The following is a 139,664-nucleotide window of genomic DNA, read 5'->3' on the forward strand; positions in this document are numbered from 1 at the left end:
TCTGTATAAGAATTAACTGTTCCCAGTGGACTTTCAGAGCAGTGCGGTAACTGGTTCTGTGCTGCTCTACTTGAGCACGAGTAAATAAAGTGTGTTTGGAAAATGAGTGCAAGTTGTCAGTGTCCAGTTGATCGGCGATGACAGATTTTTCCACAAGATCTTCTGGAAACATGGCTTTGTGTCAAAGAGTCATACAGTGTGGAAACAAGCCCTTTGGTCGTTAGTGCAACCAAGACGGTTCTTAGTTCATAATTTAGTTGGTGTTTGTAGCATTCAAGAGCCTGTGGGTTATTGGGAAGAAGCTTTTCTTGAACCTGTTCAGAGCACACTCCATGGGAGATCAAAGTTGCTGTGTTTGCAGCTTCTCGTGTGGGGACAAGTAGACACAATGCGCCATTGTAGTCGCAATGGGTGTAGTCTCTTGCACCTGCTCTCCGAGGTTGATCTGAACTTGTCTGAGGTGGGGCAAGACATGTCAGCACTCACTAAACTCCTGTGAATGTTTGAGTTTAAATTACAACTGAAATAATACATGACAAAAAATAAAGCAGAAATTATTATTGTCAATGTAGTGAGATACATGAATACATTAGTGAATGGGGTGATCACTGGTTGGCACAGACTCGATGGGCCAAAGGGCCTGTTTCCATGCTGTGTCTCTAAAGTCTCCTATCCATGCTCTCCAGAGATGCTGACTAACCCACTGATTTAGATCAGCACTTATTGTCTTTTATTGTAATCCAGCATGAGTGGTTCCTTGTAGCTCGCAAATTCTTTATTGTTTAGCTGTCAGCAGTGGCATTGCCTGTAAATTACTTCTGAAATGTTGCAACTGTTGTTTAAACTTTCCATCGCGCGTGCCTTGAACAAACGTTTATGGTTAGTAATCGATGCAAACAGATCTATGTTTGTAAAACTGGGTGCGTGCAGGTGATGGACCGGTCAGGCAGCTTTATGACAGGGAACAGACAACTCGCCTCTCCCCGAGGCACATGGTCGTTTTATTGTAAATAACATAAGCAGGCAGATTGATGCCTCTGGCAAAGTCAGGAAGCTCGGCAGGGCAGGCATGTTCATGGACAGGTTCGGCAATTTACTAAACAAATAATGGAATTTTAACTGGGTGCTGGGAAGGAGCTCTCAAATTTGTACACAGACCTCACCCATACTGATAATTTACAGTCACAGTCGTCAGTTTTATATTACAATTAAAATAAGACATAAATTGTCTTCTGCAATCTGACCTAAAATGTCAGCTGTCCAAGTTCTTCAGAGATGCTGCCTGACTTGCTGAGTTACTCCAGCACTTTGTCTTTTTTCATAATCCAGCATCTGCAGAAGTTTGTGTCTGCACCTATATTCCTTCCTCTGACTTCACATTTCACACTTCATTGGAGACCTTCTAACTATCTTTCATCAGACTTTACTAGTTTTATCTTGCACTAAACATTAATCATGTTATTCCCTTTATCTGTACACTGTGGACGGCTTGATTGTAATCATGCTGACTGGTTAGCACGCAACAAAAGCTTTTCACTGTACCTCGGTACACGTGATAATACACTAAACTAAACTAAAGTGAACTAAACTGAATGAAACTAAACTGAATTGTTCAGGCATTGAAGGCTGCAGTAATAGGGGCGCCGCAGTGACAGCAGCCTCTGCCTACAGCCTGTTTGTCTTTTCAATCTTTAAAAAAAAAATTTAGTCAGTTTAAAGTTTGTTTTGGGGGGAAACTTTGACTTTTCTATGTGGGGGAGGGGGGGAGGGTAAGGGGGAAACTGTTTCCCAGTCGCTTCCTGGCGGGGATGCGACTATTCTCCGAGTCGCATCCTCGCCCCCTCCTCGCAGCCTACCACCTGGATCGGAGCGGCCTTTCCTGCCGGGAACCGGACGAGAGCTGCAACAGCGGTGGCGCAGCGCTCGGTACACCACGGAGCGGGCGATGCCTACCTGGATCGCTGTTTGGAGCTCCGGAGTGTTGGGCCGCTGCTCCAACATCGTGGAGCTGCGGTTTGGGAGAGCTCCCAATGCGGGCAGCGCTGACCATCATTGCGGAGTCCTGGGGCCCTTTGCCGAGGGCCGACAGCGTTGAATCTCCGCCCGGACTTTGGGAGCCGCAGACTCCGGTAGGAGGTGGCCGACTGTGATGTCCAGGCCGCTGAAGAGGTCCCCCAGCCCCGACGTCGGACTTACATCACCCCGGCGAGCGGGCCCATAGCGGCGACTGCAGAGGGCTCGGGGAGGCCCCGACCACGGGTGAACATTGGGGATTATTAGAGGAAGATGACTGACTTTGATGCCTTCCCTCACAGTGGGAAACTTTGATTCTGCTGTGTGGGGATGTTTTATGTTGAATTCTATCGTGTTGTGTTCTTTATTTTTATTGTATGGCCGTATGGTGATCACATTTCACTGTGTCATCTGGCACATGTGACAAATAAATGTATCTTGTACCTTGTATCTTGTACTGGTAGATCGGATTAGTGAAGGCTTGTGCCACTGGTTACTATAGTTGCGGTGGGCCGAATGGTCTGCATGCTGTATGACTATTCTCCATGCTGTTTAAGGTGAGGGGGGGGAATATTTAATAGGGAGCTGAAGAGCAACTTTTTTACACAAAGGGTGGTGGATGTATGGAACAAGCTGTTGGAGGAGGTAGTTGATTGCAGCAGGATCTTGATCGATTGGCCAAGTGGGCTGAGGAATGTTTGATGGAATTTAATACAGAGAAATGTGAGGTATTGCATTTAGGAAAGTCTAACATGGGGAGGACGTACACAGTGAATGGTAGGGCTCTGGGGAGTGTTGTAGAACAGAGGGATCGAGGAGTGCAGGTATATAATTCCTTGAAAGTGGCATCGCAGGTAGATAGGGTGGTTGAAAAGGCTTTTGGCACATTGGCCATCTGTCAGAGTATTGAGGATAGAAGTTGCGAGGTCATGTTGCAGTTATATAAGACATTGGTGAGGCCACATTTAGAGTATTTTTTCAGAACAATGTTACAAGAAAGATGTTGTGAAGTTGTGAAGGGTGCAGAGAGATTTACGAGGATATTGCGGGAACTCGAGGGTCTGAGCTGTAGATAGAGGTTGAGCAGGTTGGGACTCTATTCCTTGGGCGCAGGAGAATGAGGGGTGATCTTACAGAGGTGTATTAAATCATGAGAGGAATAGATTGGGTAGATGCACAGAGTCTCTTGCCCAGAGTAGGGAAATAAAGAACCAGAGGGCATAGGTTTCAGGTGAAGGGGAAAAGATTTGACAGCAATCTGAGGGGGTAACTTTTTCCACATAAAAGGTGATGGGTATATGGAATGAGTGTCACAGTCTGCCCTCTCCTCATTCTCATCCACTTCGCCTGCCACTCCCCTCTCATCAGCCCAACTCTCCTCACCTGTTGCACTCAGCTGCCTCTGATCACCAATTAACACGGTATATAGACTCTCCTCACCGTTCACACAGTGCCAGATTGTTCTCAGCATTCATGCAAGACTCTCCAGCGATTTCCCGACTTCCTGCCTGGTTTCGACTCTCCTTTCGTCTGTCCCTCGCTGGTTTGTTTGCATCGTGTGTTGGATCTCCTGGTGACCGGACCTTCCGCTACCCCGACTATGTCTCCTGCCTGCCCCTCTTCGGAACCCTCGCTCAATCCTGAGCCTCTGTGTGAGTACGGTGTACCCATTCCTGTGTTACTACTCTGTGTTACAGTATCGTAATAAAGTTCGTTACCAACTATACCTGCCTGATTCTGTGCTGCTATTGGGTCCAAGCTATACCCGTTACAGTACAATCTGGCCAACAATGGACTCAGTGCACACAACGTCTCCGTCAAACCGCTTCGAGAGGATTGAGCACACGCTCCTGCAGCACGAAGCTATGCTCACTGCCTCCAACTCTGAGGTTCGACAGGCTGTGTCAAACCAGGAGCAAGCATTGGTTGCACTAGCCACCCAGGTCCAACAGCTGACGACCACCCTCGCCCAGGCTACACCCCATGCTTCGCCTCCGGCTCCGACAGCACCAGCTCCCGGTCCGCCAGGACCATCACCTGAGCCTCGGGTGGGAACCCCAGAGCACTACGCTGGAGACCCGGAGGGCTGCAACCCATTCATCACGAACTGTTCCATTCTCTTCGCCCTACAGCCCTACACCTTCGCCCAGGAAGCGGCGAGAGTGGCGTTTACCATTAATCACCTGACTGGCAGAGCTCGGCTGTGGGGAACGGCTGAATGGGAGCGACGCACGCCGGCTTGCTCCTCTTTCCAGGTCTTCGCCGCGGAGCTTCGCAAGGTGTTCGGTGAGGTTTCGATGGGGCCGGACGCTGCGGGAGGTCTGCTGGGGTTGAGCCAGGGGAACCAGAGCGTCGCTGACTTCGCCATCGACTTTCGCACCAGGGCCCGTCAGAGTGATTGGAACGCCCCGGCCCAGTGTGACGCTTTCTTGCTGGGCTTGAATGACTATATCAAGGATGAGTTGGTGTCCCACGACCTTCCTTCTTCTCTGGATGGGCTTATCGAGCTAACGACCCGTCTGGACCGACGCATCCTGGCGAGACGTCGGGAGAGGCGACAGGGACAGACGGACCGCCAGCTATCCACCCAAGCTCATTTTCCTCTGGAGACTGGACTACCCTCGTCGGGGCATCCGTCGAGGCAACCCGAACCCATGCAGGTGGGTCGCACCAGTCTCACCCCCGAGGAACGGGAACGTCGGGGGAACCTCTGTCTCTACTGTGGCCTGGCGGGTCATTACATCTCCAAGTGTCCAGTAAAAGGCCAGACTCACCAGTAGCGGAGGAATTACTGGTGAGTCGAACCTCTGAACTTCCCTCTGCCCGACGCCCTCTTTGTCATGCCCGTCTGCTGTTGTCTGATGGTTTTCACACCCTCGCCACCTTCATAGACTCTGGTTGTGACATTAATCTTATGGACAAGGAACTAGCCCGCCAGCTTGGCATCAGTTGTGTTCCCCTGCCTGAACCTGTTCCCGCCAACGCCCTCGACGGCTATCTCCTGGGGACTGTTTCTCACCAGACGGTCCCAGTGCGCATGCTCCTGTTTGGTAATCACCATGAGACCATCCAGTTCCACATCCTGCAGTCTCCCCGTCTTCCCCTCATCCTGGGTTACCCCTGGCTTCGGCGACACAACCCCAACATCGACTGGAGGACGGGTGTCATCTTGGGTTGGAGCCCTTCCTGCCACCAAGTGTGCCTGAAGCAAGCCTCAGCTCCTCAACCGGCCACCTGCTCCAGATCTGACGGGGGTCCCAGCCGAGTACCATGAATTTGGGGAGGTTTTTAGCAAGTCTAGGGCCACCTCCCTTCCTCCTCGTCGGCCCTATGACTGCGCCATAGACCTCCTGCCTGGTTCCGCTCCTCCTAGGGGTTGCCTTTACTCCCTGTCCGCCCCTGAGAGAGGCGCCATGGAGAAATACATAAACGACTCCTTGGCTGCTGGTCTCATCCGTCCCTCCTCGTCTCCTGCTGGGGCTGGGTTCTTCTTCGTGGAGAAGGACAAATCTCTGCGTCCCTGCATAGATTACCGGGGGCTCAACGGCATCACGGTGAAGAATCGCTACCCTCTCCCACTCATCTCCTCTGCTTTCGAGCTCCTGGAGGGAGCCACCATCTTTTCGAAGTTGGATCTACGCAACGCCTACCACTTGGTCCGCATCAAAGAGGGAGATGAGTGGAAGACCGCCTTCAACACTCCCACGGGACATTATGAATACCTGGTGATGCCCTTTGGCCTCACCAACGCCCCGGCCGTCTTCCAGGCTTTGGTCAATGACGTTCTCAGAGACATGTTGAACAAGTACGTGTTCGTCTATATTGATGACATCCTCATCTTTTCACGGACCAAGGAGGAACACGTACACCACGTCCAGGCAGTTCTACATCGGCTCCTGGAGAACTCTCTCTTCGTTAAAGCTGAGAAGTGCGAGTTTCACTCCCCGTCAGTCTCCTTCCTAGGATACATCGTTGGCCAAGGCAACATCAAGATGGACCCCGCCAACGTCTCTGCTGTCACCACCTGGCCTGTTCCTGACTCCCGCAAGCAGCTCCAAAGGTTCCTGGGGTTCGCCAATTTTTACCGATGGTTCATCCGTGGCTACAGTACTGTGGCCGCACCCCTCACGGCACTCACCTCCTCCAAGGTTCCGTTCCGGTGGTCTGCCGCGGCCGACGAAGCTTTTCAGACACTCAAGACACGGTTTACATCGGCCCCCATCCTCCAAGTTCCGGACTCAGAGAGACAGTTCGTGGTGGAGGTGGACGCCTCCGACGTGGGGGCGGGAGCTGTTCTGTCCCAGCGGGCTGCCGGGGACCAGAAGCTCCATCCATGCGCCTTCTTCTCCCGACACCTGACCCCTGCTGAGAGGAATTATGATATTGGCAACCGAGAACTGTTGGCGGTTAAGTTGGCGTTGGAGGAATGGCGTCACTGGCTGGAGGGAACCGAACAGCCTTTCTTGGTTTGGACTGACCACAAGAACCTTGAATACCTCCAGTCAGCCAAGAGGGTCAACTCTCGTCAGGCCCGCTGGTCTCTCTTCCTCACCCGCTTCAACTTCTCCCTCTCCTACCGATCTGGGTCCCGCAACGTGAAGCCCGATGCCCTCTCTCGACAGTTCTTGGCGAAGGAAGAGCCTGCCTCTGGCCCCAACACCAACGCCACGGCTGCCAACCGTCACCGCACCCAGGCCCCCGCCTACCTCGCGGGCCAGAAGGTGTGGCTGTCGACCCGGGACCTTCCCTTGAGGGTGGAGTCCAAGAAGTTGGCACCCAAGTTCATCGGTCCCTTTGAGATCCAGAAGGTCATCAACCCAGCGGCTGTGAGGCTCAAGTTGCCTCGTTCCATGCGGGTCCATCCTACGTTCCACGTGTCCAGAGTAAAGCCAGTCCGGGAGAGCTCCCTGGTCCCCGCAGTCCCTCCTCCTCCACCTCCTCGTCTCATCGACGGAGGCCCCGCCTTTACGGTGCACCGCCTCCTGCGCTCCCGCCGTCGTGGGAGGGGTCTCCAATACCTGGTCGATTGGGAGGGTTACGGTCCAGAGGAGAGGTCCTGGGTTCCTGCTCGACCGACACATCCTGGATGCCTCCCTCATCAGGGAGTTTCACCGGCATCATCCTGACCAGCCGTCCAAGTCCGCAACTCCTAGAGGGGTCGCCACCCCTGAGACTCTGTCCCCTCTTCCGTCTGAGGCGCCCAGTGACGACGAGACGGAGCTTTCCTCTGATGCTATGGAGGAGGATGCGGACATGGATGTCTCAGACGAATAGTAGCCCTCCTCCGGTCCCCCTCCTCCCACCCGTGGGATTGGGTTTATTTTCTTTATTGTTTTTTTTGTTTTGTTTTGGGACGTCAGGAGCCGTCCCTTGAGGGGGGGTTCTGTCACAGTCTGTCCTCTCCTCATTCTCAACCACTTCACCTGCCTGCCTGCCACTCCCCTCTCAGCAGCCCAACTCTCCTCACCTGTTGCACTCAGTTGCCTCTGATCACCAATTAACACGGTATATAGACTCTCCTCACCGTTCACACAGTGCCAGATTGTTCTCAGCATTCATGCAAGACTCTCCAACGATTTCCCGACTTCCTGCCTGGCTTCGACTCTCCTTTCGTCTGATCCTCGCTGGTTTGTTTGCATCGTGTGTTGGATCTCCTGGTTACCGGACCTTCCGCTACCCCGACTACGTCTCCTGCCTGCCCCTCTTCGGAACCCTCGCTCAATCCTGAGCCTCTGTGTGAGTACGGTGTACCCATTCCTGTGTTACTACTCTGTGTTACAGTATCGTAATAAAGTTTGTTACCAACTATACCTGCCTGATTCTGTGCTGCTATTGGGTCCAAGCTATACCCGTTACAATGAGCTGCCGGTGGAAGGTAGTTGAGGCAGGGACTATCGCAACGTTTAATAAACTATTAGACAGGTACATGGGTCGGACAGGTTTGGATGTATGTGGGCCAAACGTAGGCAGGTGGGACTAGTGTAGATCGGACATGTTGGTCAGTGTGGACAAGTTGGCTAAAGGGCTTGTTTCCACGCTGCATGAATCTATGATTCTAGTAACACCAGTAAACACCAGTATGTTTCGTATAAACATTACGTAGAGACAAGTAATTGCAGATGCTGGTTATTACTCAAAAGTGCTGGAGTAACTCAGCAGGCCATGCAGCATTTCTGGAGTACATGGATAGGTGATATTTCAGGTCAGGAAATGATGTACATGGATAGGTGATGTTTCAGGTCAGGTCAGCCTGTTCCTGTACTGTTCTATGCTCTATGCTATGTTCTAATGGGAAGGTATTTTTTGGATATTCAGCAATATTTGTGTATCAGGGTGCGGCAGTAATTACAATATGCTTACACCGACATTTTAGTTTGAAACTGGACACACCCTTTATCTAACTAATTTCTGCACAAAACTTACTTCAATCACTTCATGTTCCTCCAGCACTTTGTATTTTGCTCCAGGTCCCAGCATCTGCAGTTCCTTGTGCCTATATCTTGTTTAGTTTTAGTTTAGAGATACAGGAGGGAAACTGGCCTTTGGACCCGTGCCGACTGGCGATCCCGGCACACTAACACTGTCTTGCACACACTAGGGACAATTTACAATCTTACCAACCCTACAAAACTGTACATCTTTGGAGTGTGGGAGGAAACCAGAACACCTGGAGAAAACCCACGCAGGTCATGGGGAGAATGAACAAGTTCTGTACAATTAGCACCCGTGGTCAGGATCGAACCTGGATGTCTGTCTTTGTCAGGCAGCAATGTACGGCAGTAATTCTACCACTACGTTATCTTGTCGCCCCTTGTTCTGGTATTGGTATTGGTTTAATATTGTCACGTGTACAGAGGGATACGAGCCAAATAAAGGCAAATGGGATTGGTGTACCTAGGTGTCTAGGTTGGCATCGGAATTGTATCCATATGGTATAAAGCCTGGATAGAGTGGATTTGGAGAGGATGTTTCCACCAGTGGGAGAGTCTAGGATCAGCAGCCATAGCCTCAGAGTAAAAGGATGTACCTTTAAAAAGCATTTTTAAGACGGAGATTGACAGATTATTGATTAGTAGGGGTGTCAGGGGTTCTGGGGAGAAGGAAGGAGAATGGGACTGAGAGGGAAAGATAGATCAACCACAAATGAATTGATGGGCCGAATGACCTAATTCTGCTCCTAGAACTTATTATGAATTTATTAACATAAATCTGAATCTCTGAACATTTACATTGAGTTCAGAGAGCTTGACCAAGGCACAGGGTGGTAGAAACTTAAGTATAATTCACCTGCATCTCCTTCAACCTCATCTATTGCATCCGCTGCTCTAGATGTCAGCTGCTCTACATCGGTGAGACCAAGCGTAGGCTTGGCGATCGCTTCGCCGAACACCTCTGCTCGGTTCGCAATAACCAACCTGATCTCCCGGTGGCTCAGCACTTCAACTCCCCCTCCCATTCCAAATCCAACCTTTCTGACCTGGGCCTCCTCCATGGCCAGAGTGAGGCCCACCATAAATTGGAGGAGCAACACCCCCTATTTCGCTTGGGCAGTTTGCACCCCAGCGGTATGAACATTGACTTCTCTAATTGCAGGTAGTCCTAATGCCCGTCCCACTTAGGAAACCTGAACGGAAACCTCTGGCGACTTTGCGCCCCACCCAAGGTTTCCGTGCGGTTCCCGGAGGAGGAAGAAGGGTTTTGGCCCGAAACTTTGCCTATTTCCTTCGCTCCATAGATGCTGCCTCAGCCGTTGAGTTTCTCCAGTACTTTTGTTCACCCACGTATAATTATCTAAATCCAGGTTCGACAATCTTGAAAGGCATCTCCACCAACAACACTCTTTATGCCCTGAAACTAAATTAATCACCATCCTAAATTCATAATAGGACAATCTATTGTCCTCGAATACCAAAGTCACATTTTGAAAATATTTGAACATTTTAAGAAAATGACTGATGAGTTAACAGTGTCGTGAAACTGTTGGATAGTTCAGTGTTGTTTTTACATAATATTTTTAGCAACTGAAAGTCAGAGTCCATGTAATGATATGAATGAGACACGTAATTGGAATACCGACTTCTGACATTGCAAACTTAAGCTAGATTAGCAGAAAGTCTCGACTGACCTGTTAAAAGCTCCTCCCACCCCCGTCACGCTGCCTTGGCAAGACCACCAGCATAATCAAGGACCAGTCTCACCCTGGGCACTCTCTCTTCTCCCCTCTCCCATCAGGCAAGAGGTACAGAAGTGTGAAAACACACACCTCCAGATTCAAGGACAGTTTCTTCCCAGCTGTTATCAGGCAACTGAACCATCCTATCAACAACTAGAGAGTGGTCCTGACCTCCCATCTACCTCATTGGAGACCTTTGAACTATCTTTAATCAGACTTTATCGATCTTTATCTTGTACTTAACATCATACCCTTTATCTTTTCACTGTATATGGAGAGCTATTGACTATAAGGAGCTACAGAGAGAGGTTGAGTAGACTGGGACTCTACCTTGGAGCGCAGGAGGATGAGGGGTGATCTTATACAGGTGTAAAAAATCATGAGAGGAATAATTCAGGTAGATACACAGAGTCTCTTGCCCAGAGTAGGCGGAACAAGGACCAGAGGACATAGGTTCAAGGTGGACACAAAATGCTGGAGTAACTCAGCAGGTCAGGCAAGAGATGCTAAACTAAACTACACTGAACTAACTAAACAATAAGCTTGGGTTCTGTCCGATTCACCTCTACCCCATTGTGGACATTGAACTTTGTCTATGGAACTGATGCACTACAATGCTGGAAACTATGTTCTGCGCTCTGTATCTTACCCTTTTCACTGCCTATTGTACACAAGTTTGACTTTTCAGGTCAATTCATCCACAAAATGCAAGGAAAAAGTTGGCTCATCCTTCACTCCGGCATGTCTATTCTCCGGGTTTGAATGCCTGACCCGTTTTCTATCCAGGTGCAGTGGCGAGACAGTAACCCTCCCTAAACTGTGTCAACCTCAGCGATTACGACAATTATCCATGACTCCATGACTCATTGTCTCTCCCTTTCTGCCTCTGTTTTTTTCTTTTTAAGTTTAGTTATCGTCACAAAGTCATCGAGTCATACAGCACGGAAACAGGCATGTCGGGGTGGGAGATTTCAACCTTTGCGTGGTCCGCCCTGTTTTGACTAATGCAATCAACCCAACATGCACAAACATATAGATCAAATAGAACAAGTTGACCTACAACTTTAGGCTGTGCACGCCATACGCAAGAAGAAGAAGAAGACAGGCCCTTCGGACAAATTCATTCATGGGGGTTTCTCCACATGTTGCCCAGAGGAATTCACAGCTTGCTCTGTCATCTGAAATGGCATTGTTCTTTACAGAGATGTACAAAATCGTGAGAGGCATAGATCGGGTAGGCGCACAGAGTCTCATGCCCAGAGTAGGGGAATTGAGAACCAAAAGACATACTGTAGGTTTAATGTGAAGGGGAAATATTTAATTGGATCCTGAGGGATAACTTTTTTCACACAAAGGGTGATGGGTGTATAGAATGAGCTGCCGGAGGAGGAAGTTAAGGCAGGTCCTATCGCAATGCTAAATAAACATTCGGACAGGCACATAGATAGGATAGGTTTAGAGGGATATGGGCCAAACGCAGGCAGGTGGGACTAGTGTAGATGGGACATGTTGGCCTGTGTGGGGAAGTTTGGCCGAAGGGACTGTTTCCACGCTGTATAACTCTATGACTCTATGGCAATAAAAAACATCTTAAAACACAAGAAATATACGATTGCAATGCCTCGATCATGCACAATGGTTCAACACTTCAATGGTTCATTTTTGTTCACGTGTACAAAAGTACAGCGAAATTCTTTCGAACAAATTTACAAAAATGCATTATCCAGAGTAAATTACATTGTAATCATTGGGCCATAGAATCTCAGTTATACTGCACTGAAACAGGCCCTTTGGCCCAACTCATCCATAGGTTATAGGTGCAGAATTAGGCCATTTGGCCCATCAAGTCTACTCCGCCATTCAATCATGGCTGATCTATCTTTCACTCTCAATCTTATTCTCCTGCCTTCTCCCCATAACCGCTGACATCTAGACTAATCAAGAATCTGTCAATCTGCACCTTAAAAATACACAACTGCTTAGCCTCCCCAGCCGTGTGTTTGTTTTAAAACCATGGATTCACCACCCTCTGACTGAAGAAATTCCTCCTCATCTTTCAAAAGGTACGCCCTTTTATTCTGAGAGGTTATAGGGAGAAGGCAGGAGAATGGGGTTGAGAGTGAAAGATAGATCAGTCATGATTGAATGGCGGAGTAGACTCGATGGGCTGAATGACCCAATTCTGCTCTTATAACGTATCAACCTATGAAATACATGGAGGTTAATTTTCACAGCACCTTCAATGCCTTTGCCTTACTCCCTCCCTATTTTATAATATAAAAATCACATCTGAGACAGCAAATGTGATGTAAACTAACCACTCCCTGTAATCTATTTGTACCTTTCATTTATCTACTTACAATAAGACACAGTGGCGCAGAGCAACACAGGTAGGGGTGCTGTCTCACTGCACCAGAGACCCAGGTTCGATCCTGACCTTGGCTGCAGTGGATAAGAGGAAATGGTTTTCATTTCCAAAGTGCCTTTCACATCTCTATCAGCAGACCTGCAGATGCTGGAATCTTGAGCAAAACACAAAGTGCTGGAAGAACTCGGTGGGTCAGGTCACATGTTAGTTTAGTTTAGAGATACAGCCTGGAAACAGCCCTTCGAGTCCACACCGACCAGCGATCCCCACACACTAACCCTAAGCTACACACACGGGGGACACTTTACAATGATGCCAAGCCAATTAACCTACAATCCTGTACGTCTTTGGGGTGTGGGAGAAAACCAGAGCTCCTGGAGCAAAACCACCGCGGTCACAGGGAGAACGTACAAACTCCGTACAGACAGCACCCCGTAGTCAGGATCGAACAATGGTCTCTGATGCTGTGAGGCAGCAACTCTGCTTTTGCACTCTACTGCACATTGGCAGCACAGATCATCTCATAGAACATAGAACATAGAACAGTACAGCACAGGAACAGGCCCATCAGCCACAATGTCTGTGCCAAATGCACGAAAATGTTATTCAACTCTTTTCCCCTCCCATTAAATGTCATTCTTTCCAACAATCGTCAGGCTCTTAAGCACTGCACAGCATTAAACACTACCTCAGCAACTGTGATCAACCATGGACTTTGTTTTGGTTGCAATACAGCGGCGCAGTGGTAGAGCTGCTGCCTCATGGCACCACAGACCCGGGTTCGATTCTGACCTCGGATGCTGTCTGTGCGTGTGGAGTTTGCACGTTCTCCCTGTGGACCGCGTGGGTTTCCTCCGATATCTTGAAGACCTGTGGGTTTGTAATTGCCCCTGGAGTGTAGGGAGTGGATGAGATAGTGAGATAATTAGTGTGTATGGGTGAGCGATGGTTGGTGTGGACTCGGTGGACCGAAGAGCCTGTTTCCACGCCGTAACTTTCAATCAATCAATTGGTTGATTTCATGAACCAATCCATTGGTACTATAGAAATGTATTTTTGAACTGCTTTGTTAATAGGTTGTACTATAGACTTTATCGTGCACTAACATGGTCTGGTTTTCTTTGACAAGTAATTGTAAAAACATTTATTGGAAAGAAAGACATAGTGTTGAGTAACTCAGCGACCTAGTGAAGATGAGTCCTGGTCTGAAACTTCAACTACCCATGTTTTCCAGAGATGGTGCCTGCCCCCTGAGCTACTCCAGCATTTTGTACTTTGTTTCTATCCAGCATTTGCAGTTCCTTGTTTTTCGATAATTTATGGTATATTTATTTGCTGTGTTGTTGCCTTTAATGTAAAGCTGCACCGTAAGAATTTCTTGTCCTGATATAAAACCATAAGACATAGGAGCAGAATTAGGCCATTCAACCCATTGAGTTTACTCCGCCATTCCATCATGGCTGATCAACTTCTCCCTCTCAACCCCATTCTCCTGCCTTCTCCCGTAACCTTTAACACCATCAAGATTGTTACTAGTAGTTAACTAATATTGTTGTTATAGTCTGAGGTAGCTATTTTAATCAGAAAATTACAATGTTATCCCCTTTATCCTGTGCTTGTCCACTGTGGACACAGGATTGTAATCATGTATAGTCTTTTCGTTTACTGGATTATATCTATATACTATTAAAAGTCTCATATTTTGTGTGTATGTGTGTGTATCTACTCCTGTTATTGTATCTTCGCCAAAACGGTTACGCTGAAATATTTACAGAACCTTACTCAGATTTTGCCATCGTCAGTCTTGTCAAGTTTCCTTCAGATTTGATGCTATATTTCAAAGGTTATTGATATTTAATTTTTTTTAAAAGCCAACTTTGAAAATAATCACTCTTTGAGAGGGAGACTCTTCTGGCAGCGCTGAAATTTTTGCAGCACCTTACTCAGATTTTTCCCGTCATCAGTCCAAGTTTCCTTCAGATTTGACATTATATTTCACAAGTTATTGATATTTAAAGTTTAAAAAAAGGCAACTTTGAAAAAATAACTGCCTTTGACAGGGAGGCACTTCCAGCAGCTACCTGTGATGATGTCACAATACCATCTCACAGTTGTCCAATCACAATGGGATCTCGTTTACACAAGCTGTCGTGAAGATTCCGAAAACCAAAAATGACATCACAATGTGATCTCTGCTGCCAATACACAAGCTACACAGTTTTTAAATTGTTGTAAGGAGAGGGACATAGTGGGGGAAATTTAAAAAGATTTAAAGTGACATTTAAAGTTGGATTTCTTCAAATCTTCACTGGCAGTTAGGCAGTTATGACGTCACAATGCCCTACCGGCTACAGTGTTTCTATCCCAGAACACTGAGAACTTCACAGTAAATGTACTTCAGGGAAAGAATTTACCAAATTAGATTTGGATAACAAAGGGGAAGAATCTGCCAGCATAACCCAGAACAGTAACATTTAATGATTAGATTTAGATAACAAAGATGGCCTTGTTGATGGCACCTACATCACATTAAATCTTAGTGCAATTGCATTTTTTAAAGTTTAAAATGACCTGCACAGTGAGTGGTAGAAACGGGTTGCGTTGGGGGAATGGGTTGCGTTGGGAGAATGGGTAACGTTAGGGAAACGGGTGATGGGGGTGCTTGTCTCCGGGGGTGCCTATCTAATAATAATAATAATAATACACTTTATTGTCATTGTAAATACATGCAACAAAATTTCAGGCGCAATGCCCGAGCGGAGCTCCAACGTATCAGATAAATATTAACGACAATGAAAAAAGCAAAAACGGCAAGAAAAACGTTGTCGTCAGAATGTGCAATATTTCACAGTATAGTGTTATAGCAGTACAAATATTGGCCATGGAGGGTGTGTATTCAGTGCAGAGTTCAGAGTGGTGATGGCCTTGGGGTAGAAACCATTTGTTAATCTTGTGGTGTGACCTGTAACGCTTCCCTGAGGGCAGAAGGGCAAACAAGTGATGTGTGGGATGAGATGAGTCCTTTAAGATGCGTGATGCCTTCCGCAGGCAACGAGAGCTATAGATCTCTTCCAGGGCAGGCACATGTGTGTTGGTGATCTTCTGGGCTGTATTGATCACTCGCTGCAAAGCCTTCTTGTCAGCCGCAGAACTGTTGCCATACCACACCAGGATGCCATGTGTCATGCACATGAAAATAAAGTATCATTGAATGTCTGACCATTTATATAATGAAAATGTTTCCATTGGGAAATGTTTAAAAGGTTGGAGAATGGGTTCTAGTCCAGCGATGGTTTTAATGCCAAACACTTTCAGAAGCTCTTGAGGACCAGCCCAGACTTAGTGGGAGCTTGTTTGTTGCTTAGACATGGACTTTTCCATCCCGCATTTGTGCTGTACAAATTCCCTCTACTGCAGATGGACACAAAAGTGCTGAAGTAACACACTACCCGGTCTATCACATCACATCCCACCATCGAAAGGATCTACAAGAGGTGCAACCTTAAAGAGGCAGCCAACATCATGAAAGCACACAGTGACAGGGCAGTGTTATTGGAGAGACCTTTGAGTTGAGTTAGGTTTGAGTTTAGTTTATTGTCACGTGAACCAAAGTACAGTGAAAAGCTCTTGTTGCTTGCTAACCAGTTAGCGGAAAGACAACACATGATTACAATCGAGCCATCCAAAGTGTACAGATATACGATAAAGGGAATAACGAGGAATAACATTTAGTGCAAGACATAGCCAGTAAAGTCTGATCCAAGATAGTCCAAGGTTCTCCAATGAGGTAGATAATTAATCTGTTGTTGTGGTAGGATGGTTCAGTGACGACGCAAGTAGACAGATCACATGCAGGCAGATGAGATTAACTTAACTTGATATCATGTTCAGTATAGACATTGTGGGTCGAGGAGTAGACAGGTAGTAACATGGATTCTATTTGATGATTCTTATCTTTGTTAATCATTCCTCATGTCCACAGTCCCTCACTAGCTCTGTAATCTGTTCCATCTTTGATCTATTTTACACAGTTCACCTCTAGTTCTGGTTGACCAATCACATTTGATTTATTGTACAGTAGAGAGCAGATTGAATAGTCACATCATTCAAAAACAAGTACCAAAGCAATGTCTTGCAAAATATTGGTGAGGCCACAGTTGGAGTATTGTGTAGGAAGGAACTGTAGATGCTGGTTTAAACCGAAGATAGACACAGAATGCTGGACTAACTCAGGGGCAGGCAGCATCTTTGGAGAAAAAGAATAGGTGACGTTTCAGGTCGAGATCCTTCTTCAGACTGAGTGTCAGGGGAAAGGAATAACGAAAGATATGTGTGGACAGTACATAGAACAAATGAATGAAAGATATGCAAAAAGTAATGATGATCAAGGAAAGGTGTGTAGTGTATCTTGGGTACTTGGAACTGACTCAAAAGAACTCTCAGATACAGGAGTAAACTAACCAGCTTCTTTATTCCAGGACGCCACCATGAGTCTCCTCCAGCGCATGCGTCCCCTCGCACAAGACATAACATATGCTAATTACGTTATATACATTCCACTGCTCCCCCTTTTACTTGGAGGCAGGTAACACCATTTACATTATATACATTAAACTGCTCCCCCTTTAGCTTGGAGGCGAATAACACCATTTCTACTACATTAAATATAATTGATTAACACACAGTTGTAAAATTATATTATTACAGTCATCTGACATTACATCCTCATAACTGTAAACTGTATCTAAACTTAGCACTTATAATGGTTCATTCCACATCTTTCTAATCACTCTAGCTCTACCTGTATCTCTGCCCCTTCCCTTTTTAAATATCCTAATGTAATTTGCAGACTTCTTCCTGTTCTTGAAATTCTGCTAAAGTTAACATTTCCTCTGTTTCTGTTCCATATTTGTAGGTGGGATCTGACACGTGACTGCAGGTTTTCATTTTTCAGTCGCACTCTGTCGATCAATTTCCTGGCGCTACGTATTTATCTGCTCTTGTTGTATACTGACATTCTGCAATGCACAAACATTTGTCCATTGCTCAGAAAAGGAAGCTCCATGCTGGACTATACTGAAGTGTCCTAATCGCAATCGGTCCTGCATACTTTTGTCTCGACCGACAAGCCTCTCTTCTTTAGACTTTTCTGTTAACAGCTTTTTGCTCATCGTCACACATATATTTGACCGTTCTTTGCAACGTTTAAGCCTTTTCTGCTGTTCGTCTATTTGTCTTCTTAAATCACCTTTCTGGTTATTCATCAAGAAGTAGGATCTATACTGTCCTTGCAATACAGCAGTGGCTTTGATTTGCACTCTGTATATTTCTCTTACTGCATAAGCACGGTAGTGATACTGCACTACAACTGCTGTATAAATCGGTTTGAGGAAGTCTTTCCTATATCGTTTAAGCCTTTTGTATCGTTTCAGCCTTTTCTGTTGTGCATCTATTTGTCTCCTTAGGTCTTTCCTATACCAACTCGTATGGAGTACTGACTGCACTTTTACAGTAGCTCTCTTTTGCTTAACCCACTGCCTAACCACCATATTCTTGTAGGCAGTCTGAATGGTAATAGTTGCATCCCTCATTGACTGATATTGCACAAACTGGGAATGCCCTATTTTGCATGCTTTGTACCATCTCTGGATCGAAATGACTGCTTGACGCATAGCTCTGTACCGTACCCTTAATCGGTAACCATGGTATGCAGCCTGCAGAGTGACTACAGCCGCCTTTTGCATCAAGAAATGCTTTGTTGTAATGCACATTCTTATGAATGACTTAATACAGCGTGCTGCCTTGGTTTTCTCTACCAATACTCTGGCTTTGATCCCGCGGTATAAGGCCTGAATACACATCACTGCTTCTCTCAAACTCTTATACTGTCTCACTTGGACATCTCTTATCTGGCATGCTCTGTATCGTTGCTGTACCGCAATGGCAGACCAGCGTAGTTTCTTAAAATACTGACGCTGTTTATACATCTGATAATAAGTCTGTAGGACCTTGACAGATTTATGCATGCACCGCAATTGCCTTCGAACAAGCATTCCATGCTAGGCTGCCTGAAGCAGTACAACGCTTCTGCGTACCTTCATGTAAGTTTTGTGGTCACTTTCCATTTGAAGGTGTGCCCTATAATGGGTTTGTACTATTATAGCTGCTAATCTCATTGCCTTGTATTGACGGTATACTCTGTGCCTTTTAAATGCGGCTTGTATTACCGTTGCTGCCTTCTGTTTGTTCCGGATTTCTCTCCACTCCTTCATACCCCTGAATGCAGCTTGAATAGCTAGGGTTGCCCTTTGGATAGCAATTTCTCGTTGCCTTTGACCTGCCACTTTGCATTTGCCCTTTGTCCCTTAGCACTTGACCTGTGTCATTTTGCACTTGACTTGTGTCCCTTTGCACTTGACCTTTGTCATTTTGCACTTGACTTGTGTCCCTTTGCACTTGACCTTTGTCCTTTTGCACTTGACCGTTGTCCTTTTGCACTTGACCTTTGTCCTTTTTCACTTAACCTTTGTCCTTTTGCACTTGACCTTTGTCCTTTTGCACTTGACCTTTGTCCTTTTGCACTTGACCTTTGTCCTTTTGCACTTGACCTTGGTCCTTTGAAGGACTCTCTGCCCTCTTTAGTTCAGGCTCCTTGCCTCTGGATGCCCTTGGAGGTGTTGGCGAGAAATGAGCCATTAATGCCTCCTTGCACGCCTCATACATTTTATCTGTGGGCATTGCTGGCAGCAGTAACATACGTAAGGTCTGATAACCCTCTCTTCCTAAGCCTAATATGAACCATGCTCTCTTCTTCTCCTCTGCAGCGATATCATTGGCCTACACCTCCCAGTCAGAAACAGTCCAAGAAAGATGCGCTGGAATTTCCGCAAAGCCAACTGGAAGAAATACAGTGAAACTCTAGACCAGAGTGTTGTTACCATCCCACTCCACACTATCACTGTAGATGAAGCATACAACCGTTTCTGCAGAGCCATCTATAAAGCCGCCCACAAAACAATTCCAAGAGGCTACCGTCCCCTCTACGTCCCATGCCTGGATGGAGAAAGCGCTGCCCTCCTACAAACCTACAATATATCAGGGGACCCTGAGATAGCAGAACCTTCTGTCACACCCAACCAGGTTGCATCCCACCTACTGAATATTGTAAAAGCATCCCAAGACAAGTCCACCAGAAGAGCTGTCGCAACAGAGCTAAGGACACTTCGACAAACACCTGGAAAGGAAAGAAACCCTGAGCCCTTCGAGGTGGCTGAACTGGAGAAGGTCCTGCAGGGCCTGAAATGTGGAAAGGCAGCCGGTTATGATAACATCTCTCCAGAGTTCATGAAACACCTGGGCCCCCGAGCTCTAACCCGGCTGACCCAACTCTACACTAGGGCCATACAGACTAACTCCATCCCAAAGATATGGCGGACAGCAAAAGTCATTGCTACCAAAACTTGGCAAAGACGAAAAACTACCAGCAAGCTACCGCCCAATCTCTCTACTCTGCGTCCCACTCAAAATCTTAGAACGCCTTATACTACAACGTATATCTCCAGGAGTAGAAGAGATTCTCAGTGTGGATCAGGCAGGTTTCCGCAAGGACCGCAGCACAGGAGAACAAGTTCTGGCCCTAACCACCTGCATTGAAAACGGCTTCGAGAACAAACTGAAGACCGGGGCAGTGTTCCTTGATCTCACCGCAGCCTATGACACTGTGTGGCACAAAGGCCTCCTCCTAAAACTCACCAAAGCACTCCCTGCCTGGGCATCAGAAACCATCAAATCTCTGCTCTCCAACCGCAGGTTCAGAGTTCACCTTGGACAGAACAAGAGTGCATGGAGAACGCAGAAGAATGGGCTCCCGCAAGGGTCAGTTTTAGCCCCAACCTTGTTCAACCTTTACACAAATGACCTACCCACCACCAAATCTCGCAAATTCATCTATGCAGATGACATCTGTTTGGCCTTTCAAGCACCAGATTTTGGTACATTGGAACAGGTGCTCAATGAAGACCTTGCTAAACTGGACGAGTACTGCAAAACCTGCCGCCTAAAACCAAGCCCAGCAAAAACGGTCTCCAGTGTGTTCCACCTCGATAATGCAGAAGCCACAAGAGAACCAAACATCTATCTGAGCAGGACCAAACTGAAGTATGCCCCCACTCCAGCCTACCTCGGAGTGATCCTTGACAGGACCCTATCCTTCAAGGAACATCTAAAAAAAACAGCAGCTAAGGTGAAGTCCAGAAACAATCTCCTCAGTAAGCTTGCTGGCTCAAAGTGGGGGGCAGCAGCCCCCACACTGCGCATTTCAGCACTAGCCCTTGCATTTTCTTCAGCCGAATATTGTGCCCCTGTTTGGTCCAGGTCATCCCACACACACCATGTGGACACCCAATTGAACTCAACAATGAGGATCATCACAGGAACAATCCGCTCAACACCACTCCCCTGGCTCCCTGTCCTATCCAACATAGCCCCTCCACACATCCGGCGAGTAGTCCTCACTCAAAGGATGCTCCAAAAGACCAAAATCTCCCCTCACCTGCCAATTCACATGAACATCTTCAACCCACCCACTGCTCGACTTCCATCTAGACGACCAATTTGGAAGAACCCACCACCAGCTGATTTCACCATCCAATCAGCTTGGAAAAAGGAATGGGAGTCCAAGGACGTCCCAAATAAACATCTGGTGTCAGACCCCACCCTACCGGTCCCTGGCACCAACCTCCCAAGGAAGCAGTGGACGACGCTGAATAGATTCAGGACTGGACATGGCCCCTGCTTGGCCAGCCTTCACAAATGGGGCAGCAGCCCAACCCCATGGTGTGCTTGTGGAGAGCAGCAAACAATGCAACACATCATTGAAGCATGCCCTCAACAAAGACTCAAAGGAGGACTTGTCACCCTTCATACAGCAGATCAAGAGGCAACTGCTTGGCTAAAGGACTTTGCATTCGCTAAATAAATAAAAATTGGAAATGAAACAAGCCTCCAAGACTTTGGTCCATTTCTCAAAATTACACCCAGAATCTAACTGGGGCACGTTTCCTACAATTTGAAAAGCCGTGCTACCTGTTGCTATTCAGGTGCACTATCTTCTTTTCTCTCACTGTGTATTCTGCACGAGACTTAATCCTTCTACACGCTAAGAAGTGATCCAGCCCACTGACTATTACTAATTCTTATAATAATAGATTTATACTATTAACCAACATTACATGTTAATAGACATTTAGAACATTTTAACCTTATTCCTGCTATGCACACAGATTTACTATTAATAACAGTGACCAATGCATTACATCCAACAGTCCCGCTTTTACTGTGAAGGAATAGTGAACAACGCATTACATTCTACAGTCCTGCTTTTACTTTGAAGAATTTCACCGGTCCAGCTTGTCGGCCTATGGACTCCGGTGCCTTGTCGACCTCTCGAGCTGTCCCCACCGGTACTTTTGCTGCTGGCCTCGCCAGACCTCCACTTTTGCTGCTTTTGCTGGCTCCTCCGGGCTTCACCGTTACTTTTGCTGCTGCTGGCTCGCTGCCAAGTCGACTACTGCTGCTCTGCTGACTTGCCTGCCCGCTGTCTCCACAGCCCTCACGCTGCTCTCCACTGGACCCGCTGCTCGGCTTGTCGCTGGCTCCGTGGACACCCTACGGAAGGTGTGTTGCTGTTAGTTACTGCTGCTAGTCGGGGGCTGGCTAAGCACTGTGTCCCGCTTCTCTCGCGCGGACCCGCTTCTCCCTCGGCCGGCTCTCCCTCGCGACCGGGCTTTCTCCACTTTCTGCTCACGGTCGGGCTGACTCTACTCCCGACCGGGCTTTCTTTCACGACCGGTCCGCTTTTCTCGCGGCCAGTTTTCTTTTACTCTGCCGGTCCGCTTCTCACGCGTGGCCGGGCTTTTTTTTCTCGCTGCTGGTCCGCTTCTCACGCGGCCGGCTTTTTCCCTCGACCGGGTTGACTCTTCTCCCAGCCGGGCTGACTCCGTTTCGTCGGTGGCTTCACCGGACCTGTCCATGACCTACCCGGTACTAGGCCCTCACTCGACGTCGTTGGCAGCTCCTGGGCCTGGCTGTGGGCTACACAGCCCTGGAAAACGGCCGAAGCCGGCGGCAGCTGCTGGGCCTCTTCTGCCCCTTTGCCTTGGCTGCACAGCCCTGGAAAATGTTCCAGGTAAGTTGACACCGTCGCTGTCCTGCTGGTTAAGCTTCCAGCTTTCAGCTGCTTTCTTTGGTGACACTTACTTACTGCCCCACTTGTTTTCCTTGCTTCCTGTTCCGACCTTGCATTTATTTGGTGCCAATTCAAAACCATTTGGCTCCAAATTTCCTGACAGTTCTTCTTCTTTCCTTTTCTGTTCTTTTATCCTCTTCGTGCTGTTGTTGTGTGTTTTGGTATAACCATTCACCTAAAACTTATACAAAGACTATTCAGCTTGAGGAATTTGACAAAAAGAAAACAACTCAGTCTAAAATGAGTAACAATCCGAAGGACGACATCTTGCCACGTAGACACAACATAGAGATAGCCTGACAAAACTCGCCGACTTGTACAGCTGATGTTTTAAATGCAGTCCCCGGCATAGAGGGATCTGCAGGCCTCTCTTTTCCCGCTCGCAAACAACTGCGACACAACTCCATATCTACAGTTTAAACTGTTAAACAATCCTGCGTGTTGCAAAACAGTCCTGTGGGTGAGTTCACAAACTCTATCCCATCCTCGTCGCCAATTGTAGTGTATTTTGGGTACTTGGAACTGACTCAAAAGAACTCTCAGATACAGGAGTAAACTCACAAGCTTCTTTATTCCAGGACGCCACCATGAATCTCCTCCAGCGCATGCGTCCCCTCGCACAAGACATAACATATGCTAATTACATTATATACATTACAGTCGAGAACCTTCTTCAGACTGAGTGTCAGGGGAAAGGAATAACGAAAGATATGTGTGGACAGTACATAGAACAAATGAATGAAAGATATGCAAAAAGTAATGATGATCAAGGAAAGGTGGAACCCACAATCTCCCGGTTGCCAAACACTTTAACTCCCTTTCCCATTCCCACACTGACCTTTCTGTCATAGAAACATAGAAAATAGGTGCAGGAGTAGGCCATTCGGCCCTTCGAGCCTGCACCACCATTCAATATGATCATGGCTGATCATCCAACTCAGTATCCTGTACCTGTCTTCTCTCCATACCCCCTGATCCCTTTAGCCACAAGGGCCACATCTAACTCCTCTTAAATATAGCCAATTAACTGGCCTCAACTACCTTCTGTGGCAGAGAATTCCACAGATTCACCACTCTCTTCCTGCATCTAGCCTGTCCAACCCCTTAAGAATTTTGTACGTTTCTATAAGATCCCCCCTCAATCTTCTAAATTCTAGCCAGTACAAGCCAAGTCTATCCAGTCTTTCTTCATATGAAAGTCCTGCCATCCCAGGAATCAGTCTGGTGAACCTTCTCTGTACTCCCTCTATGGCAAGAATGTCCTTCCTCAGCTTAGGTGACCAAAACTGTACGCAATACTCCAGGTGTGGTCTCACCAAGACTCTGTACAACTGCAGTAGAACCTCCCTGTTCTTATACTCAAATCCTTTTGCTATGAATGCTAACATACCATTCGCTTACTTCACTGCCTGCTGCACCTGCATGCCTACTTTCAATGACTGGTGTACCATGACACCCAAGTCTCGTTGCATCTCCCCTTTTCCTAATCGGCCACCATTCAGTCCTGGGCCTCTTCCACTGTCAGGAGTGAGGTCAAATGCAAATGGAGGAACAGCACCTCATATTTTGCTTGGGCAGCTTACATCCCAGCGTTGAGAATATTGATTCTCTAACTCTAAATAACCCTCGCATCCCCTCTTTCTCCATCCCTTCCTCACTCTAGCAATCATACTAGTTTCATTGTCATCTTGTTGAGTTTCACTATCTGTATAGCTCGTTATCACCAGGCCCACGGCCAACTTTGGAGTATTGTGGACAAAAGTGCTGGAGAAACTCAGCGGGTGCAGCAGCATTTATGGAGCGAAGGAAATGGGCAACGTTTCGGGCCGAAACCCTTCTTCAGACTGATGTAGGGTGGGGGGGGGGGGGGGTGGGAAGAAGAAAGGAGAAAGGAAGAGGAGGAGCCAGAGGGCTGAGGGAGAGCTGAGAAGGGGAGGAGACAGCAAGGGCTACCAGAAATTGGAGAAGTCAATGTTTATGCCGCTAGGGTGCAAATGTGTTCAGTTTTGGTTTCCCTGCTATAGGAGAGAAGTTTGGAAAGCTGGAAAGGGTGCAGAGAAGATTTACCAGGATGTTGCCTGGACTCAAGTGCCTGAGCTTTAGGGAGAGGTTGAGCAGGCTAGGACTATATTCTTTAGAGCGCAGGAGGATGAGGAATGATTTTATAGAGGTGTATAAAATCATGAGGAGACGAGATAGGAACGAGATAAGGAGAATGCACAGTATTTTACCCAGCGTAGGAATCAAGAACCAGAGGGTATAGATTAAAGGTGAGAGGGTAAAGGTTACACACTCTGATCTCAGTGAGATCAAGTACGATGTCATTAACCAAACAGTGACTCCAGTAGGGTCTGTAGTCAATTCCCTTCCCCAGTCCGAGGAAGGGTCCCGATCTGAAATGTTGCCTTTCCATGTTCTCTACAGATGCTGCCTGACGGGCTGAGTTCCTCCAGCACTTTGTGTTCTACGCCTAATTCCAGCACCTGCAGTTCCTTGAATTTCATGTCACCCACCCAAACCTTTGATCCTGTCACTACAGGGCACTGAATAGATCATTTGGAACTTCACATATCCGGACCGTATACTGACCTGATAAAATGGATTTTAATGCCATCAGCAGATTTTGTTCATTTGTTCCTGCTGTGCATCTTGCAAATACTTTTCATTGTTTTCACATGCCAATGTAATAATACTGCTCAGGGCCGGCCTTAAGCCGATTAGACCGATTGCTCCCAATTGGGCCCCGCGGCTAAGGGGGCCCCGCGCTAGAGTAATAAAAAGATCCATGAGCTCCGCAACTGTTCCCCTGCAACGCTGCGAGAGGCATAACTGAACCAGCGCTGCTTTCGTACGTCTGTCCGCACGTTCGCTCGCTCTTGGTGCCGGCGCTTCTCCCCTCAGACTCCGCCAAACAAACACACACAGCATGTCTGGCAGATCGGTGTGGGCCGAGACCAGGAGCAGTTTTGAGTAGCAGGGCGAAGGATGACATCAAACGGGTCATGGCAGCTATCGACCATGTAACCTGGAAATAGTAAGGGGGAAATTAAAAAAAAAAACCCGAAGGATTTCCTGAAAACCTGAAGAATTTTCCCGAAGGAAAAAAAACCCGATGGTTACCAAAAGAAGGGGGGAGGGGGGGGGGGGGGAGGCGGCGAACACACCGTGTCCGTGTCGGAGGGAAGGGGGGGATGGTTTGAGTTCCTCTTTCCCCTGACTCAGTCTGAAACATAGAAACATAGAAATTAGGTGCAGGAGTAGGTCATTCGTCCCTTCGAAGACGGGTCTCGACCAGAAATGTCACCTATTCCTTTTGTCCAGAAATGCCACCCGACCCGTTGCATTTTGTGGCTATCCTTTAATCATTCAGCTTTGGTTTGGAGTAATCTACTCTCGGCTTGGGTAGATCTACCCCGGGTGGAGGGTGGAGAGAGAGTAGAGGGGTGGAGGGGGAAGAAATGGATAGACGGGGAGGGGGTGTGAGGGGGGATGGAGAAGGGGGAGGTGGGTCGTTCCCTCACGGTCCCAGGGTCGCGCTCCCGCCCCTCCAGTCGCCGTGCTTCATGCACACAGCCCCGGCTCCACACCCTCTCTCTCCCCGGGAAGACACGGTGAACACTACACCGGGCCGGGGGTTGGAGCAACGTTTACAAACCTCGGCCGCAGCTCACACCCGTCCGCCCGGACCCCGGCATATGTTCCCGCCGCCGGCCCTCTCCATCCCTTCTCTCCTTCCCTTCCCTTCTTCCCTCTCTCCTCTCCTTCCCTCCCTCCTCTCCTTCCCTCCCACACACACACATAATACACAGACAACTAACATACACACAACTAAGACACACAACTAAGACACACACACACACACACACACACACACACACACACACACACACACACACACACACACACACACACACACACACACACACACACACACACACACACACACACACACACACACTAAGACACACAACTAAGACACACACACACACACACACACACACACAACTAAGTTTAGATGGGGTAGAAGCCCAAAGGGTAGGATGGGGCTGAAGCCCAAAAGCCTGGACTGGTTTTTCGCCAATAGTTATTAGTTAGTTTTCCAGGATCTAGTTAATTTTTTTTTAATTTCCCAGTCATTAAAACAAGTGGTATTGTAACTATGTACTTTTCACAGGTGATCTACACATTTTGTTTGTTACTTGTAGGTACATGTATGCAATTTTATATTAAAATGTAGCTTAGATATGTTTGGTCCATTAACTCGCAGGCACTTTTTAAGCGCACATTGTAGTGCACGCAGATATCGAACCCGGCGTTCGGAAGCCGCGGTCACGTGACTCGGGAGGGGCTGTTGTTTTTGCACGGTTTTTACTTTGCGCGCGTCAGTTCAGCGCTGCGTCAGTTCAGCGCTGACCACCGATGTGGGCAGATGTGTCTGTTAAACCTTTAGACCTTTAGAAAATAATAGACTTTATTTGTATTTCTATGATTCTACAGACCTTGTCTGAGAACCTGGGGCTCACCAAAATTGTTCCCAATTGGGCCCCGCACCTCCTAAGGCCGGCCCTGATACTGCTCATAGCAGTGCAAATATAATAAGCCAAACTTTCACATGCACAAGTAGCAATGTGACTGGGTGTGTCTGCTGTATCATGACTCGAACCATTGCAATCTTACTCCGGGACGCACTGAAGTTTCTTTCACGCAAACAGGCCTTAAACAGGCACCGATTATGCAAACATAACTATGAATTCCTTTCCTCGGGGTTTGTGGTTACGGATAGTGTCCCAATTTCACCACTCAGGCAGAATAACACGTGAGGCAGAATCAAGTGAATAACACGTGAGGCTTGCGCACTCTGTTCACATTTTCTGTCCTTTTTTGTATGTTTCCGGGAGAGGACTTTGGTGAAGGTTTATATTCTAGACAAAGGAAATGAAGACAACATTGGAGCAGTTATTTTGGCTAACCGTTTCAAAAATAAACTATGAGCAGAATAGCAATTCCTTTTGATATGCCAGGATTTATAAGCCAATCCACAGAAACCCACTAACAACGGTTAATATTGACTCTGGAGTTTGCAGTGCAGAGCTAATGTGCCAAGCTAATTTGAAACGCAGTCAGTCATCAGGGCAGCACGGTTGCGCAGCTGGTAGTGCCGCTGCCTCACAGCACCAGACAGCACCGGGTTCCATTCTAACCTTGGGTGCTGTCTGTGTGGAGTTTGCACATTTTCCTTGCGACCTCGTGGGTTTCCTCTGGGTGCTCCGGTTTCCTCCCACATCTCCAGATTCAAAGACAGTGTCTGAAGAAGGGGTCCTGGCCTATCCTTTTTCTTAAGAGATGCTGCCTGATCCGCTGAGTCTCTCCAACACTTTGTGTTTATCTTTGGTATAAACCAGCATCAGAAATTCTTTGTTTCTACAGCTTCTTCCTTGTTGTTATCAGGCAAATGAACCATCCCAAATTAGGGTACTGTCCGATTGACCTCTTATCCATTGCAGACATTGGACTTTGTTTCTGGAATTGATACGCTACAATGCTGAGAACTATATTCTGCACTCTGTATCTTCCCCTTTGCTCTATCTATTATACACAAGCTTGGCTTGATTGTATTTATATATAGTCGCAGGTGGCACAGTGGGGCAGTGGTAGAGTTGCTGCCTTACAGAGCCAGAGACGTGGGTTCGATCCTGACCATGGGTGTCGTCTGTACGGATTTTGTGACCGCGAGGGTTTTCTCCGGGTTCCTCTCATCGTCCATCGATGACCAGGCTTGTAGGTTAATTGGCTTCGGTAAAGATTGTAAGTTGTCCCTAGTGTGTAGGATGCTGCAAGTGTATGGGGATCGCTGATCGGCGTGGACTCAGTGGGCCAAAGGGCCTGTTTCCACGCTGTATCTCTAAACTCTTACCCCATTTGATTTGACAGCACGCAATCAAAGTTCTTCGCTGTACCTTGGTTCATGTGACAATAATACACTTAAACTCAAACCAGCAGTGCTGTAACAGGGAGGGTAGGCTTTTGGTACACCAGGTTTCATCGAACAGGGTGAGTATAGAAGTTGGGATATTATGTTACAATTGTACAAGAAGTTGGTGAGACTACTTTTGAAATGTTTTGTTCACTTTTGGTCACCCTGCCACGGGACGGATGCTGTAAAAGAGTGCAGAAAGATTTACGATGATGTTGCCAGGACTCGAGGGCCTGAGCTACAGGGAGAGGTTGGGCAGGTCTGGACTTTATTCCTAGTAGTGCAGGATGTTGAGAGGTGATCGTATCGAGGTGTGTAAACTCATGAAGGAATTCATAGTCCCTGCACAGTCTTATGCCCAGAGTAGTGGAATCAAGAACCAAAGTTTAAGGTGAGAGGGGGGAGATTTAATAGGAAATTCAGTGACAACGTTTTCACTTAGAGGTTGGTGCGTATATGGACCGAGCCGCCAGAGGAGGTAATTTAGGCAGAAACAATAACACCATTTAACAGACATTTGAACAAGTGTATGGATAGGAAAGGTTTAGAGACATGTAATAATATGGAACTGCAGATACTGGTTTATACCAACGATAGCTACAAGTAACTAGAGTAACTCAGCGAGTCAGGCCTCATCTCTGTAGAACATGGATAGGGGACGTAGGGCAGCACAGTGACACAGCGGTAGGGTTGCCGCCAGGGACCCGGGTTCGATCCCAACCACGGGTGCGGGATGTATGGAGTGTGTACGTACTCCCTGTGAATGCGTGGGTTTTGACTGGTTGCTCCGGTTTCCTCCCACGCTCCGAAGACGTACAGGTTTGTAGGTTAATTTGCTTTGGTAAAGATTGTAAATTGTCCCCTAGTGTGCAGGATTGTGCGAGTGTACGGGGACCGCTGGTCGGAGAGGGCTGGGTGGGCTGCAGAGCCTGTTTCTGCACTGTAATTCTAAACTAAACTAAACTGCTCGCCACTTCCAGCACGGCTCTCCCTCAGTACTCCACGACCAACAACAGCCGTCATCCTTGAGTTCAAGCGTTCGGATGGAGCCTCTAATCTGCTGACTCAGGCAAGACTGTAGTGGCTCTGGTTGTTTGGTGTGTCCATGAGAAATCTTTAGTTCTCATCGACACACCCTGCCCTGTCTGGTTCGTCTCATCTTACAGAACTAATTTTTGTCATTGCAATCAGCAACCCCACCCAACTCTGCATTCACAGGTCATCTGAGTGAGCGTATCACAGCTGAATGACTTCTTCTCGAAAGCAAATTCCAATCTCTCCTAGACAGCTTCATTTAGACTTTACTTGGACTTTAGAGATACACCGTGAAGACAGACCCTTCGGCCCATCGAGTCCGCGCCGACCAGCGATCACCCCGGACACTAGTTCTCTCCTACGCACCAGGGATGAATAATGAAAGGCCTGGATAGAGTGCATGTGGAGAGGATGTTTCCACTAGTGGGAGAATCTAGGATCAGAGGCCATAGGCTCAGAATAAAAGGACGTACTTTTAGAAAGGAGATAAGGAGGAATTTATTTTTATTCAGAGTATGGTGAATCTGTGGAATTCATTGCCATAGAAGGCTGTGGAGGCCGTCAATTGATATTTTTAAGGCAGAGATTGACAGATTCTTGATTAGTAAGGGTGTCAGGGGTTATGGGGAGAAGGCAGGAGAATGCAGTTGAAAGGGAAAGATAGATCAGCCACAGGTAGATGAAAATGCTGGAGAAATTCAGCGGGTGAGGCAGCATCTATGGAGCGAGGGAAATAGGCAACGATTTGGAGCGAGGGAAATAGGCAACGTTTCGGGCCAAAACACTTCTTCAGCCATGATTGAATAGCCGAATAGACTTGATGGCCTAATTCTGCTTCTAAAATTTAAGAACTTAGGAACTTATCGACTTGGATCTAGTCCTCGTGCTCTTATACACCTATATAAGATCACCCCTGATCCTCCTAAATTCTAAGGAATATAGTTACTGCAGCCCTTTGTGTCCCATTGTGTCACTGAGCCGCCCTTCACTTTTTAATTCCCTGAATGCAGCACCTCACACTTAACTGAAGTCAGCGGTTTCCACTGTAACAGGTAAGGCTGAGTCATGTGTGGTTTTAACTGTCAGCACTTCATATACCAGACCATTCAGAAGTCTAGTGACCCCTGAAGTGACCTACGTACGCCAGGGTGAGTCATCTCAGTGTAGGATGTCTGGAACACGCAGCAGGGATAAGATACGTTTAACACAAATACATTTTTTACAATCTCCCAGTTGCCAGACATTTTAAGTCCCCCTTCCCATTCCTATACTAACCTTGATAGAAACATAGACACATAGAAAATAAGTGCAGGAGGAGGCCATTTGGCCCTTTGAGCCAAATCTAACTCATAGACACATACACTGATAGACACAAAAACTGGAGTAAGCGGGTCAGGCAGCATCTCTGGAGGAAAGGAATATGTGACATAGAAACATAGAAATTAGGTGCAGGAGTAGGCCATTCGGCCCTTCGAGCCTGCACCGCCATTCAATATGATCATGGCTGATCATCCAACTCAGTATCCCGTACCTGCCTTCTCTCCATACCCTCTGATCCCCTTAGCCACAAGGGCCACATCTAACTCCCTCTTAAATATAGCCAATGAACTGGCCTCGACTACCCTCTGTGGCAGAGAGTTCCAGAGATTCACCACTCTCTGTGTGAAAAAATTTCTTCTCATCTCGGTTTTAAAGGATTTCCCCCTTATCCTTAAGCTGTGACCCCTTGTCCTGGACTTTCCCAACATCGGGAGCAATCTTCCTGCATCTAGCCTGTCCAACCCCTTAAGAATTTTGTAAGTTTCTATAAGATCCCCTCTCAATCTCCTAAATTCGAGAGAGTATAAACCAAGTCTATCCAGTCTTTCTTCATAAGACAGTCCTGGCATCTCAGGAATCAGTCTGGTGAACCTTCTCTGCACTCCCTCTATGGCAATAATGTCCTTCCTCAGATTTGGAGACCAAAACTGTACGCAATACTCCAGGTGAGGTCTCACCAAGACCCTGTACAACTGCAGTAGAACCTCCCTGCTCCTATACTCAAATCCTTTTGCTATGAAAGCTAACATACCATTCGCTTTCTTCACTGCCTGCTGCACCTGCATGCCTACTTTCAATGACTGGTGTACCATGACACCCAGGTCTCGCTGCATCTCCCCTTTTCCTAATCGGCCACCATTTAGATAATAGTCTGCTTTCCTGTTTTTGCCACCAAAATGGATAACCTCACATTTATCCACATTATACTGCATCAGCCAAACATTTGCCCACTCACCCAGCCTATCCAAGTCACCTTGCAGTCTCCTAGCATCCTCCTCACAGCTAACCCTGCCCCCCAGCTTAGTGTCATCCGCAAACTTGGAGATATTGCCTTCAATTCCCTCATCCAGATCATTAATATATATTGTAAATAGCTGGCGTCCCAGCACTGAGCCTTGCGGTACCCCACTAGTCACTGCCTGCCATTGTGAAAAGGACCCGTTTACTCCTACTCTTTGCTTCCTGATTGCCAGCCAGTTCTCTATCCACATCAATACTGAACCCCCAATGCCGTGTGCTTTAAGTTTGTATACTAATCTCTTATGTGGGACCTTGTCGAAAGCCTTCTGGAAGTCCAGATACACCACATCCACTGGTTCTCCCCTATCCACGCTACTAGTTACATCCTCGAAGAATTCTATAAGATTCGTCAGACATGATTTACCTTTTGTAAATCCATGCTGACTTTGTCCAATGATTTCACCACTTTCCAAATGTGCTGCTATCCCATCTTTAATAACTGACTCTAGCAGTTTCCCCACTACCGATGTTAGACTAACTGGTCTGTAATTCCCCGTTTTCTCTCTCCCTCCCTTCTTAAAGACGTTTCGGTTCAAGACCCTTCTTCAGACTAGAAGAGAAACAAGGTATATAGATGGTGATATAGAGATATGGAGAACAGATGAATGAAAGATATGCAAAAATAAACCATGATCTTGCTGTCCTGGGCCTCCTCCACTGTCCTCACACAAATTGTTTGGCCACACGCAAAAAACAGCACTTCATATTTCGCTTCTGGGCAGCGTACAACCCAGCAGTCTGAAGAAGGGTCTCGACCCGAAACGTCATCCATTCCTTCTCTCCAGAGATGCTTCCTGTCCCGCTGAGTTACTCCAGCTTTTTATGTCTATCCAGCGGTATGAATGTTGATTTCTCTAATTTCAAATAAACCTTGCATTCCCTCTCCCTCCCTCCTCCACACTAGTCGTCCTGCTAGTTCCACTGTTCGCATCCTTGTATCCCTTTCTTATCACCTCTTACCCAGCCAACAATGGGCCATTATGGGCTCCACCCTTCCTTGGTCATCTGTTGCCAGCTCTGATTTGTTCTGACCTTTCCTACCTTCAGTTCCCTCCCCTTTACTTTCAAGCTGAAGAAGGGTCCCAACCTTTAAAGTATCCCGACATTACCCGTCCTTTTTCTCCAGAGGTGCTGCCTGAGCTACTCCAGCATTTTGTGTCTATCTTTTATGGGGCCCTCCTTGTTTGGTTCATTCATAATGGTGCAAGAAGGCTTCAGTTTACAGATGACAGGCAGCGATAAAGGCTCATTGTAAACTGGATGTTACATGAACATACTTACCTTGGGGGCCAGTGAAAGGTGTTGTCTGAAGAATGGTGTTTGGTTTCAAGTTTTTTAAAAGCTTAGTACAAATTTTGTTTTAGAGTGAGCTGAATAGATCATTAAAGGCCTCATTCAGCTTGCAAACTATCGAGGATCACAAAGATCTAGAGATGCTGGAATCTTGAAGAAACTGCTGGAGGAACTCAGCGAGTTTTGTTTAGATTGGAATGTAGAAACAAGGAACTGCTGATGCTGGTTCACAAAAAAAAAAGACACAAAATGCTGGAGTAATTCAATGGGTCAGGCAGCATCTCTGGAGAACATGGATGGGGACATTTTGGGTCAGACCCTTCTTCAGACTGATTGTAGGGGGAGGAAAGATAGGTAGGAGAGAGAGGACGGGCAGGACAAAGCCTGGTTAATTGGAGGTTAATTGGCAGACAATTGAGTAAAGGATAGAGATGAAGGAATAGAAGGTGTAGGACAAAAGGATTGAAGAGCTACAAATTGTGAAGCCAGAGGAAGGAATGTTGGTGGAAGGGGAGCGGGAGAGAAGAAATAGGTGTGAGTCCAGGTGGGGTACAGGGAAGGGTGGGGGAAGTAAAGGGGGGTGTGGGTAGAGGTGAAAGGGGAGGGGGTTGTGGGAGGTTACCTCAAATTAGAATTCAATGTTCGCACCATAAGACTATAAAGGGCCTGTCCCACTGCGGGGACCTAATTTGCGAGTTTAGAAGAGTTTGCCCTCGACTCGTACTCGCAGCATGGTCGACACGAGGTCCTAGGAGGTCTTTGTAACTCTCCTTCATGCTCGAGCGTAGTCCCCGTGTACTCGAGGCCTCAGTTACGTTGCAGCGTTTTTTTAGCAAGCTGAAAAATGCCCGCGAGTAAAAAAAGGTCGCCATGGAAAAAAATCGATATTTTTTTACTCGTAGGTTTAGTCGAGGTAGGTCGTAGTAGGTCTTAATGCTATCGTAGGTAATCAAAGGCAATCAAAAGTAATCGAAGGTAGTTGAGGGTAAAGCTCGTTGAGAAAAAAAAGGTAAGTAAACCGACCGGTAATGTTAAATGCTCGCTAAAGTTTATGAAAAGTTGTCTGGCTTCTTAAAAGTGTCTCCCCCCACCTTCTCCTCCCCTCCACCTTCTCCTCCCCACTTCCCCCTTTCCCCCCCATTCCCCCACTTCTCCCCCACTTCTCCCCCACTTCTCCCCCCTTCCCCCCTTCCCCCCCTTCCCCCCCTTCCCCCCTTCCCCCCCTCCCCCACCCTTCCCCCCCTTTCCCGCCCCCTTTCCCGCCCCCTTTCCCGCCCCCTTTCCCGCCCCCTTTCCCCCCCCCTTTCCTCCCCCCCTTTCCTGCCCCCCCCTTTCCTTCCCCCCCCTTTCCTGCCCCCCCCTTCTCTCCCCCCCTTCTCCCCCCCTTCTCCCACCTCTACCCCACCTCTACCCCCCCTCTACCCCCCCTCTACCCCCCCCTTCTACCCCCCCTCTACCCCCCTTCTCCCCCCCTTCTCCCCCCTTCTCCCCCCCCTTCTCCCCCCCCTTCTCCCCCCCCCTTCTCCCCCCCCCTTCTCCTCCCCCCTTCTCCTCCCCCCTTCTCCTCCCCCCTTCTCCTCCCCCTCTCCCCCCTTACCTCCCCCCTTTCCACCCCCCCCTTCCAATCCATGTGCACCTCATACTGCCTTGGCAAGGCCACCAGCATAATCAAAGACCAGTCTCATCAGGGTCACTCCCTCTTCTCCCCTCTCCCATCACGCAAGATGTTTACTTTACTTGGGTTTATTGGCATGTGTACCGAGGTACAGTCAAAAGCTTTTGTTACGTGCTAACCAGTCGGCAGAAAGACTATATATGATTACAATCGAGATGTCCATTGTGATACAGATAAAGGATAAATGGAATAACGATACAGAAGTTTGAAAACATATAAGTAGAGTCCGACAATCATATAGAATGGAAACAGGCCCTTCGACCCAACTTGCCTACGCCGACCAACATGCCCCAACTAAACTAGTCCCACCTGCCTGCGTTTGGACTATATCCCTCGAAACCTGTCCTATACATGTAATTGTCCAAATGTTTTTGAAAACATTGTGGTAGTACCTCCTCCGGCTGCACATTGCATACTCCAATTACCCTTTGTGTAAAAAAGTTGCTCCTCAGGTTCTTATTAAATCTTTTCCCCATCACCTTAAACCTATGTGCGCTGGTTCTTGATGCCCATACTCTGGGTAAGAGACTCTGTGCATTCACCCTATTTATTTCTCTCACAATACCTCCAGTTTCAAGGACCGTTTTTTCCCCAGCTGTTATGTTATCAGGCAACTGAACTATCCTTTCACTCACTAGAGTGAGGTCCTGATCTCCCATCTAACTCATTGTAGACCTTTGAACTATCTTTAATCGGACTTTAATGGGCTTTATCTTGCAATACGTGTTCTGCACTTTATCCTAAATCTGTGCCCAGTGGATGGCTAAATTGTCATCAGGGATTGTCTTTTCTGTGACTAGATAGCACGCAAACCAAAGCTTTTCACTATGCCTCGATACACATGACAATAATAAAGTAAACTAAAACCAAACTATAAAAATCAATTGTGTTGTTGATTACCATCCTGCCAGAAATCGGAGAGTAACCTCCCAGACCAGATCCGCAACATTCTACACCTTTTTCTTCATTAGGATGGAGAGTGACATAGATAATTCAGAAACAAGGGTTCTGAACTTAAAGAAAGGTAACTTTGAGGGTATGAGACGTGAATTGGCCAAGATAGACTGGCAATTGGTTCTTAAAGGGTTGACAGTGGATATGCAATGGAAGGCATTTAAAGATTGCATGGATGAACTACAACAATTGTTCATCCCAGTTTGGCAAAAGAATAAATCAGGGAAGGTAGTGCATCCGTGGATAACAAGAGAAATCAGGGATAGTATCAAAACAAAAGATGAAGCATACAAATTAGCCAGAAAAAGCAGCATACCAGAGGACTGGGAGAAATTCAGAGTCCAGCAGAGGAGGACAAAGGGCTTAATTAGGAAAGGGAAAATAGATTATGAAAGAAAATTGGCAGGGAACATAAAAATTGACTGTAAACGTTTTTATAGATATGTGAAGAGAAAAAGATTAGTTAGAACAAATCTAGGTCCCTTGCTGGCAGTAACAGGTGAATTGATCATGGGGAACAAGGACATGGCAGACCAATTGAATAACTACTTTGGTTCTGTCTTCACTAAGGAAGACATAAATAATCTGCCGGAAATAGCAGGGGACCGGGGGTCAAATGAGATGGAGGAACTGAGTGAAATCCAGGTTAGTCGGGAAGTGGTGTTAGGTAAATTGAATGGATTAAAGGCCGATAAATCCCCAGGGCCAGATAGGATGCATCCCAGAGTACTTAAGGAAGTAGCCCCAGAAATAGTGGATGCATTAGTGATAAATTTTCAAAACTCTTTAGATTCTGGAGTAGTTCCTGAAGATTGGAGGGTGGCGAATGTAACCCCACTTTTTAAAAAGTGAGGGAGAGAGAAAATGGGGAATTACAGACCAGTTAGTCTAACATCGGTAGTGGGGAAAATGCTAGAGTCAGTTATTAAAGATGGGATAGCAGCACATTTGGAAAGTGGTGAAATCATTGGACAAAGTCAGCATGGATTTATGAAAGGTAAATCATGTCTGACGAATCCTATAGAATTTTTCGAGGATGTAACTCGTAGAGTGGATAGGGAGAACCAGTGGATGTGTTATATCTGGACTTTCAGAAGGCTTTCGACAATGTCCCACATAAGAGATTAGTATGCAAAATTAAAGCACATGGTATTGGGGGTTCAGTATTGATGTGGATAGAGAACTGGCTGGCAGACAGGAAGCAAAGAGTAGGAGTAAATGGGTCGTTTTCAGAATGGCAGGCAGTGACTAGTGGGGTACCACAAGGCTCAGTGCTGTGGCCCCAGCTATTTACAATATATATTAATGATCTGGATGAGGGAATTGAATGCAACATCTCCAAGTTTGCGGATGACACAAAGTTGGGGGGCAGTGTTAGCTGTGAGGAGGATGCTAGGAGGCTGCAAGGTGACTTGGACAGGTTGGGTTAGTGGGCAAATGCATGGCAGATGCAGTATAATGTGGATAAATGTGAGGTTATTCACTTTGGTGGCAAGAACAGAAAAGTTGACTATTATCTGAATGGAGGCCGATTAGGAAAAGGGGAGATGCAACGAGACCTGGGTGTCGTGGTACACCAGTCATTGAAAGTAGGCATGCAGGTGCAGCAGGCAGTAAAGGAACCGAATGGTATGTTAGCATTCATAGCAAAAGGATTTGAGTATAGGAGCAGGGAGGTTCTACTGCAGTTGTACAGGGTCTTGTTGAGACCACACCTGGAGTATTGTGAACAGTTTTGGTCTCCTAATCTGATGAAAGACATTCTTGCCATAAAGGGAGTACAGAGAAGGTTAACCAGACTGATTCCTGGGATGTCAGGACTTTCATTTGAAGAAAGGCTGGATAGACTTGGCTTGTACTCGCTAGAATTTAGAAGATTGAGGGGGGATCTTATAGAAACTTACAAAATTCTTAAGGGGTTGGACAGGCTAGATGCAGGAATATTGTTCCCGATGTTGGGGAAGCCCAGACCAAGGGGTCACAGTTTAAGGATAAGGGGAAATCTTTTAGGACCGAGATGAGATAAGCATTTTTCACAGAGAGTGGTGAATCTGTGGAATTCTCTGCCACAGAAGGTAATTGAGGCTAGTTCATTGACTATATTTAAGAGGGAGTTAAATGTGGCCCTTGTGGCTAAAGGGATCAGGGGGTATGGAGAGAAGGCAGGTACGGGATACTTTTGGATGACTCATGATCATATTGAATGGGGGTGCAGGCTCGAAGGGCCGAATGGCCTACTCCTGCACCTATTTTCTATGTTTCTATGCTTCTATGTTTTCTAGTTAACATACAAGCTTTAAAAGTGCACAAACAAGCAAGGGCAGCACAAATATTTCCTCCTTTCCATGTTCCTGTTAGGGGGCCTTGGCCAGAACACACAAGAACAAAGCACACCTGTAGTCAGGATCAAACCTGGGGCTCTGGCGCTGTGAGGCAGCAACTCTACCGCTGCGCCACTGCTCTGCCCGATAGCAGTTGAAAAGTTTTGTTTTGTTCACAGCTTGGAAAGGGGCCCTTCAGCCCACCATGTCTATGATGACTGCGCATGGTGAAATAGTAAAGATGAGGGAGTGTGGGCCTGGAAAAGAGAAGTAATTGAGGAGATGAAGGATGTGTGAGGTGTCTAAATTGTAAAGATGAGGGAGTGGGGATCTGAAGGGTCTGAAGAACTGTCTTGACCCGAATCGTCACCCATTCCTTCTTTCCAGGAATGCTGCTTGACCCGTTGAATTACTCCAGCATTTTGTGTCTATCTTCAGTGTCTATGATGACCATCGATCGCCTGCTCAAACTAGTTTTATGTTATGTCACTTTTGCATCCACTCCTCACAAACTAGGGACGATTTTACAGAGGACCAATTAACCTTGTAGAGACACATCCTACCAACAACTCGAGAGCAGTCCTGAGCTACTATCTACCTCTGTAGACCCTTGGACTATCTTTGACATTATTCACATTATTCCCTTTATCTTCTATCTGTATACTGTGGATGGTTCGATTGTAATTATGTATAATCTTTCCGCTGACTGGTAAGCACCCACCAAAACCTCGGCACACGTGGCAATGAACTAAACTCAAACTTAAAAGACTGTAGATGGTAGATGACCCTCTGAATTCCTCCATCTTGATTTTGTTCGGATCTTCTTCTTTTCAGTTGTCATTTCTTTGGTAATGTGGGAATATTCTTTACCCACTGCATGATTCCCTAAGTAGCAATATAATAATGACCTGAATTTGGTGTCACAGGTCGATAGGATAGTGAAAGGCTATTGGTATGCTGGCCTTCATCAGCTTGCTAATTGAATATGGAAGTTGGGATGCTCTCCTGAGAGGTTGCCGGACCTGCTGAATTACTCCAGCACGTTGTGTCTTCTTTCGTAAACCAGCATCCGCATTTCCTTGTTTCTACTCTTCTCTACGGAAGTTGGGATGTTTCACATTTGAATCACAAGGAACTGCAGAAGCTGCAATCTTGGGCAAAATACAAAGTGCTGGAGGATCTCAGTGGGTCGGGCAGCATCTGTGGAGGGAAATGACAGTCAAGTTTCTGAATGGGACCCTTTGCAACTATATCCCACCTTCCGGCTTTACATTTCACTCCTCATTTTGCTCACTCATACTGTCCTCATAGAACAGTACAGATCATTTCATAGAACAATCTGATTCCTTTATTGATACAAGTATTTTATTATAGGAATTAACTTTGTTAAAGATAAAGATGGCACCTGCCTGTGGCAACATTTTGCCAGCAGCTCAACAGAAGAGAATTATTTATAGCTTCAATCATCTCTCCTCATCCATACACTCTTTTGTCTCCTTCTCATCGCCAGCCTTAGTCACTTACTCCAGCCGTCTCCCATTAAACCCTCCCCCCTCTCCTCGCATCCACCGAGCACTTGCCAGGCTTTGCCCCGCCCCCACCTCACTTTGTGTAAGAAGGAACTGCAGATGCTGGTTTACACCGAAGATAGACACAAAATGCTGGAGTAACTCAGCAGGTCAAGCAGCATCGCTGGAGAAAAGGAATAGGTGACGTTTCGGTTCAAGACCCTTCATCAGACTGAGAGTCAGAGAGGGGGACACTAGAGGTATGAGAAGATACCTCAGAGCAACACAGAGCCTGCAACGATGAATCAAGAAAGGTGGAGCCCACAATGGTCCATTGTTGGCTGGGGATGATGTGATAACAAACGCTGAAATTAGCAAGAGGGTCGGCGAGAAATGGGATGCAAGGATTACTTGAAGTTAGGGAAATCAATATTCATGTGTGTGGCCTCACTCTGACAGTGGAGGAGGCCCAGAACAGTAAGGTCAGAATGGGAATGGGAGGGGGAGTTAAAATGTTTAACAACTGAGAGATCATGTTGGCCAAGGTAGACTGAGCGGAGGTGTTCAGCGAAATGATCGGCCAGTCAGTGCTTTATCCCGCCGATATATAAGGAGTCCACACTGAAAACAGTAGATACAGTAGGTGAGGTTGGAGGAGGTGCAAGTGAACCTGTCTTTTCCAGATTTCACTCCCATACTGCATCAGTCTGAAGAAGGGTCCTGACGGGAAACGTCATCTGTCCATTCCCTCCACAGATGTTGCCTGACCCATTGAGTTCCTCCAGCACTTTATGATTTGTTTCATAGTTTGTCCTCATCAGACACTCCACAGGTCCTTGAAAACACCTTGAGCTAGTTTGGTGTTTCCCTATGATTCACCAGCGTGCAATCACACAATGCGTGGGTACATGACTCATAGATGAAAGAAGACATTGTGGCTCAGGCAGCATCTGTGGAGAGAGAAACAGAGTGTTTTCAAGTCAAGAGTCAAGTATCAAGTATGAAGGGCATTTAATTGACATATGTATCGACAACAGAACAATGAAATTCTTACTAGCAGCATCACAACATGCCTGAAAGGATAGATTCTTACTAGCAGCATCGAACCCTGCGGTTGGAAGCCGCACGCACGTGACTCAGGGAGGGGTCGGGTTTGCGCGCGGTTTCTGGGCTCTGCCCTTCAGTAGTTCGAGGACCACCGTTGTGTTGTACGATCAGTGATATCGGAGAATTGCGATTGAGAATAAATCTTGTTGAAACAGCCGATTGTCGCTTCTAATCCGCTAAAAGATAAATAAATCCGCTAAAAGATAATAAAAAAAGGAGAACAAGTGCTGGAGAGACTGAATGGCTCAGGCATGGATGAATTGGACTGAAAGGGATGTTTCTGTGATGTATGACTCTGTGATTCCATGATTCAGTTGGGACCCTTCTGTGGACTGATGGAGCACGAGGGAAGAAGGGTTTCGACCCGAAACGTCACCCATCCTTTTTCTCCAGAGATGCTGCCAAACCCCCTGAGTTACTCCTGCACTTTGTTTTGGTCAAAATTCCAGCAGGTCGTTGAATCCTCATTTTACTTTTCCTCATCTGCCTCCCAGTTTTCTTTTCTTCACTGGTACACATGACAATAATAAACTAAACCAAACTAAACTAAATATATTCGGACAATGAGAGGACTGTAATTATTTATGTCAGGATGAAGGGACCTGACCTGAAATGTTCTTAGGACAGTGTAGGATAGTGTTAATGCACGGGGTGATCGCTGGTTGGCATGGACTCGATGGGCCAAAGAGCCTGTATCCGTGCTGTATCTCTAAAGTCTAAAATCTGAAGTATAACGTCACCTATCCATGCTTTCCAGAGGTGCTGACTAACACGCTGATTTACTGTACATTAGCACTTATTATCTTTTGTTGTAAACCGGCATCTGCGGTTCCTTGCAGCTCATAACTCTTTTATTGTTTAGCTGTCAGCGGTGGAATTGGCTGCAAATTACTTCTGAGATGTTGCAAAAATGTTGTTTTAAAAAAGGCCCATGGTCTCTCCATCGTACGTACCTTGAACAAACGTTTATGGTCAGTAATTGATGCAAATGGATCGTTGTTTGAAAATGTGGATACGTGCAGGTGATGCAGCTTTATGACAGGGAACAGATACCTCGCCTCTCCCCGAAGCTCATGGTCATTTTATTGCAACATAAGCAGACAGATTGCTGCCTCCGGCAAAGTCAGGAAGCTCGGCAGGGCAGGCATGTTCACGAACAGGTTCCGCAATTTACTAAACAAATAATGGCATTTTACTTGCTGGGAAGCAGAACTCGCAAACTTGATCACAGACCTCACCCATACTGATAATTTACAGTAACAGCCGTCAGCTTTATATTAGAATTAAAATAAGACATAAATTGTCTTCTGCAGTCTGACCCAAAACGTCACCTGTCCATGTTCTTCAGAGATGCTGCCTGACCTGCTGAGTTACTCCAGCACTTTGTGCCTTTTTTTATAAACCAGCATCTGCATAAGTTTGTGTCTGCACCTATATTCCTTCCTCTGACTTCACATTTCACACTTCATTGAAGGCCCTCCAACTATCTTTCATCAGATTTTACTGGCTTTATCTTGCACTAAACATGAATCACGTTATTCCCTTTATCTGTACACTGTGGACGGCTTGATTGTAATCATGTATAGTCTCTCCGCTGACTGGTTAACACGTAATGAAAGATTTTCACTGTACCTTGGAACATGTGACATTTAACTAACTAACTAACTAACTAACTAACTAACTAACTAACTAACTAACTAACTAACTAACTAACTAACTAACTAACTAACTACCCTCTTTCCTTCTCACTACCTTTCATCTTTTCATCTCTGGCATTTGTCCAACCATCTGCTAATCAACCCCCACCCCTCACCTCTATCCACATATCACGTAGGTGTCTGAAGAAGGAACCCGATCCAAAACATCACCTATCCATGTTCTCCAGAGATGCTGCCTGACCCATTGAGTAACACCACAACTTTTTGTATATATTTCCACAAGGCTTTGCCCTACCCTCCCCTCCCCCCACCTTTTCCAGCTTTCTCCCCACTTACTACAATCTGTGAAGGCTGCCAACCTGACACGTCATCTATCCATGTTCTCCAAAGATGTTGCCTGACTCGCTGAGTATACTCCAGCACTTTGCGTCCTTTTTATTGTGAACCAGCATCTGCAATTGCCTGAGTCTCCTCTTTATATTAGAAGTTTAGTTTAGTTTAGAGATACATTGCAGAAGTAGGTCCTCCGGCCCACTGAGTCTACGCTGACCAGCAATCACCCCGAACACTAGCACTATCCTACACACTCGGGACAATTTACAATTTTATCGAAGCCCATGTATCTACAAACCTTTATATCTTTGGAGTGTGGGGGGAAATGGGAGGACCCGGGGAAAACCCATGTGGTCACAGGGAGAACGTACAAACTCCGTACAGACAGCACCCGTAGTCAGGTTCGAATCCGGGTCTCTGGTGCTGTAAGGAAGCAACTCTACCGCTGTGCCGCCCATGTTGTCTGAAGTGTCTATAAACCACAGTTGACATAAATGTCTGAAGAAGGGCCGTGAACCAAAATTTCACCTACTCCTTAGAGTTACTCCAGCACTTTGTGCCTATCTTCAGTTTGACATGCTTGGTGCCTCTACACTGATCCATTCTGAGTCCTATTCACCTCATGTGCCCATTCTCCTTCCGTGATTACAAACAGCGCTCAACCTATCAAGAATGGTTCAGATTTGTGAAAAACGAGGTGTTGCTTCATTGGCATTCTTTCCATGCATGGAACAGAGTTATGGAAAGGTTAGGACTTGCCTTTTGCTCTGCAGGTAGTGTTATTTTGTTCACTTAATATCAAGAGTGTTTCATTGTCTTGTGGCACATGAATTTCTGGGACATGAAATTCTTACTTGCTGCAACTTTGCGCACATTAAAAACAACAATATGGCAAATAAATAGACAAGAAATTATTGCACCAGATATTCTGGGTAAGCCAGACTGTGATGGTGCAAGCGAACGTATAGAATGCAACTGTAGTAGTGCAAATTGTAGAAACAAGGAACTGCAGATGTTGCTTTAGAATAGAGGACACAAACTACTGGATTAACTCAGCGGATCAGGCAGCATCTCTGGAGAACAAGGATTGGTGATGTTTTGGGTCCCCATGTATGGGGCTGCTATCAGGCAACTGATCTGAGTCTGTGCCGACCACCGATCACCCCGTACACTAACACTATCCACAATGGTTGGGATTATTCTGCTGGGATCCTGCATGATTTAAAGGGCCTGCTTTGTAAGTATGTTCCATTGCACAATGTACATTAGGGCTTAATCCCGCAAGGAACTGGAGATGATGGTTTTACAAAAAAAGACACAAAGTGCTGGAGTAACTCAAAATGTAAGGCAGCATCTCTGGAGAACATGGATAGGTGACGTTTCGGGTCCCCAGCATGGGGCTGTTCTCAGGCAACTGAATCGTCCTCTCACCAACTAGAGAGTGGTCCTGACCTCCCATCTACCTCATTGGAGTCCCTTGGACTATCTCTCCCTTCTAACCCCATTCTCCTGCCTTCTCCCTGATACCGCTGACACCTCTGCCATAAATATATCCACTGACTTTGCCTCCACAGCCTTCTGTGGCAAAGAATTCCACAGATTCACCACCCTCTGACTAAAGAAATTTCTCCCCACCTTCCTGAAAGAAAGTCCTTCACTCTGCCTCGGCAAGGCCAGCAGCACATCAGGGACCAGTCTCATCCCAGTCACTCCCTCCTCTCCCCCATCCCATCAGGCAAAAGGTACAGACGTGTGCAAATACATACCTCCAGATTCAGGGACAGTTTCTTCCCAGCTGTTATCAGGCAACTGAACCTTCCTATCAAGAACAAGAGAGCAGTTGTGAGCTGCTATCTACCTCATTGGAGTCCCTTGGAATACCTTTTATTGGACTTTCCTGGACTTTATCTTGTACTAAATGTTATTCCCTTTACCGTGGATTTACACACAGTGGACAACTCGATTGTAATCATGTATAGTCTTTTCACTGACTGGTAGGCACTCAACAAAAGCTTTTCACTGTACCTCGGTACACGTGACGCTAAACTAAACTAAACTGAATTAAACTAAACTGAAGTGTTCAGGCATTGAAGGCGGCAGTAAGAGAACTGGCAGATCGGATTAATAAAGGCTTTTGCCACTGGTTACTATTGTTGCGGTGCCGAATGGTCTGTCTCCATGCTGTATGACTATGCTCCATGCTGTTTAAGTTGAGGGGGAAAGATTTAATAGGGAGCTGAAGTGCAACTTTTTTACAAAAAGGGTGGTGGGTGTATGGAACAAGCTGTTGGAGGAGGTAGTTGATTGCAACCGGATCTTGTTCGATTGGCCAGGTGGGCTGAGGAATGCTTGATGGGATTTAATACAGAATGTGAGGTGTTGCATTTTGGGAAATCTAACATGGGCAGGACGTACACAGTGAATGGTAGGGCTCTGGGGACGGTTGTAGAACGGAGGGATCAAGGAGTGTAGGGAAAAGGAATAGGTGACGTTTCGAGTCTCGACCATTCATCAGACTGGGGGATAGGTGGGTACAGGTGAGGGTGGTTGATTAGCAGTGTCAAGAAGGGTCCTAACCCAAAACGTCACCTATCCATGTTCTCCATAGATGCTGCCTGACATGCTGAGTTACTCCAGCACTTTGTGTCCTTTTCAGCACAGACATTGAGGGCCATAAGGCCTGTTCCTGTGCTGTACTGTTCTATGCTCTATGCTATGTTGAAATGGGAAGATATTTTTGGGGTATTCAGCAATAATTGTGTATCAGGGTGCGGCAGTAATTACAATATGCTTACACCGACATTTTAGTTTGAAACTGGACACGCCTTTTATCTAACTAATTTCTGCACAAAACTTACTTCAATCGCTTCAGAGGATGTTTTTGCATTAAATCTATTAACCTTAAGTTGTTCATATAAATGATTTACATGTTTTTAGTTTATTTTTAGTTTAGAGATACAGCCTGGATTTTTTCATCTCAAACCTATTCTCCTGCCTTCTCGCCATGACCTTTGACACCCTTACAAATAAGAGATAAATCAGATTGTATATAAGCAACATCTCTGGAAGACATGGGTTAGATTAAAGAAGGGTCCCAACCAGATGTTTTCTCTCCACGTCTTTTAGAGATGCTGCCTGACCCGCTGAGTTACTTCAGCATTTTGTGCCTATCTCGACCTGAAATGTTGCCTGGCCATCCGTGCCGATAAGTGATCCCCGCACACTAACACTGTCTTGCACACACTAGTGACAATTTACAATTTTACCAAGCCTACAAAACTGTACGTCTTGGGAGTGTGGGAGGAAACCAAAACACCTGGAGAAAACCCACGCAGGTCATGGGGAAAACGAACAAGTTCTGTACAAATAGCACCCGGTGGTCAGGATTGAACCCAGATGTCTGGTGCTGTAAGGCAGCAATGTACGGCATCAATTCTACTGCTGCGTTACCTTGTCGCCGCTTGGTCTGTTGTTGGTATTGGTTTAATATTGTCTAGTATACTGAGATATGGAGGGGGGTGGAAGATTGCAACCTTCACGTGATCCACCCTGTTTGGATTAATGCAATCAACCCGACGTGCATAAACAAGATCAAATAGAACAAGTTTACCCACAACTTTGGGCTGTGCACACCTTACGCAAGAAGAAGAAAAAGATAGAGGGATATGAGCCAAATAAGGACAAATGGGATTGGTGAACCAAGGCGTCTTGGTTGGCATAGGGATTGAATCCATATGGTATAAAGCCTGGATAGAATGGATGTGGAGAGGATGTTTCCACCAGTGGGAGATCTAGGACCAGAGGCCACAGCCTCAGAATAAAAGGACGTACCTTTAAAAAGGAAATGAGGAGGAATTTCTTTAGTCAGAGGGTGGTGAATCTGTTGAATTAATTGCCACAGACGGCTGTGGAAGTCGTCAATAGGCATTTTTAAGACGGAGATTGACAGATTATTGATTAGTACGGGTGTCAGTGGTTCTGGGGAGAAGGCAGGAGAATGAGACTGAGAGATCAGCCATGAATGAATTGATGGGCCGAATGACCTAATTCTGTTCCTAAAACTTATTATGAATTTATGAACATAAATCTGAATCTCTGAACATCTGCACATTTACATTGAGTTCAAAGAGCCTGGCAAAGGCACAGGGTGATAGAAACTAAAGTATAATTATCTAAATCCAGTTTCGACAATCTTGAAAGGCATCTCCACCCACAAATCTCCTTATGCCCTGAACCTAAATTAATCACCATCCTAAATTCATAATTGGGCAATCTATTGTCCTAGAATACCAAAGTCACATTTTGAAAATATAAGAACATTTTAAGAAAATGACTGTGTCGTGAAACTGTTGGATAGTTCAGTGTAGTTTTTACATTATATTTTTAGTAACTGAAAGTCAGATTCGACGTAATGAGATGAATGAGACACGTAATTGGAATACCGACTTCTGACATTGCAAACTTAAGCTAGATTAGCAAAAAAATCTCGACTGACCTGTTAAAAGCTCCTCTCACCCCGGTCAGGCTGCCTTGGAAAGGCCATCAGCATAATTAAGGTATAGTCTCACCCTAGGCACTCTCTCTTCTCCCCTCTCCCCTCTCCCATCAGGCAAGAGGTACAGAAGTGAGAAAACACACACCTCCAGATTCAAGGACAGTTTCTTCCCAGCTGTTATCAGGCAACTGAACCATCCTATCACCCACTAGAGAGTGGTCCTGACCTCCCATCTACCTCAGTGGAGACCTTTGAACTATCTTTAATCAGACTTTATCGATCTTTATCTTGTACTTAACATCATACCCTTTATCTTTTCACTGTATATAGAGAGCTATTGTCTATAGGGAGCTACAGAGAGAGGTTGAGTAGACTGGGACTCTACCTTGTAGCGCAGGAGGATGAGGGTGATCTTATACAGGTGTACAAAATCATGAGAGGATTAGTTCGGGTAGATACACAGAGTCTCTTGCCCAGAGTAGGCGGAACGAGGACCAGAGGACATAGGTTTAAGGTGGACACAAAATGCTGGAGTAACTCAGCAGGTCAGGCAGGTGATGCTGCCTGTCCCGCTGAGTTACTCCAGCATTTTCTGTCTACCTTCGATTTAAACCAGCATCTGCAGTTCTTTCCTAAAGGTTTAAGGTGGATATGGATAGGACAGGGATGTGGGCCAAAGGTTGGCAGATGGGACTAGTGTAGCTGGGACATGTTTGTCAGTGTGGACAAGTTGGGGCAAAGAGGCTGTTTTCAAGCAGTATTACTCTATGACTATGACTGTACCTTAGTACATGTGATAATAAACTAAGCTGAACTAAACTAAACTAAACTAAACTTGGTTTTTTTCTTGCCTTTATTAATTAATTTAGTTTAGTTTAGAGATACAGTGTTTAAACAGGCCCTTCGACCCACCAACTCCACACCGACCATCGATCACTCATTCACACAAGTACTATGTTATCCCACTTTCTCATCCACTCCCTACGCACAAGGGGCAATTTACAGAGCGCCAATTGACCTACAAACCCGCATGTCTTTGGAAACTGGAGCACCCGGAGGAAACCCACGCGATCACAGGGAGAGTATGCAAACACCACACAGACAACACTCAAGGTCAGGATTGAAACAGGGTCTCTGACGCTACTAGGCAGCAGCTCTGCCAGCTGTGTCACTGCACCACAAGAAAGTGTGCATTTACCCATGATTTTACTCCCCTTTGTTAACAGTAATTCTCAGTCTCAACAAATGTTCCCTCAATGTATCAAGGTACGAGTCACTAACTTTTCTCTGAGTCACCTTTTATTCATCTATCTCCCAATGTCATTCATGTCCCTTTTTGTCTGACTCACTCCTATTACTTGTTTTTACTGCTGTCAGGGAAACATAACTAAACATTTATATCATTTAGAATGAAGAATAAAGCTATCAGTGAACTCGGCATTAGAGAATAATTATTACACATTTTAAAAAGGGGAAATCACTCTTGATCAACTTTATTGTTAAATCAACAGAATGGGTAGACAAAGGGAACAGTGTGGATGTGTGAACACACACGCATGCACACACCAAACCACACACACACACCAAACCACATACTCACACACACCAAACCACACACACACACACCAGACCACACACACACACACCAGACCACACACACACACACCAGACCACACACACACACACCAGACTATGCACACACACACACCAGACCACACACACACACACGCACATGCACAGGCACACATACGCGCACACACACACACACACACACACACGCACAAACACACACGCACACACACCAGACCACACACACACACACAAACACACACGCACACACACCAGACCACACACACACACACACACACACACGCACACACACCAGACCCCACACACACACACACACACACACACACACGCACACACACCAGACCACACACACACACACACACACACACAAACCAGACCACGCACACACACACGCACACGATTTGACACCACATTTCTATGGGATGGGTCTAGGTATCTGAAGCCTAATATCTAATGGACAATCTGTGGCCTGAAGAATATATGGTGAGTAAAAGGAGGTCCAATAATTTAGGGTGCCACGGTGGCGAAGCTGGTAGAGCCACTATCTCACTACACCAGGGATCAAGGTTCGATCCTGACTTCGGGTACTGTCTGTGTGTGACGTCTGCATGTTCTCCCTGTGACCGTGTGGGTTCCTCCAAGTGCTCCGGTTATCCTCCCACATTACAGACGTGCGGGTCTGTAAATTGCCCCAAATGTGTGGGGAGTGGATGAGAAAGTGTGATAACATAGAACCAGTGTGAACGGGTGATCGATGGTCGGCATGGTCTCAGTGGGTCTGTTTGCATGCTGTATCTTGCATCAATCAATTCACAGATAAGCTTGACATGTGTGCATTCTTTAGCACTGACAAGACCACCCGCCACTCAAACACTCAGGGGCACCTCCATTGCCGAGCCTGGGATAGAGGGGCAGTCAGTCACCTCTGGAAGGAACACTTTGATGAATCCCACAACTGTGCTTCAAGTGTGTTCTTTCTGTCCCAAACAGAACAACGCCATTCTTAGTTGCAGCCACACAACAGAACATGTAAACATAGTAGACACAAAAAGCTGAAGTAATTCAGTGGGTCAGACAGCATCTCCGGAGAAAAGGAATAGGTGACGTTTCGGATCTTCAGACTGAGAGTCAGGGGAAGGGGAAAAGAGAGACATAGGTGGTGATGCAGAGAGATATAGAACAAATGAATGAAAGATATGCATAAAAGTAGCGATGATAAAGGGAACAATCCATTGTTAGCTGTGGGCTAGGTGAAAATGAGTTAAAGACAATGAGACTCAACAAGACAACTTTGAAACTAGTACAATGACTTGGGTGGGGGAGGGATGGAGTGAGAGGGGATGCAAGGGTTACGAAGTTAGAGAAATCAATATTCATACCACTGGGTTGTAAGCTGCCCACGTGAAATATGAGGTGGTGTTCCTCCAATTTGCGTTTGGCCTCACTCTAATAATGGAAGAGGCCCAGGACAGAAAGGTCAGTGTGGGAATGGGAAGGGGAATTAAAGTGTTTGGCAACTGGGAGATCAGGAATGTCTCGCGTTCGAGGTGGCGAAAATGTCGGTGGATTATGTGCTGTATGTGGCGGCTGATGTAGTCACAACATTACGATCGTACCAACTAGCTACACGCGTTCACACTAATTCCATGTTATTCCACTCTTGCATCCACTCCCCACACACCAGGGTCAATTTACAGAGAGCCAATTAAGCTACAAACCCTATGTCTTTGAGACGTGGGAGGAAACCAGAGCACCAGGAGAACGCGGTCACAGCGAGAACGTGCAAACTCTGTACAGACAGCACTCGAGGTCAAGATCGAACTGGGTCTCTGGCGTTGTGAGGCAGCAACTCTACCTGCTGCACCATTGAGTCATGAATGAATTTTGGCTACTCCTAAAGCTCTGACACACATTATGGACCGAAGGACCTGTTCCTCCTTAAAGCCTCTCCTTTGTTCTCCCTCTGATTTTCTCATTCCTTTGCCTGTTATTGCTGCTCAACTTTTGGCATGATCGCTGTTTTGAAAAGAACCAGTATTAAGCAACTCTTTGTTACCCTTTGATAACTGCTGAACACAGTCCAAACACACCCAATTTAGATGATGAAGTGGCATCTACTCTCACTCATTTAATGGAGCATTGCAGTCATTTTAATCATTGAATACTAATTTGTTGTTTTAACATCTTGCCTTGAAATGTATCTTCCCCTTTGCTCTACCTATAGTGCGTGAGTTTGATTTGAATGATTGATTCGATTGTATTAAAGTGCTGTGTTATCAGATCTGATTGGATCGCATGTGAAAAAAAAGGTTTTCACTGTACCTCAGTATATGTGACAAAAATAACATACAGCACAGAGGCAAGTCCTTTGGCCCAATTCATCCATGCCGCCACCTTCCCACTTACCTGCGTCTGGCCCACATTCCTTTAAAACTCTTAGAAATACATTGCGGAAATAGGCCCTTCGGCCCACCGAGTTTGCGCTGACCAGTGATCATCCCATACACTAGCACTATCCTACACACTAGGGACAATTGACAATTTTTTACTGAAGCCAATTAACCTACAAACCTGTACGTCTTTGGAGTGTGGGAGGAAATTGGTGCATTTCGAGAAAACCCACTCGGTCACAGAGAGAACGTACAAACTCCGCACTGACAGCACCCAGAGTCAGCATCGAACCCGTGTCTCTGGCACTGTAAGGCAGCAACTCTATCGCTGCACCACCCAGCCACCCTATGGGATAATGCATGGCCGTCCGAAGGGGGGGGGGGTGCATTGAGTGCGACCGCACCCCCCTTTTTCCCCACAGAGTAAGAAAAAAAAAGAAGAAAAAAATCGGAAAAAAACCAAACAAAAAAAAAAATCACCGTTTCCACTTTGGAAACGGCCAGTTCTCCGTTCTCCCGTCGCCAGGCGGCAGTGGCTGAATCTGAACCCAGTGGCAGTAACCCCAACACCAGACACTGCTGCAGCGGGGCCCGCTCCCCTCGCCTCCCCCCGCCGCCGGGGCCCAAGCCATCTCCCGCCCACACCACCCCCGCTGGGCCCACACCACCCCCGCTGGGCCCAGGCCACCCCCGCTGGGCCCAGGCCACCCCCGCTGGGCCCACGTCACCTCCGCTGACCTCTGCTGGGCCCACGCCACCCCCGCTGACCCCCGCTGGGCCCACACCACCCCCACTGACCCCTCGCTGGGCCCACGCCACCCCCGATGGGCCCATGCCACCCCTGCTGACCCCCGCTGGGCCCACGCCACCCCCGCTGGGCCCACACCACCCCCGCTGACCCCCACTGGGCCCACGCCACCCCCACTCACTCCCGCTGGGCCCAAGTCACCCCCGCCACCCCATCTGGGAGGAGATTGGTAGATTCTTGATTGATACGGGTGTCAGAGGTAATGGGGAGAAGGCAGGAGAATGGGTTTGAGAGGGAAAGATCTCCCAACTTCTATACTCAATACTCTGACTGATGAAGGCCAAAGCGCCAAAATACTTTTTGACCACCTGATATACCTGCGACACGACCTTCAAGAAACCATGCAACCATCAACCATTCCTCTGCCCACCTGGCTAATTGATCCAGATCTTGCTTCTTGGTTCTTGGTTTCTTGGTCCTCCAAAATATTCCAAATGGAATTTAAACTGGAGGTGGTGAAGGGAAGGCTTAAGCCAGAAAGGGTTATTGGGAAGAAAGAGCTACTTTAAATTTAGTTGCATCTGGTTGGGTAACTATAGTTGGGTGGAGATTATTCCATGCTTTAATTGTGCGGGGGAAGAACGAATTGCTGTATACATCTGTCTTTGTAGCTGGGATCACAAATTGGATCGAATGCCCTCGTCTGCTCCTAATTGGTTTGGGTTTGGTGTAGGTCTTGTAGTCTATATCGAGCTGACCATTTAACATTTTGTAAAAACAGGTCAAACGGTGAGCTTCACGTCTGTCTTGGAGAGGGTTCCACCCCAGAGAATTCAGAAGTTTGGTGACACTCGCTTCTCTCTCATAGGTGTTAGTAACAAATCGAGCTGCCTGTCTTTGGCCACGTTCGATGGAAGAAATGTTTTTATTTGTGTATGGGTCCCATGCTGCAACTGCGTAGTCCAAATGAGGTCTAACGAGGGTGAAGTATAGCTTCTCCTTGACAGAAATTGAACAATGATGAAAGTTGCGCCTCAGAAAGTTTAGGACACCTGTTGCTTTCACCGTTGCATGATGAGTCTGACCATTCCAACGCAGATCATTCTGCAATTTGATGCCAAGATACTTGGTTAGTTTGGATTCTTCAAAGGTGGCACCAAGTATATTGTAAGATGTTTTGCCTGAATTCCTCTTTCTGGTGACACGCATAGTTTCACATTTGGAAGGGTTGAACTGCATGCCCCATTGTTTTGACCACTCAACCATAGTATCGAGATCCTTTTGGAGAGCATCTTCATCATCAGCTGACTTAATTGGACGGTACAGCAAACAATCATCAGCGAAAAGTCTGATCGTACTTGCGACTTTTTCATGGATGTCATTTATGTAAAGGAAAAATAGGTGTGGGCCAAGTACTGTGCTCTGAGGTGTACCACTCAACACTGGATGCCAATTGGAGCTCTTTCCGTTCACACACACACACACACTGAAGACGTTTTGTCAGGAAACTGGAAATCCATCGTGTCGTGTTGGAACGTGCTGCAATCTTTCACAACCATCTTCACTATCTGCAAAATCACTCACTTCTGTATCATCAGCAAACTTGCTAATCTTGCCCTGTTCTATGACCTTTCACATTGTGCTGGAGTAACTCAGCGGGTCAGGCTGAGTATAGAAGTTGGGAGGTCATGTTGCAGTTGCATAAGAAGTTGGTGAGGCTGCATTCAGAGTATTGTATTCAGTTCTGGGCACCATGTTGTAGGAAAGATGTCATCAAACTGGAAAGGGTACAGTGAAGATTTACGAGGATGTTGCCAGGACTAGAGGGCCAGAGCTATAGGGAGAGGTTGAGTAGGCTTGGACTCTATTTCATGGAGCACAGGAGGATGAGGGATGATCTAATAGAGGTGTATAAAATCATGATTTGGATAGATATGGTTGAGTCTTTTGCCCAGAATAAGTGTATCGAAGAGCAGAGGACATAAATTTAAGGTGAAAGGCAAAAGATTTAATAGGAATCTGAGGGGTATGTTTTTCACACAAAGAGTGGTAGGTGTATGGAACATGCTGCCAGAGGAGGTAGTTGAGGTAGGGACTATCACAACATTTAAGAAACTGTTAGACAGGTACATGGATAGGACAGATTCGGATCAAACGTGGGCAGGTGGGACTAGTGCAGATGAGACATGCTGGGCCGAAGGGCCTGTTTCCACACTGTATCACTCTATGACTCTATCTATCTTTCCCTCTCAAACCCATTCTCCTGCCTTCTCCCCATTACCTCTGACACCCGTATCAATCAAGAATCTATCAATCTCCTCCTGAAAAATGTCCATTGACTTGACCTCCACAGCTGTCTGTGGCAATGAATTCCACAGTTCACCACCCTCCGACTTAAGAAATTCTTGCTCATCTCCTTCCTAAAGGAATGTCTTTTAACTCTGAGGCTGTGGCCACTGGTCCTAGACTCTCCCACTAGTGGAAACATCCTCTCAAAATCCACTCCATCCAGGTTTTTACCAGGCTGGGACAGGAGGCAACAGCTTCACACCGTGTCCCAAAGCTTGTGTCCTGTCCTGCATCACCCAAGGCAGCAGAGACGTTATAGGAGAGGGCAAGCACCGTAACAAAGTAGCTCACGATGGTTTGGGTAACATTCAGGAAAATCTATGCATGTCACATCATGAATATTACTGAAGAATGGTCTTGACCCAAAATATAATCTATACCTTTTCCACAGAGATGCTGCCTGACCCACTGAGTTACTCCAGCACTCTGTGATATGTCACCTATCCATGCCCTCCAGAGATGCTGCCTGACCCGCTGAGTTACTCCAGCACTCTGTGAAACGTCGCCTATTCATATTCTCCGCAGATGCTGCCTGACCCACTGAATTACTCCAGCACTTTGTGACTATTTTCCCTTCACCCATCTGCCCAAGCCCACTCTCCCCCCTCCTTTCCTATGTTCCTTTCCACCCATAAACCTCTCTCTGCCTTTACATTTCATTCCTCTTTCAAATCTGCTCTACTTATCTACATGCATTTTCCTTCTTCACTTTTTAGTCATAGAATGATGCAATGTGGAAACAGGCCCTTCAGCCCAACTTGCCCACAACGACCAACATGTCCCATCTAAACTAGTCCCACTCACACACGTTTGGCCCATATCCATCTAAATCTGTCCTATCCATGTACGTGTCCAAATGTCTCTTAAACATTAGGATAGTCCCAGCCTTAACTACCTCTTCTGGCAGCTCGTTACATACACCCAGCACCCTTTGTGTGGAAAAGCTACCTCTCAGATTCCTGTTAATTTCTGAAATATTGGTCTTCATTTGGTGCAAAAATGCTCCAAAATAAGGCTCAGAATGCATCAGAAAGCATCTAAAACCCCTGAGCTTCCATGGCCCGTTTAAGGGCCCTGGACCCTGGCATCTAGGTACGTCATGCTTCGCGCTCGTGATGTGCGCAGCGTGCACATTATATCACAATAGGTTTTTTGTAATCCTGTCATGCCACCTCCCTTTTTGAAAAGCTTCGTACGGGCCTGTAATGTGTACCATACCTCCAATCCTTTGCTGTTCGTGAACCTGTCTAAGGGTGGAGGAGATGGAGGGATTGCAAAAAAAGAGCTGCAATCCCTAAAGGTTGTAGGGAGATGGAGAGAGAGAGGGAGAGAGAGAGAGAGACCCATGGAAGGGGAAGTATCGGAGAGGTACAAAGCGATGAGATCAGCACCAGTGCAGAAGGTGGCAACAATGCAGGCCTTGACGTAGTGGAGAACAGGCCTGGTGTGTAGTAGTGCAAACTTGAAACAAGGACTGTTCCACATAGCCAACAAATAAAGCTTTAGGCTTTAGACTAGAGATACAGCTTGGAAACAGGCCCTTCAGCCCATCAAGTTCGTGACGACCTGCGATCAATCCGTAAACAAGCACTGGGCACATTTTACAGAAGCCAATTAACCTACAAACCTTCTTCAGGGTCCTGACCCGAAACGTCAGGATGCTGCCTGAGCCACTGAGTTCCTCCAGCACTTTGAGTTTTGCTCAATATTCCAGCACCTGCAGTCTCTTATGTCCCTCCAGTACCATGAACCAGACGGATTAATTGAGAGTTGCGGTTTAAAATATTTCAAGGTGGATATTTGACATTTAAAGGTAATCCATTAGTATCAGATAACATGCTGAAACTAAACCTTGATCACAAAAGCTAACTGAATAATAGATGTATTGATTACATTTTATTGTTCGAGCTCCACTCAGAGAGTGGTTTGGGAGTGAGGGATACACTAATGTGTAGAACATGAGCTTGCTTGATGGTGATCTGTTAAACTGATTACTCAGCCTTTATGCCAAAGTGGAGGAGTTCAGAAATAGAGGATTCCTCTATAGTTTTTGACACCATGTTATAGTTTTGGTCACCATGTGATAGGAAAGATGTTATCAAGCTAGAATGGGTGCGGAGAATTGTGTAGGAAGGAACTGCAGATGCTTGTTTACACCGAAGATAGACGCAAAATGCTGAAGTAACTCAGCGGGACAGGCAGCATCGTCGGAGAGAAAGAATGGGTGACGTTTCGGTTCGAGACTGAAGAATGGTCTTGACCCGAAACATCACCCATTGTGTCTGAAGAAGGGTCTCGACTCAAACCGTCCAGTATCCAGCATTTTGAGTCTATCTAAGAGTGCAGAGAAGATTTACGAGGAATAGGGATGATTTTATAGAGGTATACAAAATCATGAGAGGAATAGATTGGGTAAACACCCAGAGTCTTTTGCTGAGAGTAGTAGGCTGTGGGCCGAGGAGCTTTTTTGTGCAAGTTTGTGACCCAACTCACGGAACTACACAAAATTTTAATGTGTAAAAATATTATATAAATCATCCCTGAAACTCGTCAAGAACAAAACCTGCACACTTTTAATAAATTTGAGAAAAACCTAAAATGTTTAGAGTAGCTTTTGTCCAAAGAAAGCAAGTTTAACATTGAGTCAGACTCCAATTGGCCAATCACATGCTTTGATTCAGGCTAGCTAGGCAGGGAGCACACATCATGGCTAAGAGTACTTCTACTGATTGAAACATTGTGAATCAACTGGAACTGAAAGGTAAGATCTAAAATCTGAATAGAGCCCCCCGCACATTCATACGCAAAAGTGTTTTGTAGGCACTGTGCCATAATTAACACTAATTTGATCATTTGCTGACTTGCCATCCCATCTACCTGCACATGCGTACATGTATAATTTCCCCATTGATATGTTGACATTGTCACATAATATAAAACATGAAAAGATGTAAAATACTCCCTAACACATTTTAACCTATTATTAGGAAGCAGCAGTATATCTCGGGTTATCATGCCAAGTACTATTGTCACCTGCAACATAACAATAAATCGAGCTATGGCAAGGTCAAGAAGGAAGAAAGGTAATGATAGCTCAAACAACAATTCTTTGCATTTATGGTCATATGATGTTATTTTGAACAATGAAAAGATATATTTGAGGATGTTGATTTATTTTACTTTTCATTCCTTTTCTGTTTTCTTTTTCCTCTTTCAATTGAGTTCAAGACGCTGAAAAGCCTGAAGCAGGTGAGTCACCTCAAGAGGTAGTTCCTGATGGTGAAGCAGATGAGCCGGCCCCATCGAGACTGCTTCCCTTGGTCAACAAACAGCAAGTCGAGCACCATGACCGCAATAGATGAAGCTCGATACAACCTGTTCCTTATCAAAATCAGAGGCACGTCTTCCACCAACAGCAGAATCTCTCAGAAAGCAGGTCATGAGAGCAAATTACCAGGCTGCTGTACATTCAAAATGTCTGGAACAGTTTCCACAAATTTCCAGTCCAAAGGGGCATGGGTGGAAAATTGTAGCTGGTGAATTGGACATTGACTGGGGCAAGAGCGGAACTTGCTATCAAAACATGGAGGGGACGGGAGACACAATTTTTTGGCGGCCACGCGCGCTTGCACCCACTCACACACACACGTGCGCGCGAGGCTTCAGAGGCTCAATCCAGTGCTAAATGCAGCTCAACTCTGCCTGTCTCACCGGGTTAACTACAGACGTGTCTGGACTGACGGGATACCAGCGCTGCTTCTCCGCGCTGGCCATATTTCCCGCGTCCAGAAAGGGTTGTAAGCTCACCTGGCGGGACAGGCAGAGTTGAGCTGGGTTTAGCGCTGTTTCTCTGCGCTGGCCCGTCTGACTGCCGACCAAAGTTCCTATAGCAGAGGATCTTTGCTGCCGACCTCTCTGGCCACCCGTGGGGGGGGGGCACTCGGGACAGCGCCGGAGAGCTGGCCGGGATCGATCCTGGCTGCGGATGAGGTACAGGTCTGTGCCACATCTCCCTCCTCCAATCACCGCACTCTATCCTCCTCCAATCATCGCGCTGAATCATGTCCCGCCCCCATTGCCTGCTGACCGACGTCTCTCTCCTCCAATCGGCGCCCTCGATCATCAGTCCCACCCCCACTATCTCGCGGAAAGCGGAGATTTCACCAGATTTTAAAATCCGGATTACAAAAACTTGTCCCACCCCCACCTCTCAAAACATGGAGGGGACGTGTCCCTTTTGGCCTGGGGGTGGTCTGCCTCCAGACCCAAGCACCTTGCTAGAATTAACATACTGTTCATGCACGAAAATAAGCTGTGAGAAATCAAGTACAGGGAAAGGAAGATGCTCATGTCAACAGCATGGTGTGCCATGTACAGATTGATGTAAGTGTGTTGACTGCAGAAACTCTATTACTGCAAAAGACTAGGAATCTGATGAAGAATATTCAGATGAAGATCAGATGGAATGTAAACAAATAAATAGGGGAAATAAATAATTAAATAAAGTTTTATTTTAATGCCGATCGTTTCACTGTTTATTTGGTCAAATTATTTAAACAATGAGTGATTTACTTATGATAATGGTGTGTTGGCGAATGACATTGCGACAGTCCACTCACCCATCCACACATACATATACACATCCACACACGTACACATATATGCATGCACACATACATGCACACATACATCCACACACACATACACACATCCATCCGCACACACATACATCCACACACACATAATTCCACACATCCATCCACATGCACACATCCATCCACACACATACATCCACACACACATACATCCACACACACATACATCCACACATCCATCCGCACACACACATACAAGCACACATACATCCACACACACATACATCCACACACACATACATCCATCCACACACACACATCCACACATCCATCTGCTCAGCAAATGGTTGGTGGTGGTTGGTTTGAGATAACGCCTAGCAAATGGTTGGTGGTGGTTGGTTTGAAATGGCAAATGATTAAAAGTCTAAACTTGACAACCTCCTGTTTGCACTGTATATTGATTTTAGATTGGTGGAGAGGTGGAATATTGCATTGGGGAACCAGCACTCCCATGTGAACATGGGACCCAACGGGTCCCACTTAGTCTAGTATATATATATATATATCTATATTACTAAAAGTCTGTTCTTGACCGGTTTTGGCCATCTGTGCTGCGATTTACGAGAGAACGCCGCCACCTACGGCCGTCATTTTTGGCCACCTTACTCAGAGCCCCCCTCCGCCGCATGTGTGCCGAGGATTATTCCCGTCGATTAAAAATGACAAAGATATTAATGTTTTTACAAATTTCCCCATTCTCTCTGCTGCCCCCGCTGGCGGCAGGGGGAAGGGACTATAAAACCAGGAAGTGGTGTGCCTCAATCAGTGTCTGCAAGCTGGAGGAAGGCAGAGGGTCACGTTTCTCTGAGCTGTGAATAACACTGAACACATGTCTACTCAAATGTAAGTGCCCTTAGTGGTTCTAAAATGCTTGCAGAATGTGTCTATTGGTTCTAAAGCTTGCAAAAAATGTCTATTGGTTCTAAAGCTTTCAAAAAATATGTCTATTGGTTCTAAAGCTTGCAAAAAATGTCTATTGGTTCTAAAGCTTGCAAAACGTGTCCCTATTGGTTCTAAAGCTTGCAAAAAATGTCTATTGGTTCTAAAGCTTGCAAAAAAATGTCTATTGGTTCTAAAGCTTGCAAAAAAATGTCTATTGGTTCTAAAGCTTGCAAAAAATGTCTATTGGTTCTAAAGCTAGCAAAAAGTGTCTATTGGTTCTAAAGCTTGCAAAAAGTGTCTCTATTGGTTCTAAGCTTGCAAAAATTTGTCTATTGGTTCTAAAGCTTGTAAAAATATGTCTATTGGTTCTAAGCTTGCAAAAATATGTCTATTGGTTCTAAGCTTGCAAAAATATGTCTATTGGTTCTAAAGCTTGCAAACAAATGTCTATTGGTTCTAAAGCTTGCAAAAAACTGCTTACTGCAAATTGTGGCTTGAAGTTGAAAGGCACTACTTCCTGCAAATGATGGCTTGGGTGTGGCTTGAAGTTGAAAGGCACTACTTGGTTGCTTTGGCTTGAAGTTGAAAGGCACTACTTGCTGCAAATGGTGGCTTGGGTGTGGCTTGAAGTTGAAAGACACCACTTACTACAAATGGTGGCATGAAGTTGAAACGCACTACTTACTGCAAATGGTGGATTGGTTGCTTTGGCTTGAAGTTGAAAGGCACTACTTCCTGCAAATGGGGGGCGTGGGTGTGGCTTGAAGTTTGAAAGGCATTACTTACTGCAAATGGTGGCATGAAGTTGAAAGGCACTACTTACTGCAAATGGTGGCTTGGGAGCTTTGGTTTGAAGTTGAAAGGCACTTTTACTGCAAATGGTGGCTTGGTTGCTTTGGCTTGAAGTTGAAAGGCACTAATACAGCAACTTGTGGCTTGGGTGTGGCTTGAAGTTGAAAGACACCACTTACTGCAAATGATGGCTTGGGTGTGGTTTGAAGTTGAAAGACACCACTTACTGCAAATGGTGGCATGAAGTTGAAAGGCACTATTACTGCAAATGGTGGCTTGGTTGCTTTGGCTTGAAGTTGAAAAGCACTACTTCCTGCAAATGGTGGCTTGGGAGCTTTGACTTGAGGTTGAAGGGCACCTCTTACTGCTAATGGTGGCTTGGGTGTGGCTTGAAGTTGAAAGGCACTACATACTGCAAATTGTGGCTTGAAGTTGAAAGGCACTACTTACTGCTAATGGTGGCTTGGGTGTGGCTTGAAGTTGAAAGGCACTACTTACTGCAAATGGTGACATGAAGTTGAAAGACACTACTTACTGCAAATGGTGGCTTGGGTGCTTTGGCTTGCAGTTGAAAGGCAGTACTTACTGCAAATGGTGGCTTGGGTGCAATGGCTTGAAGTTGAAAGGCATTACTTACTGCAAATGGTGGCATGAAGTTGAAAGGCAGTACTTACTGCAAATGGTGGCTTGGGTGTGGCTTGAAGTTGAAAGACACCACTTACTGCAAATGGTAGCTTGGGTGTGGCTTGGGTGTGGCTTGAAGTTGAAAGGCACTACTTACCAAAGATCTTATAGCTCCGCTATAAGATCTTTGCTACTTACTGCAAATAATAGCTTGGGTGTGGCTTGAAGTTGAAAGACACCACTTACTGCAAATGGTGGCATGAAGTTGAAAGGCACCACTTACTGCAAATGGTGGCTTGGGAGCTTTGAAGTTGAAAGGCACTACTTACTGCAAATGGTGGCTTAGGTGCATTGGCTTGAAGTTGAAAGGCACCACTTACTGCAAATGGTGGCATGAAGTTGAAATGCACCACTTACTGCAAATGGTGGCTTGGGTGCTTTGGCTTGAAGTTAAAAGGCAGTACTGTAAATGCACTTACTTCCTGTTTGCACTGTATATTGATTTTAGATAAAACGCTACAACTTACGGCTGTGATTTTTGGCCATCTTACTCAGTCCCCCTCCGCTAATGCAGAGAATTCTTCCCATCAATGAAAAAATAAAAGTGTTATTAGTTTTTTTTTTAAATGTTGAGAATCTCTCTCCTGTCAATCACTCCATGAAAGCCACACCTTTTCCGGTGGGGGGGGAGGGGTTATAAAACCCGGAAATGTGGGTGTGGCTCAGTCTCTGCAAGATGGAGGAGGGAGAGGTCACGACTCGCTGTCTTTAGTGGCTTTGCACCCTGCTAGAAGTGGTAAGAAACTGCACTTGAATTTGGTGGCCTTATACCCTGCTTGAAATAGAATTTCAAGGATTACCCGTGAGTCAACTACCAGCCCACCAGCCGTGAGTGAGTTGCCAGCACAACAGGCTTGATTGACTGAGACGCCAGCCCAAGAATCCATTTGGCGCACAATTTGCATACTAGCCCTCTGGAAACCAACACCCATACTAGCGCTCCAGAAAGCCCCCCCCCCTCCCCCCAACTGGTCACCAATATTAGAATTGATGGAGAGGTGGAATATTGCGTTGGATGACCAGCCCTCCTGTGTGATGCTGGGACCCAACGGGTCCCACTTAGTCTAGTATATATATATAAATGGACTATATATGTGTGTGTATATATATACACATCCACATATATATATTTTTTATATATATGTAAAAAATAATATATGGTTTAAATGGACTGCAACATGGAAATAGGCTCACCATGGTATAATATGGGCATTGGACATTAGATGGCACTTACTGTTCCGATCTCATTTTTAAATTAATTTAATTAATTAATGTGCAACTTTTGGCACTGACAAGTTATGACTTCCTTCTCAATTAAATTTAATCTAAATCTGTGGAAAATTTCATGTAGTTCCGAGACATGGGTCACGAAAATTGATTTCTAGACACATTTTTGATGCTCGGCCCACAGCCTATAGGGGAATCAAGAACCAGAGGACATATGTTTAAGGTGAGGGGGGGAAGATTTAATAGGAACCTGAGGGGTAACTTTATTACAGAAAGGGTGGTGGTGGAATGAGCTGCCAGAGGAGGTAGTTGAGGCAGGGACTATTGCAATGTTTAAGAAACTATTAGACAGGTACAGGAATAGGACAGGTTTAGAAGGATATAGGCCAAACTCAGGCATGCGGACTAGTGTGGATGGGACATTTTAGCAGTTGGGTCGACAGAATTGTTTCCACAGTGTATGATATTATAACTCCAATAGATTTACCGGGATGAAGGAAGCAAAATAAAAATACACACCTTCATTATATTGAATCACAAGACTAAGTGGGACCCGTTAGGTCCCAGCATCACACGGGAGGGCTGGTCCCCCAACACAATATTCCACCTCTCCACCAATTCCAATATTGGCGGCCAGTAGGGGGGGGGGGGTTCTGGAGCACTAGTATGGATGTTGTGGGCTGAAGGGACTGGTTTCCAGAGGGCTAGTAGGCTGAATGGATTATTGTGCTGGCGGCTCAGTCACTCAAGCCTGTTGTGCTGGCAGCTCACTCACTCACGGCTGGTGGGCTGGCAACCGACTCATGGCTATTCCTTGAAATAGGAACTCCACCATCTTGCAGAGACTGAGCCACGCCCACACCTGAGTTTTATAGTCCCTCCCCCCTCCCACCAGAAGGGACGTGGCCTTCATGGTGTGATTGACAGGGGAGAGAATCTCAACATTTTTTAAACACTAATAACTCTTTCATTTTTCATCAATGGGAAATGTCCTCGGCACCTGATGAGCAGAGGGGGACTCTGCGTAAGATGGCCAGAAATCACAGCCGTATGTGGTAGCATTTTTACTAAAATAAATATAAAGCGCAAACAGGAAGTGGTCAAGATTAGACTTTTAATTATATAGATGGCAAGGCAACTTTAATTAGGCAAGGCAACTTTAATTAGGCAAGGCAACTTTAATTAGGCAAAGCAACTTTAATTAGTCAAGGCACCTTTAATTAGGCAAGGCAACTTTAATTAGGCAAGGCAACTTTAATTGGGTAAGGCAACTTTAATTAGGCAACACAGCTTTAGCATTTCCAAACCAAAGGCAACACAGCTTTAGCATTTCCAAACAAAAGGCAACACAGCTTTAGCATTTCCAAACCAAAGGCAACACAGCTTTAGCATTTCCAATCCAAAGGCAACACAGCTTTAGCATTTCCAAACCAAAGGCAACACATGGATGGGAAAATTCCTCTTGTTCTCCGCAGCGGAGGGAAACTCTGAGTAAGATGGCCAAAAATCACAGCCATAAATGGCAGCATTTTTTCTAAAATCAATATACAACTGAAGATGTGTCTGATTGGTAGCAAAATCACCTAGTACTCACCCCCAAGAATACCGGGTGTCAGTTGTAGTGAAGAACCTTAGGGATTGTAACATCCAGTCCTACTAATCAATATGAACATCTGGATCAAACCAGTGACCGCTGCGAAAGGGCAGCTGACAACCAGGGAAAGACCTAGTGACGGCCTGGAGAGACTGCTGACCGGAGGGAATAGACCGCACCGGGGCTGGCTAATCAGCGTTTTGGATCCACCCTTATATTGCTACGGAAGGAATTGACTAAGAATAAGAGAACTAGCACAGCAATTGACAGAGTAGCAGCCCCGGCAGGATATAAGCTACGAAGCTGCATCTGTGGCTGGGAAAAGATAACATCAGAGAAGAGTCTCAAGATCCACCAGGGCAGGGAAAAGTGCCTGGGAGAGCTTGGTGTGGGGCCTCGCATTTACCATTACCTTCTAAGCGGTAGGCCAAATCAGTCGAGTGAAGTCCAGTGGCAGGTTAACCACCACAGTCCACCACAGACTTTTTACAAGGATATGGTGCAACATAACCTTAGAAATTAAACGTTTCAGAACCGGGTGAAGGGTGGATAAAGATATTAAATAGGTATTTCTCTTTCAATCTCTTTATTTTTATTTCCTTTCTTTCTCTCTATCTCTTTCTTTTTCTCTTCTCTTTTTTCCACTCTATCCCCTTCTAACTTTTCTTCAGGCTTTCTTTACTATCTCACGATCTAACACTATCACCATGGTTTATGATACTCTTTTCTTCTCTATCTTGGCTTGTCTCACTTTCTGTTCTATTCTGTTAAATTTGAAACAAGAAGCTGTACAGGAACTGTAATATCTCATTATGTATTAGGTACTTATGTACTACATTATTGTACTTCTAATAAAAAATATTTAAAAAAAACAAAAAAAAAACACCACAGTCCACAGGGTATCAGCACCCCCAGGCGAAGCTCAACCAAGTACTGTCCCACCAACGGACACGAGTCCAGAGCCCAACCAGCCACAGTCAGCAATAGAGAAGAAGATGGAAGGAAAAAAGCAGAATGGAGCAGTCACTGGCTGTGGCTGAAGAGACAAGATGCTGTCTGGGCTGCCACGTGACCATCTAGAGGCTAACCATAAGTCACACATCCAGGGCTGATCACCCTGCGGTGGGCCTGCCTCGACTGAGGGTATCTTGTGATAAAAGATCGAAACACCCAGTGATGTTGAGGTACACAACTGAAGATGTGTCTGATTGGTAGCAAATTCACCTAGTGGTCACCCCCAAGAATACCGGGTGTTAGTTGTGGTGAAGAACCTTAGGGATTGCAACATCCAGTCCTACAAATCACTATACAGAACAAGAGGAAGTGGTCAAGATCAGACTTTTAGTAATATAGATAGTCATACAGCACGGAAACAGGCCCTTCAGCCCAACTCATCCATACTGACCAGGATTTATAATTTAGCTACTCCCATCTATCTATATTTTCTATCTATCTATATCTATACTATAACTAAAACTCTCATCTTGTCCTCTTCCGGTTTGCGTTGTTTTTAAATTTACACATAGGCGGTACCCTATATCACTAAGATTTTTCGCCACCTTACTCACCGTTCCTCTCTGCTCCAAGCGCACCAAGATTTGTTCCAATCAGTGGAATATTACAAAAGTTATGAAGGTTTAAAAGATCGTGAGATCAGCGGATTGGTCTCTTTGCCTGTCAGTCATGAAGGTAGCGCCCCTTCCGGGGGCGAGGACAATAAAATCCCGGAGGCGGGATGAGTCCACAAGCCATGCTGATTGAGTCCACAAGAGTGGAGTCGGGGAAGCCACTAGGTGGTCGAGAAAGCCACTGTGTGGTTGGGGAAGCCGCTGAGCGGAGTCGGGGAAGCCGCTGAGTGGAGTCGGGAGGTGCTGTGCGGTGCCGTGGCCGCTGGCCGCTGAGTGGAGTCCCTCAGCCCCCAGACACACCCTCAAGGGTCTCGACCGGAAACGTCACCTATTAATGATCTCCAGAGATGCTGCCTGCCCCGCTGAGTTACTCCAGCATTTTGTGTCTATCTTTGGTGTAAACCAGCATCTGCAGTTCCTTCCTATACATATCTGTTTTAGCTTAGTTTCATTTATTACTGTAACGCGTAACAAGTTATCCAGTCAAAAAAAGACGACACATGAATACACTCAAGTCATGCAGAGTGTACACATAAATGATAAAGGGTACAACATTTAGTGCAAAGATGTAACTGTGTAGTCTGATATAATGTGGTTAAAGATAGTTCAAAGATCTCCAATGAAGTATCTGGGAGGTTAGGGCAGCATTCAAGCTAATGAGAGGACGGTTTGGTTGCTTGATAATAGCTGGGAAGAAATTGTCCTTGAATCTGTAGGTGTGCATTTTCAAACTTCTGTACCACTTGCCTGATGAGAGAGGGGAGGTGACCGATGAGAGACTGGTCCTTGATTATGCTGGTGGCCTTGCCGATGCGACATGAAATATATATGGAGTCAATGGAAGAGAGGTTGGTTTGTGTGATGGTCTGGGCTGCATCCACAATTATCTGCAATTTTTTGGATGGAACTGTTCTCAAACCATGCTGCGATGCATCCCGATGCATTGCACGACACATCTGCAGAAGTTGGTGAGGGTTGTTGGGGACATGCCAAACGTCCTAACGTCCCAAGTCTTCTCTATGTTACTAGACTAAGAGGGACCCTTTGGCTTCCAGCTTCACACAGGAGGGCTGGTCCCCCAACGTAATATTCCACATATTCCAATATTGCTGGCCAATGGGGGCTGGGAAAAATCCTCGGGGCCTGATTAGCGGAGGGGGACTGTGAGTAAGATAGCCAAAAATCACAGCCAAACGTGGTAGCGTTTTTTCTAAAATCAAAGTACAGCACAAACAGGAAGTGGTCAAGATGAGACTTTTAATTATATAGGCCTATATATATTTACCTACCTCAACTTCTTCCTCTGGCAGCTTGTTCCATATACCCACCACCCTCCGTGTGAAGATATTGACCCTTTTCTTTTAAATCTTTCTCCTCTCGCCTTAAACCTATAGCAAGACACAAAGTGCTGAATGAACTCAGTGGATCAGGCAGCATCTGCAGAGGGAATAGACAGACGATGTTTCAGTATGGAGCCCTTCTTCAGACTGATGGAGTCGGGAGGAGAAAGCTGGAAAAAAGAGGAGGGCGTGTGACATAGCCTGGCAAGTGATAGGTGGAGGCAGATGAGGGGGATTTAATTGTGATATGGGTGGATTAAGTGACAACGGTTAGAGTTGAAAAGGAGATAAGGAGAGAGTGAAATGTAGTCAAAGTCAAAGTCATTTTTATTCGTCACATGCACCTGAAGGTGCAGTGAAATGAATTTGCCAGCAGCGATACACTTAAAAAGAACACACAATACACAATAAAATTTAACATAAACATCCACCACAGCATTCTTCACTGTGATGGAAGGCACAACTTTCAGCCAGTCCTCCTCCTTGTTCACCCGTGGTCGGGGCCATAACACACTCCGCGGCTTGGAGCTCCGGATGGAAAGTCCACTCCAAGCCCGCGGCTGGAAGTTCAGTAGACCCCGGCTTCAGGATGTAACAGTCTGCGGGCCAGCGATCGGAGCGCTCCTCTCAGGCGACTCCCGGCAAGGGATCGCCCGGCTCCGCGATGGAAAGTCCGGGCTGCACCCGCTGCTGAAGCTCCGCCCCTACTCCATGAAAGGCCGTTCCAATCCATGGTGTTAGGCCGTGAGGGAGGCGACATGGAAAATGTCGCCTGTCCTTCGAGGTGACCGAAAGCGGTTCCCCTCTTTCATCTCCCCACCACCCCCCACACAAGAGATACTGAGAGACACTAAAACAGACATTTGGACACACTAAAAAAAAACAAAAAAAGTCGAAATAACGGACACGCTGCTAGCAGGGCAGCCAACTCGCAGCACCCCCACCGACCCTAATGCCTGAGGGAGAGACGTGGGTGGACAGGGACGGGGGTAAGGGATGGGAGATGAGCGCACGAAGGAGGGAAATGGAGCAGGATGACAGGACATGCTCTCCCAGCCCGCTCAACCTCTCCCTATAGCTCAGACCCTCGCATCCTGGCAACATCCTCCTAAATCCTCTCTACAACCTTTCCAGCTGGACAACATCTTTCCTATAACATGGTGCCCAGATCTGAACACAATACTCTGAATGCGGCCTCACCAATGTCTTGTATAACTGCAACATGACCTCCCAACTTCTACACTCAATACTGATGAAGGCCAATGTGCCAAAAGTCTTTTTGACCACCTTAACTACCTGTGACCCCGTCATAACCAGTGAGATGTTGCGATATCTCTCGTTGTAACATGAGAAACATGGCTGTCAATGATCTCGGATTTTATCCTTAGGACATCAGGGTTACATTTCAGAAATTTTGGGGCTATCTCTTTCACATCATTTAGACGGCTTGTCAATTTAACGTCAGTTGAAATATAAAAGCGACCACACCCTAATTCCTTCTCACATTCCTTTCATCCACCATGCTGGCGAGAAGCATTGATCTCACCTCAGATTGGGTAACTGTGGTAGGGGTAAGCCAAAGACCAGGTTTCATGTGGCAAACTCGAACAACCAGTCTGGGGAACTGTGGACTTTCTTGCAATAATCTACAAGTGAAAGGCCTGGATAGAGTGGATGTGGAGCAGATGTTTCCACTAGCGAGAGTGTCTAGGACCAGAGAGCCACAGGCTCAGAATCAACGGAACGTCCCTTTAGAAAGGAGGTAAAGAAGAATTTATTTAGCCAGACGGTGGTGAATCTGTGGAATTCATTGCCACAGATGGCTGCGAAGGCCGTCAATGGGTATTTTTAAGACAGAGATTGACAGGTTGTTGATTAGTACGGGTGTCAAGGGTTATGGAGAGAAGGCAGGAGAATGGAGTTGAGAGGGAAAGATAGATCAGCCACTTTTGAATGGTGGAGTAGACTCGATGAGCTGAATGGCCTATTTCTGCTCCTGTGACTTATGGTCTGGAGAAGGGTCTTGACCCAAAACGACATCTATTCTTTTTCTCCCAAGATGCTGTCTGAACCCCTGAGTCCAGCCATTTGTGTTTATCCTAGTACAGGTATAACTTATGAACTCATTGTTAAGAACAAGAAGTGCTAGAGTAAATCAGTGTGTCAGACAACATCTCTGAAGGTCATGGGTGGGCAACGCTTCAGGCCGGGATCCTTCTTCAGACAGAAGGCTCTTTGCTAACGTGGGAGACACATGGAATTGAAGATGCTGGAATCCCCAGCAAAAAAAAGAAAGTGCTGGAGGAACACGGCAGGTCAGGAAGCATCGCCGGAGGCTGATAGAGTTCTATAAAATTATGAGAGGCATAGATAGGGTAGACAGAGTCTTCTTTCCAGAATGGAAAAGTCAAAGACTTGAGGGCACAGCTTGAAGCTGAGAGGAGCAATGTTTTTTTTACACAGGTACACAAAAATGCTGGAGAAACTCAGAGGGTGCAGCAGCATCTATGGAGTGAAGGAAATAGGCAATGTTTCGGGCCAAAACCCTTCTTCAGACTTTTTACACAGTGTTGTGGATGCTTGAAACATGCTACCAGGGGTGGTGGTGGAGGTAAATTTAGTTTAGTTTAGAGATACAGTGTGTAAACAGGCCCTTCGGCCCACTGGGTCCAGGCCGACCAGTGATCACCTATACATCAGTTCTATCCTACACACAAGGGGCAATATACAGAAACCAATTAACCTACAAAAATGCACGTCATTGGAGTGTGAGAGGAAACCGGAGCACCCCTGCAGGAAACCCATTCGGTCACAGGGATAACCTACAAACTCCTTACGGACAGCACCCCTAGTCAGGATCGAACCCATGTCTCTGGTGCTGTGAGGCAGCAACTCTACCGCTGCTCCACTGTGCCGCCCTTCTTTGGAAATTGGATAGTAGCATTTAAAAGGGTTTTGGAGAGACACATGGAAATGGAGGGAGATGGATCACAAGCAGACAAGATTAATTTAAGATGTAGAAACAAGGAACTGCTCTTGGTTTTGTTCTTGCTGGTAGACAAAAATGCTGGAGAAACTCAGCGGGTGAGGCAGCATCTATGGAGTGAAGGAAATAGGCAACTTTTCGGGTCGAGACCCTTCTTCAGACTGATGTGAGGTTGGTCTCGACCCAAAACATTGCCTATTTCCTTCGCTCCATAAATGCTGCCTCACACGCTGAGTTTCTCCAGCATTTTTGTCTACCTTCGATTTTCCAGCATCTGCAGTTCCTTCTTAAACACAATGTGCTGGAATAACACTGCGGACCAGGCAGCATCCCTGTAGAACGTGAATTGGTGTAGTTTGGAATCGGGACCCTTCTTCATTCTGATTAATTTAACTTTGCAATATGTTCGGCGCAGACATTGTGGGCTGAAGGGCATGTTCTGAGCTGTATACTTCTGTGTTGTAAACAAATAAAGCTGTGTGAGATCTCGTTAAGTCACTGCTCTTGGTTTCATTCAGACACGCAGAGAAACCATCCAGGTACGGCTGGTTTACCAGTCATCAGCTTGTCACTGTGACTCATTCAGTCATGCTAATACCATGGAGACTGGATTTCAGTAAACACTCGCCAGGGCCCCAGCTACACCCGATACAAGGTTGAGGGGGGAGGGGGAGGTGGCAGCGAATAGAGGTAAGTGTGGCTTACGCGAGAGAGGCCCAGCTGAGGTAGGACGTGGGGGAAAACAATAAACAGCTACAAGAACTCAGCGGGTCAAGCAGTACTTACGGGGGGGGGGGAAAGGGGGGAAAAGGTGGGGGAAGGGGAAGGGGAAGGGGGGAAAGGGGGGAGGGGGGAAAGGGGGAGGGGGGAAAGGGGGAGGGGGAAAGGGGGAAGGGGGAAGGGGGAAGGGGGGGAAGGGGGGGAAGGGGGGAAGGGGGTGGGGGGTGGTGGTGATGGGGGGGTGGAGGTCAATGTTTTCAGTCAGGACCCTTCTCTGAGATATAGGTGGGGTCCAGATGGGTAGAGGTGAGAAGGGGTGGGGTGTGGACAGGTGAGGGTGAGAGGGGTGCAGGCAGGTAAGGGTGAGGAGGTGGAGCTTGATCCAGGTAAGTGTCTGGGGGTGGGGCTTGTGAGAGGTAAAGGTGAGAGAGAGGAGGGTGCAATGCATTTATTTTACTTTATTGTCACGTGTACCAAGGAACACTGAAAATCTTTGTTGCATGCTCTCCAGTCAGCAGAAAGACAATACATGATTACAATTGAGCCATTTACAGTGTATAGATACACGATAAGGGAATAATGTTTAGTGCAAGGTAAAGCCAGCAAATTGATCAAGGAATTTATTGCCACAGGAGGATTTGGAGGCCAATTCAATAGATATTTTTTAAAGCAGAGATAGATAGGCTCGGGCGTTAGTGGTTATGGTGAAAAGACAAGAGAATAGGGTCAGGAAGGAGAGATAGATCAGTCATGATTGAATGGCATAGTAGACCTGAATGGCCTAATTCTGCTGCTATAATTGATGAATTTATGAGTCTGGGACAGGTGAGTGTCAGGGGGTGGGGCCTAGTGCAGGTGAGTGTCAGGGGGTGGGGCCTAGTGCAGGTGAGTGTCAGGGGGTGGGGCCTAGTGCAGGTGAGTGTCAGGGGGTGGGGCCTAGTGCAGGTGAGTGTCAGGGGGTGGGGCATAGTGCAGGTGAGTGTCAGGGGGTGGGGCCTAGTGCAGGTGAGTGTCAGGGGGTGGGGCATAGTGCAGGTGAGTGTCAGGGGGTGGGGCGTAGTGCAGGTGAGTGTCAGGGGGTGGGGCCTAGTGCAGGTGAGTGTCGGGGGGTGGGGCCTAGTGCAGGTGAGTGTCAGGGGGTGGGGCCTAGTGCAGGTGAGTGTCAGGGGGTGGGGCGTAGTGCAGGTGAGTGTCAGGGGGTGGGGCCTGGTGCAGGTGAGTGTCAGGGGGTGGGGCGTAGTGCAGGTGAGTGTCAGGGGGTGGGGCCTGGTGCAGGTGGGGCTGAGCTATAATGCAACTCCAGGTGAGTCTATTCCAGGGCGGGGAGGTGTGACGTTGGGCCCAGGTGAATCGATTACAGGGCGGGGAAGCGTGACTTTGAGTGGGGCGGGGAGGGGAGGTGTGGCGTCGCGCCATGAAAGGGTGTATAGAACTGGGCTGTCTTGGGTGGAATATACTTTGAAACTCAGAGACTGCGGTGGTACCGGGCAGTGCAGAAGTCTTGGGGAATTGTCTGCGGAACAGCGTGAGCAGAAAGCTGTTGTAACCCGAGGCTGGGCACGCTCTTTCCACATCTCTCTCTCATCTCCAAACTTTGCACACTCTGAGACTTTTACAGGCATTGTTTTTTGTGTGCACAGAATCCACTCTCAGAGACTTTGCAAGCGAGTTTTGTTTTCACGCACACAGCAAGGGGCAAGTTTACACGCTGTTCTCTAGACCGGCTGCAGGAGAACGGAGAGCCTCTAGCATCGCCGCGGAACTCGGGGAACGATGTGTGGACACGCCGGGCGGATCGCTGCCCTTGCCTCGCTGCTTCTGGTAAGACTGAACACCCCTCCCTCACAACCTCCCTCTCTCTCTCTCTCTGTTACACCCGCACCTTGTGTGAGATGTGGTTCCTTCTTCGGGAACGAACACCGAACAGCAATTTCTTAAACAGAGACGGATATTTGCTCCAAAAGGTAGAAGCAAGGAACTGTAGATGCTGGTTTACAAACAAAGTGTTGGAGTAACTCGTCTAATCAGACGCTGCCTGGCCCGCTGAGTTAGGAGTTCGTGTCTTTTTATTTGCACATTTTTACTTTTTTTCGCCTTTCATCACAGTGAGGAATGTGGAGTCACTGTGGTGGATGTTCATGTTAAAATGTATTTTGTGTTTTCTGTTGCTTTTTATTGGTATGGCTGTATGGCAAATGAAATTCCTCGTATGTTGCAAAACATACTTGTTTATTAAAATATGATAATGACGATTCAATGCTGTTGAGATGCCTAATTTAATTGTCATACAGCAGGGGCAGGCCCTTCGGCCCCGCTCGTCCATGCCGACCAAGATGCCCCGTCTCCACTAGTCCCATATGCCTGTGTTTGGCCCATATCCCTCCAATACTTTCCTATTCATGTACCTATCCAACTCTTTAAAAGTTATTGCAGTACCTGCCTCATCGAGCAGCTTGTTACATACACCCATCATCCTCTGTGTGGCAAATGTTGCCCCTCGCGTTCCTATTAAATCTTTTCCCCTCTTGCCTTTAAACATATGTCTTCTGGCTCTTGATTTTCCTATCCTGGGTAAAATAGTTGCATCAAACAGCAGTTAGCGTTTTCTTTAAAACTATTACCTTCTAATTTACGATTATCTTCTGAAGAAGAATCTCCGCTCAAAACATCTACCCATGTTCACCAGGGATGCTGCTTGACCCGCTGAGTTAGTCCAGTACCTTGTGTCCTTTTATGTATTAACCAGCCTCTATAGCTTCTTGTTTCTAGTTTCTACTGTTAGGTTAGGGAGCCCTCGCCCTCCCCCCCCCCCCCCCCCCCCCCCCCCCCTTACATTAAAGGTGCAATTATATGATTGTTTTGAACATTCCTTTAAGCAAAGATCACGTTTCACAGGGGTATGTTGCAAAATTCATTCCATGGCGTGATAAAGTTACTCATTAAGCTGTCTTGCAGTTAATATTTGTACAATCCATTCTGCTCTATATCCCAACATGTTTTCGGAACTTGAGATCAGTCATGAAAACATGCCCATTGGCCCAACTTACCCACACCGACCCTTCTACACTAGTCCCACCTGCCAGCGCTTGGCCCATATCCCTCTAGACCTGTCCTATTCATGTACCCATCTAAATGTTTCTTGAATATTGCAATAATCCCAGCCTCAGCTACCTCCTCTGGCAGCTCATTCCAGTGTAATTGAACTGAATGTTTTACTATCACATGTGACAAGTCATAGTGAAATTCTTTGCTTGCATACCCATGGTGTGCAAATAGTTGCCACATGAAGGGCGCTGACAAAGTTACAAAGTATCCTGCACCAGGTCCATCCTTGATCTCTTCCCCCCCTTTCACGGCGGTCCCCGTCACTCCGGGCCCTCTTTTGTTCCCGGCGGTGGGTTCCCCGACCCCTACGTGGGCTGTCCTCGACCGTCGGCACCCTAAAAGACCGGCGACCCTGTCCGGCGCCCTCAGCGATGCTGTGCCGACCTCCTCCACGATTACCAATGAGTCCCCTCCTGACACCTTTGCGCGCCGACCCAAGCCCATGCCGAGGGTTCCATCGACCGCAGGCTCCGTCGACACTCTCGGGAAATTCCCTGAAAGCTGTTCACATTTCTGCTTAAAAAACAAGCGCGTTGAAGTTTACTTTCTTTGTAAACCTCACTCGTGAGTTTTCCTGTGATTTAATGTCCTCTACATTGAAGTGTAAGTGTGGATCAGAGGTTTGATGCAGGGATGTTTTGTTTTGGCATTTGATTTATATCCAGGGTGAAAAATGCTTCTTACACTGCCAAAATTTTAAACAAACTTTGTTTTGACTTGTTAAACTGTTCTTTCTGTATCTTGTCTCAGTGTTCAACCTCTTCTGCATTTCAACTGTGGCCTCATCTAGGGTGTGAAACGTTTCTATATCTGAATACTTTTTAAAAAGTCCTGAAATGTAAATATTGTTAGTCTATTGCCTCAATGGAAATGTTAACGAACATGTGTATAAAATCACAAGAGGAATAGATCGGGTATATGCACAGTGTCTCTTACCCATAGTATGGGAATTGAGGACATGGGTTTAAAGTGAAGGGGAAAAGATTTAATAGAAATCTGAGGGGTAATGTTTTCACACAAAGGGTGGTGGGTGTATGGAACAAACTGCCAGAGGAGGTAGTTGAGGCTGAGACTTTCCCAATGTTTCAGAAACATTTAGACAAGTACATGGATAGGTTGGTTTTGGACGGATATGGACCAAACGCAGGCAGGTGGGACTAATGTAACTGGGACTTTTGTCTGGTGTGGGCAAGTTAGGCCAAAGGGCCTTTTCCATGTTTTATCACTCAGTCTTGATGAGTCTTTTAGAAAAACAAAAATTGAAGGATGACTTGGTATGGATTGGGGAAATTTGTACTGACCAAAGGCATAGGTTTAAGGTGATGGGGCCAAAGTTGAAATGAGATGTGCGGGGCATGTATTTTTACAGAGAGAGTGGTGGGTATCTGGAACGCACTGTCAGAGGTGGTGGCGGAGGCAGATGTGAATGTGGCGTTTAGGAGTTTTTCAGATGGGCACATGGACATGCAGAGATTGAGGGGTATGGATCAGGGGCAGGCAGAGGAGATTCATTTAACTTGGCGCCATGTTGTTGTTGGATGTTGTTGGCTGAAGGGCCTGTTCCTGTGCTGTACTGATCTATGGGTATGGTCGGGTATGGATCACGTGCAGGCAGATGGGATTAGTATATCTTGGCATCATGTTTGGCATGGACATTGTGGGCTGAAGAGCCTGTGCTGTACAATTGTGTAGTTGAACAATTTTATTTGTTTCATAATCCGCATCCCATTTTAATTTACCATTGCCTTTAGTAGCAATGTTACAAAATTTTGAGATTTAAAAAATCAAGTCTGTAATTTATCCCATCAGATAAAGCATAAAAATAAGTTTAATTTGACACCTAATTCACTTTCATATCTCAAGTATTTAAAAAGTTATGGCCATTTTCATACTGGGAAATGAGCATCTTGTTCTCTATTGATTTTCTATGGACATAACAAAAAAGCTGTGATCGTGAACAGTCAAAAGCCCATAACTTTCTTAAAAATTAAGAGAACTGAATGAAATTTTCAGTTATCATAGATTGAAGCATTCTGAAACAAATATAAAATAATCTTACTTGGATGACCTGAAATTAAAGCATATAATTAGTTAGTTACCTAATTGTAGCTAATTTCAGACTTCAATTACTAGATCTAAACATCTATCCATTTCTTAATAAATGATTAACATTTTTAAATAGCCTAAATGTCCAAATAATATTCACAAATAATTCACAATAAAACATGATTTTAAAATCTAATTTACATTAATTTATAGGCCAAATGGAAGGAATTTAGTGTTTAATTGCTGTAAATAAATGTCCATTTAAATCAGCTTTCTAGTGGGTCCCTGTGGAACGCGCTGGTTTAGAACGTTCACATTGCGGTAGATTTGTGCCCCAAATGCCCAGAAAAATACTGCGGGATATAATGGGCCCAAAATGAGCTACTCGCAATATTAAACTTTGTATAAAGGGATCTTTAGAAGCCCTTTTTAATGTAAAAATATACAGCCATCCTTCTGTGGTTTGCTTTATGAGACCCTGCGGTTGCTGGCGGTCGCGGGTTTAGACATTGATTTTTAAACTACTATAACTATTATTCAAGGCCTTTAAACCTAATAATAGCTTTTGCGACGGGGTCTTTCAGCGATTTTTCGTTAATAATTAACTAGGCTGAATATTTTCGATTGGAACAGCTTAGAGAAAATTGCGTTTTAAACCCGCCCCCTCTAAACGGCGCCAAAATCGCGCACACCTGCAACGGCAGATTTTCACCGACGCTTCAGGTAGGCTTTGCAACATACCTACCTTTAGTTAATATTATTTGATTACATTTCAATCTTTTTGTTTAAACACTGCAAATAACGAACCTTTATTTTTATCAGCTATAAATGTTCTTAAAAATTCAGTTTGAATTTGTTGACTTGGTTGTGGGAGTAGATTAATGTGTTTTCCAAACAATGTTTAATCATAAGAAGGGTCCCGACCGGAAACGTCACCTATCCATGTTCTCTATGGGTGGTGACTGACCCACTGAATTACTCCAGCACTTTGTGCATTTTTTTGTCAACCAGCATCTGCACTTCCTATATATATATGCAACATATATATATATGTTGCAATTAGTTCTAATTATCTATATCTATCTATATCTATATCTATATTTATTTGCTACATGAAACTTCCCCACATGTTCTCTGTGTTGAGTTATAGTTTAGTTTTACTTTAGAGATAGAGGGTTGAAAGATGTTTTGACCTATGGCCCAACGAGTCCATGCTGATCAACGATCACCTGTCCACTAGTTCTATCATACACTCAGGACAATTTACAGAAGCCAATTAAGCTACAATTCTGCATGTCTTTGGAATGTGAGAGGAAACCGGAGCACCCGGAGAAAACCCATGCAGTCACATGGGGATGTACAAACTATGTACAGACAGCACTCGTAGTCAAGATAGAACCTGGGTCTTCATAAGTGATTGGAGCAGGATCAGGCCATTTGGCCCATTGTCTGCTCTGTCATTCAATCATGGTTGATCTATCTTTCCCTCTTAACCCCATCTCCTGCCTTCTCCCCATAACCCCCTGACACCTGGTGTTGGGACCTATTCTCTGGCGCAGTAAGGCAGCAACACTGATGCCGTGCTACCCTATAGCAGGTGTTTAGTTTAGAGATACAACATGGAAAAAGGCCCTTCAGTCCACCGTGTCTATGCCAATCATTGATCACCTGTTCACTCTAGTTCTATGTTATCCCACTTTCTCATCCACTACCTACACACAAGGGACAATTTTACAGGGAGCCAATTAACCTACAGACCAGCAAGTCTTTGGGATGTGGGAGGAAACTAGAGCACCAGGAGAAAACCCACGCAGTCACTGGGAGAATATACAAACTCTATACCGACAGTCCCCGTAGTCAGGATTGAGCCTGGGTTTCCGGCACTGAGGCAGAAACTCTACCGCTGTGCCACCGTGCCACCCAGTCAAGTAGTCAAACGTTTTAAAAATTAACTTAGTTATGATGCTTTGTCAAGGCTCAAGAGTGTTTAATTGTCATAAATTACGCAAAGGAACAAGGAAATTCTTACTTGTAACAGCTTAACATGTCTATAAGCATAATTGCAGATAAATATAATATTCACAAATTCAATTAATCAATAACCATATCCCTTTCCAAAACAAAATCCCAAATCTGTAGCTAAAGCAAAATATGCAATGCATAGTAGCTCTTAGTTGAAGGTAGAACAGTATAGCACAGGAATGTGCCCTTCAGCCCATAATGTTTGTGCCGTACATGATGCCAAGCTAAACTGATCTACCAGTAGGAGATTCCTATCATTCTATTCGCTGCATGTCCATGTGCCTTTCTAAAAGCTTCTGGGGCGGCATGGCAGTGTAGTTGCTGCCCCACAGCGCCAGAGACCTGGGTTTGATCCGAAGTCAAATTTATTCGTCACATACTGCGGGCGCTGTCTGTACGGAGTTTGTAAGTTCTCCCTGGGACCGTCTGGGGTTTTTCCGGGTGCCCTGGTTTCCTCCCACATTTCCAAAGACGTACAGGTTTGTAGGTTAATTGGCTTTGATTAAAAGTTGTACATTTTCCCCAGTGTGTAGGAGAGTGCTAGTGTATGGGTGTTGCTGGTTAAAGGGGCAGGACAGCTTCGCTCAGAGCTAAGACTGCGGCGCTGCAAAGTTCTGTGGACACAGGCGCGCATGTTTTTGAAAGGCAGAAAGCATTTAAGCATTTTATCGGGATGCATCACAGCACGGTTTGGCAACAGCTCCATCCAAGACCGCAAGTCATTGCATAGAATTGTGGTCGCACCCCAGACCATCACACAAACCAGCCTCCCTTCCATTGACTCCATCTACACTTCACGCTGCCTCAGCAAGGCCACCAGCACAATTGAGGACCAGTCTAACCCCGGTCACTCCTTCTTCTCCCCTCTCATCGGGCAAGAGGCACAAAAGTGTCAAAACACACACCTCCGGATTCATGAACAGTTTATTTCCAGCTGTTATCAGGCAACTAAACCATCCTACCAACAACTAGAGAGCAGTCTTGAGCTACTATCTACCTCACTGGAGACCCTCAAAATATCTTCAATTGGACTTTACTGCAATTTACTGTGCACTAATCATTGTTCCTTTTATCATGTATCAGTACACTGTGGACAGCTCGATTGTAATCATGTATTGTCTTTTTGCAGACTGGCTAACACGCAACAATAGCTTTTCCCTGTACCTTGATACACATAATAAACTCAACTAAAAAAGATGCTTAGAACAGTTCTACATCTGTTCTGCCACGCCTCTCTTCTTGCTTTCTTCCTGGCCACCCCTGCAATCAGCCTGAAGGGTTCCTAACCCGAAACAGCACCTATCCATGTTCTCCAGTGATGCTGCCTGCCACACTGAGTTACTCCCACACTTTGCTTTTATTTATTCGTTTGGCCTACTTGATATATTATGCTTGCGCAGAGGATTGAATGCCATTTGTATTTCTACTGTACAACATGTACTTAGAAAATGAATTTAGTTTAGTTATATTTACTTTATAGATAGAGCATGGAAACGGACTCTTCTGCCCATCTAGTCCATGCCGACTGGCAATCCCCGTACACTAGCCTACACACCAGGGACAATTTACAATTTTTACCAAGCCAATTAACCTACAAATCTCTATGTGGGAGGAAACTGGAACAGCTGGGAAAACCCATGCAGTCACAGGGAGAACGTACAGACCACACACAGGCAGCACCCGTAGTCAGAATCGACATGGCTCTCTGGCACGGCACGGCAGCAACTTTACCACTATGTCACCGAGCCACCACCGTTCCGTAGACAGTCCAATGTCCACAATGGGGTAGAGGGGAATTGAACATGACCCCAGCTTATGGAAGTACTGTTCAGAAACCTGATAAGAGGGATAGAAGCTGTTCCTGAGTCTGGTGGTGTGCACTTTTAACCTTCTGTATCCGCTTCTATAGCTTCCTCTGGCAGCTCATTCCAGATACTCAATGTTTATAATTAAATAGCGGAAAATGTTGTCCCTGATGTCGCTCTCCCTATCATTTAACTTGAAGCAAGATTAAATGATTTTTTTTCCTGACATTATTGCAAAATAGTATGCTAGAACGCTGCGCTTGTACATTATTTACAAGTTTTATTTCTGCTAGTTATTAGTTTATTTGTGGAACTAAAACTATCTGTTACAATTTTAGGTGTTTGCACGACTTGAAGACGCATGTTTCAACAATTCTTTGGAGGTGGTTTTAGAGAGTCGTACAATTACAGCAGGACAGCTGATTTCGAAAGGTAATTTACCTCTACTTTTAAAGGTGGATTGGTTGGTGAATGTTCACATCTTGTCCATTCTGGAATTGTAGAGAACTGCAGTTGCAGGTTAGTACGCGAAAGGACACAAAATGCTGGAGTCAATGGCAAATTAAATCTAAACCTGAACTAGTAAAGGGCCTGTCCCACTGTACAAGGTAATTCAAGAGCTCTCCAGAGTTAAAAAAAACTCGTGGTAAGCACGTAGAATGTATGTAGCGGGTACGTCGGAGTTCGGGACGTCTCTTAGCCGCTGGTAACGCTAACGGCAGGTACTCGGGGAAACGCGGTAAGCTCGCGAAGACTCGTGAAAAATATCCACGAGAGCCCTGAGTACCTACAAGCGGTTATTACCGTAATTCTCCGAGTTCGGATCAGGGTAAACTCGGGACAACTCTTAAATCAGCTCCTACAGTGGGACAGCCCCTTAACTGAGATTCCACAATCCTCTAGGTCTGAGAATTCCAAGGATTCACTAGCCTCTGGATGAATATTTTCCTTCTCATTTTGCCCCTGTACCAACCATTTATGTAAAATTCTATTTTATTATGAACATTGAGGGCAGCACAGTGGCACGGCGGTAATGTTGCTGCCTTATAGCAACAGAGTCCCGGGTTCGATCCTGACTGCACGTGCCGTTTGTAAATTCTCCCTGTGAGTGTGTGGGTTTTCTCCGGGTGCTCCGGTTTCCTCCCACATCCCAAAGACATGCAGGTTCAGAAGTTACAGCAGCAGATTTTGGCCCATCAAGTCTACCTCATTCAATCATGCCTGATCTAAATTTCCCTTTCAATCCCATTCTCCTGATTTCTCCCCATGATTCCTGACACCCTTTGTAATCAAGTATCTATCAATCTCCGCCTTAAAAATAACCATTGATGTACTTCACAGCCGTCTGTGGTAATGAATTCCAGATTCACCACCTTCTGACTAAAGAAATTCATCCTCATCTCCTTTGTAAAGGTGCGTCCTTTCATTATGAGGCTGTGCCCTCTGGTTCTAGAATCTCCCGCAAGTGGGACATCCTCTCCACATCCACTCTATCCAGGCATTTCACTGCTCATTCTTTCAATGAGTTCGAGCCTGATCCTTCTAAACTTGGGTGATTGCTGGTCAGTGTGTACATGGTGGGCCTAATAGCCTGTTTCCATGCTGTATCTCTATCCTAAACTCTTGGCAGTCCGGACAAAAATAAATATCTACGATCATTATCCTGGAATGTTGCCAGTAGTTTGTCCAATCCTCTCTGCAGGTTTGCACACATCAAGATTTGCCGTGAAATGGAGAAGTGGGTTGGGTTGGAATTCTTTTCTGAGAGTGTTTTTGAAAGTAAACCTGAGAGAAAAAAAAAGTAGGAACAAAGAACGGCAGATGCTGGTTTATACCAAAGATGGACACAAAATGCTGGAGTAACTCAGCGGGTCATGCAGCATGTCTGGGGTAAATGTATAGGTGATTTTTATTTATTTAATTTAAAAAAAAAAAAAATTTTTTGCATGGGTCCCAACCCGAAACGTCACCCATATCCATTTTCTCCAGAGATGCTCAATGAATTCACTGATACTTTATTGAACGATAATCTATTGTCACATGAACAGAGGTACAGTGGCATTGTTTTTGCATACAACCCAGTAAAATCATACAGCAGGCCCCACCACTGATAGATGGTGGCTGTCTATCAGTGGCATGATAGACAGCTACCATGTTTCTATCGTGACAAAGATGCTGCCTGAACCGCTGGGTTACGCCAGCACTTTGTGAATGTTTAGTTTAGAGATACAGTGTGGATGCAGGCCCTTCGGCCCACTGAATCCAAGGCGAGCATGAGTTCGATCCAACACACAATTTACAGAAGCCAATTAATCTCAACCTGCACGTCTTTGGAGTGTGGGAAGAAACCGGAGCACCAGGAGAACACCCACGGTCACATAGGGAATGTATACAGGCAGCACCTGAGCTCAGCATCGAACCTGGGTCTCTAACTCTGCAAGGCAGCAACTTTACCATTGCATCACAGTGTCGCCTCATTCTAAGCTAGGCTACTTAGGCCTGTTCAATTAGGACAAGGGACATAGAACAGTACAGCACAAGAACAAGCCCTTTGGCCCACCATGTCCGTGACGAACATAATACCAGAATAAACTAACCTCATCTACCAGCATATTATCCATTTCCCGCCATCCCGCCGTATTCCATCTAAAAGCTTCAGCAATGCCACTAGTTTCCGCTTCCCCCATTTTGCAGAGAATATAGTACTCTGCTGAGTATATTCACTCTACGCTCTGTATCTTCCCCTTTGCTCTACCTATATTATGCTAGAGTTTGAACTGCTTGTATTTATGCATGGTATATGGGGCAGCACAGCGTAGTTGTAGAGCTGCTGCCTTTCCGCACCAGAGACCTGGGTTCAATCCCATTCACGGGTGCTGTCTGTACGGAGTTTGTACGTTCTCCCTGTGACCGTGTGGGTTTTCTCCGGGTGCCCTGGTTTCCTCCCACACTCAAGACTTGCATGTTTGTAGGTTAATTCGCTTAGTATAAATTGTAAATTGTCCCTAGTGTGTGTAAGGTTGTGTTAATGTGCGGGGATCGCTGGTTGGCGCGGACCTGGTGGGTCGAAGGGCCTGTTTCTGTGCAGTAGTTGGATAGTTCAATCGTATCATGCTATCTTTCTGCTGACTGGTTCACACGCAACACAAGCTTTTCACTGTACCTCAGTACACATGACTAAACTAAATTCAATAAAAGGCGAATGTGCTTTGTTTGGATAGCATGCAAAACAATGCTTTTCACTGTACCTCGGTACACAATGATAAATCTAAGCCTAATTCATTTCTATGCGAGTTGCGGTTCAGTATACTTGGCAGAGTGTTAGTGTTTGGAGTGTCTGCTTTTACTGACCTGCTCTTTTACTTGTCTTCAGTGGATTTGGATGGCTGCCAACAGGGGACATTGCAGATCGGTTCCTCTGATGCACGTTTCGTCATGAAGTCTGGTGTTTTGTACGCCGTTAGTGGCTTCAATGCTACCGCTGATCAAATTACCTTTGACATCTACCTCGAAGATTCTGTGACCCAGGACCCATCGAAAATTCACGTTCGCCTACTATTCGCAGCCAAACTTAAGGTTGGTAACCAACACCAAATGCACTCAGAGTCATATAGCATGCAAACAGGCCCTTTGGCCCAACTAGCTCAAGCTGCCCCGTCAACATTAGTCCCACCTGCTGTCATTTGGTACAATTCCTATCCCTGTACTGCTCTGTGTTTCTATGACTCCAGTGATGCTACAAAAAGGCTACAGAAGGATATGGATAGATTTAGTGAGAGGGCAAAGATAGACAATAGACAATAGGTGCAGGAGTAGGCCATTCGGCCCGTCGAGCCAGCACCGCCATTCAATGTGATCATGGCTGATCATCCCCAATCAGTACCCCGTTCCTGCCTTCTCCCCATATCCCCTGACTCCGCTATCCAGAAAACCTGCCTCCACCACCCTCTGAGGCAGAGAATTCCACAGAATAACCACTCTCTGGGGGGAAAAAAGTGTTTCCTCGTCTCTGTTCTAAATGGCTTACTCCTTATTCTTAAACTTTGGCCCCTGGTCCTGAACACCCTCAACATCAGGAACGTGTTTCCTGCCTCTCGCGTGTCCAAACCCTTAACAATCTTATATGTTTCAATGAGATCCCCTCTTGTCCTTCTAAACTCCAAGTGTAAAAGCCCAGCCGCTCCATTCTCTCAGCATATGACAGTCCCACCATCCCAGGAATTAACCTTGTATACCTACGCTGCACTCCCTCAATAGCAAGAATGTCCTTCCTCAAATTAGGGGACCAAAACTGCACACAATACTCCAGGTGTGGTCTCACTAGGGCTCTGTACAGCTGCAGAAGGACCTCTTTGCTCCTATATTCGATTCCTCTTGTTATAAAGGCCAACTTGCCATTCGCTTTATTCACTGCCAGCTGTACCTGCATGCTTACTTTCATAGACTGATGAACAAGGATCCCCAGATCCCATTGTACTTCCCCATTTCCCAACTTGACACCATTTATTTAGAATCTGCCTTCCTGTTTTTGCTACCAAAGTGGATATCCTCACATTTATCCGCATTAAACTTCATCTGCCCTCTCCTCCAACCTATCCAAGTCACCCTGCATTCTCATAGCATCCTCCTCACAGTTCACACTGCAACCCAGCTTTGTGTCATCTGCAAATTTGCTAATGTTACTTTGAATCCCGTCATCCAAATCATTGATCCCTTCATCCAAAACATGCCAAATTTAACTCCTGATTCAACTTGCATCCTATGTCCAGACTACTGTTTGGGGGCCTGTAGATTAGTCCCATTAGGGTATTTTTACCCTTGCAATTCCTTAGTTCTATCCATATTGACTCCACATCTCCTGTTTCAATGTCACACCTTGCAAGCGACTGAATTTCATTCCTCACCAACAGGACAACCCCACCCCCTCTGCCCACCTGCCTGACTTTTTGAAGGAGGTATACCGATGAATATTCAGTTCCCAGCCCTGGCCCTCTTGCAGCCATGTCTCAGTAATTCCCACAACATCATACTTGCCAGTTTCTAACTGAACCTCAAGCTCGTCCACTTTATTCCTTATTCATATACAGCACTTTGACCTCCATATTCACTTCCCCCCCCTTGCATTACTCGCATTGGCCATGACCTTACTCTGTCCCTTCTCGAGCTTTCCTTCCCATTAATTCGAGAATCTTTTGTAATTTTTCCTGTAGCCACTTCCCCTTCAACTCCATCTTTATACTCCAAATTTGTCAATCCCTCCCCCATGTGGGTAAATGAGGTAAATAATGTGTCGGGAAATCATTCCGTCAAGCCAGTGGCTTTACCGGACATTGGGTAGGCTCCACATGGAGTACATAGTTCAGTTCTCGTTGCCCCTTTACAGGAAGTATTGGATGCTTTGGAGAAATTTTTACCAAGCCAATGAACCTACAAATCTCTATGTGGGAGGAAACTGGAACAGCTGGGAAAACCCATGCAGTCACAGGGAGAACGTACAGACCACACACAGGCAGCACCCGTAGTCAGAATCGACATGGCTCTCTGGCACGGCACGGCAGCAACTTTACCACTATGTCACCGAGCCACCACCGTTCCGTAGACAGTCCAATGTCCACAATGGGGTAGAGGGGAATCGAACATGACCCCAGCTTATGGAAGTACTGTTCAGAAACCTGATAACAGAGGGATAGAAGCTGTTCCTGAGTCTGGTGGTGTGCACTTTTAACCTTCTGTATCCGCTTCTATAGCTTCCTCTGGCAGCTCATTCCAGATACTCAATGTTTATAATTAAATAGCGGAAAATGTTGTCCCTGATGTCCCTCTCCCTATCATTTAACTTGAAGCAAGATTAAATGATTTTGTTTCCTGACATTATTGCAAAATAATGAGAAAGTGCAGAAGAGGTTTACCCGAATGCTTAGGAAGGAACTGCAGATGCTGAGTTTAAACCGAAGATAGACACAAAAAGCTGGAGTAACTCAGGCAGCATCTCTGGAGAGAAGGGGTGGGTGACGTTTCAGGTCAAGACCCTTCTTCAGACTGGTTAGGGATAAGGGAAACAAGAGATATAGACCATGATGTGGAGAGATAAAGAACATTGAATGAAATATGTAAAAAAAGTAACAATGATAAAGGCAACAGGCCATTGTTAGCTTTTGTTGGGTGAAAATGAGAAGCTGATGCTATTGGCTGGGGGAGGGAGAGAGATACCTGGTTCGATGCTAACTACAGGTGCAGTATGTAAGGAGTTTGTACATTCTCCCTTTGACCGCATGGGCTTCTGTAATTTGTAAATTGTCCCTAGTGTGTAGGATAATATTAGTGTACAGGGTGATTGCTGGTTGACACTTATTTGGTGGGCTGAAGGGCCTGTTTCCATGCTCTTTGACTAACCTTGATTGATCTCTCTGGAACTAAAGGGAATTGAATATTACCCATTCCTTCAGAGCGGTGGTGGTGGTGGGGTATCTGGTCTGAGAGGGGAGGGGTGTGGGCATCGGAGTGGGAGGAGTGAGCTGCCAGAGTGAGGAGGGCTACCATGAGGGATGCTCCCGAGTTGGGGTGCTCCCGAGAATGAAGAGGGGACCAAGCGGGTGCGGTGGCCAAAGGTTGGCGGGGGGGGGGGGGAGGGGGTTAGTTGGCACATGCGGCAGCAGGCAGTGGATAGGAATGTTAGGTAGACTCTTGTATCTTTGTTGGCGCCAAAATGGTGCGACACTTGTGTACTGCCTAGGTGAGGTCTGCCGTATGGTTTTACCGGGCTGTATGTGCAACAAAGCATTTCACTGCACCTAGATATGTGCGACACTAAACTATCGTTGATCTGAGAGCCGACAATGATTTGATCCCATGTCGTATAGAGATGTGGCCCTTGACTGACTCGGGGCTGCAGCAGTAAAATTAATTATTACCAGCCTGTGATTCACCAACATTGATTTGTTATTATATGGTGGGCAGGTTTGGGCTTATTATTGTCGCGTGCACTGAGGTACAGTGAAAAGTTTTGTCTTGCATGCGATCAGATAATACTATACATAAATCCGATCAAGTCAATCTCCAGTACAATAGGTAGAGCAAAGGAGAAGATACAGAGTGCAGAATATAATTCTCGGCATTATAAACAAGCTGAAATAGTGTTAGATATATCCCAGGATGGAAATAACAATTAGTTCTTGGTGTAGTTCTTGGGTGAAAGGGGCAAAGTTTAAAGGAGATGTGCAGGGCATGTTTTATTTTTTATACAACAGGATGGTAAGTGGCTGGAACCCTCTGCCATGGGTGGTGGAGGCGGAGGCAGATGACAGTGGCATTCAAGAAAATTATGGATAGGCCCATGGAAATTAAGGGATATGGATTATGTGAAGGCAGATAAGAATTGGTCCTGGCATCATGTTTGGCACAGACATTGTGGGCTGAATTGCCTGTTCCTGTGTTGTACTGTTCGACGTTCTAAATACTAATGAAAATATCACTAGAACATTTGGAGATGCTGAAAGATTTCTGGGTAGAGGTTTAGAAGAGTAGAGTGGTTGCATGTCCTTCTCTGGGCAGGTCCATCTCTAGCATCTACTCTCCATGAGAGCGTAGGTCTTCCTGTAGATCTCTCTCTGGGATAGTCGGTTCTTCTCTGAGCAGATCTACTCTTTCTGGAATAGCAGTGCCTTCTCTGGGAAGATCTATCTCTCCCTGGGGTGGTAGGTCCTTGTCTGTGAAGATCTATCTCTGGGATAGTTGTTCCTTTGATGGGATGAGTCGCCACGCACCTAAGCAGCATGTTAGACCTGTCGGTGGTATTCCATGGGCAAGCAATCAAGAACTGAATGCACTACCACCAGATGTCCTGAGTTGGCTTCTTGTGGTTATGGAGGACATTGTATAAACATCTCTCCCTCTTCAAACAGAGAGAATGTTACCTGAAATGTGTTTTCTGTACTTCAGACTGTGTTGCAGGAACAAGGTCGGAAGCGAAGAGCTGTTCTACTGCACCGGCAGAAGAGGCGTTGGCAACCTATGCCTTTCAAACTCACGGAGAACTCCATTGGTCCTTTCCCCAAGTATGTTCAAACTGTAAGTTGTAATGTTCTCTATTATTTGAATGAATCTTAATTTAAGGAGAGAAAAATATCCTTAAGCTCGGTACGATCCTTGTAAATCAGATGGAGGAGTCTGAAAAAGGGTCACCTTTTCATGTGCTCCAGAAATAGGAAATGGGGCCATTGGCCCAACTTCCCCACACTGGCCAATATGTCCCATCTCCACTAGTCTCATTTGCCTGCGTTTGGCCCATATCCCTCTAAACCTGTCCTATCCACGTACCTGTCCAAATGTTTCTTAAGTGTTGCCATAGTGTCTGCATCTACATGGAGTTTGAGCGATACATAATGGAAGCGGACCATGCTGGTCATCGATCACCCATTCATGCTAGTTCTATGTTATCCCACGATACCTAAAAGCTTGGGGGAATTTTAGTGGCCAATTAACCTACAAACCCACAAGTCATTGTGATATGGGAGGAAACCGGAGCACCCAGAGGAAACCCATGCAGTCAGAGAGAACGTGCAAATTCCACATAAAGCATCAGAGGTCAGGGTTGAACCTGGGTCTCTGGAGCTGTGAGGCAGTAGGTCTATGGCCCGCTGCCCCACTCTGCTTTTGTATGCTATCCGATCAAATCAGTGCTATATATGGAGCAAAGGGGAAGATACAGAATGCAGAATATAGTTCTCAGCATTGTAGCGCATCAGTTCCAGAGTCAAAGTCTAATCCCCACAATGGGGTAGAGGTGAATCGGACAGTACCCTAAATTGTGGAAGGACTGTTCATAAACTTGATAACAAAGGGGAAGAAGCTGTTCCTGAGTCTGGTATACTCCGAATTACAAACTGCATTAATTGCACTCGGATCTTTGGGCTTTATTTTTTGCATAAATTAGGTTATTTAATAAATGCTTGTTTACTATCTATTGAGTACTGTGTTTACAGACTTATTGTACTACTGCAAGTAAGACCCATTAATCTTTGTATAAAACTCTCCTACATCTTGATTCTGGTGGTGTGCACTTTCAAGCTTCTATCTTCTGCCCAATGGGAGTGGGGAGAAGAAGGAATGAGTGGGGCAAGTCTTGCCTTGTAGAAACAAGGAACTGCAGATTTTGGTTTACAAAAATACCCCACAGTGTCATGGAAACTGGCCCTTCGGCCCAACTTGCCCACACTGACCAACATGTTCCATCTACACTAGTCCCAACTGCCTGCATTTGGTCCATACCCCTCTAAACCTGTCCTATCCATATACTTGTCCAATTAATTCTTAAACCTGCCTCAACTTCCTCCTCCGGCAGCTTGTTCCAGCCATCCATCAACCTTTGTGTGAAAATGTTACCCCTCAGATTCCTCTTAAATGTTTCCCACTTCAGCTTCAACCTATGTACCCTGGTTCTATATTCTCTCTCTGGGCAAGAGACTCTGTGTCTATCCAATCTATTCCCCTCATGATTTTGTACACCTCTCTATAAGATCTCCCCTCAACCTTTTGCACCCGAAGGAATAGAATCCCAAGTGCTGGAGTTACTCAGCAGGTTGGACAGCATCCCTGGAGAACATGGCTAGGTGATTGATTTGAGTCGGAACCCTTCTTCAGTCTGATTGTAGTTCAGACAGTCTTTACTTATGTTGACTGCCTTTCCCAATGCAGCACGAGGTATATTTCACTTTCATTGCATCCACGGTAGTTTGCTGTGAAGCATGTTTGATTTTTATTTTTTTTTAATTCACGAAACCCTATTATATTCTTTCAGATAAGGTCAGACGATGAACAGGGTCATACAATTTCTTACCATATATCGGGTCAAGGAGTTGATAAACATCCAGCCAACTTGTTCTCGGTAGAGAGTGACACTGGGAGAATCTTTGTGTCGAGGCCTGTGGATCGAGAGGAATTTCCGTCGTTTAAAGTAAGTCACTGGAGAGTTATTTTCTAAGTATTCCGAGAGCTGAACTATATTCTGAAAGCTGACTTCTGCTGACTGGATAGCATGCAACAAAAAGCCTTTCACTGTACCTCTGTACAGGCAACAATAATAAACTAAAGCATGCTTCCTCAAGTCCAGGTATTTACTGTCATTAAATGATTAGTTAGTCATAGAGTGTGGATGCAGGCCTCTCAGCCCAACTTGCCCACACAGGCCAACATGCCCCATCTACACTAGTCAAACCTACCTGCGTTTGACCTAAATCCCTCTAAACCTGTCCGATCCACGTACCCGTCTAAATCCTTCTTAAATATTGCAGTACTACCTGCCTCGGGTACCTCCTCTGGCAGCTTGTTCCATACACCCACCACTGTTTGGGTAACCAAAAATATTAAATCTTTTCCCCCTGACCTTAAACCTATGTCCTCTGGTTCTTGAATCCCCTACTGTGCATTTACCTGATCTATTCCTGATTTTGTATACCTTCATAAGATCACCTCTTCTCATCCCGTGTTCCAAGAAATAAAGTCCTAGCCTGCCAATTTGTGAATAAATATTAAACCTAACTTTGGCTTTTTAATTCCACAGCTGTTTGGGAAGGCAATACGAAAGGGAGGCATTATGCATGAGCGGCTACTCGACCTGACCATTAAAGTCATGGACGTTAATGACAATGTCCCAATGTTTACTGAAAAAGAGTTTGTTGTGAACTTTCCCGAGTGTTCAGCAGCCGGTAAGGATATGTTAATTTTTGCCCCAATTATCTGATGTGACTGATTGATAGAACAATGTGACTGAGTGAGATGATGGGGATGTAGGAGAATAAAATGGCATGAGTTTAAATAGGTGCTTTGTTTAAGAAGGAACTGCAGATGCTGGAAAATCGAAGGTAGACAAAAATGCTGGAGAAACTCAGCGGGTGAGGCGGCATCTATGGAGCGAAGGAGATGGCAACGTTTCGGGTCAAGACCCTTCTTAGTCTGAAGAAGGGTCGCAACCCGAAATGTTGCCTATTTCCTTCGCTCATGGATGCTGCCTCACCCGCTGAGTTTCTCCAGCATTTTTGTCTACCTTAAATAGGTGCTTAGTAAGTTCATGCGTTCAAGAGCAGAATTGGGCCATTTGGCTGATTAAGTCTACACTGCCATTCAATCATGGCTGATCTACAGTATCTTTCCCTCTCAGCCCCGTTCTCCAGCCTTCTCCCCATAACCCCTGACCCGTACTAATCAAAAATCTGTCAATCTCTGCCTTAAGAATATCCATTGACTTGGCTTCCACAGCCATCTGTGGCAATGAATTTCATGGATTTGCCACCTGGCAAGAAATTCCTCATCTTCTTTCTGAAGATGTGTCCTTTTATTCTGAGGCTATGGCTTCGGGACCTAACCTCTCCTGCTAGTGGAAACATCTTCTCCACTTATGCTGCCTTGGCAAGACCAGCAGTATAATCAAGGATGTGTCACACCCTAGCCACTCCCTCTCTCATCACGCGAAAAGTATAGAAGTGTGAAAATGCACGCCTCCAGATTCGGGGACAGTTTCTTCCCAGCTGTTATCAGGCAGCTGAATCATTCTATCACAACCTGAGAGCAGTGCTGAATGACTATCTACTTCTTTGATGGCCCTCAAATATAAATATATCCTTGTGTATCTGTTCACTGTAAATGGATTGATTGTAATCATGTATTGTCTTTCTGATTGGCTAGCCCACAACAAGAAAGCTTTTCACTGTACCTTGGTGCATGTGATGATAAACTAAATTGAATATCCACTTTATCCGGGCTTTCACTATTCAGTAAGTCTCAATGAGGTTTTCCCCTCATCCTCCTAAACTCCTTAATAGTTTAGTTTTGAGAGGCAACATGGTGGTATATCACAGCATGGTTTGGGAACTGCTCTATCCAAGACCACAAGAAATTGCAGAGAACTGTGGACTCAGAGCATCACACAAACCAACCTTCACTGGCTCCATTGACGCCCCATGCTGCCTTGGCAAGGCCACCAGCAGAATCAAGGAAGCCCAATGACTCCTCTCCCACCAGGCAAGAGGTACAGAAGTGTAAAAACACACTTGTCCAAATTCGAGGACAATTTCTTCCCGGCTGTTATCGGGCAATTGAACTATCCAGCCAACAACTCGAGAGCTGTCCTGAGCCACTATTTACCTCATTGGAGGCACTCCGACTATCTTTGATCAGACTTTACTGGACTTTATCTTGCACTAAATGTTATTCATGTTGTGTGTCGAAAGAAACAGCAGATACTGGTTTAGACACAGTGGAGTAACAGTGGGTCTGGCAGCATCTCTGGTGTTCACATTATTCCATGTATCATGTATCTGTACATTGTGGAAGGCTCAATTGTAATCATGAATAGTCTTTCCGCTGAGTGTTTAGTACCCAACAAAAGCTTTTCACTGTTCCTTGTTACACGTGACAATAAACTAAACTAAACTAAACAGGCCCTTCGGCCCATCGAGTCAACGCTGACTATCGATCAACCGTTCACACTAGTTCTCCATTCTCCCACGTTCTCATCCACTCCCTACACACTGGGGGCAATTTACAAAGGGCCAATTAACGTACAAACCTCTGTCTTTGATGTGGGATGAAACCGGAGCACATAGAGGAATCCCACATGGTCACATGGAAAATGTGCAAACTCTGCACAGACAGCACCCGATGTCGGGATCGTACCTGCGCCTCTGACGCTGTGCGGCAGCAGCTCTATCAGCTGCGCCACTGTGCTGGATTTGACGGGCCAAAGGGTCTGCCAGCGTGCTGTTTGATAACTTTGCGCTTGTAATTTTCAGGCACGTCCGTGACAACCCTGATTGCCACCGACAAAGACGAGCCCAACACAATAAATACTCTGCTGGTTTATCGGATTCTGTCCCAGGAACCATCTTCCAGGTTTGGTTCATTCTTCTCCATTGATGGAAAGACCGGCGAGATCAAAACCAACAGTGATAAACTAAATCGAGAGGTACGTTGTCTTCCTTCCTACCTGGTGTTTCGGGGCCGCGGGGTTGAGTCACCTGGATTACTGCCAATGCTCATCTGTACTTCTGTTTAGTTTAGAGATACAGCCCCTGCAGCCCACTGTGTCCACAACAATCAGCGATCCCCGCACCCTACTCTACCACTAACACCGATTAGCCTATAAACCTGCACGTCTTTGGAATATGGGAGGAACCCCTAGTACCCGAAGAAAATCCACGCAGTTTGTGAGGGGAACATACAAATTCCATCCAGACAGTACCCATAATCGGGATCGAACCCGGGTTTCTGTGCCATTGTGCCACCTGCTGTTGGAATAATTCCCATGAGATACCATATTCATACAGTGTGGAATTTGCCCACACTGACTAACATGCCCCATCTTTACGAGACCCACTTACCTGTGTTTGGCCCATATCCCTCAAAATGTATCCTACCTGTTTAGATGTTTCTTAAACGTTGCGATTGTGCCTGCTGTGGGTGGCTATCAAACCGTAATTACTTTATTCGCCATAAGCAAGCAATACTCGTCAGACAAAGGAAGCAGTCAATCCAGACATGCAGTGTGTTTATATCATTTTTGCAAGCATAAACGCAAGGTCAGTCACATACACTTGTTCACAGGGTTAACTATTCTGTAATTTTCCATTAAGAAACCGGCTTCTTTATCTATGGTGTCATGAAGGTAACCTTGAATTCACAAGCTCCTCTTTTGTGTTCAGCAGACTTTTTTTTGACTCTGTGGGCCACCTGTAGCAGACATGTTTGGCCCAGCTCTGAAGGGTACATTCACTGGAGTAAAGTTCGATTGCCATGGAATCAATTGCTGCCCATGTCAAAAGATTAGGGGCGTTCTCCTGTGACCATGTGGGTGTTCTCCGGGTGCTCTGGTTTCCTTCAGCATTCCACAGATGTACAGGTTTCTAGGTTAATTGGCTTTGGCAAAGATTGTAAATTGTCCCTAGCATGTAGGATAGGTGCTTGTGTGCGGTTATTGCTATCGGCGTGGAATTGGTGGGCCAAAGGGCCTGTTTCCACTGTATCTCTAAACTACATTAAATTAGTGCAAAAATGCACGATAGGATGGACCTGTCCAACAAAATGGAAGGAGAGCTCAGTTCTTTCACAATTCCCACTGTGAAAGACTTTGATTCTAGCAATCTCGGGGGTTATCCCGGGGGTGGGGGGGGGGACAATTATAATCTGCTTGCCTGTTACCAGAACAACAATCTTTCTCTCAAGACTAGAAAAATCAAGAGTAGACAGAAGGTGCCGGAGAAGTTTTGGGTTGGGGTCTCTTCTTCAGACTCCAAGCCTATGTGCAATAATCTCCCATCCAAGAACTAACTGGACCTGAGCCTGCTTAGCTTCCGCGATCAGACAAGATTGGATATTCTGGTTATTATGGCCCAACGTGGTGGGTAAAGCAGCAAGAAAATGGATAGATGGTGTCAGGACCCTTCTTCAAACTGATGGTGGTTGGGGGAAGGAGGGGGGGGGGGGGGCAGCGAGGATGCTGGAAGAGAGGTGAGGGCGAGGCAAAAGCTGGCAAATAATAGGCAAATACATGTGAGGGGGATTGATGGTTGGACAAAGGCCAGAGATGAAAAGACAACGTGTGAGATGAGGTTAGAAGAGGCATGAAGGGAGACCATACACTTTGTGTTTATTCATCCCTGGCCTCAGTACAATATCCTGCGTGAAAGGCTTTTATTTTCCATGCTATCCAATCAGGTCAGATAATGATTTACATAAATGCAATCAATTCAAACTCAAGTACAATAGGCAGAGCAAAGGGGAAGATACAGAGTGCAGAATATAGTTCTTAGCATTGTTGCACATCAGTTCCAGAGAGAAGGTCCAATGTCCACGATGGGGTAGAGGTGAATTGGACATTACCCTAACTTATGGAAGGACCATTCAGAAGTCTGACAACAGATGGGAAGAAGCTGTTCCTGAGTCTGGTGCGTGTTTTGCAAGGCGGGAGAGGGGAGAAGGAATGATCGGGGTGGGACAGGATTTGCTTACGTCGGCTGCTTTTCCATGGCAGCATGAAGTGTAGATGGAGTTGATGGTGGGGAGTCTGAGCATCCAGGTTGTTAATGGGCTGTAAGTATGGTTATGTATTGGTGGACTAAACACACTGTGCATTTCTTAAAATTTGTAATGCTTAATACATTCAGGAACAAAACACATACACCCTCGAGGTAGAAGTTCAAGATTTGGATGGGAAATCGTATGGATTATCCTCTAGAGGGAAGGTGGTCATCCACCTCACCGATATGAATGATCACCCACCAACATTCAAAGAATCCAGAGTAAGTCCAAGAACTTTGCAAATTAATCTACAGCGAGAATGATCCCGGGGATTATTGGGTAAACATATGACGAATGTTTGTCGACACTGGGCCTGTACTCGCTGGAGTTTAGAAGGACAAGGGGGGGGAACTCATTAAAACTTACCTAATAGTGAAAGGCCTGGATAGTGTGGATGTGGAGAGGATGTTTCACTAGCGGGAGAGTTTAGGACCAGAGGTCGCATCCTCAGAATAAAAGAAAACACTTTTAGAAAGGAGACGAGGAGAAATTTCTTTAGTCAGAGGTTGGTGAATCTGTGGAAATCATTGCCACATGTGGCTGTGGAGGCTGTCAATGGATATTTTTAGGGTTCTTGATTAGACAGTAGACAATAGGTGCAGGAGTAGGCCATTCGGCCCTTCGAGCCAGCATGTGATCATGGCTGATCATCCCCAATCAGTACCTCGTTCCTGTCTTTTCCGCATATCCCCTGACTCCGCTATCTTTAACAGCCCTATCCAGCTCTCTTGAAAGCATCCAGAGAACTCTGTGAGAAAAAGCGTTTCCTCGTCTCCGTTCTAAATGGCTTGCCACTTATTCTTACTGTAGTACTGGTGTCAGGTTATGGGGAGAAGGTAGAATGGAGTTGAGAGGCAAACATAGATCAGCCATTATTGAATGGTGGAGTAGACTTGATGGGGCAAATGGCCTCCTAGAACTTGTGAACTGCAACTGTCTTTCATTTTATGGGGTGGGGGGGAATAGCGTTCTTGAAGAATGTTAGCATAACAAATGTCCTCGGTCCGTGTGTGGGAATTGCTGCCACTAGTTATCAATTTGAGGAATGATCTGAACATGAATATTTCACTTGCCTCATGCAGTACACCATTGACGTGAAGGAGACTGAGAGCAACATCATGGTCCTCCGGATGCCTGTAGAAGACAAAGATATAGCTGGCACCAATGCAAGCAGAGCGGTGTTCAAAATCGTCAAGGGCAATGAGAATGGCAACTTCAACGTGTCTACCGATCCCAAAACTAACGAAGGTCTCTTGTACGTTGTCAAGGTAATCCAATCAAACAGTTTAAGAGGCTTTGTAGATAGGCACATGGGTATTGATGGAATGGACGGATATGGATCACCTGCTGGCAGAGGGGAGCAGTTTAACTTGCCATTGTGTTTGCCACTCGACTATCCTTTTAAAATCCTCATTAAAAATTGCCAAATAGTTAAAGGTCTGAATAATGAGAGAGTCTAGCACCAGAAACCATAGCCTCCGAATAAAAGGACATACCGTTAGAAATGAGATGAGGAGGATTTGCTTTAGTCAGAGGGTGGTGAATCTGTGGAATTCAATGCCACAGATTGGTGAAGGCCAAGTCAATGCATATTTGTAAGACGGCAATTGACAGATTCTTGATTAGTACGGGATTCGGGGGTTATGGAGGGAATGGGGTTGAGGGGGAAAGATAGATCAGCCATGATTGAATGGAGGAGTAGACTGACCTAATAAGTAAAATGACCTAATTCTGATTATTAACATGAACCTAATACAGGAATAAGCCCTTTGGCCCACAATATCTATGCTGTTGTACAAATACAGGATAAAGAGAATAACATGAATGACGTTTAGTGCAAGGCCAAGTCCAATCAAAGTTAGTCCGACATGTCACTGTGAAGTTCTTTGTTGCACAAAATATGCAAAGAGTCGCCACATAGGGCGCTAACAAGGTTACAAAGCAGCCAGTCCCCCAGGCCGGGTCCCTCTTTGTACTCAGCCCTACACTGCTCCCCCACCCCACCCCCCTCCCCAAAATGCCAGGACTCTCTTCATTCTTTGTTGCCGTGCACACTGGGTGTTTCACACATCTCCTGTCTGCTCTGCTGTTTAGCCGCTGGATGCCGAGACTACCCGCTTGCTGCAGTTGGACGTTGCGGTGGAGAACGAGGCGCCCCTGATCGGGAAAGCCTCTCAGCAGCAGGTGGCCAAAGTCACGGTCAACGTGCTGGATGTGGATGAAGGGCCGGAGTTTGTTCCCTCCGTCAAACACCTGTGGACGGAGGAGAACGTTGCTCTGCGCACCACCCTGGGCTCGTTCACGGCCAGAGACCCAGAGACGCAGAGCAGCGATAACATCAGGTGAGATCTTCCCCCCCCCCCCCCCCTCTGCATCTGAAGGCAGAATGAGACATGAACAACTGCAAGTACTGGAAACTTTCGTGGAAAGCAAAGTGCTGGAGTAACTGAGGGTTGGGCAACATCCCAGGCGAATATTGATAGGTGATGTTTCATAAGTTCATAATTCATAGGAGCCATTCGGATCATTGAGTCTACTCCGCCATTCAATCATGGCTGATCTATCTTTCCCTCAGCCCCATTTTCCTGCCTTCCCCCCCGCCCCCCCCCCCCCCCACCCCGTAGCCTTTGACGCCCTTACTAAATAAGAATCTCTAAAGTCTAAACCCTTGATCCATGGTCTCAACCTAAGATAGTGATTTGCTTGTCCTCCATGGATGCTGCTTGACCCTCTGAGTTTATCCAGCAGTTAGTGTTTTGCTTTGGGTTCCAGCTTTTCCAGTCTCTTATGCCTCTTGTCTTACGATGTGACCAAGCTAATTTAAACTCACAAGTGTCCATTGAATTTGAAGCTATAATGACCCGGTGTTGAATTGTTCCAAATCTTGTTTGATTTGTCAGGTATCGCAAGTTAACTGACCCTGCGGACTGGGTGTCCATTGATCCCAACACGGGGCAGATCCAAACGGCTGCCATACTCGACAGGGAGTCCATGTATGTGAAACACAACAAGTACAATGTTACAGTCCTGGCCATGGAAGACAGTGAGTATTGGCCATCAGTGTCAGCACCAGGGCAATGCACCTCCGAGATTGTGAAGAGCATATGCTGTGGATGGGGCTGTGGGACTGGGGGGGGGGGGGGGGGTGCTATGGGAAGGGTTGGGTTGGAGGAGGAGGGACTGTTAGCTGATGGGGAGCGGGGGTGTCATGGGAAGAGGGGGTGGGATGGGGGTGTGGAGGGCTTTTGGACAGGGTTGGGAGGGCTGTTGGGGGAGAGGACGGGGGGGTCTGTGGCAGAGGGGGGTGCTATGGGGGTGCATTTGTGGAGGGTGAGGAAGGGAGGGGGGCGCTCTGTGGGACAGGGGTGGGAACGCTGTGGACGGGATGAGGGAGGGGGATGTGGGATTGTTGTGGGGAGGGAACGAGGATGTGGCATAGGAGGAGGGGCTGTGGGGCGAGGTCTGTGGACTCGGTGGGATTGTTGTGAGGTGGGGAGGTTGTTGAACAGGGTGGGATTGTTGAGAGGGGGGTGGGGGAGGGGGATGGTGGGGTAGGGACTAGAGATGGGGGTGTAGGGAAGAGGCTGGTGGATGGGGTGTGGGGGATGGGAGGGGAGGGGATGGAGAGGGCGGTGGTACAGAGGGTGGTATTGTTGATGGACAGGAGGGTGACACGGGGGTGGGTGGGCTGAGGGACAAGTGTAATGAATGGAGCACAATGCAGCAGCAGGGAATGCTGGTAACAAGGAACTGCAGATGCTAGTTAATGCCAAAGACAACATAAAGTGCTGGAGTAACTCAGTGGGTCAGGCAGCATCTCTGGAGAATATGGATGGGTGACGTTTTAGGTCAGGACCCGCTTCAGGCTGATGTAGGTTTCCAACCGGCAACATCACCTATCCATATTCTCCAGAGATGCTGCCTGACCCACTGAGTTGTGTCTCCATCACTTTGTGTTCTTCACAGTGATTTACCTGTTGTGTATTGATGGGGGCTGGGGTTACTCGGTTACCTGCAATAGTATTGCATATTCCAACCTGGCCTGTTCTCTTGTATATATTAGAAGACCATTCGAGATCGTGCACTGGGACGGTGGTGATAAACCTGCACGACGTCAACGATAACAGCCCGGTGATTTCCAATACAAACCTGTACATTTGTGAGAATGGAGACCATCACTTTGTCAATATCTCAGCCGAGGATCTCGACGCGTCGCCCAATGCTGCTCCCTTCACCTTCCTCTTACCAAACGACCCCCTCGAGATTAAAAAGAAGTGGGAGATATTCGACAATGCGGGTATGATTTTATTGGTCTGCATTCTGGTGCTATTGTGTCGTGGTGTCATGCAGCATGGAAACGGGCCCTTCAATCTGACTCTGGGTAAAAGACTCATAGGTTGGCTAAATTACAATTAAAACACAAAGTATGTACTATAACTCCAGGATAAAAGTTAATCTAAGAAATCCAAGCCCAAAACCAAAGCATTATTATAGTTTGGTAATCTGGTCTAATAGATGATTTCTGGTTTTATTGGTGGTGCAGCAGTAGAGTTGCTGCCTTACCAAAGAAAGATGCAAAGTGCTGACATACTCAGTGGGTCACGCAGCATCTCTGGAGAAAAAGGATGGGTGACATTTCGGGTCGGAACCCTTCTTTAGACGACCTATCCGAAGAAGAGTCCCTGACCCGAAATGTCACTCATTCTTTTTTTCTCTAGAGATGTTGCCTGACCCGCTGAGTTATGCCAGCACTTTGTGTTGATAAATTGTATATTTATTTCTTGTTGTTTCTTGTAGTTACTGCAGTAAGTAAGCCCTTCATTGTTCCTCTACCGGTGCTTATGAAAATTAAACACTCTTGACTCAACTCAACATTTCTCTCTCCAGGGTCCTATGCGTTCATGAAACCAAAGGGAAGTCTTATCCCTGGGCACTATAAGGTTCCCATCATCATCCAGGACCAGCAACACCACGAGACCAAAGATACTCTGAAGATTGTCATTTGCGAGTGTCCTAACAAGTTGAACTGTGCCGGTAGACTCGCTTCTAAAAAGGCCGTCCTGGGTGGACTGGGCATTCTCGTTATGTTCCTGGCTGCTTTGTGTCTGCTTTGTAAGTTGCCAATTGTAGACCTTGGACGACTACCACTTTGGCCCACATATCAACATTTTAAAACATTCCTTCTAGTGAAGTGTTCAGAAGGGAATTGGAGTGTAGGGGATGAGGTCACAGATCATTCTGAACATGAATCCAAGTTAATCTAATCTCCGCTGCCTGCATGTGGTCCCTATCCCTCCGTTCCCTGCATATCCATGTACCCATCTAAAAGTCTCTTAAATGTCACTATCGTATCTGCCTCCACCAGCAATCCCTGTATACTAACTAGCGAACGGTCCTGACTTTCCATTATCTCATTGGAGACCCTTGGACTGTCTTTAGAAACATAAAAATTAGGTGCAGGAGTAGGCCCTTCGAGCCTGCACTGCCATTCAATATGATCATGGCTGATCATCCAACTCAGTATCCTGTACCTGCCTTCTCTCCACACCCCCTGATCCCTTTAGCCACAAGGGCCACATCTAACTCCCTCTTAAATATAGCCAATGAACTGGCCTCAACTACCTTCTGTGGCAGAGAATTCCAGAGATTCACCATTCTCGGTGTGAAAAATGGTTTTTCTCATCTCGGTCCTAAAAGATTTCCCCCTTATCCTTAAACTGTGACCCCTTGTTCTGGACTTCCCCAACATCGGGAACAATCTTCCTGCATCTAGCCTGTCCAACCCCTTAAGAATTTTGTAAGTTTCTATAAGATCCCCCCTCGGTCTTCTAAATTCTAGTGAGTACAAGCCGAGTCTATCCAGTCTTTCATCAGACTTTAATCAGACTTTACTGAACTTAATCTTGCACCAAACATTATTCTCTTTATCCTGTATCTGTGGATGGATTGATTATAATCTTGAGTCTTTCCGCTGACTAGATAACGCTCAGCAAAAAAGCTTTTCACTGTAGCTCAATACATGTGACAACAATAAAGTAAAGAACTAAAACTGTTTAAAAACAAAACATGTCCCATACTGCAAAGCTATGCCCTGTAGTTTTCACATTTCCACGCTCAGCGGGAGTGGGGGACATTTTTAATTCCATGCAGGTTCTTACAGACGGCCATTAGTCAAATTTGTCCAAAGATTAGAAAATGCGCAAAGAATATCACTCAATGATTTTCTCCAACCATAGGATTCTTGATTCCTCCAACCAGCATGGAAATGGGCCCTTCAGCCCACTGAGTCCGCGCCGGCCAGCGATCACCCCGTACACTAGTTCTATCCTACACAATAAAGACAATTAACAGAAGCCAATTAACCTACAGACCTGCGTAGAAAGAAACTGCGGATGCATCTGTATACCGAAGTTAGACAACAAGTGCTGGAGTAACTCAACAGGTCAGACAGCATCTCAGGATAAAGGATGGGTGACGTTTCGGGTCTGGGCCTTTCTTCAGAGCCAAAACATCACCAAAGAAGCTGTCTGACCTGCTAAGTTACTCCAGTAGTTCATGTCTCTCCAACCTAGAAACTTGTACGTCTTTGTTAGGTGGGAGGAAATCCACGCAGTCACGGGGGGATTGTACAAACTCTGCACAGACGACACCTGTAGTAGAGATCAAACCTGGGGATATGGCAGTGTGAAGAAGCAACTCTACTGCTGCCATCTTCTGTTGCGTTAGTTGGATGGCATGCTTTACACATGAATGAATGTACCAACAATCCTTCATTATTATTCTTCTTCACAGGTTTGCTCCTGGCTGCATTTGCCTTGTATTGTGGTGGAGATCGTAAGATAAAGGCTCCCTTGGGTTCCCAAGGCCAATATCATCAGACTCTTATTGTGTCCAATGAAGAGGGTGGTGGACAGCAAGATATGGTAGGTTTTTGTCCAATCCTGTACCTTGCGCCAGACTTCTTGAACTTTACTTTGGAATATTACCTTGTGGGTATAGTGTGGAGATATTCCTAGAGTGGAGATATCAAATACCAGTGGGCATATCTCTGAAGTGAGAAAGGCAATGTTTAAAGGTGATGTGTGGGGTAGTCTTTTACACGGAGGTGGGGAGTAGCTGGGATGTGCTACCAGGGGTGGTGGTGGCAGACATGACAGTGGCATTTGAGAAATTTGGACAGGAAATGGAGGGGATGTGGATTATGTGCAGGCAGCTAGGAGCTGGTCTTGGAATCGTGTTCGGCACAGACATTGTGGGCCGAAGGGTCTGTCGTGCTGTATTGTTCCGTGTTCTAAATACCAAAGAAAATATCATGAAACCATTTGGGAACGATGAAAGATCTGCGTGATGAACTGGGTGTACTGACAACTCTCTGCAATTTCTTGCGGTCCTAGGGCAGAGCAGTTCCCGAGCCATGCTGTAATACAACCCGTGTATGCTTTCCATGGTGCATGTGTATTGTGTTTCCATCGAGATTTGCGTTCGGGCAATAGGAGGATTCCCATGTCCTCCAGAGATGCTGCCTGATCTGCTGAGTTACTCCAGCACTTTATGTCTATCTTTGGAATAGACCAGCATCTGCAGTTCTGTTTTATCACATCGTGAATTCTGTGATTTCTTTTGCAGAACCTCTCGTCATTGGATGTCCCCGTGAATCATGGTGAAAACATGAGACAAATGCATGGCACGTTGGGCATGGGTACTGGGAGTGGAGTCAAACAAACATTCAGCAGCTTCAGAGGTGCTGGGACCGAGGTGGACATGGGTCAACAGATGGTGGACGGGTCCAGTGGCGCTTTTTATGATCAGAATGGTACATTGATAGTGGATCGCACCCTCTATGTTGATGGTGGGACCATCGTGGACGACGACTACACAATGGGACGTCGGAAGAGTCATGGCCTGATGGAGCTCCTTCGCTCGCAAGTTGACCGGGTGAGTTTTTCCAAAATGCTGGTTTACCACCAGAGATGCAACATGCTAAAGGGGCATCACAGTGGCACAGTGGTAGAGTTGCTGCCTCACTGTGCCAGAGTCCCAGCTTCCGTCCTGACTGTGGGTGCTGTCTGTATGTGGTTTGCACGTTCGCCCTGAGATTGCGTGGGCTTTCTCTGGGTGCTCCGGTTTCCTCCCACACTCCAACGACGTGCAAGTTTGTAGGCTAATTGACTTTGGTAAATTGTCCCTATTGTGTTGGATAGAACTAATGTATGGGGATCGCTGGTCGGCGCGGTTCGGTTGGCCAAAGGGCCTGTTTTCATGCTGTATCTCTAAACTAAACTACAAAAAACACAGTGCTGAAGTAACTCGGCATGTCGAGAAACATCTCTGGAGAACCTGGATGAGTGACGTTTTGGGTCGGAGTATGAAAAAGGGTCTTTACGCTTAATTTGAGTGTATATTGTGTTGTAACGTGTTGCCAAGTGCCCTTGACCCATTTGGTCTGATCCTTTAAGATCCTTGTCGTGATTCTTGTTTCTGATCCTTACTCTGCCCGTTCCCCCCCCCCCTCCACCAGTTGTAGGGTTATAGAATCGGGAAACGACCCCTTCAAGCCAACCATTGGTCACCCGTTCACACTAGTTCTATGTTATACCACTTTCACATCCACTCCCTACTTGGGGCAATTTTACAGAGGCCAATTAACCTACAAATCCACCCATTTTTATGGTTAATAAGGGGAAGGCCATTTAGGACTGAGATGAGGAAAACCCTTTTTCACCCAGGGAGTTGTGAAGGCAGTGGAGGCTAATTCACTGGATGTTTTCAAGAGTTAGATTTAGCTCTTAAGGAATCAAGGGATATGGGGAAAAAAGCCGGAACGGGGTACGGATTTTAGTTTGAAGAAGGGTCTTGACCCGAAACTCCACCCATTCCATCTCTCCAGACATGCTCTCTGTCCCGCTGAGCTACCAGCGTTTTGTGTCTACCTACTGATTTTGGATGATCAGCCATGATCATATTGAATGATGGTACTGGCTAGAAGGGCCGAATGGCCTACTCCTGCACCTATTTTCTGTTTCTGTGGGAGGAAACCGGAGCACCTGCAGGAAACCCATGTTGTCACAGGAAGAACATGCAAAGTCCACCAGCAATGACACATACACTAACTCTATTCTGCACACTTGAGATACATTTATAGAAGCCAATTAACCTAGAAACCTGTGGAAACAAAGAACTGCAGATGCTGGTTTATAACAAAGAAAGAAACAAAGTGCTGGAGTAACACACTTGGTCAGGCAGCATCTCTGTAGAACACGGGTACGGTAGGTGATGCTTCACGTTTCCGGACCCGAAATGTCTCGTATCCATGCTCTCCAGAGATGCTGCCTGACCTGCTGAGTTACTCCAGCACTTTGAGTATAACCTGCAAACCTGCTGTCTTTGGAGTGAGGGAGGAAACTGGAGCACCCGGAGAAAACCCACATGGTCACGGGCAGAACGTGCCAACGCCATGCAGACAGCACCCGAGATCAGTCTCTGACGCTGTGAGGCAGCAACTATCGCTGTGCCACCTGTGAAGGAACAAAAAGTGTGTTTGAAGTTGCAGGGAGAGCAAGACTGGGACAGGTGAATGGGTTCCTGTGTTTGCTAAGGGATTTGCAGATTTGTAATTGGTGGTTTGCTTTTGCCTCCAGGTTTACGAGGATGAACAGGATGATCAAGAGATGCCGTTTGAATACGTGCATGGGTACCCACATGATGGGGAGAATTCGGTCCAAGGGTCTGTTGGTTATGACAGTGATATGATGGACCCCAGCCGAGTGGACTATATGAACGGAGTGGGAACCAAGTTCGGTACATTGACCAACATCTCACTGAAGAAATAGTGGACACGTGATCCTCGACTGCGTTACATTGTAAAAAAATCTTTGGAGCGTTACTTGGGAAGTTTGGTGCAAGTGGATAGAACATAGAACAGTACAGCACAGGAGCAGGCCCCTTCGCACCACAGTGTCATACTGAACATGATGCCAAGACCAGCCTGTACCCAATCCACACCCCTCCATTCCCTGCATTTCCATGTGCCTAACCAAGAGTCTCTTAAATGCCACTAACGTATCTGCCACCACCCCTGGCAGCGTGTTCCAGTCACCCGTCACCCCCTGTTTTTAAAACAAATGTATATACTTACCCTGCACATCTGCTCTAAACTTTTCCCCTCTCACCTTAAAGCTATGCCCTCTGGTCAATTATATTTCTATCCTGGGAAAAGGGCTTTGACTCTCTACCATATCGATGAGTCTGATCATTTATGCTTCTCTATGGTCTCCCACATTCGCCAGCATTGCAGCAAGGCTCAGTTTAAGGTGATGGGCACAAAGTCTGACATCATGAATTTTTTTTTGTCACCCAGAGAGTGGTTAGAATCTTCATCCAGATGGTTTGCAAGCCTAGGTGTTGTCAGGATTCCTTCCACTCCTTCACTGTAGTCAACTAGAATTATTCAATCACTGGTAGTGTGCTTTATATAAAAAAATAAAAAATAAAAAAATCCCTACAACAATGATGCATGCATCCCTCAATTATATTCTTGACTGTTGCGAAATAAGATAGACACACAATGCTGGAGGAACTCAGTGGCTCAGGCAGCATCTCTGGGTGACATTTTGGGTCTGGGCACCCCTTCAGATTTGAATAAAAAGGACATGCCTTTAGAAAGGAGATGAGGAGGAATTTCTTCAGTCGGAGGGTGGTGAATCTCGAATTAATTGCCATTGACGGCTGTGAATGGATATTTCTTCGGCAGAAATTTGACAGATTCTTGATTAGTAAGGGTGTTGTGGGGTGTTGGGGGGGGGGGGGGGGTAGGGGGAGAAGGCAGGAGAATGAGGTTTTGTGGGAAAGATAGATCAGCCATGATTAAATGGTGGAGTGGACTTGATGGGCCGAATGGCCTAATACTGCTTCTAGAACTTATGAAACATCACCTTTTCTCCAGAGATGCTGCCTGACCCAGAGTTACTCCAGCATTTTGTGTCTACCATTGGTGTAAACCAGCAATTGCAGTTTATTTTTGTTACTGTGCAAAAGGAGGCTTGGTACACTTCAGTTTGAATTTACAAAATATATCTTAAGTTGTAAAACTATTGTAAAATATTATTCCTGTCAGGAATTCTTCATGGGGACGCAACCAAGGCTCAATTGCTTGCCCTGTTTCCTTGGAATGTAAGAGGTTTATTTGTTGTATAAAGTTACAAGGGAAATGTGGAAACGGGCCCTACATTCCACTGATCATTGATCACCCATTCACACTAGCTCTATACTATCCCACATTCTCATCCACTCCCAACACGAGGGAAAATTTGCAGAGGCCGATTAACCTCCAAACCCACACGCCTTTAGGGTGTGGGAGGAATCTGTAGCACCCAGAAGAAACCTACGTGGCCACAGGGAGAACGGGGTTGAGAGGGAAAGATAGATCAGCCATGATTGAACAGCCGAGTAGAGTAGATGCGTCAAATGGTCTAATTCTGCTCCAATAACTATAGTTGCAAATTCCACACAGACAGCACCAGATATCAGGATCGTATCCAGGATTTATGATGCTATGAATAAGCTGTGCTTCTGAGCCACTCAGTTTTTAATGAGTATTTGGGGTTCAGGATGAAGAGCAGGTAATGAGAGGTGGAGACACTGCTGGTGCCACGTGCTGGCGGCTCAGTCAGTCCATGTCGGGTGAGATGCTGTGTTTGTTGAACCTTCCTACATGCAGGGCCTGGATAGAGTGGATGTGAAGAGGAAGTTTCCACTGTGGGAGAGTCTAGGACTGGAGGGCACAACCTCCGAGCAAAAGTACGTACCTTTAGAAAAAAAAGTGAGGAGGAATTTCTTTAGTCGGAGGTTGGTGAATCTGCGGATTTCATTGCCATAAATAGCAGCGGAGGCCAAGTCATTGGGTATTTTTATGGCGGAGATTGACAGATACTTGATTAGTACAGGTGTCAGGGGTTATGAGGAGAAGGCAGGAGAATGGGGTTGAGAGGGAAAGATAGATCGGCCTTGATTGAATGGTGTAGACCTTGTGGGCCAAATGGCCTAGTTCTGCTCCTATAACTTGTGCATTCACCAGGAGCACTGATCTGTAGGTGCATGTGGCTGTGGGATCTCTCCCACTCCCAATCCCATTGCCAAATGCGCAGGGACTGTGATCATCCAGTGGGGTTTAGTGTTTACTGAGGGACGCACCCGAATGTATACTTGTTCTCAAAGTGGATGCCTCTGTCTCATTTGTATAAACTATCCTGAGCAGGTGGTGCTGAGTTCCTCCAGTACTTTGCTTTTTCTGCTTAAGATTCCAACATCTGCAGTTCCTTGTGCTGAGGCTCTAAGTTGTGGTGGGGCCACAATTGGAACATTGTAAGCAGTTTTGGGCCCCAGATCTGAGAAAGGATGTTGTGGCGTTGGAGAGAGACCGGAGGAGGTTTATGAGAATGATCCTGGGGATGACCGGGTGAATGAACGAGGAACGTTTGACGGCTCTGGGCCTGTATTCCGGTTCATGTAAGCATAAAGACTCGGGAACTCCTTCTTCACCTCTGTTATCAGAAATGTCCTGTAAGCTAGCGTATTGTCCGATTCACCTCTACCCCATTGCGGACATTGGACTTTGTCTCTGGAACTGATGTGCTACAATGCAGAGAACTATATTCTGCACCCTGTATCTTCCACTTTGCTCTGACTGTCATACTTGCGTTTGGCTCGATTGTATTTATGGTATCTAATCTGTTTGGATAGCATGCAAAACAAAGCTTTTCACTGTATCTCCGTACATGTGAAAATAATAAAATTAAACCTAAAGCCAATGAATGTAGTCATCTGTATTTCCGATTGTAACTTGCATATGCTTTTAGTGTGTGCTCTTCTTGAAAAACAAGGCAAATACTTTTTGTGCTTCTGTGGTTTACTTTGCGATGAATAACGGCAAACTACTTAATGTGAGGTTTATTTCTTATAGTGCATAAAGTGGTACGAATTGTTATAGTATCTGAATTGCTTATTGAAAGTATTATTAAACAGGGGATTGGATAAGGGGGGGGAGGGGGGTTTACATGGCTACTTTGAACAAATGGAGAAGAATAATTGGATTGCTTTACAGTGAACTAGCATAGACTGCAGGCTGAATGGCCTCCTTTATACATTGCCAGGTACTTTAAACTTTGTGCAAACTTTCTGTGGCAGCTCTGGTTATTACAATGTCATTCTAATGCTATGTTAGTTCACAATGACGTTCATTTCGATGGAATAAGTATTTGATATATTTTGCATATTGAAATAAAATTGTCCTTGAACATAGGATTATTTGTATGAGCTGTGGTCTATGCTGTTTATTTTTAAACAATAAATTGGTTTATGGAACATAGTACAGCATGAGAACAGGCCTTTTGGCCCACAGGGTGTGGACTAAACGTGATGCCAAGACCAGATCTTATCTGCCTGCATGCGATCCATATCCCTCCATTCCCTGCATATCTAAGTGCCTATCCAAAGTCTTCGATGCTACTGTCGTATCTGCCACCCCTGCAAACTCCTTGCAGGCAGCACTGGAGGTCAGGATCGAACCTGGGTCACAGGTTCTGGGCCGTAGCAGTTCTACCAGTTGTAACTTTGTGCTGCCCACTGCATATCTGCAGATAAAAATTATTCACTACGATTGTGGCTGATTTTCCATCTTAATCGCATGATGGGGGGGGGGTTAGCTACAGAGGTTGGGCAGACTTGGATTGTTTTCCCTGGAATACCATGTCAGTGTAGGCAAGTTGGGTCGAAGGGCCTGTTTCCACGCTGTATGACTTTTTGACACTATCTGGCCTTGCAGTTGTCAGACTCCGGTACCATCTTCCCGATGGTAAGAGTGAAAAGAGAGCACGGCCAGGCTAGTGTGGGTCTCTGATGATGCTGGCTGCCGTTTTGTAGATCCCTTTGATGGTGGGGAGGTCAGAACCTGTGATGGACCGGGCAGTATTCACCACTTTTTGTAACCTGCTTCGCTCCTGGGCGTTCGGGTGGCTGAACCAGGCCATGATACAACCAATTAATATACACTCTACTGCAGAGTGATGAGTGGAGAATAAGTAAACAAATCTGAACGGTCCTTCCATAAGCCAGGGTACTGTCCAATTCGCCTCTACCCCATTGCAGACGTTGGACTTTGTCTCTAGAACTGATGCGCTACAATGCTGAGAACTATTCTGCACTCTGTATCTTCCCCTTTGTTCTACCTATTGTACTTGAGTTTAGCTTGAGTTGTATTTATGGACGGTATTATCTGATCTGTTTGGATAGCATGCAAAACAAAGCTTTTCACGTGACAATAAACTTCAACCTAAACTTAATAGAATCTTGTGTCACAATGGAATTTAAGTTGGGCCCCAAATTAAGGCCCATAGTAAGGTCAAGAGAAATCAAAATGCAGATTATTATCTAAATTAAGAGATTGCAAATGTATGGAGTACAGACAGCTCTACCTGTCTGTGCATGAGTTACTCAAAGGGATCAGGCAGGTGCTGCTGCAAGTAGTTAAGTAAGAGAAACCACATGGAAACGGGTCCTTCAGTCCAATGAGTCCATACCGACCACAGATGACAAGTACACTAGTTGTATCCTACACTCTATGGACAAATTACAGAAGCTGTCATCCAAAAAAAGAATCAAAGTGCTGGAGTAACTCAACGGGTCGGGCAGCATCTCTGGGGAACATGGTTAGGTGATGTTTTGGGTCGGGGCCCTTTTTTACAGTGATTAAATTCTCCAAATATGCTATCTGACCCGCTGAGTTACTCCAGCACTTTGTGTATTTTTTAAGACTTTAGAGATACAGCATGGGAGCGGGCCCTTCTTCCCACTGAGTCTGCACTGACATGTGATCCCCATACACCACTATCCTACACACTAGGGACAAGTTCCAATTTTACCAAAGCCAATTAACTCTCAAACCTGTATGTCTTTGGAATGTGGGAGGAACTCTGAGCACCCGGAGAAAACACACATGGTCACAGAGAACATGCAAACTCTGTACAGAGAGCACCCAAGTTCTGGATTGAACCCAGGGTCTCGACACTGAGGCAGCAACTCTATCGCTGTGCCATTGTGATTCTTAGCTAGAACTAGGAAAGGATATTTTCAGCAATGGGAGAGTCTCGGACCAGAGAGCATAGTCTCGGAGTAACTGGACATATCTTTGGCATGGAGATGAGCAGGAATTTATTTACCCAAAGGGTGATAAATCTGTGGAATTCATTGCCATAGGCAACTGGAGGCCAATTCATTGGGTATTTTTAAAGTGGAGATTGATAGGATCTTGATCAGTGCGGGTGTCAAAGGTTATCAATAGCTATTAATGACTATGATATAGTTGGGATCACGGAGACATGGCTCCAGGGTGACCAAGGCTGGGAGCTGAACATCCAGGGATATTCAATATTCAGGAGGGATAGAGAGAAAGGAAAAGGAGGTGGGGTAGCGTTGCTGATTAGAGAGGAGATTAACGCAATGGAAAGGAAGGACATTAGTTTGCAGGATGTGGAATCGGTATGGGTAGAGCTGCGAAACACTAAGGGGCAGAAAACGCTGGTGGGTGTTGTGTACAGGCCACCTAACAGTAGTAGTGAAGTTGGAGATGGTATCAAACAGGAAATTAGAAATGCGTGCGACAAAGGCAAAACCGTTATAATGGGTAACTTCAATCTACATATAGATTGGGTGAATCAAATTGGCAGGGGTGCTGAGGAAGAGGATTTTTTGGAATGTATGCGGGATAGTTATCTAAATCAACATGTAGAGGAACCAACGAGAGAGCAGGCTATTTTAGACTGGGTATTGAGTAATGAGGAAGGATTAGTTAGCAGTCTTGTTGTACGTGCCCCCTTGGGCAAGAGTGACCATAATATGGTTGAGTTCTTCATTAGGATGGAGAGTGACATTGTTAATTCAGAAACAATGGTTCTGAACTTAAAGAAAGGTAACTTTGAGGGTATGAGACGTGAATTGGCCAAGATTGACTGGCAATTAATTCTAAAAGGGTTGACGGTGGATATGCAATGGAAGACATTTAAAGACTGCATGGATGAACTACAAAAATTGTTCATCCCAATTTGGCAAAAGAATAAATCAGGGAAGGTAGTGCATCCGTGGATAACAAGGGAAATCAGGGATAGTATCAAAGCGAAGGATGATGCGTACAAATTAGCCAGAAAAAGCAGCATACTGGGAGAAATTCAGAGACCAGCAGAGGAGGACAAAGGGCTTAATTAGGAAAGGAAAAATAGATTATGAAAGAAAACTGGCAGGGAACATAAAAACTGACTGCAACATTTTTTATAGATATGTGAAAAGAAAGAGATTAGTTAAAACAAATGAAGGTCCCTTGCAGTCAGAAACAGGTGAGTTGATCATGGGGAACAAGGATATGGCGGACCAATTGAATAACTACTTTGGTTCCGTCTTCACTAAGGAAGACATAAATAATCTGCCGGAAATAGCAGGGGATCGCGGGTCAAAGGAGTTGGAGGAATTGAGTGAAATCCAGGTTAGCCGGGAAGTGGTGTTGGGTAAATTAAATGGATTAAAGGCCGATAAATCCCCAGGGCCAGATAGGCTGCATCCCAGAGTACTTAAGGAAGTAGCTCCAGAAATAGTGGATGCATTAGTAATAATCTTTCAAAACTCTTTAGATTCTGGAGTAGTTCCTGAGGATTGGCGGGTAGCAAACGTAACCCCACTTTTTAAGAAGGGAGGGAGAGAGAAAACGGGGAATTACAGACCAGTTAGTCTAACATCGGTAGTGGGGAAACTGCTAGAGTCAGTTATTAAAGATGGGATAGCAGCACATTTGGAAAGTGGTGAAATCATTGGACAAAGTCAGCATGGATTTACAAAAGGTAAATCATGTCTGACGAATCTTATAGAATTTTTCGAGGATGTAACTAGTAGCGTGGATAGGGGAGAACCAGTGGATGTGGTGTATCTGGACTTCCAGAAGGCTTTCGACAAGGTCCCACATAAGAGATTAGTTTACAAACTTAAAGCACACGGCATTGGGGGTTCAGTATTGATGTGGATAGAGAACTGGCTGGCAAACAGGAAGCAAAGAGTAGGAGTAAACGGGTCCTTTTCACAATAGGCAGGCAGTGACTAGTGGGGTACCGCAAGGCTCAGTGCTGGGACCCCAGCTATTTACAATATATATTAATGATCTGGATGAGGGAATTGAAGGCAATATCTCCAAGTTTGCGGATGACACTAAGCTGGGGGGCAGTGTTAGCTGTGAGGAGGATGCTAGGAGACTGCAAGGTGACTTGGATAGGCTGGGTGAGTGGGCAAATGTTTGGCAGATGCAGTATAATGTGGATAAATGTGAGGTTCTCCATTTTGGTGGCAAAAACAGGAAAGCAGACTATTATCTAAATGGTGGCCGACTAGGAAAAGGGGAGATGCAGCGAGACCTGGGTGTCATGGTACACCAGTCATTGAAAGTGGGCATGCAGGTGCAGCAGGCAGTGAAGAAAGCGAATGGTATGTTAGCTTTCATAGCAAAAGGATTTGAGTATAGGAGCAGGGAGGTTCTACTGCAGTTGTACAGGGTCTTGGTGAGACCACACCTGGAGTATTGCGTACAGTTTTGGTCTCCAAATCTGAGGAAGGACATTATTGCCATAGAGGGAGTGCAGAGAAGGTTCACCAGACTGATTCCTGGGATGTCAGGACTGTCTTATGAAGAAAGACTGGATAGACTTGGTTTATACTCTCTAGAATTTAGGAGATTGAGAGGGGATCTTATAGAAACTTACAAAATTCTTAAGGGGTTGGACAGGCTAGATGCAGGAAGATTGCTCCCGATGTTGTGGAAGTCCAGGACAAGGGGTCACAGCTTAAGGATAAGGGGGAAATCCTTTAAAACCGAGATGAGAAGAACTTTTTTCACACAGAGAGTGGTGAATCTCTGGAACTCCCTGCCACAGAGGGTAGTCGAGGCCAGTTCATTGGCTATATTTAAGAGGGTTAGATGTGGCCCTTGTGGCTAAGGGGATCAGAGGGTATGGAGAGAAGGCAGGTACGGGATACTGAGTTGGATGATCAGCCATGATCATATTGAATGGCGGTGCAGGCTCGAAGGGCCGAATGGCCTACTCCTGCACCTAATTTCTATGTTTCTATGTTATGGGGAGAAAGCAGCAGAATGGGGTTGAGAGGGAAAAATAGACCATCCATGATGGAACTGATTCTGCTCCGATGTCGTACGAAGCTAAATTCCAAGTCAGCTGGGGCCTACATTACCATTTGCATGTCTCACGGCAGAAACTTGTTTGACAGGCTATCACACAAAAGCAGATGGAGTGATGGCACAGTGACAATGTTGCTGCCTCACAGAGCCAGAGATCTAGGTTCGATCCTGACTACAATCCCGACTTCGATCATGCTGTCTGTATGGAGTTTGTACATGCTCCCTTTGGTCGTGTGAGTTTTTCTCCGGGTGCTCTGATTTCTTCCTACTTTCCAAAGACTAGCAGGTTAATTGGCTTTCGTAAATTGTAAATTGTCCCTAGTGTGTAGGATAGTGCTGGTGTACGGTGGGACCGCTGGTGGGTGCAGACTCAGTGGGCCAAAGGGCCTGTTTCCACGCTGCATCTCTTTATTTAAAAAAAAAAAAAGTCGCTCCCTTTGAATCAAGGCCAAGTTATTGCTGGGTGCGGCCCTGAATCAGCACTGCACTCGTTCACCTTTGGTGTTGATTGATGGTCCCTGCTAATGTTGACAATACAACAGAGAAAGCTGTTCCCAAGTGTGGAAATACCTTCAGGTATCAATAGACAATAGGTGCAGGAGTAGGCCAATCGGCCCTTTGAGACGACACCGCCATTCACTATGATCATGGCTGATCATCCACAATCAGTACCCCGTTCCTGCCTTCTCCCCATATCCCTTGACTCTGCTATCTTTAAGAGCTCTATCTAACTCGATGAAAGCATCCAAAGAATTGGCCTCCACTGCCTTCTGAGGCAGAAAATTCCACAGATTCACAACTCTCTGGGTGAAAACGTTTTTTCTCATCTCCGTTCTAAATGGCCTGCCCCTTATTCTTAACCTGTGACCCTGGTTCTGGACTCCCCCAACATCGGGAACATGTTTTTTGCCTCTAGCGCGTTCAATCTTTTAATAATCTTCTGTTTCAATAAGATCCCTTCTCATCCTTCTAAATTCCAGTGTATACAAGCCCAGTCGCTCCATTCTTTCAACATATGACAATCCAGCCATCCCGGGAATTAACCTTGTGAACCTACGCTGCACTCCCTCAATAGCAAGAACGTCCTGCCTCAAATTTGGAGACCAAAACTGCACACAATACTCCAGGTGTGGTCTCACTAGGGCCCTGTGCAACTGTCGAAGGACCTCTTTGCTCCGATACTCAACACCTCTTGTTATGAAGGCCAACATGCCATTAGCTTTCTTCACTGCCTGCTTACTTTCAGTGACTGATGAACAAGGACACCCAGATCTCGTTATACTTCCCCTTTTCCTAACTTGACACCATTCAGATAGTAATCTGCCTTCCTGTTCTTGCCACCAAATGAGGAGGCGATGAGGAATATTTCCAAGTGTACTCGGCGTTCAATGTTCTGAATGTGCTGGGTGTGGAAAGGATGTTTCCTTTCAGGAAAAAGGCTGGGGTTTGTCTGGAATAGGATCGCAGTGTCAGCATGTGGAGTACGACACTTGGAACACAGCACAGCCTAGTCTGCTCAACCTCTCCATATAGCTCAGGCCCTCGAGTCCTGGCAACTCCCTGGTAAATCCTCTTTGAATCCTTTCAAGCTTGACAACATCAATCCTATAACATGGTGCCCAAAATTGAACACAACAGTCTAAATGGCCTCAACAACGTCTTATGTAACTGCAACATGACCTCCCAACTTCTATACTCCATACTCTGACAGATGATGGCCAATGTGCTGATAGCCTGTTTGACCACTCGAGCGACCTATGATAATGTTTTTGTGGTTGGCTCCCTCCTTCACCTTACATCCCTGCCTCTGGCCTCTCAGTTCATGCCTCTTCTCTCATTATTTCCCACCCTTTTGTCTCCTTCTCATCTCTGTCAACCCATCTCTCAACCCCCCTCACCTGTATCCAAATATCACTTGCCCGGCTTTGTCCCGCCCTCACCTCCCTCTTCCAGCTTTCTGCCCCCTTCAGTCTGAAGAAGGGTCCAGACCCAAAACGACACCTAACTGTGTTCTCCAGAGATGCTGCCTGAGCCACTGAGTTACTCCAGCGCTTTGCATTCTGCTGCAGGCGGTGCGCTGGGAAAGTCCACACCCAGACTCAAAACTAATCGAAACTTTAGCCGGTGAGTCAACCAGCATCGGTGGTGATGGCAACTCTTGGTTAATCCCAGGGCGTTGACTAGCTTCTGCAAAGGAAAGAGTTTTATTTTGAAAACAACTGCCCTGGCAACTGTCCATCTTGCGTATGGCGTGCACAGCCTAAAGTTGTAGGACAATTAGTCCTACTTGATCTTATTTGATTGTGCACACCAGGTTGATTGCATTAGTTGAAACAGGGCGGACCACGTGCATGTTGCAATCTCCCACCCCAACAGCCCTTCAGGACCTAAGGACTGGGCAGGCGAACTTCCCCATCCCACCACCATCTAGAGAGCAGTCCTGACGTACCATCTACCTCATTGGAGACCCTCAGACTATCTTTGATCGGACTTTGCTCCACTTTATTCACGCTCTTCCCTTTATCCTGTATCTGTACACTGTGAACGGCTTGATTGTAATCATTTTTAGTCTTTCCACCGACTGGTTAGCACGCAACAAAAGCTTTTCTCTGTACCTCGGTACACGTGACAATAAACTAAACTAAACTAAAGAACTGGGAAACTACCCTGGACACCCTCTCATTTTTCTCCTACCGTTGGGAAGAAGGTACAGGAGTCTGAAAACCATGAGTGTTTCAAGCAATTTCCACTTTGCAAGGAAGTCATTCAAAACCCTAAATCAATGGCCCCTGCTTTTCACTAGGAAGGCAGGACACAGGAGATTCCTAACCGGATCTTGCAGATGGGACCAACTCATGGACAAGTGGTGGTCCTCATAATTTTGGTCAACAATTAATCACCTGGTCTCATGTTGCCCTTCTTACAGAGTCAACAGGGAAATCCCCGAGTGGTGGCGCCATCGAGTGTGGCAGCCTCGCCAGCAGCTGTCCCGTCCTTTCACCCTTTTTGTTATTTTAGTCTGTCAAAAAGTATGTCTTTGGAGGTCTTTTAGTCTTTCTTATGTGACCATTACCCAGTCACTACCTGGTCGAGGATGCATCTTTTCTCCGAGTCGCATCATTTGCCCCCCCTCGCGGCCTACCATCTGGATTGGCGCGGCCTTTCCTGCTGAAGACCATCCAGAGCTTCAGCAGCGGCGCAGCACTGAATTACTGTGCCTTACCGGGGATCGCCGTGTTGCAGCTCCGGAGGGCCAGCCGACTTTCACATCGTGGAGCTGTGGTTTGCGGAGCTTCCAGTCACGGGCGGCGCTGACTTTAACATCACGGGGGACTGGGATATTTTGCCGAGGATCGCCAGTGTTGGAGCTCCGCCCAACTTGGTCTGTGGACTTCGGAAGCCGCGGTCTCCGGTAAGAAGTGGCCGATTCGGAAACTCCAAGCCGCTGAGAGTGTTCTTCCGTTCCGATGCCGGTGCTCCGATCATCCCGGCGAGAGCGCCTGAAGATCGGGCCGCCCGGAGCGGCGATTGCGGAGGGCTCAATAGGCCTCGACCAAGGGTGAACAAAGAAGAAGATGACTGAACTGTTGCCTTCTCTCACAGTTGGTTCCACTGTGGGGATGTTCATTAAATTCTATAGTGTTGTGTTCATTTTATTTAATATGTGAGGCTGCATGGTAACTCAAATTTCACTGCACCAATGGGTGTATGTGACAATAAATGGAACTTGAACTTGAACTTGAGATCCTTCATTTCAACTCATACCAAATTTTATTTCTCGTCTTTGTTCCAACCATCTACCTATTAAAATACCCCCTCGCCTATGTCTACCTATTACCCGCCACGCATTGTCCGGCCCCTCCTCCCTCCAGTTTTCCCCCCCCCCCCCGCCTCCAATCAGTCTGAAGGATCCCAATCCTAAATGTCAGATATCCATGTACTCCCGAGATGTTGCCTGGCCTGCTGAGTTACTCCAGCAATTTGTATCCTTCAGCCCACAAAGTCAGTGCCAAACTTAATGCCAAGATAAACTAATCTCCTCTGCCTGCACATGATCCATATCCCTCCATTCCCTGCATATCCATGTGCCTATCCTAAAATCCTCTTAAACACCACTATCGTATCTGCCTCCACCCCCACCCCTGGCAGCTCATTCCAGGCCCCCACCACTGTGTGTAAACAACTTGTCCCATATCTATCTATTACTAAATCTCTGATCATGACAGCATTTGGCCCACTGCTGCTATTTCCGACAGAACGCCGCCACCTATGGCCGTCATTTTTGGCCACCTCGCTCAGAGCCCCCCTCTGCCTTACGGGTGCGAAGGATTTTTCCCATCTATGACAAATCAGAGAGATATTAATGTTTTTTTTTTAATCGCAATTCTCTCTGCTGCCCCTGCTGGAGGGAGGGGGAGGGACTATAAAACCAGGAAGTGGTGTGCCTCACTCAGTCTCTGCAAGATGGATGAAGCCAAGGGTCACGTCTCTCTGAGCTCTGAATAACACTGAACAAATGTCTACACAACTGTGAGTACCCTTAATGTGGTTTGAAAATGAAAATATGGTTCGGTTGAAGTAATAAGGCACTGCCTGCAAATGGGTGTTTGAGTGCTTTGGCTTGAAGTTGAAAGGCACTACTTACTGCAAATGGTGGCTTGGGTGCTTTGATTGAAGTTGAAATGCACCACTTACTGCAAATGGTGGTTTGGGTGCTTTGGCTTGAGGTTGAAAGGCACTAATTACTGCAAATGGTGGCTTGGGTGTTTTGGCTTGAGGTTGAAAGGCACTACTTACTGCAAAAGGTGGCTTGGGTGCTTTGGCTTGAAGTTGAAAGGCACTACTTACTGCAAATGATGGCGGGTGATTTGGCTTGAAGTTGAAAGGCACTTCTTACTGCAAATGGTGGCTTGGGTGCTTTGGCTTGAAGTTGAAAGGCACCCCTTACTGCAAATGGTGGCATGAAGTTGAAAGGCTCTACTTACTGCAAACGGTGGCTTGGGTGCTTTGGCTTGAAGTTGAAATGCACTATTTACTGCATATGTTGGCTTGGGAGCTTTGGTTTAAAGTTGAAAGGCACTACTTACTGAAAATGGTGGCTTGGGAGCTTTGGCTTGATCTTTAAAAAAATCACCATTCTCTCTGCTGCACCTGCTGGAGGGAAGGGGAGGGACTATAAAACCAGGAAGTGGTGTGCATCACTCAGTCTCTGCAAGATGGATGAAGCCAAGGGGCACGTCTCTCTGAGCTCTGAATAACACTGAACAAATGTCTACACAACTGAGTACCCTTAATGTGGTTTGAAAATGAAAATATGGTTTGGTTGAAGTAAAAAGGCACTAACTGCAAATCGTGGCTTGGATGATTTGGCTTGAAGTTGAAAGACACTACTTACTGCAAATGGTGGCATGGGTGATTTGGCTTGAGTTTGAAAGGCACTACTTACTGCAAATGGTGGCTTGGGAGCTTCGGCTTGAAGTTGAAAGGCACTACTTACTGCAAATGGTGGCTTGGGTGTTTTGCTTGGTTGAAAGGCGCTACTTACTGCACATGGTGGCTTGGGTGCTTTTGCTTGAGGTTGAAAGGCACTACTTACTGCAAATGATGGCTTGGGTGATTTGGCTTGAAGTTGAAAGGCACTACTTACTGCAAATGGTGACTTGGGTGCTTTGGCTTGAAGTTGAAAGGCACTACTTGCTGCAAATGGTGGCTTGGGTGCTTTGGCTTGAAGTGAAAGGCACTACTTACTGCAAATGGTGGCTTGGGTGCTTTGGCTTGAAGATGAAAGGCACTAACTGCAAATGTTGGCTTGGGTGCTTTGGCTTGAAGTTGAAAGTCACTACTTACTGCAAATGGTGGCGGGTGCTTTGCTTGAAGTTGAAAGGCACTACTTATTGCAAATGGTGGCTTGGGTGCTTTGGCTTGAAGTTAAAAGGCACTACTTACTGCAAATGGTGACGGGTGCTTTGGCTTGAAGTTGAAATGCACTTCTTACTGCAAATGGTGGCTTGGGTGCTTTGGCTTGAAGTTGAAAGGCACTTCATACTGCAAATGGTGGCTTGTGTGCTTTGGCTTGAAGTTAAAAGGCACTACTGCAAATGCACTTACTTCCTGTTTGGACTGTATATTGATTTTAGATAAAACGCTACCACTTATGGCTGTGATTTTTGGCCATCTTACTCAGTCCCCCCTCCGCTGAGCAGGTGCAGAGAATTCTTCCCATTAATGAAAAATAAAAGTGTTATTAGTGTTTAAAAAATGTTGAGAATCTCTCGCCTGTGAATCACGCCCTGAAAGCCACACCTTTTCCGGTGGGAGTGGGAGGGATTATAAAACCCGGAAGTGTGGGTGTGGCTCAATGTCTGCATGATGGGGGAGGGAGAGGTCATGACTCTGTCTGAGGTGTGAATCAACTGAACAGACTGAATGTCTACTGAACTGTGGGTTTGGTGTTTTTTGTGGTTTTATGGTGGTTTCACCCTGCATGAAATGGTATGAAGCTGCACTTGAATTTGGTGGCCTTGCACCCTGCTTGAAGTGGAATGAAACTGCACTTGAATTTGGTGGCCTTGCATCCTGCTTGAAGTGGTATAAAACTGCACTGAATTTGGTGGCCTTGCACCCTGCTGAAAGTGGTATGAAACTGCACTTGAATTTGGTGGCCTTGGATCCAGCTTGAAGTGGTATGAAACTGCACTTGAATTTTGTGGCCTTGCACCCTGCTTTAAGTAGTTGGAAACTGCACTTGAATTCGGTGGCATTGCACCCTGCTCATAGTGGTAAGAAACTGCACTTGAATTTGGTGGCCTTGCACCCTGCTTGAAATGGTAGGAGCATGGACTTGAATTTGGTGGCCTTGCACCCTGCTTGAAATGGAATTTCAAGGAAAAGTCATGTCAACTGCCAACCCGCCAGCCGTGAGTGAGCTGCCAGCAGATCAGGCTTGAGGGACTGAGCTGCCACCCCAAGAATCCATACCAGCACTCCAGAAAGACCCCCCCCCCCCCCCCCCCCCCCCCCCCCACTGGCCACCAATATTGGAATTGGTGGAGAGGTGGAATATTGCGTCGGGGGACCAGCCCTCCCGTGTGAACCTGGGGCCCAACGGGTCCCACATAGTCTAGTATCTCCTTTAAACTTTACCTCTCTCACCTTATAACTATGCCCTCTAGTATTTTATATTACTACCCTGGGAAAAAAGCTACTACATCTACCACACCTATGCCTATCTATTGATATGTTTTCAGGGCAATTTAAAAGTTTCATTCTGGCAATTACATACAGTATACAAATATAAATAATTCAATTTAAGACAAAAAGTGCTGGAGTAACTCAGTGGGGTCAGTCAGCACCTCTGGAGAGAATGGGTAGGTAACGTTTTGGGTCGGGGTCCTTCCAACCCGAAGCATCACCTATCCATGTTCTCCAGAGATGCTATCTGACCTCACTGAGTTACTCCAGCAATTTGTGTCTTTTTTTGTAATCCAGCATCTGCAGTTCATTGTGCCTACTCTCTCCAATTGAATTTAAGCTCCAGCTATTGGGGTGTGCTTGTAGAAACAAAGAACTGCAGCTGCTGGTTTACAGAAAAGGACACAAAGTGCTGGAGTAACTCAGCGGGTCAGGCGTATCTCTGGAGAACATGGATAGGTGTTGTTTCGGGTCGGGACCCTGTAGCATGGGTGTGTTTTTTTTTTACCTGGTTTATCCAAGTCTCTAGAAATCACTCCAGTTACGTAAGCATTGGGATGAAAGGTATTTTCACCTCTTTGTATTCCACACCTTTAAATGGTTATATAGTTTCAGCTGCAGGACTTTATTCTTTCCTTTATCCAAGCAGATCAAACGATAAGGTGTGTTTGCAGGAGGGAAACTTCAATTCTGGGTGTGGACACAGACCCACCTATGTGTATCCTGTTGATAATGATCTCGGGGAAGGGTTTGGAGAACTGGTTACAAGAGCCCTGAGGCATTGGAACAGGTTCAGTAGTCACTCAGCTTTCAAAGCACTGATTTCTGGGCAGTTACAATGAATCACAACAGACTTTAATTTAGAGATACCATGAGGAAACAGGCCCGTGGGCTCACTAAGTCAGCACAGTGCCACAGCGGGTAGTGTTGCTGCCTTACAGCGCCAGAGACATGGGTTCCATCCTGACCATGCCTGTGCGGAGTTTGTACCTTCTCCCTGTGACTCGCGTGGGTTCTCTCCGGGTGCTCCGGTTTCCTCCAACACTCCAAAGACATACAGGTTTGTAGATAAATGGGCTTTGGTAAAATTGTAAATTGTCCCTATTGTGTAGGACAATGCTAGTGTATGGGGTGATCGCTGGTCAGCGCTTGCTTGGTTGGCCGAAGGGCTTGTTTCCACGCTGTATCCCGAAAGTTTCAAGTGTCCGCGCCAACAAGCGATCACCCGTTGACACTAGTTCTATGTCTTACATGGTAGAGGCTATTTACAGAAGCCAATTAACCTAAAAACCTGTACGTATTTGGGGTGTGGGAGGAAACCGTGCCCGGATGAGAAAAAAAAGGAATTTACTGGGAAAAAAAAGATTTAGTTGCAGAGAAGGTGATGCACAGGATGACTACAATATGGCTGTCAGGGGTCATGGGGAGAAGGCAGTGGAATGGGGTTTGGAGGGAGAGATAGATCAGCCATGATTGAATGGCAGAGTAGACTTGCTGGGCCAAATGGCCTAATTCTGCTCCTATAACTTATGACCTTATGAATTGACCTATATTCTCTAGATCTTGATTCTTCTAGCCTGGGAAACAAGACTGCATTCAAACTATCTATTCCCCTAACGCCTTAAAACTTTAGACTTTAAACTTTAGAGATGCGGCGCGGAAACAGGCCCTTTAGACCACCGAGTCCCAGCTGAACAGAGAAAAAACGCTCCACAGACGGCAACCGTAGTCAGGATGAAACCCGGTTCTGTGGCGCTATGAGGTAGCAACTCTACCATTGCGCCAAAGTGCCGCGGCTCTATACGTTTCTAGCATTGGCTATTTCCTGTGCCTCCATGATCACACCTTGTTGAACTCAGCTGCACCACATGTACAAATTCAGACTACAAGCTACAAGACGGCTAATTCTGTATGAGGGGTGGGGGTTTATGTCTTTTCATCTCTTACTTGCGTCCAACCATCTACCTATCAAACCTCCCCCCCTCCCCCTTCACCTGTATCCACCTATCACTCACTGGGCTGTGTCCCCGCTCCCAACTGATATCAGTGTCCCCGCTCCCAACTGAACTATCCTATCACCAACTGGAGTGCGGTGACTTTCCTGACTATCTACCTCACTGGAGACTACCTTTAATTTGTACTTTACTGGACTTTATATTGCACTAAACATTATTCCCTTTATGATGTAGCTGTACACTGTGGGTGGCTTGATTTGAATCATGTATTGTTCTTCCACTGTGGATAGCACGCAACAAAAACAATGGCATCTAAAAAGCATTTCACTGTACCTCGGTACATGTGACAATAAGCTAAAGAAAACGAAACTAAACTAAACCTCTTTCCCCCCAACACAATCCATCTGAAGAAGGGATCTGACCTGTAACATCACCTATCCATGTTCTCCAGAGATGCTGCCTGACGCGCTGAGTTACTCCAGCACTTTGTGTTCTCTTTAGAGAATTAATTTGGTCTTTCACTATGGTAAACTTACACAAAAAGTGGAAACGATCTCTGATGGTATTGTCATGCCTTGTAGACTAAACACCAAGGACAGACTTGCGAGAAATTTAATTTGTTTTCTCCCCCATTTTCCTTCAAATAATTTTGGAGTATATCAGTCCTCACACTCAGTGCCATTCTCTAGAGTACAGAACTGCAGATGCTGGTTTATACCAAAGATAGACACAAGGTGCTGGAGTAACTCAGTGGGTCAGGCAGTATATCTGGAGTAAAAGGATAGGTGATGTTTTGGGTCGGGACCCTTCTTCAGACCTGAAGGTCTCCAGGTTTGCAAGTCTGAAGAGGTTCCCAACCCAAAATGTTACTATCCATTCTCTCCAGAGATGCTGCCTGACCCGCTGAGTTGCTCCAGCACATTGAGTCTATCTTTGGCATCCTCAAGATGATGACCGGGAGGAGAGGTAATGTCATGGAAACATTACTTATGACGAGGGTCTGAAAGGTTGGTTGCAAGCACAGTGTTTCTCTGACTAGAGAGTCTAGGAACATTTATGTCATTAAACTGAAAAGAGTGCAGAGAAGGTTTGAGAGGATGTTGCCAGGATTCGAGAGCCTGGGCGATCGGGAGAGGTTGGGCAGGCTAGGAATTTCTTTCTTGGAGTGCAGGGGGCTGAGGGATGATCTTATAGAGGTGTATAAAATGATGAGAGAAATTGATAAGGTGAATGCACAAAGTCTTTTAGCCAGGGCAGGGGAATCAAGAACCGGAGGGCAAAGGCGAGGATCAAACCTGGTTCTCTGGCGCTGTGAGGTAGCAACTCTACTGCTGCGCCACAGTGCGGCCTGAACAGTCGCACCACTGTGCCACTCTGTACTGGGAAGACATCTCTGTTCCCCAGCATGGAACGGCCAAATATTGTCCAGCTGACTCACTGCCTTATCTGCACAATGCTGTGTGCTGAGCAAACTCTGTTCAGTTTATCTCAGATGCTTACGCTTCCTTATCTTTTTAATTTGTTTTAGCGTTGCCTTGGTAACTTCCTCCACACTGCACTGATTATAAATCTCTCACTCTGCTGACTAAGGCTGAAAGCTCTAACACTAATGACGTTGCCAGGGCTTGAGGAACTGAGCTATGCGGAGAGGTTGAGCAAGCTGCGACTCTATTCCTTTAGAGCACTTGAAGATGAGTGAGTTCTTATAGAAGTGTACAAAATCATGAGAGGAATAGATTGGGTAGATGCACAGACTCTTGCCCAGAGTAGTGAATCGAGAACCAGAGGGCACAGGTTTAAGGTGAAGGGGGAATGAGTTATTGTATAACTTTTTCACACAAAGGGTGTTTGTATATGAAATGAGCTTCCGGAGGAGGTAGTTGAAGCAGGTACTATTGCGACATTTAAGAAGCAATTAGACAGGTACATGGATAGGACAGGTTTAGAGGGGTATGTGCCAAACGCAGGCAGATGGGACTAGTGTAGATGGGGCATGGTGATCAGTGTAGGCAAATTGGGCCGTAGGGCCTGTTCCCACGCTGTACGACTCTATGACTGAGGTCACAGGGCAGCATGAAGGCGCAGCGGTAGAGTTGCTGCCTCACTGCGCCAGAGTCCGGGTTTCATCCTAGTGCACAGGTGCTGTCTGTACGGAGTTTGTACGTTCTCCCTGTGAACTGTATAGATTTTCTCAGGGTGCTCCGGTTTTCTCCCAAACTCCAAAGTTTTGTAAGTTAATTGGTTTCTGTAAATTGTAATTTGTCCCTCGTGTGTAGGATAGTGCTGGTGTACTAGGTGATCACTGGTCAGCATGCACTCGGTGGGCTGAAGGGCCTGTTACCACATTGTACCTCTAAATAAAGTAAAGGCTAAAATCAGCTTTGCACCTCACCAGAGCTTACATTGTTTTGTAGTTTCAGAGCTGCAGAATGGAAATGGGCCCTTTGGTCCACCAAGTCAACTCCGACCATTCACACCAGTTCTATGTTATCCCACTTTCACATCCACTCCCAAGACACCAGCGGCAATTTACAGATGGCCAATTATCCTACAAACCGCACTTCAATTATCATACAAACTCCGATCATACAGCACCCGTAGTCTGGATCGAACCGGGTCTCTGGCACTGTGAGGCAGCAGCTCTACCACTGCGCCACCGGGCCGCCTTCTATACCTTTTTTAATCTATGGGTACTGTGTTTACAGAAAAAGAGACAAAGTGCTGGAGTAACTCAGAGGGTCAGGAACATCTCTGGAGGAGATGAAAGGGTGAGGTTTTATTTCGGGACCTTTCTTAGACTGGAGAAGAACTATTTCAAAGTTGGCATACCTTGAGAAGATTTCAACGTGGAGCAGACAAAATGTAGACAGAAGGAACTGCAGATACTGGTTTACAAAAGAAGACACAAAGTCTTGGAGTAATTCATCGGGTCATGCAGCATCCCTGGAAAACATGAATAGGTTTCACCCCAGCTGTTATCAGGCAACAAAACTATCCTTCCAACAACTGGAGAACAGTCCTAAGCCACTATCTACCTCATTGGAGATCCTCGCACTATCTTTGATCTGATTTTACTGGACTTTACCTTGCACTAAATGTTATTCACATTATTCCCCTTATCATGTATCTGTACACTGTAGACAGTTCGATTGTAATCATATATTGTCTTTCCGCTGACTGAGTAGCACGCAACAAAAGCTTTTCACTGTACCTCGGTACACGTGATAATAAACAAAACTCAACTAAACTAAAGAACTGGGAAACTACCCTGGACACCCTCTCATTTTACTACAACTGTCGGGAAGAAGGTACAGGAGTAGGTGATGGTCAATATGCATTGGTGTGTTTAGTGTCCTGACTAGAAACGTCACCTATCCATATTCTCCAGAGATGCTGCCTGAATCGCTGAGTTACTCCAGCAGTTTGTGTTCTTTATTAAGTGAGTTGACAGACCTGCTAATTATTTTTGCAGATCAGGGTAAATGTTGCTATGTTTGCTTCCCTGAGAAGCCCTGTTTGAATACAATGTATTAGCTGCTGTATTATTGGGTTAGGGAAATGTCTGTTATGTATGGGGTTAATCGATATCTATAATTGGATTGTAAAGAGACCACCCCCATGTGGTTCGGCCCCTATAAAAGTCCGCTGCCACGAGGCCCCGCGTCGATCTTCTGGGAGAGCTCTTAGGACTGCGTGACCTGCTGGAGTGTCTCTGTTTGAGCGAGGCCTAGAGGGCTTGAACAGGCAGATACGAGGATCGAACCCGCAGTGGTTAGGTACAGTAGTTGGAACTGTCATCGTGTTTTGTCAAAATAAAGATTAGTCGATCAAGTGCTTGATTCAGTGATTTTTGACTGAAACTAGACTGGCGGGAAGCTTAGAACGAGCAATTTACAAAGCCACCTCCTTGGACAGTGTTGGGCACAGTTCAGTGTTCTTGCATCACTGGATGGACTCTGCTTCTTTCACCAGGCAGTTTAGAAAGTGCAGCCAGAATGTGTAGGAAGGAACTGCAGGTGCTGGTTTTCACCGAAGATAGACATAAAAAGCTGGAGTAACTCAACAGGCCAGGCAGCATCTTTGGAGAAAAAGAATAGGTGACTTTTCGGGTCGAGACCCTTCTTCAGACTGAGAGTCAAGGGAGAGGGAAACAAGAGATATCGATGGCACATACTGTAGAATAAATGAATGAAAGGTATGTAAAAAGCAATGACGATCAAGGAAAGGTGGAGCCCACAATGGTGCATTGTTAGCTGTGGGGTAGGTGATATTGAGTTGTGCAGACAGTGAAACTCACCAGGACGACAGTGAAACTAGTACGATGACTAGGGTAGGGAGGGACGGAGAGAGAGGGAATACAAGGGTTACATTTTGCTGGGTTGCAGGCTGCCCAAAGCGCAGCATCGCCCCCAAGTGGTGCAAGGCAGAATTGCAACCATGACAAGTACATTGAGACAATAGACAATACACAATAGGTGCAGGAGTAGGCCATCCGTCCCTTCGTGCCAGCACCGCCATTCATTGTGATCATGGCTGATCATCCATGAGACATTCGAGATACCCTCCACTCTTCAATAACTTTCAATGCCTGGGTCCCCCCTTTGCTGCATCTTTACCATGGATGTGCAGTCCCTTTACACCTCCATCCCTCACCAGGAAGGACCAGAAACCCAATCAGTCTGAAGAAGGGCCAGAAGCACAGTGGTCCATGTCTGTGCTGTTTGATTCGATGATTCTATATGTTAGTTTAATTTATTTTAGAGATACAATGTGGACACAGGCACTTCAGCCCACTGAGTCTGTGCCGACCAGCGATCCCTGTAAACTAGCACTATTCTACACACTAGGGACAATTTACAAATTTTACCGAAGCCAATTAACATACAAACCTGTACATCTTTGGGGCGCAGGAGGAAACCGGACCACTTGGAGAAAGCCCACGTGGTCACGGGGAGAACGTACAAACTCCATATAGACAGCACCCGTGGTCAGGAAGGAAACCGGTTCTCTGGTGCTGTAAGGCAGCAGCTCTACTGCTGTGCCACAATGCAGCCATATTATCTACGTTATATGATCGGAGTATTGTGCTTACTGGCTAGTTATGTTGCTGCAAGTAAGAATTTCATTGTTCTGATATTGATGCATATATCAATTAAACAATTTTGACTCTCTTGACTGCAATCTATCATTCTCATACATTTGCTTATGACATAGAACTTTTATTGTGCGAAAAAATTAAGTTCATTAAATCATTTATGTTGGATCTTTATAGGACGTGGGTTAAGCTGCATTTGGAGTATTGCAGGTACACAAAATTGCTGGAGGAACTCAGCGGGTGCAGCAGCATCTATGGAGCGAAGGAAATAGGCGACGTTTCGGGCCGAAACCGCTTTTGGAGTATTGCATGTAGTTCTGCTTGCCCCATTACAGGAAGGATGTGGAGGCTTTGGAGAGGGTGCGGAGGAGGTTTGATGCCTCAGCAATTATGCCTGAAAGTAAGCATGCAGGTACAGCAGGCAGTGAAGAAAGCTAATGGCATGTTGGCCTTCATAACAAGAGGATTTTAGTATAGGAGTAAAGAGGTCTTTCTGCAGTTGTACAGGGCCCTGGAGAGACCACATCTGGAGTATTGTGTGCAGTTTTGGTCTCCTAATTTGAGGAAGGACCTCCTTGCTATTGAGACAGTGCAGCGTAGATTCACGAGGTTAATCCCCGGGATAGCAGGACTGTCATATGAGGAAAGATTGGAGAGACTGGGCTTATATTCACTGGAATTTAGAGGGATAAGAGGGGACCTTACAGAAACAAATACAATTATAAAAGGACTGGGCAAGCTAGATGCAGGAAAAATGTTCCCAATGTTGGTTGGGGGAGTCCAGAACCAGGCCAAGTCTAAGAATAAAGGGGAGGCCATTTAAAACTGAGATGAGAAAAAACTTATTCACCCAGAGAGTTGTGAATTTGTGGAATTTTCTGCCACAGAAGGAAGTGGAGGCCAGGTCACTGGATGGATTTAAAAGAGAGTTAGATAGAGCTCTAGGGGCTAGCGGAATCAAGGGATATGGGGAGAAGGCAGGCACGGGTTACTGATTGTGGGTGATCAGCCATGATCACAATGAATGGCGGTGCTGGCTCGAAGGGCCGAATGTCTTCCTCCTGCACTTAATTTTCTATGTTTCTATGCTTCTATGTTTCTATTAGGGAGTATTGGCTACGAGGTGAGATTGGACAAACTTGGCTTGTTTTCTCTGGAAATTCACAGGCTGAGGGCAGACCTGATAGAAGTATATAAAATTATGAGAGGCATGGATAGGGTAGACAGTCAGAACCTTTTTCCCCAGGGTGGAAATGTTGGAGCCTAAAGGGAATAGCTTTGAGGTCAGAGTGGGAATGTTTAAAGGAGATGTGTGAGGCAGTTTTTACACAGAGGTTGGTGGGGACCTGGAAGAAGCTGCCAAGGGTGGTGTAGTGGCGGTCAGTGTTGCCTTCCGGTCGCGAGGGGGGCCCCCGGTGAGGGTCCTTCTATGCAGGGATTCTCCCCCTCTACATTGGGGACCTGGGGTGGAGGGTATTGCACCGAGGAGTCCCCTGAAACCTGTTTCTCTCGCGGTTCACAGACTCGCCAGCTGCTGCCAATTTTGCGGGTTGGAAGAGTCTGTGTTCCACGTGTATATGTAGTGTGTGAGGTTGCAGCCACTGTTCCAATATCTAAAGGGGCTGCACCTTGCCTTCTGGCTGAACTTCTCACCCACTATTCTCATCTTTGGACACCCTATGCGTAGGGGAGAGGGTAGGGCTGAAGATGTCCTGGTTGGGTTGCTCCTGGGCCTGGCCAAGCTGGCCATCCGTGAGTCACAGCGCCAGGGGGAAGAGGGCTCTACCCGAGCCGGCTGCCTGCCCCTTTTCTGGGGTTACGTCCATGCCCGGGTGGTACTAGAAAGGGACTACGCCGCTGTCCACGGGCACCCTGGGGGATTTCTGGAACCACTGGGCACCGCAGGGGGTTGAATGCATCCTTGATAAGGATTGTAACATAGTTGTATAGTAGTTTATTTAGGATATATGTTTGTATTGTATTATGGTGGTGGGTTCTGGTTTGTTTTATTGTAGTGTAAATATTATTTTAAATAATTGAATAAATGTTATGATTCTTTTTTAAAGGGTGGTGGTGGAGGTAGATATGAGTGGTGTTTAAGAGGCTTTTAGACTGGCCCATGGATATGCAGTGAATGAAGGGATATGGATCATGTGCAGGCTGAGGAGCTTGGTTTAACTTGGCATCATGTTCAGCATGGACAATGTGGGCCGAAGGGCCTGTTCCTGTGCTGCTCTGTTCTATCAAAGATAGAAACACAATGCCGGAGTAACTCAGCGGGACAGGCAGCATCTCTGGAGAGAAGGAATGGGTGCGTTTCGGGTCGAGACCCTTCTTCAGACTGATGTCAGGAGAGTGGGTGGTACAGAGATAAAATGTAGTCGGAGACAGTAAGACTGGTAGAAGAACTGGGAAGTGGAGGGGATGGAGAAAGCGGGAAAGCAAGGGCTACTTGAAGTTAGAGAAGTCAATGTTCATACCGTTAGGGTATGACGCTACCCAAGCAAAATATGAAGTGCTGTTCCTCCAATTTGCGCTGGGCTTAACTCTGACAATGGAGGAGGCCTAGGACAGAAAGATCAGTGTGGAAATGGGAGGGGGAATTAAAATGCTGAGCAACGGGAGATCAGGTAGCTTTAGGCGAACTGAGCAGAGGTGTTGAGTGAAATGATCGCAGAGCCTGCGCTTGGTCTCGCCAATATACAGGAGTCCACACCTGGAACAGCGGATACAGTAGATGAGGTTGGAGGATGTTTGTTTAGCCCATTGAGTGCTAGCTCTCAGCAATTCCATCAATCCCAGTCACCCACTAACGTGTATCTTGCATATTCCCATCAAGTACACCACAGGCACCTCACGTATCCATGTCCTCCACCGATACTGCCTGACTCGCTGAGTTACTCCAGCACTCTGCATTCAGTTCCCATACAGTGGTTGATAAACGGAAGCATTTATTTACATTGCCTGGTTTGTGTGCGTTAGACAAATGTTTCCCGTCCACCAGTGAATACTTTATTTAAAATTAAGCCATGCCTCACTTGTTTGATCTGCTGTACGATTTTCACCGTTTCATTTCTTTATACACTGACAAGGATTTGGCGCTAAAATCGGCAGTGATGGAAATATTTTACAGTTCTTATTGCTCGTACATTGGGCAGCTCTCAGTCAAACTGTAGAGTGGTTAGTTTAGTTTAGTTTATTATCATGTGTTCCGAGGTACAGTGAAAAGCTTTTTGTTGCATGCTAACCAGTCAGTGGAAAGACTATACATGATTATAATTGAGACGTCCACAGCTTACAGATACAGGATAAAGGGAATAGTGTGAATGGTTCAATGGTTTAATGGATATTTATCGTCGCATATGCATTTAAACATTACATAGTGAAATTCATTTTGCATATAATGGCATTTAGGAGGTGCTGGTGCATGATTTCCAAAAAGTTAATCTGCAAGTCGAATCGGTAGTAAAGAAAGCAAAGTCAATGCTAGCATTTATTTCAAGAGGGCTTGTGTACAAAAACAGGGATGTAATGATGAGGCCGCATTCGGTTGAGGCTGCAGGGATGTAAGGCGCTGGTAAGGCCCGCATTTGGAATATTGTGAGCAATTTTGGGCACCATATCTGAGGAAGGATGTGCTGGCTCTGGACAGGGGCCAGAGGAGGTTTACAAGAATGATCCCAGGAATGAGTAGGTTAACATATGATGAGCGTTTGTCGGCACTGGACCTGTACTCGCTGTAGTTTAGAAGAATGAGTGGGAACCTCATTGAAACATACAGAATAGTGAAAGGCTTGGATAGAGTGGATGTGGAGAGAATGTGTCCACTAGTGGGAGAGTCTAGGACCAGAGATCATGGCCTCTGAATTAAAGGAAGTTATTTTAGGAAGGAAATGAGGAGAAATGTCTTTCGTCAGACGGCGATGAATCTGGAATTCTTTCTGGAAGGCTGTGGAGACCAAGTAAGTGGATATTTTTAAGGCAAGGATAGATATTGTAGATCGATTATGCATGTTAACCAATCACACATAGTTAGCATCATTAACCCCACCCCGCTATAACGTTTATATTAACACTTGCTTCTGGCACTACTCAGTTCGAGCAGCAGTTGGCATGTTTTGACATCTAACCATCCTTCATGCTGTTAAAGTTTAAGTGCTAATTAAAGATGATTTTGGATCACATTGCGTGTCTGGAGTTTGTCTACAGATATATTTTTGATTAGTACAGGTTATGGGGAGAAGGTCCAAATGGCCTAATTTTACTTCGGAGTCACGTGAAGAACCCGCTCAGTGCGCAGGCGCGGCATTACGCCAGCAGTGCAACAGCGGCCTGCAACGGGAGTTAGGCTCTCCCGCTACAGAATGAACCGGACCGTCAGGTGAGTACCCTGAGGTCGGGTTTTCTTTTACAGGTGAGCCTTTTTCTGCTTGTGTTTTTTACAGGCAGAGAAAAAGGCTCTGGAACAAAACTGTCCCCCGTTCAAGGAGGAACGTTTACCCGTTGGGGAGGGGGGCAGCAACAGGCGGTAGGAGCATTACCCGGTGTTCCGTAATTCCCCGACACCGTGCCGAGGCCAGCCCGCTAGTACCTGAGCAGCGGGCTGGATGCATAGCCACTCGAGAGGCATCCGGCAGGTGTTCCCGATGTCGGACGGGACGTCTCTCCACCCGCACGGGGGGAGAGAGAGCCGCATGAGCCGCTGGAGCGGCTCACGGAGCAGGTGCCTGCGAGACGCGCTGCTTGAGGGGCGCTCTCGCATCTACAAGGCACAAAAGCTCCAGAAGAAGGCGGTAGGAACAATTACCGGGCGCTCCGCTATCCCCATCACCGCGCCGAGCCCAGTCCCGCTAGTGCCTGAACTGCGGGCTGGATGTCTAGCCATCCGAACAGGCATCCGGCCGGTGGCGTCCGATTCGTCGGACGGGGACATGTCTCCACCTAAATGGAGGAGAGACAGCCGCCTGAGCTGCATCCAACAGCAATTGGAGCAGCTCCAGCGAGATGCGCAGAAAGAGCGCTCTCGCGGAGGGAGGTCAGGCACCCCCTCCACAGTGTTTCATGCACTGCCCTCTGCTCCCTCATTACTGGAGGCTAGCATTGGTGACCAGGGCTGGGCTGGTCTGGAACAGGGGCAGGCGGACGAATTAGGGAGTATGCCAGGGGTGCAGGAACATGAAGAGCTGTCGGGTGTGATGGACCGCTTGTAGCAACCCCACGGGCTGGAGCACCGCTGGAACCAAGAATGGCGGCCAGCATCAACCATTACTGGAAAAGGTGCTCGCTGAGGTGCTGAAACAACACAGCACCAGAAAACGGTGAGGCCCTCAAAGTAAAAAGTGGGTCACACATCCGGACCCAAGAACTCAAGCTACAGCGGATCCTAAGGCTCCTGACGTCGGCCATCACAGCCTTTTGCTCATTCCGTGGAGACCACGGAGATGGATACCTGCCAGCAGGTGCTGGCATTAATGTGTACCACACAATTTGAGATCAACAATCTCCGGAGGGAAACATAAGACCTGCCCTCAATCCCAAATTTGCTGGCTTGTGTAAAGCCCCAGCTGCGGAGACGGACGCGCTGCTATTTGGGAAAGATTTCAATAAAAAACTGAAGGAGATGCAGGAAGCATCAAAAACCTTCGACCTAATGAGGGCAGGCCCCGGGACGAGCAAACCAAGACCTCCGATACCCAAGCGGCAGCACCCCACGGCATCCACCAGTCGACGTCCGCAATATGGGACTGGTGAACGCTTGGGGTCCGCACATTATCCCCAAAGATCTTTTAAGATTAGGCACCAGTACTGGGACAGGGGGGATCTGTTCTGTAAGGACGGACTTCACCTGAACGGTGCTGGGACTGGGGTCCTGGCAAATCATATAACTAGGGCAGTAGAGAGGTCTTTAAACTAAGTAGTGGGGGGGAGGTATCAAGGGGGGTAATAACGGCAGGGGTAGAGGAAATAGAGCAGGGTATCAGTGGGGAAGCGGAAAATCAAAATGTGACAGGAGGATCCAGAATGTGTGAAGATAAAGCTCTAGATGTAAAAAAGGCAAAAACGGAAAGGAAGGGTAGTAAAAATCATCTGAAAGTGCTTTATCTAAATGCACGGAGTATTCGAAATAAGATAAATGAATTAACGGTGCAATTAAGTATATATAGTTATGATATCGTGGCCATTACGGAGACATGGCTGCAAGGGGATCAGGACTGGGAGTTAAATATAGAGGGGTACTCGACAATTAGAAAAGATAGACAGGAAAGAAAGGGAGGAGGGGTGGCCCTTTTAATAAGGGAGGGAATAACGGCAATAGAGAGGAAGGATATTGCGTTGAAGGATCAGGATAGTGAAACAGCTTGGGTACAGATAGAGAATAACAAGGGGAAAAAAACACTAGTGGGTGTAATTTATAGACCTCCAAATAGCTGTGACGCTGTTAGTCAGAACATAAATCTGCAAATAGTTGACGCATGTAAAAAGGGAACTGCTGTAATCATGGGGGACTTCAATTTTCATATTAATTGGGCAAACCAAACTGGGCAGGGTAGACTAGAGGAAGAGTTTATAGAATGTATTAGAGACGGGTTCCTAGAACAGTATGTCACAGAACCGACAAGGGGGGAGGCAATCTTGGATCTGGTCCTGTGTAATGAAGCAGGATTAATTAAAAATGTCATAGTTAGGGACTCGTTGGGAACAAGTGACCACAATATGGTCGAATTCCATATTCAAATAGAAGGGGAGCAGGTTGAAACTCAGGCTAGGGTGCTTAGTCTAAATAAGGGGGATTATGAAGGTATGAAGACTGAGCTGATCAAAGTTGACTGGGATAGCAGACTCAAGAATAAGACGGTACATGAGCAGTGGTGTACGTTTAAGGATCTACTGTATAACCTTCAAGAAAAATTTATTCCTATGAAGAAAAAAAGGGGTAAGGGTAAGAACAGTCAGCCATGGCTCAGTAAAACTATAAAAGGGCATATAAGGTAGCCAGAGATAGTGGGAGGGTAGAGGATTGGGAAGCATTTAAAGGTCAGCAAAAAATAACTAAGAGATTAATTAAGACGGGGAAAATAGACTATGAAAGGAATTTAGCGAACAACATAAAAACTAATAGTAAGAGTTTTTATAGCTATATAAAAAGAAAAAGGGTGGCTAAGGTGAACGTTGGTCCATTGGAGGGTGAGACTGGAGAGTTGTTGGTGGGGAACATGGAAATGGCAAAGGCATTAAACGAGTATTTTGTATCAGTCTTCACCATAGAAGACACAAAAAATATTCCAACGCTGGATAAACAGGGGGCGGTAGGAATGGAGGAGCTAAATACTATTAAGATCACCAAGGAGGTGGTATTAGGGAAATTAATGAGACTGAAGGAGGATAAATCCCCTGGGCCTGATGGATTACATCCAAGGGTCTTGAGGGAGATAGCGGTGGGGATTGTGGATGCATTGGTGATAATTTTCCAAAACTCCCTGGAGGCAGGAACGGTCCCAGTGGATTGGAAAATGGCCAATGTAACACCTATATTTAAAAAAGGAAGTAAACAGAAGGCGGGTAACTATAGACCGGTTAGTCTAACATCGGTGGTGGGTAAAATGTTAGAGACAATTATTAAAGAAACACTAACGGGGCACTTGGATAAACATGACTTCATCGGACAGAACCAGCATGGTTTTGTGAAGGGGAAGTCCTGTTTAACGAATCTGCTCGAATTCTTTGAGGAAGTAACAACCCGGGTGGATAAAGGGGAACCGGTGGATGTGGTATACTTGGACTTCCAAAAGGCTTTTGACAAGGTGCCACATAAGAGACTATTGCTAAAAATAAAAAATTATGGGATTGGGGGTAATATATTAGCATGGGTAGAGGATTGGCTAACAAATAGGAAGCAGAGAGTGGGGATAAATGGTTCATACTCGGGATGGCAACCGGTAACTAGCGGGGTTCCGCAAGGGTCGGTGCTGGGACCCCAGTTGTTCACAATTTATATAAATGATTTGGAGGAGGGAACCAAGTGTAATATATCAAAATTTGCGGACGATACAAAAATGGGAGGAAAAGTAGGGGACGAGGAGGATAGGAAGAGTCTGCAAAAGGATATAGATAAGCTAGGTGAGTGGGCAACAACTTGGCAGATGAAATGTAATACTAATAAATGTGAAGTCATTCACTTTGGGAAAAAAAATGATAGGGCAAGTTATTTTCTAAATGAGGAGGAGCTGCGTTGTAATGCAACGCAAAGGGATCTAGGGGTATTAGTACATGAATCACTAAAAGTTAGTATGCAGGTGCAGCAAGCAATCAGGAAGGCCAATGGAGTTTTGGCCTTTATTGCTAGGGGGATTGAGTATAAAAACACGGAGGTCTTGCTGCAGCTGTACACAGTATTAGTGAGACCACATTTGGAATACTGTGTACAGTTCTGGGGTCCATACTTAAGAAAGGATGTACTAGCCCTGGAGGCAGTGCAGCGAAGGTTTACAAGATTAATTCCTGCAATGAGGGGATTGACATATGAGGAAAGGTTAAGTAGGCTGGAACTCTACTCTTTGGAGTTTAGAAGAATGAGAGGCGATCTCATTGAAACATATAAGATCGTGAGGGGCCTTGATCGGGTGGATGCACCGAGGATGTTCCCAATGATCGGGGAAACTAGAACTAGGGGACATAGTTGCAGAATAAGGGGGGGCTCTTTTAAAACTGAGATGAGGAAGAACTTCTTCACCCAGAGGGTGGTTAATTTATGGAATTCACTGCCCCATGGAGCAGTGGAAGCAGAAACGTTAAATATATTTAAGTCTAAAATAGATGGTTTTTTAGCTGCCAAGGGGATAAGGGGCTACGGGGAGAGGGCAGGGATATGGACCTAGGTATGGTTAGTATAGTAAGACCTGAGTGATCTCCTGGACAAGTGTCGATCGCCTGGATTGGGGTCGGAGAGGAATTTCCCGGATTTTTTTTCCCGAATTGGACCTGGGTTTTTATCCGTTTTTTTGCCTCCCCCAGGAGATCACGCGGTTCTTGGGGTGGAGAGGGGTGATAGCGGTATAAAGGGGAGGGTAGTGTCTTGTGTTCTGTGTCTTGTGTCTACTGTTTGTGGGTAAGTGTGTCTGTTTAGTGTTCAGCCATGAGCGAATGGCGGTGCGGGCTCGACGGACCTGGTGGTCTACTCTCGCACCTACTTTCTATGTTTCTATGTTTCTATGGCCCGCAGCGAACCCTCTGGAAAATGCGCCTCCCCCCCAACATCGCCAGCACGTCAGAACAAAATCTTCAGGAAAATGAAGAAACAGAATCGCCAATAACCATGGAGGTAGGTGGGTCTGGTCCCTACCAGCATATAGAGAATAAGGGTGCTTTATTAACAGGGGGGAGATTACACTTGTTTAAAGAAGCATGGGGTATGGTCACGAGTGACAAGTATATACTCAACAGCATTAGAGGATATAAAATACAATTCATGTCAGAAAAAACGCCGCCAGTTCAACAATGGCCCCAAAGGGTATTTCTCCCTCCGTCAAAGAGAAACGTGAGGGACAAGCTGAACTGGTGAGACTTATCACAAAGGGGGTCATCGAAAAGACCAAACATGAACCTTTGGAATTTGTATCGAATATATTCACTAAAACCAAAAAAGATGGTGGCTGTCGCATCATCATTGACTTAACATCACTAAACAAATTTGTTAAGTATATACATTTCAAAATGGAGACATATGTTACTGCCAAACAACTGAATTCCAAAGGACACTTCATGGCAAGCATTTATCTTAAAGATGCTTACTATCTAGTACCCATATACAAGGATCATCGCAGATACCTAAAATTTATCTGGATGGTACAAAGCATTGCCCTATGGGCGAACTTCAGCCCAAGATTATTCACCAAAATATTGAACCCAGCCATGGCAATACTAAGAAAACAAAAACATATTGTCATGGCATATCTGGAGGATATTCTGATAGTAGGGAAAACGATGGAATTGGCTGTGGCAGCAGTATCAGCTACAAAACAGCTCCTCGAAACTCTGGGGTTCGTCCTACATCCAGATAAATCTAAGTTGAAGCCATCCACTATCATGGACTACCTGGGCTTCACAATTAACTCAGTCCATATGACTGTTACCTTGCCAAAGGCAAAAATGGTTGAATTAGCACAATCATGCAACAAATTAATGGTCAACGAGCGACCAACTATTCGACAAGTAGCAAGAGTAATTGGGGAAATGGTAGCAGCATTTCCGGCTACACAATTCGGACCTTTGCACTATCAAAAAATTTACAGAGAGCAAAGGTACGGGCAATAAAACGACATACAGGTCACTATGATCGTGTCATGAACTTACCCACTGAAGCAATATCAGAGCTACAGTGGTGGGCAGAAAACGTTTGGCATAGTTTCAGCCCTATCTTTATCACTAACCCTACTTTAGTTATTCAAACAGATGCCAGTGCCCAAGGCTGGGGAGCGACTAACTCCATATCCAGCACAAGTGGTAGATGGACTAACCTAGAGTCATCATTACTACTTACACTGGGCATTAACTATCTAGAGATGTTGGGCGCCTTTTATGGTTTAAAAGCATATGTATCTAATATGCAGCACTTGCATGTTCGTTTACAAATTGATAAATACTACGGTGATGGCTTATATTAACCATATGGGTGGCATAAAATCATTATCATGCGACAAATTGGTCAACATGATTTGGCAATGGTGTGTCGAAAGACATATTTGGCTATCAGCTACTTACCTACCAGGTAAGCTAAACACCCATGCCATGAGAAAATTAAACGCCTGGGTTGCAAGTTTGAACAGACCTTACCTGGAACTGGGATTCAAGTCCAAACAAACCATCACCACCATGTCGGCATCCCTTCGAACATCCACCAAGAAGCAGTACTTAACCAGCATCAAAAAAGGGAGAAGTACTGCCAGGAAACAGGGACAACATACGCAACAGCTACAGCCACCAACATACTGGAGTTCCTGGCCATCTACACCACGATGTAGGGATCAGCTACAGTGCCATCAACACAGCGCAGAGTGCTCTTTCTGCTTTTATCTCAAACCAGCGCCAGGACAACAGGCGATGGGATCCCATCCACTGGTGGTAAAACTGATGAAGGGCATTTACAATATCAAGCCCTAAGCCCAGGTATACCCATATTTGGGATATCAGTGTGGTCCTGACATATCTCAGGGAATGGCCACCAGCCAGATCCCCCGGCCTCGAGCAAGCTACACTAAAGACGCTCATGTTGATGGCACTTGTATCCGCTCAGAGGGTCCAGTCACTACACTATTGCGACTGGACAACATGATCACAGCTCCAGACCAGATCTGTCGTTATCCAGCGACTGGTCAAACAGAGCAGACCAGGAACACCTAATCCAGTCGTGGCTTACCCACCAGAACCACGGTTATGTGCCATGACCCACCTACTATCCTACATAGACACAACCAGAATATTCGAGGGAGATGAAAAGCTTTGTGGGTCAGTCACAAAAACCTTATGGTGGGGTACGAGCCAAACCATTGCGAGATGGCTCAAGCAGGTGCTAGAAACTGCTGGGATAAACACTAACATGTACAAATTTTATTCCACCAGGGCAGCATCCATGTCGACGGCTAAAGAATGGACATGCCTATAGACCACATCCTGGCTACAGCAGGATGGTGGGAAGGGAAAAGACCATTCAGAAATTTTATAATAAGCCGTTGGCAAAACCTGGTTTATTTGCAGTAAAGATTTACGAACTGCAAATATTTAATTTAAGCCCAGGGGAGCAACTTAATTCTTTGTTGTTATTGTTTAAAAAATACCATTGTCTTTTTCTACAAATAGACTCATTGGTTCATTACGATAACACTTCCTCCCTCAAGAACTTCGGCAGTGAGTGAAATGAAACTGTTACACGGTTTGAAATCACAGAGCTTTGAAATCTTCACGTAGTCACTCACGTGACTCCGAAGTAAAATAGTAAGATTAAATGAGAACTTACCAGTTTGAAGTTTGATCTGTATTTTATGAGGAGTTACGATGAGGGTATTACGTGCCCTCCGCTCC

General features: G+C 46.0%; 1 protein-coding gene and 1 long non-coding RNA gene across 3 annotated transcripts; one reads left to right on the plus strand and one right to left on the minus strand.

Annotated features, from left to right (window-relative positions):
* The first annotated feature begins 72,504 nt into the window (after window positions 1–72,504).
* Window positions 72,505–105,599, plus strand: LOC116972129 (desmocollin-3-like). Of its 2 annotated transcripts, none has more exons than XM_033019487.1 (16): window positions 72,505–72,899; window positions 80,395–80,488; window positions 83,430–83,632; window positions 88,007–88,123; window positions 89,853–90,008; window positions 90,615–90,763; window positions 92,846–93,014; window positions 95,212–95,346; window positions 96,208–96,393; window positions 97,220–97,467; window positions 98,026–98,168; window positions 99,189–99,422; window positions 100,013–100,237; window positions 101,918–102,048; window positions 102,752–103,060; window positions 104,764–105,599. In XM_033019487.1, exons 1-16 carry the CDS (start codon window positions 72,852–72,854, stop codon window positions 104,953–104,955), a joined length of 2,739 nt encoding a protein of 912 aa, XP_032875378.1. In that variant the 5' UTR covers window positions 72,505–72,851; the 3' UTR covers window positions 104,956–105,599. The 2 variants fall into 2 exon arrangements, with proteins under 2 accessions (XP_032875378.1, XP_032875379.1); XM_033019488.1 differs by having other exon boundaries at window positions 90,615–90,759; window positions 92,842–93,014.
* Window positions 105,600–105,617: 18 nt separating this feature from the next.
* Window positions 105,618–120,738, minus strand: LOC116972130. Its single transcript, XR_004411724.1, has 2 exons — window positions 120,701–120,738; window positions 105,618–105,721 (listed from the first exon to the last, which is right to left on the minus strand). It is a non-coding gene; the product is annotated as an uncharacterized LOC116972130 (long non-coding RNA).
* Between the last annotated feature and the right edge of the window lie 18,926 nt (window positions 120,739–139,664).

This window comes from Amblyraja radiata, chromosome 4 (genome assembly GCF_010909765.2).
Source record: "Amblyraja radiata isolate CabotCenter1 chromosome 4, sAmbRad1.1.pri, whole genome shotgun sequence".
NCBI lineage: Eukaryota > Metazoa > Chordata > Chondrichthyes > Rajiformes > Rajidae > Amblyraja > Amblyraja radiata.

What these genes read in the sequence shown, in the direction of transcription:
- LOC116972129 (XM_033019487.1), top strand. Translation starts at nt 72,852, where the DNA reads ATGTGTGGACACGCCGGGCGGATCGCTGCCCTTGCCTCGCTGCTTCTG. An exon ending in CAACATTCAAAGAATCCAGA is followed by an intron (nt 95,347 to 96,207) that starts GTAAGTCCAAGA and finishes TGCCTCATGCAG; the next exon opens with TACACCATTGACGTGAAGGA. An exon ending in TTCGCTCGCAAGTTGACCGG is followed by an intron (nt 103,061 to 104,763) that starts GTGAGTTTTTCC and finishes TTTTGCCTCCAG; the next exon opens with GTTTACGAGGATGAACAGGA.